The sequence below is a fragment of the Rhinoraja longicauda genome, chromosome 37, assembly GCF_053455715.1.
Source record: "Rhinoraja longicauda isolate Sanriku21f chromosome 37, sRhiLon1.1, whole genome shotgun sequence".
NCBI classification, from domain to species: Eukaryota; Metazoa; Chordata; class Chondrichthyes; order Rajiformes; family Arhynchobatidae; genus Rhinoraja; species Rhinoraja longicauda.
The window spans coordinates 9536840-9681018 of NC_135989.1; the positions used below are offsets into that span (position 1 = coordinate 9536840).

The 144179-nt window shown below is 45.0% G+C and overlaps 2 protein-coding genes and 1 non-coding gene across 4 annotated transcripts in view; 2 read left to right on the forward strand and 1 right to left on the reverse strand.

Annotated features, from left to right (window-relative positions):
- LOC144610733 (cdc42-interacting protein 4 homolog) overlaps positions 1 to 29846 on the forward strand; it is a 148798-nt gene extending 118952 nt beyond the window's left edge. The window contains exons 9-15 of one of the 2 annotated variants that reach the window (XM_078429664.1): positions 2853 to 2999; positions 6145 to 6342; positions 18602 to 18711; positions 23387 to 23519; positions 25768 to 25889; positions 26707 to 26843; positions 28339 to 29846. In XM_078429664.1, coding sequence (XP_078285790.1) covers positions 2853 to 2999; positions 6145 to 6342; positions 18602 to 18711; positions 23387 to 23519; positions 25768 to 25889; positions 26707 to 26843; positions 28339 to 28493 — 1002 coding nt within the window. In that variant the 3' untranslated portion in view covers positions 28494 to 29846. The remainder of the gene's footprint in view (positions 1 to 2852; positions 3000 to 6144; positions 6343 to 18601; positions 18712 to 23386; positions 23520 to 25767; positions 25890 to 26706; positions 26844 to 28338) is intronic. The other variant, XM_078429665.1, reaches the window with a different exon arrangement.
- A 19639-nt stretch (positions 29847 to 49485) lies between these two features.
- sh2d3a (SH2 domain containing 3A) lies at positions 49486 to 105411 on the reverse strand. Its single transcript, XM_078429232.1, has 10 exons — positions 105305 to 105411; positions 75817 to 75944; positions 74327 to 74772; positions 71680 to 71774; positions 65671 to 66299; positions 62621 to 62736; positions 60633 to 60804; positions 57075 to 57186; positions 54423 to 54626; positions 49486 to 50205 (listed from the first exon to the last, which is right to left on the reverse strand). The coding sequence occupies exons 2-10, from the start codon at positions 75922 to 75924 to the stop codon at positions 50033 to 50035; spliced, it is 2055 nt and encodes a 684-aa protein (XP_078285358.1). The 5' UTR covers positions 75925 to 75944; positions 105305 to 105411; the 3' UTR covers positions 49486 to 50032.
- Positions 105412 to 105723: 312 nt separating this feature from the next.
- trnar-ucu (transfer RNA arginine (anticodon UCU)) lies at positions 105724 to 105808 on the forward strand. The gene is given in 2 exon segments: positions 105724 to 105760; positions 105773 to 105808. It is a non-coding gene; the product is annotated as a tRNA-Arg (tRNA).
- The last annotated feature ends 38371 nt before the right edge of the window (positions 105809 to 144179 follow it).

A 144179-nucleotide genomic window follows, 5' to 3' on the forward strand; every position in this document is an offset into this window, starting at 1 on the left:
ATCGTCTATCTTCCAACTCTGGTTTGTTGTATTCCTGGTGAAATTGTAGCATGACCTCTCCCCCAGAGCCATTCTGTCCTCACCATTAGTCCATCCACGAACACCTTTCCCCACACAGCTGAACAGTAAATGACCTGACCTCTTGCTGTCAGTGAATAACGTTGACATTTTATGCCCAAAGTTAAACCCAAACTTTTTCAGCCAATAAACTAAGATGTTCAAAGTCACAGTCACAGTCAGACAACAGGCCCTTCGACCCATTGAGTCTCTGCTATCCATCAAGCACCCGTTTACACTAATACCATTTTGATTCCCCACATGCAGAGTTGTAGAGCTGTACAGTGGAGGAACAGGTCTGTGTCGATGGTGCTCCTTGCACCTATCTGCACAAGGCCCTTTTACCCACATTAGGTTTGTAGCCTACTATGGCCTGGCAATTGAAATACTAGTCTAGAAGGTTAATGTTATAACATCATAGTTGTGCAGCAAAGAAAGAAGCCGTTCAGTCCACTGTGTTTATCTAAATATCGTACCTATCTAAGCTAATCCCACTTGCCAGCATTAATTACATATCCTTCTGTCCTGATCTTCCAACCTACCTCATTGTGAACCTTGGACTTTTTCTCAGTAGCTCATTTAAATACTTGTCCAAATGCCTCCTAAATGTTGCTCTTATTCCCACCACTACGTGTTTGATAGCCACAGGGAAGAAGGATCTCCTGTGGCATTCTGTACTGCATCTTTGGTGGAACCAGTCTATCGCTGAAGGTGCTCCTCTGGCAGCTCATTCCAGACACCAACTACACTGCATGTGAAATATTTACCCTTCCCACCTCCTTTAGCCCTCTATTTTAGACACTGCTGTCACGGAAAAAGTACTCTGGCTTGCAACCCTATTAATGCCTATCCAATCTCCCGATAACTCAAGCCTGCCAATCCTGGCAATATCCTTGTGATTTTTTTTTTCTGCGCCCTCTGCCGCTTAATCTGATGATCAGAACTACACACAATACTCCAACTGTGGCATTGCCAATATATCGTGCAACTGTAGCATGACTTGCCAACTCTTGTACTCAATGCCTAGCGGTTATTCAATACGATATTTAGATTTTAGATTTAGATAACAGGTATAACAGGTATAACAGAGCTTTATTTGTCGTTCGGTACCGAAGTACCGAACGAAACTACATAGCAGCCATAGAAAAAAAAAAGAACACAAGACACATAGCCCCAACACAAACGTCCATCACAGTGACTCCAAACACCCCCTCACTGTGATGGAGGCAACAAAACTTCCACTCTCTTCCCCACGCCCACGGACAGACAGCTCGTCCCCGACCGACCTGCACAGTCCCCGCACCGGGCGCTGAAACGTCCCGCGGCCGAACCGGGCGATGAAAGGCCCGCGACCAAGCCTTGCGCAGCTAAGTCCCGTGGTCGAGCCGCACCGGGCGATGTCAAGTCCGCAGCCGAGCCGCACCAGCGATGAAAAGCCCCGCAGCCGAGCTGCACCGGGCGATGTTAAGTCCCGCAGCCGAGCCGCACCAGCGGTGAAAAGTCCCGCAGCCGAGCTGCACCGGGCGATGTCAAGCCCCGCAGCCGAGCTGCACCGGGCACTGTCAAGTCCAGCGGCTAAGCCGCACCGGGACGTAAAGTCCAGCGGCCAAGCCGCACCGGGCGATGTAAAGTCCAGCGGCAGCACAGAAACAGGCCCTTCGGCCCACCGGGTCCGCGCCGCCCAGAGATCCCCGCACATTAACACTATCCTACACCCACTAGGGACAATTTTTAAAAAACATTTGCCCAGCCAATTAACCTACATACCTGTACATCTTTGGAGTGTGGGAGGAAACCGAAGATCTCGGTGAAAACCCACGCAGCTCATACAAACTCCGTACAGACGGCGCCCGTAGTCAGGATCGAACCCAAGTCTCCGGCGCTGCATTCGCTGTAAGGCAGCAACTCTACCACTGCGCCACCATGATATAACTTTATTTATCCCAGGAGGGAAATTGATCTGCCAACAGTCATAAAAACACCAATTACATGAAACATGAAATTAAAGTGACGTGTGGGAAGGATTGGGAATGTGCAAAGACTAGAGAGGGGGGTCAGTCTCAGTCTCAGTCTACCCCACGACAGAAGGGGGAAGAGTTGAACAGTTTGATAGCCACAGGGAAGCGGGATCTCCTGTGGCGTTCTGTGCTGCATCTCGGTGGAACCAGTCTGTCGCTGAAGGTGCTCCTCAGGTTGACCAGCGTGTCATGGAGGGGGTGAGCTGTATCTTTTAGATTTTTTAGATTTAGAGATACAGCGCGGAAACAGGCCCTTCGGCCCACCGAGTCCGCACCGCCCAGCGACCCCCCGCACACTAACACTATCCTACACACACTAGGGTCAATTTTTTAAACATTTTTTTTACATTTACCCAGTCAATTAACCTACATACCTGCACGTCTTTGGAGTGTGGGAGGAAACCGAAGATCTCGGAGAAAACCCACGCAGGTCACGGGGTGAACGTACAAACTCCGTACAGACGGCGCCCGTAGTCAGGATCGAACCTGAGTCTCCGGCGCTGCAATCGCTGTAAGGCAGCAACTCTACCGCTGCGCCACCGTGCCGCTCGTAATCTCTTGCAACTTGCATGGAGATTAATTTTCGACCTTGGCGGGATGTGAAAGGATTGTCGTGCTGACAACCCTACCAACCGCCCGCATTCTTACTTCCTGAGTTTGAGTACACCTTGTCTTTAATATTTACCTGTGCAACTGTCGAGTGTGAACCCTGGCTTTGCCCGGTACACTGGGGGCCATTTTCACCTTTGACCATCCGTGGGGATCTTGTTTCCGCAGAAGCTCCAGGACATGGACGAGCGGCGGACACGGAAGCTCTGCGAGGCCTACAAGATGTTTGCCAACACGGAGCTGAAGGTCATGCCCATCATTGGGAAGTGTCTGGACGAGATGACGAAAGCCGGCGAGTCGGTGAATGAAAATGGGGTTCGTACGATACATAACTATCATACATACATTACCGCATCATACCGTACACATAACTATCATACATATACATACATACATTACTGCCTTAACCAACCTGATCTCCCGGTGGCTGAGCACTTCAACTTCCCCTCCCACTCCCAGTCTGGCCTTTCTGTCATGGGCCTCCTCCAGTGCCACAGTGAGGCCCACCGGAAATTGGAGTAACAGCACCTCATATTTCGCCTGGGCAGCTTGCAGCCCAGCGGTATGAACATTGACGTTTCCAACTTTAGATAGTTCCTCTGTCCCTCTCTTCCCCTCCCCTTCCCAGTTCTCCCTCTATCTTCCTGTCTCCACCTACATCCTTCCTTTGTCCCGCCCCTCTGACATCAGTCTGAAGAAGGGTCTCGACCTGAAACGTCACCCATTCCTTCTCTCCTGAGATGCTGCCTGACCTGCTGAGTTACTCCAGCATTTTGTTATACCTTCGATTTGTACCAGCATCTGCAGTTATTTTCCTACACATAACTATCAGGTCATACAGCATATTAACGGGCCTTCCACCCCACCAAGTTCAGGCCAACCATCAAGAATTATCAGTCTGAAGAAGGGTCTCGACCCGAAACGTCACCCATTCCTTCTCTCCAGAGATGCTGCCTGTCCCGCTGAGTTACTCCAGTTATTTCGATTTAAACCAGCATCTGCAGTTCCTTCATTGAATAAATTGAATTGAATTGAATACATTTTATTAGCCAAGTATGTGTACATACAAGGAATTTGCCTTGGTGCTTTACTCGCAAGTAACAACACGACATACAGTAAACAACTAGGAAATAAAACATTATAGTTTAAACATGTGAAGAATGAAATAAAATACCAGAGCAAAAGGAGGCTACAGAGTTTCATCAAGAACTATCGACTTCTTAATATATTTAACGGATCGACCACCATAGTTTTCCAGAGAATTTGATTTATTCCTGTCATGTACCGAGTTACAGTGAAATTCTTTTTGTTTGCTCACTATCCGATCAGATCATACTTTACATGAGTACAATCAAACCATAAGTACAACAGCATCCCATTCCCAAGCAGATCTTCACTTTAATTCAAGTTGAAGTTGCTATTGAGGGCGTGCAGCGTAGGGTTACTAGGTTAATTCCCAGAATGGTGGGACTGTCATATGTTGAAAGACTGGAGCGACTAGGCTTGTATACACTGGAATTTAGAAGGATGAGAGGGGATCTTATCGAAACGTATAAGATTATTAAGGGGTTGGACACGTTAGAGGCAGGAAACATGTTCCCAATGTTGGGTGAGTCCAGAATAAGGGGCCACAGTTTAAGAATAAGGGATAGGCCATTTAGAACGGAGATGAGGAAAACCTTTTTCAGTCAGAGAGTTGTGAATCTGTGGAATTCTCTGCCTCAGAAGGCAGTGGAGGCCAATTCTCTGAATACATTCAAGAGAGAGTTAGATAGAGCTCTTAAGGATAGCGGAGTCAGGGGGTATGGGGAGAAGGCAGGAACGGGGTACTGATTGAGAATGATCAGCCATGATCACATTGAATGGCAGGGCTGGCTCGAAAGGCCGAATGGCCTACTCCTGCACCTATTGTCTATTGTCTATTGAAGTGATTGGCTTCTTGCATCAGGAAAGTACAATCTTTTAATATGTTTATTTGTTTGAGCATGCGCTTGTTTGAGCCGGCCCCATAAGCTAGGATGTGGTCCTGATCTTCCAACCTACCTCATTGTGAACCTTGGACTTTTTCCTCAGTAACTGCAGAGCAGTTTGCACTCTGGTATTGTTCTGTTTGCACTACCTGTTGTGTTTGTGTGTAGCTTGATTGCACTCGTGTAGAGTAGGATTTCATTTGACTGGATCGCACGCAAACAAAACCTTTTCACTGTATCTGGGTGCACGTGACAATAATAAACCAATGGCAAAACTAGGATTTATTATCCATCTTCAAATGGCTCCTGGCTCACAGCTCATTTCATAGGGTATTGAACATCGGTGGGTCAATAGTTACTAGGTGACGTCACCGCCCCACACCCCACATGGCCTCACCCAGCCAGCGGCCACGTGCTCCCGCTTCACCAATGGCGGCTGCCCGGGCTGGGAGGCGGGTTGCTAGGCAACCTCCGTTGGGCAGCACCCGGGCCTCCGGACCTAGACTGTCTGTAGCTAAAATGTCGGAAACCTAGAGTGTCAGGACCTAACCTGTCGGGACCTACAGCGTCATGGCCTACAGCGTCTGGGCCTACAGCGTCTTGGCCTACAGCGTCCGGGCCTACAGCGTCCGGGCCTACAGCGTCCGGGCCCACAGCGCCCCCCCCGGGCCTAATATGGGACAAGGGCGGTCCCGTATGGGACAAACTAATTTAGTCCAAAATACGGGATGTCCCGGCTAATGTGGGACAGTTGGCAACCCTAATAGTTACACATGGTCCACACTGGATGAATACGGCAGATTTCCATACCATTCCATTAGTACAAGTGTCAGGGGATATGGAGCGCAGACAGAAGAATGGAGTTCTGAGGGAAAGATAGATCAGCCATGATTGAATGGCGGAGGAGATTTGATGGGCCAAATGGACTAATTCTGCTCCTAGAACGTACAAACTTACCTGACAGACATTAATGATTCAGTAGCATCATAGTCCCATTGTAGAAACAAGGAACTGCAGATACTGGTTTATTTTTTAAAAAGCACAACGTGCTGGAGTAACTCAGCAGATCAGGTACAGCATCTCTAGAGAACGTGGATAGGTGACTTTTCAGATTGGGACCCTACTTCTGACTGGGGAAGGTTCTGAAGAGAAGTCCTGACCTGAAACGTCACATATCCATGTTCTCTAGAGATGCTACCTGACACGCTGAGCCACTCCAACACTTTGGTGCCTGTTTTTGTCACAGTCCCATTACTGAGATTAGCATTCTATTCCTGATTGTGGTTTTTGTTTTACATTTAAATTCCTCAGAAGCCACAGTAAGTTACAAAGTTGTGTTTGTAGCCCAGGGCTCAGGGTGTGAGTCCAGCTGAACAACCACTGGGCCATTGCAGAAGCAACTACGGTATATTATAAACATGTGTACAATTAGCAGAATAGATTAAAAACAAATCTGTTGTGTCTTTTCTGGTGTTTTGTCTTGAAATCAGGATTCTCGTGTTTTGATTGAGGCCCACAAGTCAGGATTTGAGAGGCCTGGGGAGATAGAATTTGAAGACTACAGCCAATTGATTAATCGAACTTCATCGGAAAACAGCATTGGTTCCCTGAAATCGGAGTCGAAGGTTGACCAGAGGACCATCGGCAAAAACAAGACCAAGCGATGGCCGTTTGGCAAGAAAAACAAGGTATGGACTAACTCGGGGGACGATTGAGCAGGTGATCTGCAAAAGACTATTGCGTCGTACAAGTCAGAAGTCTTGGTCCATTGGTCTACCCCGACCGTTTCACACGATCCAAATTTATTCAACCCACCCCAAAGACTGTACCACCCAACAGCAATTTGCAGTGTTCAATTAACCTACCAACCGCACAGCTTAGAGAAGTTCGGAAGAATTTTGCCAGACACCCGCGTTGAATCCTGATCTCGCATGCTGTCTACGTGGAGTGTGCATGTTCTCCCTGTGACAGCATGGGCTTCCCTGGGTGTTCCAGTCCCCCCCCCCCCCCATATTCCTGGGGTGGGAGGTTAGATGATCACTGCAAATTGCCCCTAATGTGTAGTGGAATGGTTGTATCAGAATTGATGAGAATGAGGGGAGAATTTTTTTCAATGCGATTAATGTAAATGAGTTAGATCGGGCACAGTGGGCTAAGGATCTTGAATTCCACCTCCATGAAATGGGAGCACCCAGTGGAAACCCACATGGTCACAGGGAATGCATGCAAACTCCACGCAGACAGCACTGGAGGTCAGGATCGAACCTGGTTTGCTGGCACAGTGAAGCAGCAGTTCTCTTGGCTGTACCACTGTGCCATCCCGTGTTCTGAATGCCCTTCATTGTAATGTGGACGGAGAACTTCTTCCACTACTCCACCTATTTATTTAATGCTTAAAAATCTGACCAAATTTTAGTTTGGAAACAACAAACTGCAAATGCTGCTTTACAAAGAAAAAGACACAAAGTCCCGGTGTAACACATCGGACCAGGCAGCGTCCCTGGAGAACATAGATAGGTCTTTTTCTCTTTCCCGACCCTAAACGTTACCTATCCATGTTCTCCAGGGAGTGTAAGAAAATAACTGCAGATGCTGGTACAAATCGAAGGTATTTATTCACAAAATGGTGGAGTAACTCAGCAGGTCAGGCAGCATCTCAGGAGAGTTGACGTTTCGGGTCGAGACGTCATTGGTTGCTTGACCGACATTGGACTGTAGTCCAATTGGCCTTTCTTTCCATGAATTCTGCCAATATGCATCTCACGATGAAACCACATACCATGGGTTGCTGAGCTTTCAGAAGGTTTCCAACACAGAAAGTCGAAGAACCTCAGCTAAAAGCAGAAAGAAATGGTATGAATAAATCTTATTCTGCTTGTGCTCACAGTCACGGGGCAGACTTGCCTTGTTCCAAATATCCTACCAAAGCCTCGGTCAAGCAGAATGCTTGTCTCCTCCTCACCTCTCCCACCGGGTGAAAGGTATAGAAGTGTGAAAACGAACACCACCAGATTCAGGGACAGTTTCTTCCCAGCTGTTATCAGGCAACTGAACCATCCTACCACAACTAGAGAGCAGTGCTGAACTACTATCTACCTCATTGGTGACCCTCGGACTATCCTTGATTGGACTTTACTGGCTTTACCCTGCACTAAACGTTATTCCCTTATCATGTATCTATACACTGTAACTGGCTCGATTGTAATCATGTATTGTCTTTCTGCTGACTGAATAGCGTGCAACAGGAACTTTCCACTGTACCTCGGTACACGTGACAATAAACTAAACTGAACTAAAACTAAACTGAAGGATGAAGGGGTATTGGGAACAGAGGCCTTTTGAGTCTGAAGATGGATACAAAATGCTGGAGTAACTCAGCGGGACAGGCAGCATCTCTGGAGAGAAGGAATGGGTGATGTTTCGGGTCGAGACCTTTCTAGAAATAGGTGATGTTTTGGGTCGAGGCCCTTCACCAACCAGACTTTTGAGTCCGTCTGACCTCTGCTGATTCTGATCTGATCTGTTGCGCAGAACCGTGAAGCCATGACCAAGCCACAGCCGATTCCACCGCTGCCCCATAGCGCCCGTGACCCGGGTTCAATCTGACCTCCCCAAAGACCCGCTGGCAGATTTTGTCACTATAAGTCATTGTTAATCTTTTCTATTGAGAGATGCTGTGTGGAAACAGACCCTTTGGATGACAGAACCCGCGCCAACCAGCAATCAGCCCGTTCACCAACACTCTCCCACACACCAAGGACAAATTACATCTTACAGAAGCCAATTAACCTACAAACCTGTACGTCTTTGGAGTGTGGGAGGGAACAGGAGCACCCGGAGATAACAACATGCAGTCACAGGGAGAACGTATAAACTCCGAGCAGACAGCACCTGTAGTCAGGATCGAACCTGGGTCTCTGGCGCTGTAAGGCAGCAACTCTAACGCTGCGCCACCGTGCCGCACCTTTGTTATCAGTAGCTTCACTTCCTTCTCCCCGGGCTCTTGTTTTTGTACTGATTTAGTAAGAATGGCTCAGTGCCCTAGGATGATTTTAGAAACAAAAGTCTGTATCCACGTCTACTTCGAGAACAAACAATTTAATCTGTGGGAAGCTGGTGGGAATGTGGAGAGAACAAAGTGGGATTTGTGGAGAGTTAGTGCAGCCACAATGGGCTGAAGGGCCTGTTTCCATGTTGTGTGACTCTTTGACTCGTAGTGTCTGTCACACAGAGCTGCTACATGTTTGTGGTTTTAACTAATCACACCTCAGCCACAGAGTGATGTACCTGACCAGACAACCTTCTCACCTGGGTGTCCTCCAGGTGCCCTGGTTTCCTCCCACGTCCTAAAGACGGAGGGCTTGCAGGTTAATAGTCCTCTAAACTACCCCCAGTGCGTAGGGAGTGGATGTGAAAGCGGGCTAAATGGAACTAGTGTGAACGGGTTGGCATGGACTCGGTGGGTCGAAGAGCCCGTTTCCAAGCTGCATCAGTGAATCAATATGTCTGGAAGGGTCCCGACTCGAAGCGGAAGCTCTCCGTGTTCTCCAGGGATGCTGCCCGACCCGCTGGGTTACTCCAACACTTTGTGGGGTTCTTAAAATGTCTATATCCATCCTGTTTCAGTCCATCGAACACATTATGAACTGGCCACTAACACTCAGCACTGACAACCCCACTGACATAAGAGAAGGAATAGGACATTCAACCCATTGAATCTACTCCATCATTCAACCATGGCTTTCCCTCTCAGCCTCATTCCCCTGCCTTCTCCCTGTAACCTTTGGCAGTAGTAGAGGTGCTGCCTTGCAGCGCCAGAGACCCGGGTTTGATCTTGACTACGGGTGTTGTCTGTACAGAGTTTGTACGTTCTCCCCTTGACCGAGTGGGTTTTCTCCAGGTGCTCCGGTTTCCTCCCACATTCTAAAGACGTACAGGTCTTTAGGTTACTTGGCTTCTGTTGTAAATTGTCCTGAGTGTGTAGGATAGTGCTTGTGTACGGGGATCGCTGGCCGGCGTGGACTCGGTGGGCCGTAGGACCTGGTTTCATGCTGTGTCTCTAAACTAAACTAAACCCTTACTAATTAAGCACCTCAAAGTAAAAAGACAATCTGATGTACACTAAATCTGCCCTGGTCCAAAGGTTGCTTTGAAATGTTCAGCTGGGAAGCTAGGAGAATATCTCGACCCGAAACGTCACCTATTCCTTTTCTCCAAAGATGCTGCTTGACCCATTGAGTTACTCCAGCTTTTTATGTCTACCTTAAGTTAGGAGAATAGACTGGTAGGAAATATTTAAAGTGAGGGCTAGCACACATTCAATGGGCCAAAAGGCTTTTGTGTCTATCTTAATAGAGAATAGACTGGTCGGAAATATTTAAAGTGAGGGTTAGCACACATTCAATGGGCCAAAAGGCTTTTGTGTCTATCTTAATAGAGAATAGACTGGTCGGAAATATTTAAAGTGAGGGCTAGCACACATTCAATGGGCCAAAGGGCCTCCTCCAGTGCTATTGAGAAACAAAAGTATGTATCCACATCCACCTAGAGAGCAAACAATCCTCTCTGGATTAATTTGGTACATTTCTTTTTAATTAAAAGAACCTTTCCAGCCATATCCTGGGATATCCTTTCAAGTGTTTTGATTAGGTTAGAAAGGAATTTTGTGGAAGGGTTAATAGGAAGTGATTTGTTCCATTGGAATTCTAAGCATGCTCAGAGATGATCTCGAAGTGTGCTGTAAACTCTGACCATTTATGTAATTGTTGGATGGTTTTGTGTGTTTAAAAAAAAAAGCGATTTGGGGTCAAAGAATTGGAGGGTGGAGGGAGGGAGGGGGTGGGGAAGGTACTGATGACTGTGTTACCAGCTTCAGTGAACCGTGTCATGAAATCTGGCAGGCTCCAGGAACACGTGGAAGAACTCCTTGCGCTCCCCATTTCCTGCCAGATGTCATATGTCTGGGTTTATGACTAAAATCCAAAAAAAAGAGAGAATAGATATTCGTTCCTGTGCAACTATGCAGCCGAATCAGTTTGCAGCGATTTATTACAAAGAGGGTTGACAATTCCACTCTCAGCTGGCAGTTTCAAATTGCCCCCGTGGTTGAAACTTGCATTCTTGGCTTAATAAACAGGCTGGGATAAACAGCAAGGAAGTTATGTAAAACCTTTTATCAATATGATTTGGCCAATCCTCTTCTCTGCGCCATGTGCTCTTGTGACGTTCAGCCCATCGATAGTTGTGCCTTTCTGTCGAAGCAATCCCTCAAGTCCTGCTCCCCCCTCTTCTTTTTTCCCCAAGCTATTGTGTGTCTCAGTTGTTCATGAACTCCTGGCCAACATCCTGCGCCAGGGTTAATTTTTAGAGGCCACGTAACTTCACATCAGCAGCCAGCCCTCTATCACCTCCTGATACCTACATGTTGAACACGACCCCATAGATCCATAGATGCTGTCGGGACCCTCCTCTCTCTCAGCGTTCTTTCCCACACCCCCTACGATCAATCTGAAGAAGGGCCCCAGCCCGAAACGACACCCCCCCCATCTATGTCCTCCAGGACACTGCCTGGCCTGCTGAGTTACCCAGGCACTTTGTGTTCTATTTGGGCTGTTTTGTCCTGGAGTGTGTGGACTTTAGTGATGTTGGGGCAGTGCTCATTTAGGGAAATATTGTACCATTTGAAGATTCCAAACCACATATTATTGCCTGTAGGCCATAACATCTGACCACAATTGCACCTAGTTTCTGCTGAGGTGAGACAGGATCTGTGAGGCTTGAGGTGAGATTGAGATAAGCACAAGGCTTGACGTGAGGTGGGTCAGGCACAATGGGTGTTGATCATGTGAGGGGGGCAAACAAGGACTGGAGCAAAAAACAAACAAACTGCTGGAGGGATTTAAGATAGACACAAAAAGCTGGAGTAACTCAGCAGGTCAGGCAGCATCTCTGCAGAGAAGGAATGGGTGACGTTTCGGGTTGAGACCCTTCTTCAGACTCTACTTTGAAGTTGGCGGGTCAGCCAGGTTCTATGGAAGCAGAGGGATGGTCTGGCTTGGCTGTGGTGCGCTGGTAATTAATGTCACCTCCGGCTTATTAGCCTGGTTCATGTAGAGATATAATGGGAGTGTAAGTGACACGCAAAGCACACGGTGCTGAAGGAAGTTAGCGTGTCACACAGCATCTGGGGAGGGAACATATAGGGTCGGGACCCCATTCTGAAGAAGGGTCCCAACCCAAAACATCACCCTAATGCTGCCTGACCCGCTGAATTCTTCCAGTACTTTGTGTTCACCTTAAGACTCCAGCACCTGCAGTCCTTGTGTCTTAATAATAATAATAATAATACATTTTATTTATATAGCGCTTTTCATATACTCAAAGACGCTTTACAGAGATTTTGAGAACATAGGGAAATTAATAAATAGATAAATAAGTAAATAAATAAATGAACAGAGAAAGGAGACAGTAGGTGAGGTGACCTTCAGTGGTTGAAGGCAGTGCTGAACAGGTGAGACTTCAGCGATGTTTTGAATGTGGTGAGTGTGGGGGAGTCTCTAACGGTTTGCTGGTTCTAGCAAGGTATGTCCAAACTAAAAAAAGAGACCTTAAAAAAGAATTTTGCTTTTAAAAGCCTGTTGTTTTAATGTCTTTAACTGCATGATATCCATTGTTCTCTGTGGTGAATGGGCGCATTGTCTGATAGTGAGTCTGGTAAATGTGTGCGTTGCTCAGTGCTGCCGCCTGCTGGCGAGCACAGTTCTTGAGATCCTTTTATTGTGGATTCTGAACTCCTTCATGTGCTCCCCAACACACACCCAGGCCGGGAGGGGTACAGGAATGACGACTTTCCCAGTCGGCCTGAGCTTCAATCTTAAATCTCAATCAATGCAGAGTTCCTATTTCCCCAAACCCCAAATGGGCGGCACAGTGGCGCAGCGGTAGAGTTGCTGCCTTACAGCGAATGCAGCGCCGGAGACTCAGGTTCGATCCTGACTACGGGTGCTCTACTGTACGGAGTTTGTACGTTCTCCCCTGTGACCTGCGTGGGTTTTCTCCGAGATCTTCGGTTTCCTCCCACACTCCAAAGACGTGCAGGTTTGTAGGTTAATTGGCTGGGCAAATGTAAAAATTGTCCCTAGTGGGTGTAGGATAGTGTTAATTCACAAAATGCTGGAGTAACTCAGCAGGTCAGGCAGCATCTCGGGAGAGAAGGAATGGGTGACGTTTCGGGTCGAGACCCTTCTTCAGACTGATGTCGGGGGTGGGACAAAGGAAGGATATAGGTGGAGACAGGAAGATAGAGGGAGATCTGGGAAGGAGGAGGGGAAGGGAGGGACAGAGGAGCTATCTGAAGTTGGAGAAGTCGACGTTCATACCACCGGGCCGCAAACTGCCCAGGCGAAATATGAGGTGCTGCTCCTCCAATTTCCGGCGGGCCTCACTATGGCACTGAAGGAGGCCCATGACAGAGAGGTCAGACTGGGAATTGGAGGGGGAGTTAAAGTGCTGGGCCACCGGGAGATCAGTTGCGTTAATGCGGACCGAGCGCAGGTGTTCAGCGAAGCGATCGCCGAGCCTGCGCTTGGTTTCGCCGATATAAATAAGTTGACATCTAGAGCAGCGGATGCAATAGATGAGGTTGGAGGAGGTGCAGGTGAACCTCTGTCTCACCTGGAAAGACTGGGTCCTTTGATGGAGTTGAGGGGGGAGGTAAAGGGACAGGTGTTGCATCTCGTGCGGTTGCAAAGGAAAGTGCCCAGGGTTAGGGTGGTTTGGGTAGGAAGGGACGAGTGGACCAGGGAGTTGCGGAGGGAACGGTCTCTGCGGAACGCAGAGAGGGGAGGGGATGGGAAGATATGGCCAGTGGTGGGGTCCTGTTGTAGGTGACGGAAATGTTGGTGGATGATATGTTGGATCCGCTGGCAGGTGGGGTGGAAGGTGAGAACGAGGGGGATCCTGTCCTTGTTGCGAGTGGGGGGAGGGGGAGCAAGAGCGGAGCTGCGGGATGTAGAAGAGACCCTAGTGAGAGCCTCATCTATAATGGAGGAGGGGAAGCCCCGTTTTCTGAAAAACGAGGACATCTCGGAAGCCCTAGTCTGAAACACCTCATCCTGGGCGCAGATGCGGCGTAGACGGAGGAATTGGGAGTAGGGGATAGACTTTTTGCAGGGGACCGGGTGGGAAGAAGTGTAGTCCAGATAGCTGTGCGAGTCGGTGGGCTTGTAGTAAATGTCCGTCACTAGTCTGTCTCCTGTGATGGAGATGGTGAGGTCCAGAAACGGGAGGGAGATGTCAGAGATAGTCCAGGTATATTTAAGGGCAGGATGGAAATTGGAGGTGAAGTGTATGTAGGATAGTGTTAATGTGCGGGGATCGCTGGGCGGCGCGGACCCGGTGGGCCAAAGGGCCTGTTTCTGCGCTGTATCTCTAAATCTAAATCTAAAAACCGTAGATGGTCATTCGCATGTAGGTAGGAACTGCGGATGCTGGTTTAAACCAGAGATAGACACAAAAAGCTGGAGTAACTCAGCGGGTCAGATGGCATCCCTGGAGAACAGGAATAGGTGACCTTTTGGTTCGAGACCCTTCTTCAGACTGAGAGTCAGGGGAGTCATTAGTTTATTGTCACGTGTACCGAGGAGCAGTGAAAAGCTTTAGATATCATGGACGTATGGTCAATGTGGGTTGAAAAGGGCCGTTACAATCCTATGTTTCTATGAGTTCCTGCCTCTTTATTTCTGTCCTAATTGAAAATCTCCACGTGCCTTTGTTTGTGATAGCAATGTAGACCATTGCCTGTTCATGCTCCCTCCACATGGCCCTCTCGGTGGTATCCTGAACCTTACCACCAGGGAAGTGTGTACTAACCAAAGATACTAGAGGAACAAGATGGACCACTCCGTTGAAATCGCCCATACTGAAGTGTAGTATGCAAAGAAGCCATTTTAGTCGGCAAAACCCACCGTTCGCTCTGCCTCTCGCAGTGTAATTAGTGTTTTGGGGGAACAGTATGTGATGATACCATTAAAATGCAGAATATATCTCATCTATCAATTCACAGATTTTTGTTATTTTTCTTAATAAATGTTTCTGCAAGTTTCTGCCTACTAAAATGTTGTCATGACGTACTACGGTTTTTAAGGTCGAGTGGTCTATCTTGTTCCTCTAGTATCTTTGGTACTAACCAGGAACCACTCCCTTCCCTGTAGAGCTGAGACCATGGTGCCATGGTTGTTACCATGGCAGCACTTCCCCCCCCCCCCAAGAGGACATCCCTTCCACTCCCCCTCCTCTCCATGTCGCGCAGAGGTGAGCTGAACTTGGATTAAGTGGGTCGCTGTTATTCAAAATTGAAACACAACATGGTCGGCCATGAACATCTGAAGAGAGTGTGGGGGAGTGATGTTAGTCGGGGCATACGGGTCAGTGGTGGAGGGAGGAGCGGTCAGTGTGGGGGGGGGGAGTTGTGTCAGTTATGAGAGGGGGTTGTGAGGGGAGGAGGAGGTGTCAACCTGGGAAGGGTCAGTCGGGGAGGGGGAGGATGTGATCAGTCTTGGATGGAGGGGTGGGAGGGGATTGGTCTGGGGCCGGGGTCAGTCTGGGAAAGGGGGTCAGTCTGAGAGGGAGGGGGGGTCAGTCTGGGAGGGGGTGTCAGTCTGGGACAAAGATACTAGAGGAACAAGATAGACCACTCGACCCTAAAAACCGTAGTACGTCGCGGCGCCATTTTAGTAGGCAGAAACTTGCAGAAACATTTTAAAAGAGAAATAACAAAAATCTGTGAATTGATAGATGAGATATATTCTGCATTTTAATGGTATCATTACACATACTGTTCCCCCAAAACACTGATTACACTGCGAGAGGCAGAGCGAACGTCGGGTTTTGCTTACTAAAATGGTGGACATTACACTCCTTTGCGTACTACATTTCAGTATAGGCGATTTCAACGGAGTGGTCCATCTTGTTCCTCTAGTATCTTTGGTCTGGGAGGGGGGGAGGAAGCTGGCATGAGCGATCAGTTGGGGAGGGGTAAAGGTCGGTGAGGGGTGTTCAATCCAGTAGAGGGGGGGGTCAGTCCAATGGAGGTCAGTCTGGGAGGGGTCAGTCTGGGAGGGCAGGGATCAGACGGAGGGCAAGGGCAGTCGGAGGGCAGGGGTCAGTCGGAGGGCAGGGGTCACTCAGGTAGAGGGTGGCATGGGATCGGTCTGGGGAATTGAGGAGTGCAGTGCCCAGATATGATGCATTTGGCTGATGTTAGCGTTGGCTGGTGCCACTGGGTACTTAGAATGGCTGCTGCCAAACACAAGTGCTGGCCTCTCGGCTGGTGATCGTTGAGGACGTATCGTGTCCTCTGTGTTGGAAGGAACTGCAGATGCTGGTCTAAACCCAAGATAGACCCAAAAAACTGCAGTAACTCAGGCAGCATCTCTGGAGAAAAGGAATAGGTGACGTTCAGAGATGCTGCCTGACCCGCTGAGTTACTCCAGCTTTTTGTGTGGGCCCCTAGTCTTTTTGACTAACTTATTTCCTGAAAGTGCTCATTAGATTTTTGGCTGCAAAGACAGATCATTGGAATTTAACTTTGCTCTCAGTGTTAGTTTGTGTGAATTCCACAGTTGGGCTGGATCTAAAGATGTTACTGATAAAGAAGTGAAGTGTGGCTGGAGGATGATGAGCTTAGTTGTTGGATAGGAATTACTGGTGTTTATGGAATCCTTTACACTGCGCAAAGGTGAGGCACCTTTGGAGTCAAGAAGTGTAAGAAAATAACTGCAGATGCTGGTACAAATCGAAGGTATTTCGCAAAATACTGGAGTAACTCAGCAGGTCAGGCAGCATCTCAGGAGAGAAGGAATGGGTGACGTTTCGGGTCGAGACCCTTCTTCAGACCTTTGGAGTCAAATTCTTTTACATTTTGTAAAAGTTTAAAGCAGATGTGCAGGACAGGAGCGTGCCTGAAACATACTGTTTAGGGTTTCCAATTGTCCCGTATTAGCCGGGACATCCCGTATTTTGGGCTAAATTTGTTTGTCCTGTACGGAACTGCCCTTGTCCCGAATTAGGCCCGGGGGGGGGGGTGCGCTGTAGGTCCGGACACTGTAGGTCCGGACAGTGTAGGTCCATACAGTATAGGTCTGGAGGCCTGGATAATGGAGGTTGCGTAGCAACCCGCTTCCCAGCCCGGGCGGCCGCCATTGGTGGAACGGGAGCACGTGGCCGCTGGCTGGGTGAGGTCACATGGGGCGCGGGGCGGTGACATCACCTTGTCCCTTATTTGGGAGTGAGATAGTTGGCACCCCTTGTGCTGCTAGATACAGTACTGGCTTTTAAGAGGCTTTTAGGTAGGTACGTGGATATGCAGGGAATGGAAGTCTATGGTTCATGTCCAGGCAGAGGTGATGTGTTTATCCCATGTTTGGCTCAGACATTGTGGGCTGGTGGACCTGTTCCAGTGTTGTGACATTCTATTATAGGACATAGCTGACTCAACAATCCAGGCACGAATAACCTATGAAACAAAGTTTAAACAAGCCTTTTGAATTTGAGGATTTTCCTGGAATATGATACAGGGATGGGTCTTATATTGAACGGCAATTTTGAGAATTAATTGGCATGATAAACACAGCACTGGGGTGTGGTGTCCAAATCAACAAAAAAACATTTGTGCTTCCCTTGCCCAGGGGAGTCATGGTTAGTTAAGCACACAGAGTGAAACAGCCCCATTCCGACTAGACACACAGGGAACTGCAGAAGCTGGAATCTTGAGCAAAGCACAAAGTGCTGGAGGAACTCAGTGGGTCAGACAGCACCTGGGGATGGACTGTCAACGTTTTGGATCAGAACTCTACTTCAAACCGATCGCAGTAGGGGGAGGAAAGCCGGGAAAGAGAGTTGGGGTCGGGACAAAGTCATGCAAGTGATATGTGCAGGAAGGAACTGCAGATGCTGGTGGTGCAGCGGTAGAGTTGCTGCCTTACAGCGAATGCAGCGCCGGAGACTCAGGTTCGATCCTGACTACGGGCGCCGTCTGTACGGAGTTTGTACGTTCTCCCCGTGACCTGCGTGGGTTTTCTCCGAGATCTTCGGTTTCCTCCCACACTCCAAAGATGTACAGGTATGTAGGTTAATTGGCTGGGCAAATGTAAAAAAAATATTTAAAAATTGTCCCTAGTGTGTGTAGGATAGTGTTGGTGTGCGGGGATCGCTGGGCGGCGCGGACTCGGTGGGCCGAAGGGCCTGTTTCCGCGCTGTATCTCAAATCTAAATCTAAATCTAAATCTACACCGAAGATAGACACAAAATGCTGGAGTAACTCAGCAGGACAGGCAGCATCTCTAGGGAGAAGGAATGGGTGACGTTTCGGGTTGAGACCCCTCTTCAGACAAAGGGTCTCGACCAGAAACGTCACCCATTCCTTCTCTCCAGAGATGCTGCCTGTCCCGCTGAGTTACTCCAGCATTTGCTGTCTATCTTCAGGCAAGTGATAGGTGGATACAGGTGAGGGGGGGGGGTTCACTGGCAGATGGGTGGAGTTGCGACTGCAATTGAACGGCTGCATAAAACACGTGTCGAAAGGAGGGAGGTAACTACCACTGGAATGGAGCAGCGTGAAGTGTACATGGAGTCAATGATCAGCATCTCCCCCTTCCCATTCAACCCCCTATTGAGTTAGATTTAGCTCTCGGGGCTAACGGAATCAAGGGATATGGGGAGAAAGCAAGGGATATGGGGAGAAAGCATCGGATGATCAGCCATGATCACATTGAATGGCGGTGCTCCCCTAATTCCCATTCGTCCCTAATCCCCCCCCCCCCCAGCTCATTCCACCCTCTCCTTCGCTCGCTGTTCATTTACCCATTTGGTTATGTGTTAACTGAAGGCCAAAGCCTTTGACCGCCCCCACAGTTGTGGCCATCACTAACCAGGCCTTGCTCCCTACAGCTGGCAGTGTCTGAAGACTTCAGTCACCTCCCACCCGAACAGCGCAGGAAGAAGCTTCAGCAGAAAATCGATGACCTGAACAGGGAACTGCAGAAACAAGTTGACCAGAGGTCAGTGTGATATATTTTGGTGAGAAAATAAAATTGGACTGATCAACCATCTTTAAATGAACTGCAGATGCTGGTACAAATCGAAGGTAGACACAAAATGCTGGAGTAACTCAGCAGGTCAGGCAGCATCTTGGAGAGAAGGAATGGGTGACGTTTCGGGTCGAGACCCTTCTTGCCTGACCTGCTGAGTTACTCCAGCATTTTGTGAAACCATCTTTAAATGAAACATTCCGAAGAAGTAGGAAGGAACTGCAGATGCTGGTTTATGACACACAGAGACACTACAAGATTGGAAAGACTGGGCTTGTATTTACTGGAGTTTAGAAGGATGAGAGGGGATCTTATAGAGACGTATAAAATCATGAAAGGACTGGACAAGCTAGATGACATATTCTACATTTTTCTGGATCTTTGTCCCCTTTCAACACCTTGCCCTTCCATACCTCTCTTGTTCCTCTCCCCTGACTCTCAGTCTGAAGATGGGTCTCGACCCAAAACGGCACCCGTTCCTTCTATCCTGAGGTGCCGCCTGACCCGCTGAGTTCCCCAGCATTTTGTGCCTATTTATACGTTTCTCAGGTTCGCTTCTTCCTTTTGGATTTTGTTGGCCTTTGCAAGAGAACAATGTTTCTTCCTTAATGCTGGTACGTGGAAGCAAAATCTGAACATTGGGTGTGTGTGTATGTACGCGTGTGTGTGCGAATGTGGGTGCGAGTGTGCGTGTGCCCGTGCATGTGTGCGTGTGCGCACGCGTCCATGTGTGTGTGCGCGGGTCTGTGTGCGAACGTGGGTGCGAGTGTGCGTGTGCCCGTGCATATGTGCGCACGCGTCCATGTGCGTGTGCACACGCGTCCATGTGCGTGTGCGCGGGTCTGTGTGTGCGAAGGTAGGTGCAAGTTTGTTTGTGCCCGTGCATTTGTGCGTACGCGTCCATGTGTGTGTGTGCGCGCACGCGTCCATGTGTGTGTGCGTAGGTGCGAGTGTGAGTGTGCCCGTGCAAGTGTGTGTGTGCACACGCGTCCGTGTGCGTAGGTGCGAGTGTGCGTGTGCCCGTGCATGTGTGTGTGTGTGCACACGCGTGCATGTGTGTGTGCGTAGGTGCGAGTGTGCGTGTGCCCGTGCAAGTGTGTGTGTGTGCACACGTGTCCATGTGTGTGTGCGTGGGTGTGAGTGTGCGTGTGCCCGTGCAAGTGTGTGTGTGCACACGCGTCCGTGTGAGTAGGTGCGAGTGTGCGTGTGCCCGTGCATGTGTGTGTGTGTATGCGCGCACGCGTCCATGTGTGTGTGCGTGGGTGCGAGTGTGCGTGTGCCCGTGCAAGTGTGTGTGTGCACACGCGTCCATGTGCGTGTGTGCGTGAGTCAGCAACTTGGGGAAGCCTGAAGGTGATCTAGGTCGGGGTCTGACATTTGCCTGAGCTTTCCGTGGTCTGATCATAACTACTCCACAGCACTGAGCAGTTTAGTTCAGAGATACACCCAGGAAACAGGCCCTTCGGCCCATCGAGTCCACACCAACCATCACACTAGTTCCACCTTATCTCACTTTGGCATCCACGTCCTACACACTAGGAGTGGTTTACAGTAATCGATTAGCCTACAAACCCGCACCTGTTGGGAACCCTGATGGAAACCCACACGGTTACAGGTAGAACGTACAAACCACACACAGACAGCACCCAAGATCAGAGTCGAACCCTGGGGGTTTCTGGCGCCATGAGACAGCATCTCTACCACTATTGTATTGCCCTCAATTTTTGGACTTGCTTATTCTCAGCAATAGCCAGTGGCTAATTCAATGCTGCAATTGATGAATAACAATGTTTTGACATCAGTAACCTTATGTCTTGTATAAACATCTTTTCTATTCTCTTTCAATATTTAAAAGCTCTTGCCTTAAGAGGAAGTATTGGCCTGAGTACGACTCTCTGTTACAAACACTCACACTCCTACCTTGCAATAGCTTTAAGTCGGGGAGACACAATCGAGGCAGACTGCCAAATCCTCCCCCCTCTGGAACATACTATCTCTTTCCCCGGCCTCCCTTTCTAGATCAGAAAGAAGTAAACTGTTCCCTCTCTGAAGTGGAGACAGACAGACAGACTGTTGTGGAAACAGACATGTTCTCCTTCCCTGTGGAAGAGCGACCGACAGACTGGACCTCTTTCTATCTTGCTGGCATAGACACAGGCACACATCCCCTTCCTCGGTCGAGATGCAGATGGACTGGTCTGGATTAATTAACTAAGTTAATTAATTAATTAACACAATAGTGCCCATGTTTGGGAAGGAAATTAACCAGGCACAGTTGAAGTCTGATGAAGGGACACGACCTGAAACGACCTGCAGTTGTATATAGCCCTGGTAAGACCACATCTGGAGTATTGTGTACAGTTTTAGTCTCCTAATTTGAGGAAGGACATTCTTGTAATTGAGGCAGTGCAGCGTAGGTTCATGAGACTGATCCCTGGGATGGCGGGACTGTCATATGAGGAAAGATTGAAAAGACTAGGCTTGTATTCGCTGGAGTTTAGAACGATGAGAGGGGATCTTTTAGAGACATATAAAATTATAACAGGACTGGACAAGCTAGATGCTGGAAAAATGTTCCCAATGTTGGGAGAGTCCAGAACCAGGGGGCACAGAATAAAGGGGAGGCCATTTAAAACTGAGGTGAGAAGGAACCTTTTCACCCAGAGAGTTGTGAATTTGTGGAATTCTCTGCCACGGAGGGCAGTGGAGGCCAATTCACTGGAAGAATTTAAGAGAGAGTTAAATAGAGCTATGGGGGCTAGTGGAATCAGGGATATGGGGAGAAGTTGGGCACAGGTTACTGATTGTGGATGATCAGCCATGATTACAATGACTCGAAGGGCCAAATGGCCTCCTCCTGCACCTATTTTCTTTGTTTGCATGTTACCTATTCTTTTTCTCCAGAGATGCTGCCTGACCCGCTGAGTTACTCCAGTATTTTGTGTCCAACCACGGTTTTCTCTCCGGTTGGTTTGTGGGTGTGTGACCGACCGACAGAGTCAGGCTGGGCAGTGATGCTCTCTCTGCCATTAGACATTTGATGTTCATTATTTACACGGAACACAGAACAACAGCACAGGAACAGCCCTTCAACCCATGTTTTTTTTGTCAAACATGCACCCTACTTAATCTAAACCCTTCTGCCTGTAAGTGTGTTGTGTCAAATCAGGGCAGGACCATCACAGTGAATGGCAAGGCTCAGGGGAGTCCAGCGGTCCAGGGAAAACAATATAAGTCTGTCCAATCTCTCCTTGTATTTTAAACCCTCTAATCCAGGCAGCATTCTGATAATTTCAGCCTGACTGGTTAGATTTGTATATCACAGGTCAGGACTGCATTTTCTCTTCATTAATTTTCACAAAAAACGGCAAACTATAAACAAGGAAAATTATAACCACGTAATTAGCAAATCTTAGCAAGTTGGACTGCACATTTTTACACATACTGATTATTTTCCCCCGTGGGGTCTGAATAATTCATCTTCTGGCACTGAGATCAAATGGGTTCGAAGTTCTTATCTGCTGATTGCATTCAGCTTTTGGGAGAGCTGAATATCAGAGGGTAAGCCAACATCGTCAAACACATTTAGCATAGGAAAAGAAGATATATTTATGTGTAGGAAAAAAACTGCAGAGGCTGGTTAACATCGAAGGTAGACACAAAATGCTGGGGTAACTCAGCGGGTCAGGCAGCATCTCAGGAGAGAAGGAATGGGTGAGGTTTCGGGTCGAGACCCTTCTTCAGACTGATGTCAGGGGAGGGGGCGGGACCAGTATTGTCATGTATACTGAAATACAGTGAAAAGCTTGTGTTTGAGGGCTATCTTATCTAATCAGACTATACCTGAACACATTCAAGCCATATACAGTTAAACAGGAAGAGCAGAGTGCGTTTTTTCAGTATCGTGGCATACAGTTCCAGGAAAAATATCCAATGTCTGCAATGAGGTAGGTTGGAAGATTGGCATTGTGCCCTAGTTTATGGTATGACTGGTAACAGAGGGGGAAAAGCTGTTCCCGAGTCCAGTGGTGCGTTCTTTCAAACTTTTGTATCTTCTGCCCAACGGGAGAAGGGGGAATGACTGGAGTGATGAAGGTCCTTGATAATGTTAGCTGCTTTCCCGGAGCAGTGTGAAGTGTGGGTGGAGTCAATGATCGACAAACTCGTCAGGAAGGCTGGCTCCGCCCTGGGGGCGGGGTTGGATTCATGGGAGGTGGTCTTGGAGGGGAGGATGCTCCTCAAACTGCGGAGCATCCTGGACAAGACAGCTCACCTCTGGTTAACCTCCAGCAACAGACTGGTTCCACCAAGATGCAGCACAGAACGCCACAGGAGATCCTTCTTCCCTGTGGCTATCAAACTGTGCAACTCCCCCCCCCTTCTGATACGGGGCAGACTGTGACTGACTCTCCTCCCCCTGCATCCCCAATCTTTGTACCCCCCCCAATCCTTCCCACTCGTCACTTTAATTTCATGTATTTTGTGTATTTATGACTTGGCAGATCGATTTCCTTCCTGGGATAAAGTTCTATCGTATCATATGATGGACATCTTGCTGGTCTTTATGACCGGGCCACATCCTTGACTCTCTGCAGCTGAACTGGGGGACTCAAGGGTTAAATTGTACCCTGTCTCGTTCTTTTAGGGAAGCTCTGGATAAAATGAAAGATGTTTACCAGCGGAACCCGCAGATGGGAGATCCGAATAGCCTTGAGCCCAGAATAATAGAGACCAACCAACAGATCGACAGACTGCAACATGAGCTGCAGAAGTACGAGGTAGGATCAAAGCACCAAAGACCCAGCCATCACTGCACCACGTCCAAAAAAACACACTGCAATGTGCGGCCAACTCAACCTTGGAAGACCAAAGAGATAATATTGGAATTTTGGTTTATTAATGTTGTCTGGGGAAATAAATATTGGTCAGGGAACCATGGGGAATTATTAGTCTCTCCTTCAAGATAGAACCTTGGAACCTTAGCCTAAGAGGGAGTATACTCTAGCCTTAGAGGGAGTACAGATAAGGTTCACCAGATTGATCCCTGGGATGGCAGGACTTTCATATTTAGAAAGACTGGATAGACAAGGCTTATACTCGCTGGAATTTAGAAGACTGAGGGGGGATCTTATTGAAACATATAAAATTCTTAAGGGGTTGGACAGGCTAGATGCGGGAAGATTGTTCCCGATGTTGGGGAAGTCCAGAACCAGGGGTCACAGCTTAAGGATAAGGGGGAAGTCTTTTAGGACCGAGATGAGAAAACATTTCTTCACACAGAGAGTGGCGAGTCTGTGGAATTCTCTGCCACAGAAGGTAGTTGAGGCCAGTTCATTGGCTATATTTAAGAGGGAGTTAGATGTGGCCCTTGTGGCTAAAGGGATCAGGGGGTATGGAGAGAAGGCAGGTACAGGTTACTGAGCTGGATGATCAGCCATGATCATATTGAATGGCGGTGCAGGCTCGAAGGGCCGAATGGCCTCCTCCTGCACCTATTTTCTATGTTTCTATGTTTCTATTCACATCAATCTGTGCAAGTATCCTCTACTGAAAGGCAACTCTTCCACTATAGGAGCAGACCATAGGCCATTTAGCCCATTGAGTCTACTTCACCTTTCAGTCAGGGCAGGCAGGGTATGTGAGTGGGGGTGTGGTAGAGATTGAGGCAGGGGAGATGGGACGTTGGAGCTGGGGAGTTAAAAGCCTGGATTGGCTTTCATGCAATGGCCGAGGAAGAAGGGAACGCAATTAATGCATGCGTTTATTCTTCATTCTTGGCATCTGAAGGTCACATTTTCCATCCATAGCCCCTGAATGGAAGAGATAGTTATACAGAGGCCAGACTGGGTACGGTTGGCAGAATGCCTGGGGACAAAGGCTTTGTGAGAATTGGTCTGTTGTGCACTGTGTGGAGCCCAGCCTGTCAATAAATCTTTATTACCAGACCTGAACATAGGTCACATTGAGTTAAATTTAGAGATAGGGCATGGAAACGGGTTCTTTGGTCCACCGACCAACGAACATCCATACACCAGTTCTATCCTACACATTAGCGACAATTTAGAAACGTCAATAGACAATGGACAATAGGTGCAGGAGGAGGCCATTCAGCCCTTCGAGCCAGCACCACCATTCAATGTGATCATGGCTGATCATTCTCAATCAGTACCCCGTTCCTGCCTTCTCTCCATACCCCCTGACTCCGCTATCCTTAAGAGCTCTATCTAACTCTCTCTTGAATGCATTCAGAGAACTGGCCTCCACTGCCTTCTGAGGCAGAGAATTCCACAGATTTACAACTCTCTGGCTGAAAAAGTTTTTCCTCATCTCCGTTCTAAATGGCCTACCCCTTATTCTTAAACTGTTCGCCCCTGGTTCTGGACTCCCCCAACATTGGGAACATGTTTCCTGCCTCTAACGTGTCCAACCCCTTAATAATCTTATATGTTTCGATAAGATCCCCTCTCATCCTTCTAAATTCCAGTGTATCCAAGCCTAGTCGCTCCAGTCTTTCAACATAAGACGGTCCCGCCATTCCGGGAATTAACCTAGTAAACCTACGCTGCACGCCCTCAATAGCAAGAACATCCTTCCTCAAATTTGGACATCCTTCCTCAACTATTCTACAAACCTGCACGTCTTTGGAACATGGGGGGATACTGGAGCACCCGGAGGAAACCCATGCGGTCACAGGGAGGACGTACTAACTCCGTACAGACGGCACCGGTAGTCAGGATTGAACCCGGATCTGTGGCTCTGTAAGGCAGCAACTCTACCGCTGTGCAGTCCCACACGGTGAAGAGAGGATGATCCATGGAAAGGGAAGGGCATCTCTTACAGCACCGGCTGGGTGCCTGAAACCTTTAGCCGTCCCCAGTTAGAGTTGTGGAAATGTGGAGGGAGGGGAGACATTGAAGGGTGATGGGGGGGAAGGGGGTGGGGGTGGGGTGGGGTGGGAGGGGGGGAGGTGATGCCCCGCTGAGTGGGAAACGTTGACTTACAGTAAATCGCTTGTTCTATTCCAAGTCCTGGCTGACGGAAGCCGAAGGGAAAGTCGTTTCGCGGAGTGAGAGCAGTGTACAGTACAACCCCCACAACGACCAATCGCCCTCCCTCAACAACAACAACGGCTCACACGATAAGGGAAGGTGAGTAGGCTCATTGGTGGATCTCTCTATTGGGATGGAGCTTCAACTACACTGGGATCTCAGCCTGGAAACTTGTGCTCAGGTCCCTGCTGGATCAGTGCTGCTGGAGACAATAAAACATTTAGACAGGCAGATGAATTGGACAAGTTTGGAGAGAATTGGCCAAATGCAGGGAAATTGGATTGGCTTGGATAGGCTTCTGGGTCGATGTGGCTGAGTTTTGCCAAAGGGCTCGATGCATGCTCCATAGCTCTGAATTTAACTATGACTTTGAATCGTATGATAGAGGTCAATGTGCCTCTAAAGAATATCTAAAGAATGAAGACACAGGAGGCACGGTGGTGCAGAGGTAGAGTTGCAGCACCAGAAACGCCGGTTCGATCCCGACTACGGGTGCTGTCTGTTCGGAGTTTGTCCGTTCTCTCCGTAACAGCGTGGGCTTTCTCCGAAACCTTCGCTTTCCTCCCACACTCCAAAAACGTACAGGTTTCTAGGTAAATTGGCTTGCATTTGTACACTTAGTGTCCCTAGTATGTGTAGGCTTGTGTTAATCGCTGGTCGGCGCGGACCCAGTGGGCCGAAGGGCCTGTTTCCGCGCTGTGTCTCTGAACTAAAGTAAGCTAAACAAGAACCTGCAGATGGTGCACCAGGCTCCCGAGCAGGGGTTAACCTGAAGCGTCAGCCATTCCTCTCCCTCCATGCATGACACTGTGCTGGCTGAGTTTCTCCAGCAGATTTTGGTTTTGCCAAGAATGCAGGTTCATTTCAAAAGATCAGGTATTTGTAAGTTAATTTCTTTCTCCTTCTCTTAAACCAGTCCGGATACGACCTACTCCGATGACAGTGGGCAGGAGCCATTGCCACAGCCCCCACCCCTCTCAGAGTTCGATGATTTTGAAGTGGATGATATCATTCATCCAATTGGAAATTCGACTGCCATGTATGCATTTGATGGTAAGTTTGGGGACGATCAGCTGTGTGTGTGTGCACTGAGAGTGTGTGTGTGTACTGAGAGTGTGTGTGTGTGTACTGAGAGTGTGTGTGTGTGTGCACTGAGAGTGTGTGTGTTGAGAGTGTGTGTGCACTGAGAGTGAGTGTGTGTTGAGAGTGTGTATGTACTGAGTGTGTGTGTGTGTGTACTGAGAGTGTGTGTGTGTACTGAGAGTGTGTGTGTTGAGAGTGTGTGTGTACTGAGTGTGTGTGTGTGCACTGAGAGTGTGTGTGTGCTGAGAGTGTGTGTGTGTGTGTGCACTGAGAGTGTGTGTTGAGAGTGTGTGTGTGTGTTGAGAGTGTGTGTGCTGAGAGTGTGTGTGTACTGAGTGAGTGTGTACTGAGAGTGTGTGTGTGTCTGTGTACTGAGAGTGTGTGTGTGTGTGTACTGAGTGTGTGTGTGTGCTGAGTGTGTGTGTGTGTGCGCTGAGTGTGTGTGTATGTGTGTGTGTGTGAAAAAGAGCATTCACTTTATACATGCCCCTCATAATCTTGTACCCCTCAGCCTCCTGCAGTCCAAATAAAAATATCTGAACTTATTAAACCTTTCGCGAAAATTCATCCAGTTAATATCTTCTTCAGTCACAGTTAATCTGTGGTACTGATTGCCACAGAGGGCTGTGGAGGCCAAGTCAGTGGATATTTTTAAGGCAGAGATAGACAAATTCTTGATGAGAACGGGTGTCAAGGGTTATGGGGAGAAGGCAGGAAAAATGGGATTAGGAGGCAGAGATCGGCCATGATTGAATGGCGGAGTGAACTCGATGGGCCGAATGGCCTAATTCTACTTCTATAACTTGTGAACTTGTGATCATCTCTTTTGCACCCTTTCCAACTTGACGGCATTCTTCCTATAGCTGAGCGACTAGAACTCGCGCAGTCACTAACCTAAGACTTAGGCAATAGACAATAGGTGCAGGAGTAGGCCATTCGGCCCTTTGAGCCAGCACCGCCATTCAATGTGATCATGGCTGACTTGTACAGTTGCAAAAGGTTTAGTGTGATTGATTAAATTGATTGAAAGATACTGTTTGGAAACGGGCCCTTCAGCCCACCTAGTCCATGCCAACCATGCGCCCAACGGTTCACATTAGTTCTATGTTATCCCAATTTCACATCCACCATCCACTCCCAGCACACGTGGGGCAATGTACAGAGACCTTTTTCACCGACAAGACAACACATTTTTCAAGTGGGAGGAAACAGGGGTACCTGGAGGAAATCCATGCGATCGCAGGGAACACGTGCGTGTGTGTGTGCGTGTGTGTGTACGTTTGTGTGTGTACACGTGTGTGTTGTGTACATGCGTACGTATATGTGTGCGCGTACGTGTGTACATACATGCGTGTGTATGCACATGCATGCATGTGTGTGCGCACACGTACATGTACATGTGTGTACGCGTACATCCGTGGTATTGAAGGACCTTGTGAGTCAAGAGATGCTTTGATCCTTGCAGGCAACAGTGAAGGAACCATTGCGATGGCAGAGGGAGAGGTACTTCACCTGATTGAGGAGGATAAGGGCGACGGATGGACTCGGGTCAGGCGGAACAACGGCGAGGAAGGCTACGTCCCCACGTCCTACGTGAAGGTCTCCGTCGGCGGGATGTGAGGCGACTGGTGCCGGTGACTGTGGGACTTGCCCTCAGGTTCAGGGTGGCTCGCTTTCCATCCTTGAACCAGCGTGTTCTTCTGACGGAGCCTTCTGTGGGGCAGACAGCTCCGTGGAAAAGTGGGAGAGGGACGAGGGTTATCTGACCATTTACTGGCCCTCACTTTGCAAACAAAATCCTGAGAGTCACTTAGTTGCATTTGTAATATCTTCAGCACATAATTAGGACAGCATTTCTGATCTTTCAGTTCACTGTAGGAAGACTGCCTTGTGCGAGTCACGCTGGCACAGTAAATCCTGTTCTAATGTACATACTGTGTAGTAATAATTGTATCTAGGGGAGAGCTCCTGACTTTTAATTGCAGATCACTGACGCCATTCTTTTATATAGATATTTTACATAGACTATCCATTTCTATCATGCACAGTTGTGTGAAATCCTTTGTATGGGTTGGAGCCACTCAGAGCTTAGTCTGGAGTGTGTGTGAAGCTATGAAGCACTCAGATGAAATTCCTCCTGGGCCAGGAAACTTGGCTTTCTAAAGCATCGCGTTACCACGGGCAGCAAGGCCGTGTTCGAGGAGTGGAGCGGCCATTTTGAAAAGCAGATGGGCACAAAATTGGCTGTGGAGCCCACAATGTGAATGGACTGCTGGAGGTAATTAATAGAGAGGGGGGGTTAATACATGGGGAAGGGATTCCGAAATGAGGCCCAGCCCAGAAATGCTTTAGAAGGTGGGGGGGCTGTGGTTCAACAATACTTGCAACTAATTTAGGCCGTGGATTTTGGAGGAATCTGGAGTCAAGTATGGGGTTGTCTCTGGCGATTTCAAGTTGCGAGCAGCAGTCTTGGCCTGGATAGTTATGTCTGTTTGTGCAATCATACAGAGTCAACTTCACTAAAATTGAATGTCTGCCCAATTTATTGATATTCTCAGTGTATATTATCGAAAGAAATCAATGAATTGTTCTAAGTCGGAGGTGAATAGGAGGAGGACATTTTGAGCCCTGACACTAACTATGCCGGGTCCTAACTCAAAACAGTCCTGTTGGTTCTTCTGTGGTACTTGGTAAGCTGTCCAGAATGTAGTTTCTTTGTTAAATCGTGGCGGAAAATATATGGTAATGGAGCATTTATGATGTTGTAGACCTACATTGCGCTTCACATTACAATAGGACAGTAACCTGGTTGTTTTCCTGCACGATTTTAATCCTGTAATAAAATACTGTTCCAACTGAGGACTCCATTTCTACCAGCTCTTGTACATGTGCTGTGTTCTTGGTTGAGTTTAGAGAGACAGCGTGGAACAGGCCCCTGGGCCCACTGAGTCCACGGCGACCATTGGTCAACCGTTCACACTCGTTCTATGTTCGCACACTTTCACATCCTACGCTCTAGGGGCAACTTACAGAAGCCGAATGACCTACAAACCTGCACGTCTTTGGGATGTGGGAGGAAACCGGAGCACCCGGAGGGAACGCACACGGTCACGGGGAGAACGCACAAATTCCACACGAGGTCGGGATCGAATCCGGTCTCTGGCGCTGTGAGGCAGTGGCTCTACCAGGAGAGACGAGCAAGATGGGCCACCTTGTTCTGGTGTAAAGGGCGTGTATCTGTGCTACATGACTTAATGATGACGGAATTACAAATCGGTTGTGCTGTAAAATGGTGAAACAGTGATGTGGCATGCAGTGTTGGTCTATCATGTGATGGCCCACTGCCTCATGATGATGAGTAGTTACTGAGTCAGTGTGTAATTGCTCGTGTGGGTCACAATGTACAGATGGTGCATAGTTATAAAGCTCAGGATCGAACCAGGGTCGCTGGCACTGTGAGGCAGCAACTCTACCAGCTCAGAATCTGAAAGTAGATTCTGCACCATCTTCCACAGATGCTGCCTGACCTGCTGAGTGTTTCCAGTGCTTTCTGTTTCAGACTTTTCAACATCTGCAGCCTTTTTGATTTCCAGAGGCCCTCTGAAGAGGCCACTCCATTAAATGGCAATTGTATAGGAAAGAACAGCAGATGCTGGTTTAAACTGAAGATAGACACAAAAAGCTGGAGTAACTCAGAACCCGAAATGTCACCTATTCCTTTTCTCCAGAGGTGCTGTCTGACCCACTGAGTTACTCTAGCTTTTTGTGTCTATCTTAAATGGGAATTGCAGATGGCTAGAAATGCTGGCCTTCCCAGCAACATTCGTGTCTTGTGAGTAAATCAAATTTCCAGAGTTTATACGAGGAAATAGTTACTGACATCTTTCCAAGCTCTGGTATTAAAGTTTTCACTTCAATATTTAGCCCTGATGGTAGTTTCTGGGTTATGTTCTGGTTTGCCATATGCTGCAGTAACTTACTGACCTGACCTTACACCTCACTGACCTGGGTCAATCCCTGTACTTTGGTTCAGCTCAGCGCATCTGGCACCAATTAGATTTTCTCAGGCACACAGACAAAACTTGTGAACACATTTCTAATGCCAGTAAAAGAGAGAAGATATTATACAGAGTTATCAAAGAGACGCTGGTCTTCCGGGCAAACTAAATTAACGGCTGGGCAAAGCAACTATTCACTGCAGTCTGAAGAAGGCTCCCAACATGAAACATCGCCCGTCCACTCCCTCCAGAGATGCTGGCTGATCCACTGAGTTCCTCCAGCGCTTTATGTTCTGGTCCCTGCAGTTCTTGGTCTCACGGCCCTAAAGTGGTAAGTTAATTCACAGCTCAGTTCAAAGATCCTCTGAGCTTCAAGGCAGGGCTATCTTTGAAGATAGGACTTTAAAAACAAGATTCTTTGCAGTACTTAGAAAAAAAATGAGTGCATTGTTCGTCGTTCTGGTGAAATGAAAATACTCGGGTGTCATCCTTGCACTCAGTTCCTTGAATGAGAAAGTAAGGTACCTCCTGTATTAATATTGGTGACTGGATTTATGTGATATTTGGGATGCTCAGAATAACCTAGAACTAGCATGAACAGATGACCAATGGTCAGCATGGACTCGGTGGGCCTGTTTCCATGCTGCATCTTTTGTTTTTAATTGCACTTTCAGTTAGCTAGCAACTTCCAAGTTTGTCCATGTAACATGTGGATTCTGTTGAGGGTTGTCCAGTGTCTTTGGAGATTAATACCATAAGACATAGGAGCAGAATTAGGCCATTTGGCCCATCAAGTCCAGAGCCATTATATACATATATATATATATATATATATATATATATATGGCTGATCTATTTCTATTTTTCCCTCTCAACGCCATTCTCCGCCTTCTCCCCGTAACCTTTGGTGCCCTTACTAATCAAGAAAACCGTAAAGCCAAGAACCTCTCCTGTGGATTTAGAGATACAACGCGGAAACAGGCCCCTTCGGCCCACCGTGTCCGCGCCGACCAGCGATCCCCGCACATTAACACTATCCAACACCCACTAGGGACAATTTTTACATTTACCAAGCCAATTAACCTACAAACCTGTACGTCTTTGGAGTGTGGGAGGAAACCGGAGCTCCTGGGGAAAACTCACGCAGGTCACGGGGAGAACGTACAAACTCCGCACAGACAGCACCCGTAGTCGGGATTGAACCTGGCTCTCCGGCGCTGCATTCGCTGTAAGGCGGCAACTCTACCGCTGCGCTGCCCATTTAGTTGCAAACGATATCTTCTATAAATTGGGGAGTCCTAGTTTCTTGCATCTGGACAGTTTATACCAATGGCATGGATATTGGCTGCTGTTTCTCAAAGTGTCTTGCCTGATTTTTAAACACTTTGGTGGTGGTTTGCCAAGTGCTTCTGAAAGGGGAGGTTTGTGTTGGCTGTCATTGTTTTCCTACCCAGAGCAACACCAACAGCGTTGTTTGTCACAGGCAGTCAATGGAGTTTTGCCACTTCCCACATACTCTCTTCCAGCAGAATGCTTGCCTTCTCAGTGGGAAGCCATTGCCGCTTTGTTCGTGTGTTTGGTGCAATGTACGTGAGGGATTCCTGTTGAAAATATTGGCCTGGCCTTTGCAGTCAGTCGTGAAGTGTTGCCGACTGTGAAAATCTATTCTGTGATAACTAGCCGACAGAATTGGTAGTTGTTCCACCGTGAAATGTAGATTTCCAGCAACTGTTGATTGGCCCCTCCTGTATTTGTTTTGTTAGAATATAGAACAATGCAGCACAGGAACAGGCCCATCGACTCACCGTATCCATGTCAAACATGATGCCATGATAAACTAATCTCATCTGCCTGCAAACGCAGGCTCGGTGATCGTTTCGCTCAAAACCAAAAGCAGGCTCGGCGGTCGTTTCGCTCAACACCTTCGCTCAGTCCGCCTTAACCAACCTGATCTCCCGGTGGCTGAGCACTTCAACTCCCCCTCCCACTCCCAGTCTGACCTTTCTGCCATGGACTTCCTCCATTGTCATAGTGAGACCCACTGGAAATTGGAGGAATAGCACCTCATATTTCGCTTGGGCAGCTTGCAGCCCAGCGGTATGAACATCGACGTCTCCAACTTTAGACAGTTCCTCTGTCCCTCTCTTCCCCTCCTCCTTCCCAGATCTCCCTCTATCTTCCTGTCTCCACCTATATCCTTCCTTTGTCCCGCCCCCCTGACATCAGTCTGAAGAAGGGTCTCGACCCGAAACGTCACCAATTCCTTCTCTCCTGAGATGCTGCCTGACCTGCTGAGTTACTCCAGCATTTTGTGAATAAATACCTTCGATTTGTACCAGCATCTGCAGTTATTTTCTTACTCATCTGCCTGCACGTGATCCACATACCCCTCAATTCCCTGCATATCCATGTGCCTTTCTAAAAGCCGCTTAAATGTTAATTTATAGCTTTCTCCAGTGTAATCTTCAGAAATCGATGAACTGGCAAAATCTTCCGGTGTTTATAAACAGTTGTGTAAAATGCTTATAAAATGTTATATTTCATTATATGAGGCCTAATTGAGTTTTGACTTACTAAGGTATAATTAGAAACCTCTGTATATTTGGATTGTAAATACAGATAAATATTTCGTAGTAGTATATTTTAATTGTTAAAGGCTAAACACTTGCGCTCGGTCCACCAAGGTCTACTGGAACTCCTGGTTGCTAACTATTTTAACTCCCTTTCCCATTCATACACTGACCTTTGTGTCCTGGGCCTTCTCCATTGCCAGAGAGACCATCCACAAAGAGGAACAGCTCTTGTACTCTGCTTTGGCAGCTTACAACCCAATGGTATAAACATTGAATTCTCCAATTTATCCTCTAACAAACTCCCTTTCTTCCCAACACTCCCTTTCTTCCCTCTCCCTCCCCGCCCTGGGTGCTCCAACTGGACTCCAGCTATTTTCCCCCTCCTCTTCCACCTCCACTTACATTCCTTCCTCTAGTTTCACAATTTGCAACTCTACGATCCTTTTGTCTCACACCTCCTGTTCCTTCATCTCTGGCCTTTGTCGAAGCATCTGCCTATCTTACCCCCCCTCCCCCCCACCCTGTGTTCACCTATTACCTCCCATGCTTTGTCCTGCCCCTCTTCCAGCTTCCCCACCCCCCCCCCCCATAATCAGTCTGAAGAAGGGTCCCATTCCAAAAAGTCATCTATCCATGTTCTCCATACCCGCTGAGCCACTCCTGCACTTTGTGTCTCTTGCAAACGGGCATCTGCAGTTCCTTGTGTCGATCCCTAGATTTTAATTATTAATTAGTTTAATACCTGGTGGTCTGTAAATTGTTTATACCTAGGTTTGCTAATTTGTTTCTCCCTACTAGGTATAATGCTTGCAAGAATTCTTTGATATGATTAGCCTTTTCAATGCAATTGGCCACTCAACCAGCTTGCTCACATCACTATTGCTGGGTACCAGTAATCCTATTGAACAGAGACAAACAAGGTCAAAGGAAGTCCATGCCATAGTGGATTTTGTGATTAGTAGTGAGTGCTGTCGATTACCATAAACCCCAGACTTCTTTCCCTGTCAGTAATGGATAGTTTCTGCTTAAGTCTCACAATTAAAAAAAATATATACATTTAGAAATAATATAAAACAATGCCCAAGGACCAGACTTCGTGGCTGCAGAAGTTTAAACTGGAATAAATCATGAAACAAAGGAAGAAACGTGCAATCAAATATATTCATCATCGGCGGTCACTCGAAGCAAGTATGACTGTCCTCTCCATTGGAGGACCCCTGTGCATGACTTTGTTTAACGTGGGGAGACTGGTGCACAGACAGCCACCACATGGTCCTTGACAGATCTGGGTCAGTGCCGTCTCTGATTATTGTCATCCAACTGACCGACGCCAGCCAACGCCAACTCCACAGATTCTGGATGGGTTCCTGTTGATTGGGACCCTTTTCTGCTGCAGCCTTCATCCGCCTTCCCAGCCGTTGTGAAGCTCCACTAAAGTCAGCCATCATTCTCCTCCTGTTCCACCGTTGAGGTCTTGGTTGGATCGCTCTTTGTCAGGGACCTCCCCCTCGACCTTACCTCCATGGGTGACCCTACAAGGAGCACAGCTCGACGGCATCGCTGTCAGGATCTCAGGACCACACGAGCTTCTCCACCACGACAAGGTGACAATCCATGGAGAAGAATAAAATATATTAAATAGTTGTTAGAGGTGTTAAATTAGGTTTGCATAGAACTGACAAAATGTGGAAGCATATTGGAGGAATAGATGGGGTAGACAGTCAGAACCATTTTCGCTGGGTGGAAATGTCAAAGACAAGTAAGGTGAGTGGAACAAAGTTTTTATAAAAAGAGTGGAGGACAAGTTTTTGATTTACACATTCGAGGGTGGTGGGTGCCTGGAACGTGCTGGGTGATGGGTGGTGGTAGAGGAGGCACCTTCCATAGTGGTGTGCAAGAGACTTTTAGGTGGGGACGTGAATATGCAGGGAATGGAAGGAGATGGATCTTAGTTTAACTTAACATCATGTTCAGCTCAGACATTACGTGCCCCAGATTCCGGCATCTGCAGCCTTTTGTGTGTCCACACCATGTGATAGTGAGATCCACATTCTCACCACTTCTCTCTTGCTTACTGCAACAGTTGTCTTGCTACAAGTGCTACTCCAGAAACAAGCATAGAAGACTAGGTCAGCATTTGAGTGGCCCACTGAGGGGGTGGAAGGTGCTGTCTTTTAGTGGGAGATTAAACACAAGCCCTGACTATTTGATGGAAGTAATAAGGAACACATGCTGTAGTTTCTGAGAAGAGTAAGGGATTTCTTCCTGATCTGCTGGCCAATATTTATCTCATATTAAAAGTTACTAAAACAGATCATTGATGTTCGTGGGAACTTGGTATTGTGTAAATTGCTGCTGATTTTATTGAATTACAACCACACCGAGTTTTTAATCAACTGCACCCTTTGAGGATGGTGAAACTGCAAAGGAAATGCATTTTCTTTTCATGAGAAAGTCTCTGTGCAACACTTTATCGGTTCCCCACCAAGGCGATGATTTGTCCCCACATTGTTTTCCTGCTGACTTCATTATGGAATGGTTCCCAGTACAAATGGTCCCCAGTGAGGATGTGTTGCTGTATATTGTTGACTGTAACCTTTTACTCTGAATTGCAGAACCCACCTGGGGCCATTCTTGCCGGGAACATTGTGCTTCTGTGTCTAATTAGCTGGCTGTGTTCTGCCCTGGTGAAGCTTTTGAGAAATGGCAGAATTTTCTTTTTTCCCCAAACTGAAAACAGAAACGAATTCCAAGAATATGTTAATATAGAAGAGGCTGCACAACACATCCTCTTGACTTTATTTCTGCTGCTGCTCCTTCTAATGCGATGTGGATTGATTATGGGTTACAGTTTGTCCTTGAGAGCACCAGGACCATTCCTGAAATGCAAGTACCGGCATCCCTCCATTCAACAATACTCACCAGGCCCCGTCCATTCACTGTGTCTATCCTGCCCTTGTTTACCGTTGCAAAATATATCACTTTGCACTTGTCTTGATGCACCATCTGCCATTCCCTGGCTTGCTTTCCCAGTTGATGTAGATGTGTTGTAACCTCAGACAATCTTCTTCACCGTCCACTATTCCACCAATTTTTTGTATCATCCACAAACTTGCTATTCGTGCCAACCACATTCGCATCCAAAGATCAATCCCAGATTGATCCCTGGGATGGCGGGACTTTCATATGAAGAAAGACTGGATAGACTAGGCTTATACTCGCTGGAATTTAGAAGACTGAGGGGGGATCTTATTGAAACATATAAAATTCTTAAGGGGTTGGAGAGGCTAGATGCGGGAAGATTGTTCCCGATGTTGGGGAAGTCCAGAACCAGGGGTCACAGCTTAAGGATAAGGGGGAAGTCTTTTAGAACCGAGATGAGAAAACATTTCTTCACACAGAGAGTGGTGAGTCTGTGGAATTCTCTACCACAGAAGGTGGTTGAGGCCAGTTCATTGGCTATATTTAAGAGGGAGTTAGATGTGGCCCTTGTGGCTAAAGGGATCAGGGGGTATGGAGAGAAGGCAGGTACAGGTTACTGAGCTGGATGATCAGCCATGATCATATTGAATGGCGGTGCAGGCTCGAAAGGCCGAATGGCCTACTGCACCTATTTTCTATGTTTCTAACACGTCATATTGATGATAAACGACAGTGGACCCAGCGCTGATCCCTGTGGTCACGTGCCTCTGGAATAACAACCTTCAGCCACCACCCTCCAGAATAAGGGGGAGGCCGTTTACAACGGAGATGAGGAAAAACATTTTCACCCAGAGAGTTGTGAATCTGTGGAAGTCTCTGCCTCAGAAGGCAGTGGAGGCCAATTCTCTGGATGCTTTCAAGAGAGAGTTAGATAGAGCTCTTAATGATAGTGGAGTCAAGGGATATGGGGAGAAGGCAGGAACGGGGTACTGATTGTGGATGATCAGCCATGATCACGGTGACTAGCGGTGCTGGCTTGAAGGGCCAAATGGTCTACTCCTGCACCTATTGTCTATTGTCCTCTCATCAAGCCAATGTTGTATCGGATTGGCCAGCTCATCCTGGATCGCATGTGACCTCACCTTCTGAACCAAACTGTCATCCTAATCTGGAGCGTTGAGCATGGAAGTTGTGCCTGATGTACACATTGCAGGACAAATGGAAGGCCACACTGATCAGAGGCATTGTGGTCCGGCGCGGCCTGGAACGTGGCAACTACAACAGCCTGACCGCGGGAGAAGACGGCAGGGGAAGAGAAAAGACATTCTGGCCTTCCATCACAGTGAGGAGGTGACTGGAGGGGACTCACAGTGATGGATGTTTCTTTTTGTTTGATTGTGTGTGTTATTGCTTATTTTTATTGCTCTTGTTGTTGGACTGCGGGTAATCTTTCATTTCACTGCACATTTATGTGTATGTGACAAATAAACTTGACTTGACTTGAGATGATAAAGACTAATTCTGTAAGCTGCCTGACCCGCTGAGTTACTCCAGCATTTTGTGTCTACCTTCGATTTAAACCAGCATCTGCAGTTTTTTTCCTACACTAAGCCTGTACTTCTGGGATAGATGTAGAAGATGCCTCGGCATGACTTTAGAGCAAAATGATTGACTTTGGTTTACAAGGCAATATTCTTGCTCCCATTAAACATACTGATAATGTGTTGATCAGATGACATATGTTGATATGATGATAAAATGCTGCCTGACCCGAAGACATACAAAATACTGCAGTAACTCAGCAGATCAGGAGAAAAGGAATAGTTGACGTTTCGGGTTGAGATCTTCTTCAGACAATCACCTATTCCTTTTCTCCAGAGATACTGCCTGACCCGCTGAGTTGCTTCAGCTTTTTGTGTCTGTCTTCGATTTAAACCAGCATCTGCAGTTCCTCCTGACTCATGCTCCCTGACCCGCTGAGTAACTCCAGCATTTTGTGTCCACTTGATAATTTCAATGTGCATTAAATTGGCTTCAGTATTCATAATGTATCATCTGGTCATTAGAATAATGTAGTTTGTGGGAGCATTGTCTGCCTTGTTTCCAAAGTTACAATAGTAATTAACCTTCAAGAAATACTTCGTGAAAGGTGTTCTGGAAATATGTCTTTTATGCTTCTTTATTGTAAAAAGGAAGAAAATGTGTTGCAGAGAGCAGACACCACGACTTGTTTTTCAGGTTAACTTTTTCAGACATGTTGATGGATAATCAGTCCAGGCTCAGTATTGTGCGCAGATGTTTATTGTTTTACATTCTTACTGAAATACGCCATACATTTATACAGAGGTTTTACAACCAATGATGTACTTTTGAAGTGCATTCATTGTAACGCAGGATGGCAAAGGCCAACTTGTGCTCAGTAGGTTCCCATGAATGTCAGTGACGTGATAATCTTTTTTAATGGTTGTTGATAAAGGGATTTTCTGGAAGGTTGATTTCCACTATTGCGTACCACATTATTTGATCTTCCTGCATTCTTTTGAAAGATGCTACTCATTTAGCGTGGCTGTTGGAATTTCTTCCAATAAAAGCAGAATAACGTCTCAGCAAAATGCAGTGAGTAAAAAATAGTGCACTAAAAATTAATCCCAGTCACTTTGCAGCAGTCTCCAGAATTGACTAATAGTGTGATTACCTCTTTCAATAACTCGCAATAATGTTTTTACTTAACGTAGAGCATCTTTTGCCAATAGGTTAGAGGATAGACACAAAATGCTATTCCTGGGTGAAGTTTCGGGTCGAGATCTTTCTTCAGTCTGAATAACGGTCTCGACCCAAAATTTCACCTATTTCTTTTCTCCAGAGATGCTGCCTGACCCGCTAAGTTACTCCAGCATTTTGTGTCTATCTTCGGTGTAAACCAGCATCTGCAGTTCCTCCCTCCACAAGTTAGAGGATTAGAGTGGGCCACTTAACTAGATTCATAGCAGTCTATTGTACAGCAAACCGTAAAACAAAATATTTTCAAAGAGCAAAGCCAAAAAGCATGACTGAAACTACATCAACTTATCACATAAATACAGGTTAATTTATTGCAAAAAAAAACCCAGTGAGGAAATACAAATTGTGCATATAAAATTGATCTCCATCACTAAGACCAGTGCAATTACTATGCTGATTGAAGGGAATTACTATGTAATCTCTGCTCTGACTGAGAATATAATTTTCTCGACCTACATACTTTTTAATAGGCACCACCCCCTTCTGTTTATTTGTCACCTTTTTCATTATTACTGAGCCAATTTTCAATACAGCCAAGAGATTTGCCATTATATTCCATAATCTTTCATAGAAACATAGAAACATAGAAAATAGGTGCAGGAGTAGGCCATTCGGCCCTTCGAGCCTGCACCGCCATTCAATATGATCATGGCTGATCATCCAACTCAGTATCCCGTACCTGCCTTCTCTCCATACCCCCTGATCCCTTTAGCCACAAGGGCCACATCTAACTCCCTCTTAAATATAGCCAATGAACTGGCCTCAACTACCTTCTGTGGCAGAGAATTCCACAGATTCACCACTTTCTGTGTGAAAAAAAATGTTCTCATCTCGGTCCTAAAAGACTTCCCCCTTATCCTTAAACTGTGACCCCTTGTTCTGGACTTCCCCAACATCGGGAACAATCTTCCTGCATCTAGCCTGTCCAACCCCTTAAGAATTTTGTAAGTTTCTATAAGATCCCCCCTCAATCTTCTAAATTCCAGCGAGTACAAGCCGAGTCTATCCAGTCTTTTTTCATATGAAAGTCCTGCCATCCCAGGAATCAATCTGGTGAACCTTCTCTGTACTCCCTCTATGGCAAGAATGTATTTCCTCAGATTAGGAGACCAAAACTGTACGCAATACTCCAGGTGTGGTCTCACCAATGCCCTGTACAACTGCAGCAGAACCTCCCTGCTCCTATACTCAAATCCCCTCGCCATGAATGCCAACATACCATTCGCTTTCTTCACTGCCTGCTGCACCTGCATGCCTACTATCATATTTAAAAGCTGCATTAGTGTATATGGAACGGACCCTCCTTCATTCTGAAGGGTCGTGACCTGAAATGTCACCTATCATGTCCTCCAGAGATGTTACATGACCCGCTGAGTTACTCCAGCACCTTGTGGTCTGTGCAAGATTCCAGCATCCTTGGAACTAATATTTAATGTCTTGTGTAAGCCCAAGTCAATAGACAATAGACAATAGGTGCAGGAGGAGGCCATTCGGCCCTTCGAGCCAGCACCGCCATGCAATGTGATCATGGCTGATCATTCTCAATCAGTACCCTGTTCCTGCCTTCTCCCCATACCCCCTGACTCCGCTATCCTTAAGAGCTCTATCTAGCTCTCTCTTGAATGCATTCAGAGAATTGGCCTCCACTGCCTTCTGAGGCAGAGAATTCCACAGATTCACAACTCTCTGACTGAAAGGTCATGCCCATTTTAGCTGCGTTTGAGCATGTTTATGCTTTCTGGAGAATGCTGCAAGTGTTCATAATGGTGCCAGCATGAGATGTATGTCATTTTCATTCTGGGAACTCCATACTATGTTGCAAGAACTCTTACTTGAAGTGAGAGTAGCTAACTGGCAATGGATGTGGGGAAAGGGTGGTCTGAAGGGGCAGTCCCTGCACTAAGGCAAGTGGTGAATCATTTAACATCATGTGCAGCAGGAGAAGGCATGGGGAGAGGTTTGGGCAGGGAGAACTGTGGTTTCCTTTAATACTTCTTGTAGCAGGAACTTTGTAAAATGTTGATTCGATGTTCTTCCTGACCTGATGCAGTCTTTTTCTAGGTTTTATTGGTCTCCCCATCTCTAAATAATCTGAAGTCACAGTCACAGTACAATCATCATACAGCGTGGCTACCAGGTACTTCGGCCCAACTTGCCCACACTGGCCAACATGTCCCATCTACACTAGTCCCACCTGCTTGTGTTTGGCCCATATCCTCTAAACCTGTCCAATCAATGTTCCTGTCTAAATGTTTCTTAAACATTGCGATGGTACCTGTCTCTACATCCTCATGCAGCTCGTTTCATACACCCACCACCCATTGTGTGAAAAAGTTATCCCTCAGGTTCCTATTAAATCTTTCCCCCCCCTCACCTTAAATTCAAGTCAGTTGGGATCAGCTTACTATCATGTTGTGTAAGAACATGTTGTGTGGAGATCTTATCGAAATGTATAAGATTATTAAGGGGTTGGACACGTTAGAGGCAGGAAACATGTTCCCAATTTTGGGGGAGTCCAGAACCAGGGGCCACAGTTTAAGAATAAGGGGTAGGCCATTTAGAACTGAGATGAGGAAAAACTTTTTCAGTCAGAGAGTTGTGAATCTGTGGAATTCTCCGCCTCAGAAGGCAGTGGAGGCCAATTCTCTGAATGCATTCAAGAGAGAGCTAGATAGAGCTCATAAGGATACCGGAGTCAGGGGGTATGGGGAGAAGGCAGGAACGGGGTACTGATTGAGAATGATCAGCCATGATCACATTGAATGGCGGTGCTGGCTCGAAGGGCCGAATGGCCTCCTTCTGCACCTATTGTCTATTGTCTAAAATAACTGCAGATGCTGGTACAAATCGAACGTATTTATTCACAAAATGATGGAGTAACTCAGCAGGTCAGGCAGCATCTCAGGAGAGAAGGAACAGCATCCTGAGATGCTGCCTGACCTGCTGAGTTACTCCAGCATTTTGTGAATAAATACTATCATGTTGGGTTATTATTGAAGCTTCTCCAAGCTAGAGCAGGAATATCTAATGATTTCCCCTAACACCAAAATGGCCATGGAAAACACCTTGCCATTATTCTCCCCAGCTGCCCACCCTCTTCATACAGGCTGGGCAAGGTTAAAATTTGACTTTTGTAAACAAGCATAATGAAAGAAAAATATACTTGGACTCATCAGGAAATCCTAGAAACTTTTACAGCTAAATCTTTGAAAGATTCCCCCTTTTGTAATATGAAAACATAGTAGTCAATTAGTGTAAATAGACACAAAAAGCTAAAGTAACTCAGCGGGACAGGCGGCATCTCTGGAGAGAAGGAATGGGTGTTACGGAGAGAAGTCAATTAGTGTAGAATGAGTTTTGACCAACAGCATTCAGATGTGTAGGAAAATGACTGCAGATGCTGGTACAAATCGAAGGTATCACAAAATGCTGGAGTAACTCAGCGGGTCAGGCAGGTCTTCCTGGAGAGAAGGAATGGGTGACGTTTCGGGGCGAGACCCTTCTTCACAGCATTCTGATGGTCAGAGAATTTGACCTCCATAAACACAAATGAGCCATGGTTTTTTAAAAATCCAACCCCTCCTAAAAATACGTCATTAATGACAGTATAGCAATTCCTTAGCACCACACTGCTTTGGCAGCCCAGTCTTTGAAGGGGAAAGTACCAATGAGTCAATTCCTAACTGACAGGTCTACCACAACATAGCGAAAATCCACAGTAAAGCCCCAAGATTTTGAGTCAACATATTTCTGAAACCTGGCCATTATTGTTCTGGTCCCTGTGCTCCTTAGATGAATATCAGAAATATTCCGTAGTGTGAGGTTGACCACCTTATGAGATAAGGGCAAAATGGAAAATCATCCAGTCTTCAGCTTCTGGTTTTTAAGAAACCAACTGTGGAGTGAAGCATTAAACATTTCCTGGCACACTTTGCGCAGAATTGCGTGTTCTATCTAGAGAGTTGCAGTCCAGATTTCTTTGAGTGTCTTTACAACAGATGCTTTATTCCTGTCCACATATGTTATAGATTCTCAAAATGATTTAACCGGATTGGAAATTGAGAATTAATTGAACACACCTGACATTTACTATATTCTGTATGGATCTTACAACAACATACCCCTCAAAGGACCCATCCAGACGAAGCTCAACCTGCATCTCTCATTAACTGAAATATTTCTTGTGTTCTTATGGATATTGTACAAATTCCCCAGGCTTTTCCAACATTTTGTTTAACCTCCCTTGAATTGGTCACGTCTGAACGCATTTAAAAACATTGGCCATGAGCCCAGAGGGGAGGTGAAGAGTTTATTTTTTTGCACAGAGTTGTCCTGAAAAGGAGCTGGAAACGAATTCTATAAACATGTTTTGATGAGAGTTTTACAAGAATTGGAAGATAGACTTACTGAAACAGTGGGTGGGGGTGAATGAAGTCTGGCCGATCTTTCAAAGGACTGGCATAGACACCATCGACTGAATGCCTTCTCTCTGTGCTTTGTCAATGAAGTCTGCGAGCTTCTGGCTCTACAACTGTTTGTTGCTTGATATCTTTGAAGTAATAATGTTTGGACTATTTCTCAACATTTTATGGTCACTTTCTCACTGCAGAATTTAGTGAGGCTGTCTTTTTGGTAAGGAGTTAAAACCCTTGATACTTGATTGACTTGGGTAGATTTCAAAGAAATGTTAAGTCATATGAAGAAACAATCATATCATAATGTCGATGATTAATAAGAGATGCAGCTAATGGCATTGTGTGAAGGTCCTTTGATATAAAGTACTGTAATTTTTTTTTGTTTATGCAGATTGGACATGAATTTTCTTTTTTTTTTCCATTGGCAAAACCTCTCATTACAGAGACAGCTTGTTTACTCAGTGAAGGGCCAGTGCAAAGGCAAGAGAAAATTGTGCTGGGAAAAGTTGACAACTCTCCGGAGTTGATCTGGAGTGTCTCGTAATTTATGAAAATTACTGTGGGGCTCCAGATTGCTGCTTGTTTTCTCACATGCCTTTTTGATTTTATCGCTCGCAGGCTGAAGGATCCGATCCTCTGGCGTCTGCTCTGCTGTTTTAACGGATGCCCACTGGCAGCCCATTCATCCAGCGAGGTCCCACATCATGGGGAAGTCAGCAGGGAAGGAAACTCCCCACGGAACACTCAGTAGGATGGGAACATTAAGCCTGACTAAAACATAAGAAACCTTCTACACAGGTTTAGTTTAGTTTAGTTTAGAAATACAGCGTGGAAACAAGCCCTTCAGCCTGCCGAGTCCGTGCTGACCAACGATCCTCGCACACTAACACTATCCTACACACACTCGGGACAATTTAGTTTTTTTAGTTTTAGAGATACATGGTAGAAACAGGCCCTTCGGCCCACTGACTTTACACCGACTAGCGATTACCCCATAGACAAACACTATTCTACATGCACTGGGAAGATTTTACATCTGTACCAAGCCAGTTAGCCTACACACCTGTACGTCTTTGAAGTGGACACCGGAGCTACCCGGAGAAACCCCACGCAGGACACTGGAATTTAGAAGGATGAGAGGTGATCTTATCGAAACGTATAAGATTATTAAGGGGTTGGACACGTTAGAGGCAGGAAACATGTTCCCAATGTTGGGGGAGTCCAGAACCAGGGGCCACAGTTTAAGACTAAGGGGTAGCCCATTTAGAACTGAGATGAAGAAAAACATTTTCAGTCAGAGAGTTGTGAATCTGTGGAATTCTCTGACTCAGAAGGCAGTGGAGGCCAATTCTCTGAATGCATTCAAGAGAGAGCTAGATAGAGCTGTTAAGGATAGCGGAGTCAGGGGGTATGGGGAGAAGCCAGGAACGGGGTACTGATTGAGAATGATCATCCATGATCACATTGAATGGCGGTGCTGGCTCGAAGGGCCGAGTGGCCTCCTCCTGCACCTATTGTCTATTGAGAGAACATACAAACTCCATACAGACTGCACCCATAGACAGGATCGATCTCAGGTCGCTATAAGCCAGCAACTCTACCGCTGCGCCACCGTGCCACCCTGTTTACATGGATGACATTTTTGTGATTATACTGAAATTTTAAATTTGGCACCACGACAGTCCTTATGAATTCACTACTGCTGTGCAGTCTCTAAGCTGTTGGGTTCACATATGGAAAATGCACCGACTGTAATGACATCAAATGCTTGACGACTGATATTCTCCTGTGTTTAGCAACGTCGAACTGAGATACATTTCATTCCCAGTGTTATTATTTAGCTGCAGTCGTTCTGACGAGAATAAGATTTGTCATGAGGGAATGTAGAAATTTGTGGGGAGTGGAAAAAACAAAGGTTAATGTGTTTAAAAGCAAGTAATTTCCAGTGCTTGAGAGTCTGCTGAGTCCCCACTCATGAAGTGCTGCTCACAGCAGCCAGGCCTGGAAACTATTGATTTGCCCGGGTTGTTAAGTTTCACTGTGGAAGTTGTTGTAGCTGCAGCCTGTGACCTAGAGGGTCTCAGACATGGCAAAGGTTAAAGGCTTTCAGGCACTGGATGTGTTAGGACTGCATGTGAGGTGTGTTTACATCTGGAGGTTTGCTCAGGTATGAAGCGAAAACTTGATATGACCACAGGCAACCTGAGCCCAAGCCCAAGCCCCGGCCTTCCTCTCATATCCAACCTAACCTGAGCCCAAGCCCAAGCCCCGGCCTTCCTCTCATATCCAACCTAACCTGAGCCCAAGCCCAAGCCCAAGACCCTGCCTTCCTCTCATATCCAACCTAACCTGAGCCTGAGCCCAAGCCCAAGCCCTGCCTTCCTCTCACATCCAACCTAACTTCACCCTGAGGCACCTTGCAGACATCCTTATTTCAAACTGGGGAAGTGCTTCCTGATCTTGAACACTGTTCCCTGTCCAGTCCCCGACAGCGGTACTAAGGTCAACTCCAGAATGGAGGAGCAACTTACTCAGATGCTCCTCCATTCTGGGTCAAGTTCTTCATGCATTTAAAGGATACTTGGACTGGTACATGGATAGGAGGTTTAAAGGGATGTGGGCCAAATGCAGCCAAATGGGACTAGATTAGATCTTGGTCGACATGGATGAGTTGGGTTGAAGGGCCTGTTTCCATGCTGCATGATTCTATGACTCCATGCATTCCCTGGTTGACTGTCCAACTAGTATGGATGACAAGAGGTCAAAATGACTTGGATGGAGTACAGACGTGTGCTAGCACAGTATAACCAATCTGATCCATCCCAAGGTAGACACAAAATGCTGGAGTAACTCAGCAGGTCAGGCAGCATCTCGGGAGAGAAGGAATGGGTGATGTTTCGGGTCGAGACCCTTCTTCAGACTGATCCTGACCCATCCCAACACTTGTTTTGGTGGGACATAGATTGAACCCAAACCCACACTCACGGTTGGGTCCTGTTGAACTTGGATAGACTTGCTTTAATAATTGCTGCAGGTGAATTACTAATTGCAACTGTAGTGGGAAAACAAGATTGAGTATTTTCAGTAACAATAATGATCTCAAACAGAAAATCTATAGGACTTAATAACTGAAATATGAAGGCCTTGTGGATTCAGTCTTGATCTCTGCATAATGGGATCATCCTTGTGCTAAAAAGAAACCAAATATATTTACAGGATTTATAATGCAGTTCAGACAAACCTTTACAGAAAATCTTGGTGCCAGTTCGATCAACTTGCCATAGTTTGAGATCAGAATTGCGATCTACTCTGTTACTTCCTAAATAGCTTGAGTAAGAACTATGATGTCTCAGTCATCGTGAAACGTAATAAAGGCAACTTTGCATGTTTGCCTGAACACCAACCAACCTGAAGATGAAAGGTCTTCCTCCTGAAACATTATCTCCATTTTCCATCCCTGATGTACTGAGTGTTTCCAGAATTTTCTGTTTTTTTCCTCAGATTTCCAGCATCTGCATTGTATTTTTTTCCTGATTTTCTCCATTCGTTCCACCCTAGCCACCATTAGGAGGAGGCTCACTCTGTGCAAGTAATTCACTCATGTTCCTGGTGTCTGTACTAGTGCAATGGTCTCTTCAACTGGGCTTGATACAAACAGTATCAAGAGAACAAGGAGGACCCAACGAGGGGGAACCGCCTTGGGGGGGGAGCAAAGGAGGACCTGGCGCGGGATTCTTTATAACTTTGTCTGCGCCCTTTAGGTGGCGACTCTTGGCATACCTTTAGTCTTTCCAGGTGAGACAAAGGTTCACCTGCACCTCCTCCAACGTCATCTATTGCATCCGCTGCTCCAGATGTCAACTTATTTACATCGGCGAAACCAAACGCAGGCTCGGCGATCGCTTCGCTCAACACCTGCGCTCGGTCCGCGTTAACCAAACTGATCTGCTGGTGGCCGAGCACTTCAACTCCCCCTCCCATTCCCAGTCTGACCTTTCTGCCATGGGCCTCCTCCAGTGCCATAGTGAGGCCCACCGGAAATTGGAGAAACAGCACCTCATATTGCAGCCCAGTGGTATGAACATAGACTTCTCAAACTTTAGATAGTTCCTCTGTCCCTCTCTTCCCCTCCCCCCTTCCCAGATCTCCCTCTATCTTCCTGTCTCCACCTATATCCTTCCTTTGTCCCGCCCCCCTGACATCAGTCTGAAGAAGGGTCTCGACCCGAAACGTCACCCATTCCTTCTCTCCCGAGATGCTGCCTGACCTGCTGAGTTACTCCAATATTTTGTGAATAAATATCTTGACATACCTGTGGTATGCAAAACAAGGAATTTCACTGTGATTTGTCACATGTGACAATAAAGAATTCATTCATTCATTCATTCAGTGCCTAAACAATTTCAGTTCCTGGGAGATGGGAAAGGTCTCGAACATATCAGCAGTTTCTCTCTTTAATTGCACTTTATTTTTATGAGCGAAATTCTCATTACCTTCTTTGATTTGGTTGGGAATTTTGACTTTGGGACTGAAAGCTATGGAGAAGTCTGTGAGATGAAACGTCCCACACAGCTGTAGAATGATGTAATGGTCTTAGGAAGTGAGAAACAGACTGAAAATAACCACCAAAACCCAGGCCAGAAACCTAAAGGCCCATAAAGTCTTCATCACTCTGAAGAAGGGTCTCGTCCCGAAACATCATCAGTCTGAAGAAGGGTCTCGACCCGAAACGTCACCCATTCCTTCTCTCCAGGGATGCTGCCTGTCCCGCTGAGTTACTCCAGCATTTTGTGTCCACCTAAAGGCCCATAAAGTTTCATTTTCAAGTTCATGGCCAGCTCCCTCCTGCCAAATGACTTAAGGCATCGGCTTTAAGGCATCACAATTATTTGGTGTTATAAAGACTAAAACCAATTTGATGCATATTGAAACTATAAATGTGTTTAACGAGAGCGGATGGCAATGGTGGCAGATCCGAATGGTGGTGTGTTGCCCATCCATCGGCTTTCAATACCCCTGAAATGCATCGCCTTTATAGTAACCATTGTAGTTAAAGTGGTCTACAGTGTGATGTTCTCCATGTAAATAATCTCGGGGGAGGAGTCAGAGGAGGGAGAAAAAGAAGCAAGCTTTTCAGTAAGGCAGTGTAAGAAAATAACAGCAGATGCTGGTACAAATCGAAGGTATTTAATTCACAAAATGCTGGAGTAACTCAGCAGGTCGGGCAGCATCTCAGGAGGGAAGGAGTGGGTGACATTCCGGGTCGAGACCCTTCTTCAGACTGATTTCAGCAAGGCATCATCATCATTGAAGCACCTTGACAAAATAGAGGGGGTGCTCGGTGGCACTGAATATCGTGGCTCAATCTGATATCAAGCGCAACAAACAAGTGGGTGAAATGTTTGACCATCCATTCATTCCATTCTCGGACGGTCCGTTCTTCAGAATAGCTCAGTGCTGCCAGTGTAAAGTAACTCCTCTGCTGCAATTCATTTGATTCCTGGCACCATAAAATTAAACCATTGTTGGTAAAATTTATTTCCCATTGGTATAGAATGACATTATAGCACCAGCTATCTCTCTACGGGCAAACTGTAGAATCTGAATGGATTTAAGACGAAAATAATTCCTCAGATGTTGTTGCTGCTGGCGAGAGCAGCGTTTATTGTTCATCTCCAACTGCTGTTTACATGGCGAAAACGAGTCACTTTCTCGAACTGTTGTAATCCATGTCCACAGAGTGCTCCCAGAGCATTATTGAGAGAGAGAGTTCCTGGATTTTGACTCAGTGAACCTGAAGGAACTTCAGAAATATCTATCCAGATTGTATATCCAGATATGCACCCAGTGTGAGACATAGTCAATAGTCAATTTATTTGTCACATACACATAAATGTGCAGTGAAATGAAAAATTACCCGCAGTTCAACAATAAGACTAATAAGAATAATCAATAAAAATGCAATAACGCATACAATCATAAACCAACACCAAACAAAAGAAACATCCATCACAGTGAGTCTCCTCCAGTCACCTCCTCACTGTGATGGAAGGCCAGAATGTATTTTTCTCTTCCCTGCCGTCTTCTCCCGCGGTCAGGCTGTTGAAGTTGCCACATCAGGGCGGTCGGGGCTCCTGACATTGAAGCCCCCGCCGGGCGGAGAAAATCCCGCGGCCTATGGATGTGATGGTGTTCCCTTACTGCTGGCCTTGATTTCCTTAGTGCTAGAGGATGTGGAGTTTGGAAGGTACTGTCAAAGAAGCAAGCTTTCCTCCGTCAGAAAGTAATACTTTCCACACTGAAGGAGATCCATGCACTGAAGAACAAGACATTACCCATCTGTGGGACAAAACACTTAACTCATTTTATGCACTTTGTTAAATCATGAGTCAATTAACATTAGGAGATCTTCACCTGTGGTACGTTTTTCATAATGGCCGCTCCTCCTGAGGGATGTCTGCCCTGCCCATCTAAAGCTCTGAAGGGCCCAGAGGCTCCAGTTTCCGTGACAAGGCACTAAGAATTTGATCAAATTTCTCATATCTATCGTTGCGAGCAATTACAGTTGCATTAGGTCCCCAGAACAATCTCAGAGCAAATTCTGTCTTGAAGGCCTCCAACAATTCTTCTTTGACATGAAAATCTGGAAAAGAAATAATACCCAATCGCTGAAGTCGTGTTGTTAGGAGGAGAACCAGAATTTAATCATTATGTTGTTGAATTTAAGTTGGCAGAAACACTTCTCTATGAAATAACTTTGAAATCTCAGTGCTCAACTATTTCCAATTTCTTGCTAATCATAAGGAATAGGAGTAGAATTAATCCATTCGGCCCATCAAGTCTATGCCGTCATTCAATCATGGCTGATCTTTCTCTTTCTCCTAACCCCATTCTCCTGCCCGTAATCCCTGACAACTGTACTATTCAAGAATGTTTTAATGCACTTTTTTCCATCATTGGCTGTTGTGCCTTCAGCTACAAGGCAAACATTTCTCATACTGAGCTTCCCATCTTTTTCTTAATGCTTCCTATGTAAAATCTCTCTTCAACTAGGCTTTTAGTCATATGTTTGGAGTTTGGTGTCAAATTTAACTTTGTAAAGCTCCCAGCCAATTGACCATTTTAAAGACATTGTGTGAACACAAACTCTTATTTTTGTGATCAAGATAAGGATTCCAATAAGCGTATCTTTCCAATTTACTGCCTTTCTTCCCCGAAGATAGTTACTAACGTTCCATTACATTTTATAAAGTTGCTCAATCTCCAATTTAGAGATTCAAACAAAAGTGGCTTTTGAATTAACACGCAATACCATATTGTTTAATCTTCTTGAACAGAGATGCACCTTCAGTAGGATTTACTTTGTTGTGATCTGAAGCAAGAATCTCGGCTTATTTGTCTTATTGCTTCTTTGAACTCGGGGACAATGAGTCTAACCTCAGTGCCTGTGGCACTGTCCAGCTGAGCTGAAGTAGTTAAACTCAGAGCAGGAACTACACCGAGACTATTCTTTAGATCCTTACTCAGTCCCATGCTGTGCGGGGACAACAGAAACGAGCCTCGGCAAATGGGTCAGGTTTCTGTTTTCATCCTCTGCTTAGTTACAAAACTGCTATCTTGTCAAACATCCTGACATGGCCTCGATGTGATACCTGGGAGAGCTAAAATTAGGACAATCTCTCAGAGCGCTGTGATCCGTAGTTTCCAAGCAGTGCTGTCTTGGATTAGTATGATTAAAGGCAGCTTGTCATCAGTGGAGAGGCATCAGGATGAGGGTTGGTGGAAGAGATGGGTGGGCACAGGACTTGTACCTCTCCACTCTCATTTTGACCTAAGATTGACCCATGACAAATGTAGTTGTGCCCAGGTTTTGGTTTCTAATTCTTATGTCAGAGGATGATCACAGTGAGGAGGGGACTGGAGGAGACTCACTGTGATGGATGTTTCTTTTTTCGTTTTGTGTTGGTTTGTGGTTGTGTGTGTAATTACTTATTTTATTGCTCTTATTGTTGGACTGTGGGTGACGAAATCTCGCCCAAAAGACGTGGGTTTTTTGGATGACAATAAAGGTAATTCTGATTCTGATTCTGATTCTGAGATGACAAAATTAAACAAGCATTTCTCATTTTAAAAGGGATTTTGAAATTGAAATCGAACTGCACATTTGAAGAATGAATTTGAACTGTTCATGACTGGATTATTTGCTTTATGACACCTCTGGGTTTCCAAATGAGAAGGAGTACATATGGGAGGGAGAATGAGAAAGAGGACGAGACTAATTGAAAGCAAAAGCATGCGATGTGGAAGTGAGAAAGAGATTGGCAGAGAGTGTGACCTGCGAGCCTTCATGTTGTACGTCTGTACGTTTGAACATTTTTTGTTTCCAGGCCTCTGTTTGCAGTCGGTGAGCTGGCTGAGCATTCACAGGTCTCTCTGAAATCTGTAACACATCAACCCCAGTTCCAGCCTCACAGGAAAGCAGCCTCTTGACCCATCTGACACTCTCACTTCCTCTGCTATATCCTTGTGGCTATGAAATGCTGGACATGCTGGGCAATCCCCAGAGATTCATCAGATGTGATAGACAGAGGGCGCATTGTAATGCGTCGGAAGGAACTGCAGATGTTGGTTTAAACCGAAGATAGGCACAAAATGCTGGAGTAACTCAGCGGGACAGGCGGCATCTCTGAAGAGAAGGAATGGGTGACCTTTCGGGTCGAGACCCTTCTTCAGTCTGAAGAAGGGTCTCGACCTGAAACGTCACCCATTCCTTCTTTCCTGGGTACATTGTAATGTTTGGTTCTCATCAGGCGCATATAGCCCATAATAAATGGGAGGTTGTGTCAGAGTGAATGTTGTTTCATGAAGGTTCAGCCATGCAAGCAATTGTTTGTCATTTTTTTAGTATTTTCCTAAATATGTAAAATGCATGGAACCAAAGCTACTCCAATCTCTGTCATCTTCTTCATCCTTACCAGCTTTGAAAGATTTTTTTACTTTAGATACAGCGCAGAAACAGGCCCTTCGGCCCACCGAGTCCACGCCAGCCAGCCGATCACCCCATATGCTAGATCTATCTTAGGCACCAGGGACATTTTACAAATTTATCGAAAGCCAATTATCCTACAAATCTGTACATCTTTGGAATGGGGGAGGAAACCAGAGCACCCGGAGAAAACCCACACAGTCACAGGGAGAATGTACAAACTCCTAACAGACAGCACCCATTGTCAGGATTGAACCTGGGTCTCTGGACCTGTAAGGCAGCAACTCTACCACAGTGCCACAGTGCCACCCCAAGATTTCTCATGGTCCTCTAGATCTGGTCTTTGGATCATCCCCCAATACTCTTGGTGATTATGCACTCACTGCCCAAGGCACAAACCTCCACAATTATTTCCCTCCCTAAAACTCTCTCTCTCCAATTCTTCCTTTAGAATTAACCCCCTTTGACCAAGCTTTTGGTCATCTGTGATATCTTTCTACATGTGCCACTATTGAATTTTGTTCACCCACATGTGAAACATTTTACCATATTGTAGCCCATGGAAGCTGCTAACACTTTATATTATATATAATAACACTTTGAATGTGAATGTATGATTAGTCAGTTTGCAGATGATATGAATTTTAGTGTTGTTGATAGCGTGGAGAATAGTGTGGTACGCTGAGAAATTGTTTGTGTTGCTATGCAATAGATCTATCTCAATACTTAATTCCAAAGTATCATATCGCTTCAGTTAGGCCTTTGCAAGGGCTTGTGTGAGAAAATAAACAAAGCAGCCATGGGCTCCAGGGCAAGTTGGTAAATTGGATCCAAAATTAGCTTTGTAATATAGTGTGTTGGAAGATTATTTTTGTAATTGATGCTCGTAATACCATATGTTCTCCCAGGATTTTTGAGGGAATATAACAGCAAGGAGGTTATGGTACAAGTTTGCAGAATATTAGAAGATGGACACAAGAAGCTGGAGTAACTCAGCGGGACAGGCAGCATATCTGGAGAGAAGGAATGGGTGACGTTTCGGGTCGAGACTCTTCTTCAGACTTGTATAATATAACAATGGGCAATATATAATATTAGTCAGGCAACCGCTGCAGTACAGTGTACAGTTCTGATCGCCATTTATGGGAAGATGTTGCTGAGAATGTAGTCTCTCCTCCTGACTGCTTTTCAGCTAGGAGGAGAGACCACATTGGCCACCTTTGTTTTCTTTGGAATGGAGAAGGCTGAGGGGAGGTGGGGGGGGGTAACCTGATAGTGTACAAAACTATCAGGGAAGAGATGGCACGGTGGCACAGCGGTGGAGTTGCTGTCTTACAGAGACCCGCGTTTGATCCTGACTATGGATGCTGTCTGAATAGAGTCTAATACGTTCTCGCTGTGACCTGTGTGGGTTTTGTCCGGTGCTCCTAGAATCACCAAGGCATAGAAGGCTACAATGCAAGTGCTGCTAAATTGGGCCAGTACAGATGGGTACTTCATGCATGGGCCGAAGGGCTTGTTTTTGAGCTGTATGGCCCTGATTATATGACATAACATCTACCCAGAATAAATAACTCTTCAAAACATAGCTATGGTATCTTTTATATCCAGCTGAAAGAGTAGAGAGGGGCCCTGCTTTAATGTTTAATCTGAAAGATTGTATCTCTGTGTACAACATTCCTTCAGTATTCCGTCGGGAGTGTCAGTTAGGATCTAGATGGACCTTGAACCCACGACTTACTGGCAGAGGCAAGAACACTACTTACGAACGTACAGCTGAGATACCAGACCTGGGATCAATCCTGGGACTGAAAGGAAACACTGGATTTAACATTAATCATGTTAGATAATGTACCTTGGGAAGAGGAACCTACCTTTCAGCTTGGCTTCAGCGTTGGCTCTGTACATTGCAATGTTCATTGTCACAATGCGAGCTGCTTCCAGCATTTTTAACAAGAATCCACACTCCAAGTCAATGTTATCCCAGGTTTCCATAAAATCAGACACAGAACGGGTCTCCATTAGCCTGATAATAGGCAAAATGTGCGGAATGGTCGTACATTGCAGAGGAAGCTCGCCTATGTTGAAAAATAACGCCTTCAGAATTTCTCACGTCAAAATCACTTTAATTTGTATAACATCATTAATGTAGTATAAATGTCCCACAATATTTGGAGTGTGGTGTTGGCAGATACGGGAGTGACAATAGACAATAGGTGCAGGAGGAGGCCATTCGGCCCTTCGAGCCAGCACCGCCATTCAATGTGATCATCATGGCTGATCATTCTCAATCAGTACCCCGTTCCTGCCTTCTCCCCATACCCCCTGACTCCGCTATCCTTAAGTGGCGTTTAAGAAGCTTTTAGATAGGCACATGGATGTGCAAGAAATGGAGGAATATGGATCATGCGCGGGCAAATGAGATTAGTTTATCTTGGCACCGTGTTCGGCATGGACATTGTGGGTCGAAGGACCCGTTCCTCTGATGTACTTTTTTCCTTCTAGGAGTGTTACCAAACAAAACCAAACAGATCCTTTCCCTCAGAATACCCTCCAGTAACTTTCCAACTACAGATGTTAAGCACACTGGCATTTAGTTCCCAGCATTTTCCCTGCTGCCCTTCTTAAATAAAGGCAAAACATTTGCCACCCTCCAGTCTTCTGGCACCTCTCCTGTGTTTAAAGACGACTCGTAAATTTCAACTGGGGCTCCAGCTATTACCTCTCTGGTTTCCCCACAATGCCCTCAGATACATATCATCATATCATATATATACAGCCGGAAACAGGCCTTTTCGGCCCTCCAAGTCCGTGCCGCCCAGCGATCCCCGTACATTAACACTATCCTACACCCCACTAGGGACAATTTTTACATTTACCCAGCCAATTAACCTACATACCTGTACGTCTTTGGCCCTGGAGATTTGTCTACCTTCATACACGATAGTACCTTCAGCACCTCTTCGACCATAACACTGACTGCTCTGAAGATACTTCCATTGACCGCCCCAAGTTCCTCCGTCTTCCTGTCTTTCTCCTCGGTAAATACAGAGGAGAAATACTCATTGAGGACCTTGCCTTTCTCCTGTGGCTCTATGCAGAGGTGGCTGCTTTGATTCATGTGGGGTCCCACTCTCTCTCTCTCCAGTCACCCTTTCCCCCCATTATGTATTTATATAGGTTAAATTTTTTTTAACACGGAAATTGGTCGGTGCCTGGAAGGCACTGCCAGGGATGGTGATGGAAGCCAGATATGAAATTGGTGTTTAAGAAGCTTTTACCTTGGCACATGAATCAGGATGGAAACGGATCATGTGTAGACAGAAGGGATTAGTTTAATTTTAGATTTAGAGATACAGCGCAGAAACAGGCCCTTCGGCCCACCGGGTTCGCGCCGCCCAGCGATCTCCGCACACTAACACTATCCTACACCCACTAGGGACAATTTTTACATTTGCCCAGCCAATTAACCTACATACCTGTACGTCTTAGGAGTGTGGGAGGAAACCGAAGATCTCGGAGAAAACCCACGCATGTCACGGGGAGAACGTACAAACTCCGTACAGACAGCGCCCCGTAGTCAGGATCGAACCTGAGTCTCCGGCGCTGCATTCGCTGTAAGGCAGCAACTCTACCGCTGCGCCACCGTGCCACATCATTTCACATCGTGTTCACCACAAACATTGTGGGCTGAAAGGCCTGTTCCTCTGCTGTACTGTTCTGCGTTCTATGAATCCTAGATCTCCATGTCTCTGCACACCATTCAGTAACAGACTGTACCTTATTCTTTTTTTCGTTGTAAATGACTATCCGACCTGAAGCTACTGAAAGCGTTAAATGATGTGCTTGCCGTAGGAATGCACATGATTTCTTCTCATTTATACCAATTATCCAAACTGATAAGATTTGTTCAGTTAATCACGAGACTGAGTTAACTACCACAGATACCAGTCCTTCCAGCTGCAGGGTTTACTGTTCAGCAGGTACATGGAATTACAGAAGTGTATGAATACTGAGGCCTTGGAGCACGTTTGAAGATAACTTTAAAAGAAAACGCCTATTGTTAATTTTTTGGGTGGATATTTTGTTCTGAAAATGCTCATTTAATTCTGCCCTCATCTGGTCAAAGGCCCACATCACCGATTAACTATTTCTAGAAAATGTATAGTACAGGAAGGAACTGCAGATGCTGGTTTAAACCAAAGAGAGACACAAAATGCAGGAGTAACTCAGTGGGTCAGGCAGCATCTCTGGAGAGAAGGAATGGGTGACGTTTCGGGTCGAGACCCTTCTTCAGACTGATCAGTCTGTTCAGACCTTCCTCAGTCTGAAGAAGGGTCTCGACCCAAAACGTCACCCATTCCTTCTCTCCAGAGATGCTGCCTGCTCCACTGAGTTACTCCACCATTTTGTGTCTATACACAGCATCTGCAGTTCCTTCCGACACACAGGGTCCCTTCTTCAGACGGTGTCCCGCTGAGTTACTCCCGCATTTTGTGTCTAACTTCGAGAAAATGTATACCTACTTTTTCCCTCATTCAAGGATTTGAAGAAAGGTTTGAGTTCCTTTTCGAACTTGATAGCACTCTCTGTGTAATTTCTGCGCAGAGTCCTCCACGTATGCTCTAGACGCACAATCTGAGAGGGGAAGAAAAAAAACCCGACATCAACAGTGGAATTTTTCTAACTCCCCGTTACTCTATTTCTGGAGTTGAACAATTTCCGAGCAACAGTGTGGAGGTTTAGTTCCCAGGTTTTCATGTGGTTGACATGGCCATTGCAAAGGCTGCCAGCATAAGAAGCCAGTATAGATTAACTATCCTTCGCAGCCATCTCCAGACCCAGCAGAGTCGTAAATGACCAGAACTGGTTTTATTGGGAAACTCTGAATTATGTAACTTTCCTTAACTCTCTACATTACGTGGAGAGATTGTTGTGGGAGCTCCTATTAAATTGTAGTATTTGGAGATTTTATTTTGAATAGTTTCTACTTTCTATGAAGTCTTTCCCAACCTCCAAATGACACATTAATACATTGTTAACATTTCAATGCCTTTACTTCATTTGTTCAGGATGTGAGTGTCACTGCCAAAACTACCACCCATAAATGCTTTTGAACTGAGTGCTGTACTAAATCACTGTGGAGTTGGCCACATGTTGACCAGTCTGAGTAAGGATGGGCTCTCTCCCATAAAGGGCTTTTTAAAATTCTGTCATTTTTGTGGTCATGATTGTAAATTCCAATTTAAGAAAAAAATCCAGTTCTTTAACCGAACTGTAAATTCCATAGCAGTCACTGTGGGATTTTAATTCTGAAGTCAAGTCAAGTCAAGTCAAGTTTATTTGTCACATACACGATGTGCACGATACACAAAGAAGGGTCTCGACCCGAAACGTCACCCATTCCTTCCCTCTCGAGATGCTGCCTGACCCGCCGAGTTACTCCAGCACTTTGTGGGATTTGAATTCATATCACTGGATTGTTAATCTAGGTCTCTGGATTACTGGTGGACTGTCTGAATACAGTAAGGTCATGGAACAAAATTATAATTACTTCCACCCATTAGTTTGGAGTTGGAGGTGGGGAGGGAATTCAGAGGGAATTCAAAGGGAAGGAAAGTGTTGCTTGAATTGTTCAAAGCCTTGAACTTCTTCTTTCGTGTCCATCATCCATGTTTCAAATGTTGACATCGCTGTCATCGTCCGTCCTGAAAAGGGGGCAAGCTTCCGGCGACAGTCAGTGGGGGCCATCACTTGTACAACAGATGATGGTGGTAGCTGAATCAACTCAGGCCACTTCCAGTTTTCAGCCTCGCGATGTGGGCGCTTCTGCTTTGGGGCCACAGCCTTGATCAAATACCATCAGTTTTTGCCTACGGCACTTCAAAGAATATATTGGACTAAGAGGGATCGCAGTGTCGGGTCACAGAATGAAACTGTTCGGACTATTATGTGATTAGAATGGGTTGGTTAATTTTGTGTAATATGGTCTGGTGTTTCTTTAAACTGAGAAGACTGTAGGAAATCCAATGAAGATAACTAGATCAACCCCTCAATCTTCTAAACAGATGAATTCAAGCAAATGTTACACAGCCTACACTCAAATTATATCACAACCAACTTGTATCCCAAGCATGTACTTTTTCACTAAGTCATTAGGCTTATTTTGACGTCGTTTAAAATGTTTGGAGATTTGAAAGGGTGAATAGAGATAAGATAATTTAGCCTGGTGGGGAAATCTAAAACAATCTTAAAATGGAAGCTTGATTGTATAAGAGTGAAATCAAAAAACATTTCTTCACACAGTGCAGTAGAAACTGGCACTACCTCTTCCAAACGACAGTGAACAATGAACCAACTGTTGCTTTTATGACCAAGATTGATAGATTATTGTTGATAAGGTTACTGAGAAATCCGCAGCTAAAATGAGAATGTTGGAACTGGCTTGGGTTGAATAGTGTGCAGGAAAGAATAGCAGATGCTGGTTTAAATCAAAAGTAGACACAAAATGCTGGAGTAACCCGGCGGGTCAGGCAGCATCTCTGGAGAGAAGGAATGGATGACATTTCGGGTTGAGACCTTTCTTCTTGACCCGAAACATCACACATTCCTTCTCTCCAGAGATGCTGCCTGTCCTGCTGAGTTACTCCAGCATTTTGGGTTGAATAGTCTTCTATTCTGATTAATCCTAGAGTCAACAGCAAACTATGATGGTTTGATATCTGGTCTGCAATAAGATAGCTGATTTTGCCAGTTAAAAAAAAATATTGGACCTCCATCTGACCTTTGCAATCCTATATATATTGGGCATGGGAAAACCTCGTTAAAATTTGCACTGATTTTCTATAGTGAAAATCACTATTTTCTGTTCAGTATGAGAATATCAGATATGGGCAGCTTCATTGCCCGCTGTATTCAAGTGCCTCCTGAGCCTGCCCAGAGTCTATTCCTAAGCACGAAATACATTCAGAAATAATGATAATGAAAAGGACAGCAGTCATCAAAAATCAAAATCAAATTTAAAAAAATGAAGTTGTTGAAATTGTTTCTGAAAATGATCACCTCTCAATTGTTGATGTGTAAATGCTGAACATTGCTCACGTTGTAATATAATAGACTGCAGGTTTATTCTGTTACCTCTGCATAGTTACATTACTAAGGTCCACCAGGAATTTACCAGGTGTACAGAATCATATAGGAGTTAAGCAAGGCAGAGACAATTGGTTTTATAATGCCTGTGCTGGATCATTGGAAGAGCTGTGAAATTAGACTCACTCCCTTCCTGTTTTTCCACAGCCCAGCAAATCTCTTCCCTCTAAATATTCATCCAATTCCACCTCTGAAAGCTACGAATGAAACTGCTTTCACTGCCCTTTCGGTCAGTGATTTGTGAATTCTTGCTGCCTGTGGAAACCTGTCTTCACTGCTTTCTAGCTTCTTGCTCGATTACTATAAAATAAATTAATTTTCATCAGTCTGAAGAAGGATTTCGACCCGAAACGTCACCCATCCCTTCTCTCCAGAGATGCTGCCTGACCCGCTGAGTTACTCCAGCATTTTGTGATACCTTAAAATAGACTCAGCCAAATTTGCACTCGGGGGACTGCTACAAATGCAGTTGATCGAATTCTGTATCCTTAAATCACCTTGACTTACAAATAATGAAAGAATCAAAATCCAGCAGAGGGTTCAAGAACTTGAAAATAGCAAAAGAATTAGATGAGGAGAAAATAATATTTTTTTTCTGCATTTAATTGTGATGGGGGGGGGAATGCGTTGGTGAAAAAAGGTGGTGAAATCCGATTCAAATAGGACGTGCATGTACATGAGAAGGAAACATCTTCAGGGTTATGGGGAAAAAGTAGGACACAGAAGCTAATTAGACCATGATTAGGCACAGCAGAGAGTATGGCCTCGTTCTGTGAAATGTAAAACTCTAGTCATTCAATTTCTAACTTTGCTGAACATATGAAGGATGCAGATTATGCTCTGCTGCGATTCTCAAGTCCTTGGGGGAGTTAGACTTGAAAAGAAACTCACAATACCCCGAGAGGTGGGAGAAGAGAGAGTAAAAACACAAGTACCTGAGGCAGCTCCAACGCTTTCATCACTGCTGATAGTGCAAAAAGATCTCCCATGGAATCTTTCAGCTCAACTGCAACTTGGACAACTTTATGCAGTACTGAAGATCTTTGTCCAACGCTCCCTGTGCAACCTAGGATGTCCACAGCAATACCCAGTGCTATTAGGTGATGCCTGAATAAAAACAAAAGGGGAAGGTCAATAAGAATATTTTAATTAATCTTCATAAATTATAGTGTAAGAAAATAACTGCAGATGCTGGTACAAATCGAAGGTATTCACAAAATGCTGGAGTAACTCAGCGGGTCAGGCAGCCTCTCAGGAGAGAAGGAATGGCCGACGTTTCGGGTCGAGACCCTTCTTCAGACTGATATCAGGGGGGGCGGGACAAAGGAAGGATATAGGTGGAGACAGGAAGACAGTGGGAGATCTGGGAAGGGGGAGGGGAAGAGAGGGACAGAGGAACTATCTAAAGTTGGAGAAGTCAATGTTCATACCACTGGGCTGCAAGCTGCCCAGGCGAAATATGAGGTGCTGTTCATCCAATGTCCGGTGGGACTCACGGTGGCACTGGAGGAGGCCCATGACAGAAAGGTCAGACTGGGAATGGGAGTGGGAGTTGAAGTGCTCAGCCACCGGGAGATCAGATTGGTTAATGCGGACCGAGCGCAGGTGTTGAGCGAAGCGATCGCCAAGTCTGCGTTTGGTTTCGCCGATGTAAATAAGTTGACATCTGGAGCAGCGGATGCAATAGATGAGGAGGAGGTGCAGGTGAACCTCTGTCTCACCTGGAAAGACTGTTTGGGTCCTTGGATGGAGTTGAGGGGGGAGGTAAAGGGACAGGTGTTGCATCTCGAGCGGTTGCAGGGGAAAGTGCCCGGGGATGGTGTGGTTTGGGTAGGAAGGGACGACATCAAGTCTCCTCCACCATTCAATCATGGCTGATCTATCTTTCCCGCTTAGCCCCATTCCCCTGCCTTCTCCCCATAACCCCTGATACCCGTACTAATCAAGAATCTATCAATCTCCACCTTAAAAATATCCATTGACCTAGCCTCCACAGGCCAATTCACCACTCTGTGACTAAAGAAATTCCTCCTCATCTCCCTTTGAAAGGTACATCCTTTTATTCTGAAACTCTGGCCTCTGTTCCTAGGCTCTTCCCACTAGCGGAACCATCCTCTCCACATCGACTCCATCCAGGATTGTATCTGTATCTTGTGGCAAGATATCTATGGACAAAAAGTCATTAACCTGCAATAATCTCAGCAGATGCAGTCTGGCCTGCTGCTTTTGGTTTCTCTTTGTTTTATAAAACAGTCATAGCTCCTTTATCAATTGCCCACAACACTCAACTATTAGAATCTGTATCTGATGTTACTGACTGCTAAGCTAAAGCAGTTTGCACCTCTTTGTTGCTTATGTTGGTTTTAGAAACATAGAAACATAGAAAATAGGTGCAGGAGTAGGCCATTCGGCCCTTCGAGCCTGCACCGCCATTCAATATGATCATGGCTGATCATCCAACTCAGTATCCCGTACCTGCCTTCTCTCCATACCCCCTGATCCCTTAAGCCACAAGGGCCACATCTAACTCCCTCTTAAATATAGCCAATGAACTGGCCTCAACTATCTTCTGTGGCAGAGAATTCCACAGATTCACCACTCTCTGTGTGAAAAAAAACGTTCTCATCTCGGTCCTAAAAGACTTCCCCCTTATCCTTAAACTGTGACCCCTTGTTCTGGACTTCCCCAACATCGGGAACAATCTTCCTGCATCTAGCCTGTCCAACCCCTTAAGAATTTTGTAAGTTTCTATAAGATCCCCCCTCGATCTTCTAAATTCCAGCGAGTAAAAGTCGAGTCTATCCAGTCTTTCTTCATATGAAAGTCCTGCCATCCCAGGAATCAATCTGGTGAACCTTCTCTGTACCACTTCTATGGCAAGAATGTCTTTCCTCAGATTAGGAGACCATTGCTGGTATATTACCTATCCAAGAGGTCCATCCTCAGCTGGTGTCCATGAGGCAATGTAATCAGATCAAGTCCTGAGCTCACGCCCATCATCTTCTTCTGTTCTGCGGACACATTGATGATGCGAGCCACCTACGAGACCAAAGCACATGAAGAAACAAGGAGCTGCAGATGCTGGCTTACAAAAGAAGACACAAAGTGCTAGTCTTTGTGGGTCAGGCACCATCTCTGGATATCATGAGTCCCGATCCAAAACTTCACCGATCAATGTTGTTCAGAAATGCTGCCTGACCCGCTGAGTTACTCCAGTACTTTGTGTTTTCCAAAGCACATGAATCTTACTGTGAGATTAAAATAATTTGCTGCTCCTACCCCTACTATGTTTCCAAAGGAGTCTTCAGTTTCTGGAGAAAATGGCTTACCTATTCTGCAAGTATCCGCACACAAAAATTCACATTTACATTGAAGTCAAGATTCAAATGACAAAAGTTTGTGGACGTCAAGATTTTCCTCAGCGTATATGGGGCCACTGAATTCAAGACCATTACTGATGAACAAGTACACAACATTGTGATTTTCCTCACAATGATTCATGTGCAAATTTAAACAGCAATAGGAAGGAAATGTAATTCTTGAGAGTAATGGGATGGGAGAATTACATTATCTATTTATTAAAACTCTTGTTTGTTTGTTTCTGAAGCACAGCCAAAACGGTACACGATAGCGTGACAATTTTAGGCCCGCCTTACTCACCGTCGTCCCTTTGGTGCTAATGGAAGAAGTTTCATTGAAATCGGTGACATATTTTTAAAGTTATTCACATTTTAAAGTTTAAATCTATCTCCTAGGCCGGGAGGGAGGGAGGAGAGAGGATAAGGGGGGGTTGAGGGGGATGGAGTAGGGGGGAGGGGGAGGGGGTGGAGTGGGGAGGGGAAGGGGGGAGGAGAGGATGCTGCACCAATGCAGGAGAGGTTTGGGCCCAATGGGTCCACCTGGTCTAGTCACTAAATAAATTTCACACATAAGGTTGGTCGAGAACAGGGAATTGGAAGTAAGGAACTGACATGGATAGAGATTTTGTAATCGGATGAAAGCAAAGGGTGGAAATAAACGGATTGATCTCAGGTTGGTCAGCTGTGATAGTGAAGTACTGCAGGGATTGGCGCTTGGGCCCCAGTTTTTCATAACTGGATCAGTTTGTTGATAGTAAATTAGGTTGAATATTGCAATCACGGAGAAAGAGGATTTGAAGAGGAGAAATAGACACGCTGGGTAAGTGGGCAATAATATACTATTGGAAAGTGTGCAGCTTGTAGTGTACTTTGGTAGGTGTAATAGAAATGTGAAATATTTGTTAAGTGGAGAGAGACTGGAAAACGTTGATTATCAAAGGTGCTTGGGTGTTCAAATCACAGGTCAATGTGCAGATGCAGCAAGCAATTGAAAAGGCAAACTACATTAGCTTTATTGCAAAATGATTGAAAAAAGGATGGAAGTCTCATTATAACGGAGAGGTATAGTTTGGGTCTCTTTACCCAAGACGGAATGGATTTGCCACTGAGAGAGTGAAATGAGAATTCACCAGAGTGGTTCCAGATTTAGAGGGTTTGTAGTGTGAGCAGAGATGGAGTAGACTGGGATTGTGTTAACCAGAGTACAGAAAAATAAGAAATCCCATGATAACTCACCATTCTTCAAGGATTTGACAAGCTTTCTGCAGGGCAGATGTTTCCCCTTGCTGTGCAGGACTATTGGCACAGTTTTAAAATAAAGTGTAGACCATTTAGGACTGAGGTGAGGTGGGAACTTTCTTCACCTTTGAGGTTCTCTAACACAGACGGCCTTGGAGGATCAGTCACTGTGTTCATTCAAGACATTAATCTACAGATTCCTGAACTTTGGGGGGAGAGTAGTGGGAAATGACAGAGGAAATGACAGTAGTGGAAAATGGATAGAATATCAACTATAATCTTAATGAGTAGTGGTGAATGCTTGTGGGCTGTTTGGCTTATTCCTGTTCATGTTTATTTAGTTTTTATTCACTAGTGGTATACAAGATCAACACTGGTTTAGATTGGTTAATAGAGAGAAGCTGTCTTCAGGGACCAGGATTTTTTTTAAAGTTCTGGGCAAATGTTCGAGGGGAAATATGTTTTTTTGTGTAACAGGCAGTTGTGACTGGAAGAAACTTGCACATGTGGGGTTGTGAAACAAAGTCAATTAGGGTTTTTTTCACAAAGGGAATTGGATAAGCAGATTAAAAGTAACTTGAAGGCCAAGGGGGGGTGGGACTGGTTGGATTGCTAGCACAAGGGGCTGAATGGCCTGCTGTTGTAATTGGAGGTGGTGCAGTTAGTAGAAGGACTGCATGGGTCACCATTCCACTTTAAACTGCATTGAGTGTGTAAGTGAGTGGTGGGGGCAATCTGATGGGAACATGGGGAGAATAAAAAGGGTTAGGGTAGGATTTTTGTAAAAATGGTGAGGCAAATGAGCTGAGGGGGCAGTTTCCATGCTGTATCTGTATGGTTCTGTCTCTACATACTTTTCTATAACTTAACCATTTTCTGCTTGACAGGTAATCCTGATTTCATTATTGGATTTATTATATTCATGGCCTCTAGATCAAGTCTATACTTATTTGACAGACCAAAGCAGATTTCATCATGAAGTTTAGTTATATTCATGGCCTTCTTAAAACAGCATCTGAATTTTAGGAGCTCTGTTCTGTCATGATAAATTATCCCTTTGTGCAGGCAAGTGATAAATATAAAAGTAAAGGAGGATTGATGGGGGAGTCAGGTGAGACAGTTCCAGTGGGAACAATGGGGAATGGGATCAATGGGATTGGCCTTCTGGTACTCTGAATGGTCCCAATGGCCTAATGTGGGTCAAATGGCCTTCTCACTGCTTTCTGTACTAGAATTTTAAAAGGAGAGCCATTTATTTACCGTTAACCTATTCAAATAAATTACTTAAAGGTGAAAATAATGCGAAATAAATCTAAGATGGTGACATGAAGAGCAGGACATATAATAAACAGGTTGATCACGAACACTTATGTACCTGACAATCCTCTTTCAAAATATGCTGTGCGATAGTCTTTGCATCATTTTCATGAAATATTTCTTTGAGACGCTTCAGCACAGAGGGATCTAGAGATCTGTTGTCAAAGGGAAGTAAGTTTGATGCAAAGGTGTCAAGTTTAAATGAGCTCGTCGTCTCCACCTCTGGCCGAGTGAATGACCAATCGTCATCCTTCTCAATCTCTTCCTGGCAGGTCTTCATGGAAATTGAGTTTATATCTAAATCCAGGAGGCAAAAATTGGTGTCTGTCATACGGGTTCTGACCTGCGATCGTTCCGCAGCTCGTAATCTCTCCACATGACTCTTTGGCGGTGAGGGTTTCTGATTAGGTATTTGCATATGAGGCACCAGCTCACAATAGACACTTCCATCTCGGTTTGGATCGTGTGGAGTGTCTGGAACCATGATAGATGGAATTCTGATTGGCTTTGGGGGTGCCTTGGAGTACAACTGTCCTTCAGAACCTCTCGATCCAATACTGGACTGGGAACCGAGGCGTCTTAAGCCCATTTTCGGGTTGATTAATGGATCACTCCCTGCTCTATACATTACGGATGAAGAACGAATGAGTTTCTGTGTCCCATTTGCTTGAATGAAGTCCCTGGGTCCTGTGGCAGAGAAACACAATTGTTAATGTAAATGGTGAATTATGCTAATCTCATAATGCACTCGCCCTTTTTCATATGGTCCCCCTTCAGCCTCCTGGGGTCCAATTAAAACAATCCTAGCCGATTCAATCTCTCCTTCTAACTAGAGCCCTCCATTTTGGACACCATTCTGGTAAATTTCATTTGCATTCTTTCAGATGCGACTATATCCTTTCTGGTGGCCAGAGCTGCAAGCAATATTACGAGTGTGGACTCGCCAATATCTTGTATCGCTGTTACACACAAAAAGCTGTGAGGTTATTCACTTTGGAAGTAAGAATAGAAAGGCAGATTATTATCTGAATGGTGTCAAGTTAGGAGGAGGGGGAGTTCAACGAGATCTGGGTGTCCTAGTGCATCAGTCAATGAAAGGAAGCATGCAGGTACAGCAGGCAGTGAAGAAAGCCAATGGAATGTTGGCCTTCATAACAAGAGGAGTTGAGTATAGGAGCAAAGAGGTCCTTCTACAGTTGTACCGGGCCCTGGTGAGACCGCACCTGGAGTACTGTGTGCAGTTTTGGTCTCCAAATTTGAGGAAGGATATTCTTGCTATGGAGGGCGTGCAGCGTAGGTTCACTAGGTTAATTCCCGGAATGGCGGGACTGTCGTATGTTGAAAGGCTGGAGCGATTGGGCTTGTATACACTGGAATTTAGAAGGATGAGGGGGGAGCTTATTGAAACATATAAGATAATTAGGGGATTGGACACATTAGAGGCAGGAAACATGTTCCCAATGTTGGGGGAGTCCAGAACAAGGGGCCACAGTTTAAGAATAAGGGGTAGGCCATTTAGGACGGAGATGAGGAAGAACTTTTTCAGTCAGAGAGTGGTGAAGGTGTGGAATTCTCTGCCTCAGAAGGCAGTGGAGGCCAGTTCGTTGGATGCTTTCAAGAGAGAGCTGGATAGAGCTCTTAAGGATAGCGGAGGGGGTATGGGGAGAAGGCAGGAACGGGGTACTGATTGAGAGTGATCAGCCATGATCGCATTGAATGGCGGTGCTGGCTCGAAGGGCTGAATGGCCTACTCCTGCACCTATTGTCTATTGTCTATTGTCTAACTCAGCGGGACAGGCAGCATCTCTGGAGAGAAGGAATGGGTGACGTTTCGGGTCGAGACCCTTCTTCAGACTGTAGCTTGTATCACAGTAATATGATGTCCCAACTCTTACAGTTAATACCCCTGCCCATGAAGGCAAGCAAACTAAATTGTGTTTTCTACTACCCTACCCACCTGTGTCGCCATTTTCAAAGAATATGAATTTGCAATCCAAGTTCCGTCTGTGGTAAATGCATGTAACCAAAGCTACTCCAATCTCTGTCATCTTCTTCATCCTTACCAGCTTTGAAAGATTTTTTTACTTTAGATACAGCGCAGAAACAGGTCCTTCGGCCCACCGAGTGCACGCCAGCCAGCCGATCACCCCATATGCTAGCTCTATCTTGGGCACCAGGGACATTTTACAAATGAGCTTACAAATCTGTACATCTTTGGAATGTGGGAGGAAACCAGAGCACCCGGAGAAAACCCACGCAGTCACAGGGAGAATGTACAAACTCCTAACAGACAGCACCGATTGTCAGTGTAAGAAAATAACTGCAAATGCTGGTACAAATCGAAGGTATTTATTTCACAAAATGCAGGAGTAACTCAGCAGGTCAGGCAGCATCTCAGTAGAGAAGGAATGGGTGATGTTTCGGGTCGAGACCCTTCTTCAGACTGAAGAAGGGTCTCGACCCGAAACGTCACCCATTCCATCTCTCCTGAGATGCTGCCTGACCTGCTGAGTTACTCCAGCATTTTGTGATACCTTCGATTTGTACCAGCATCTGCACTTATTTACCTAAGTTCCCTCCGTGCATCATTATCTTATACTTGTCTGGCTCATGTTCCAGCTGCCACATTTTGTCCAACTTTTCAGCTAATCTATGTCTCTCAGCAACTTTCTGCAAACATTCTCGCTATCTACAACTCCACCAATTCTTATGCAAGTTACGTATGACAAACAACAAAGGTCCCAGCACTAGTACACCATTGTTACAGACTTGTGGTCAGAAAAACAACCCTTCACCACTACCCTCTGTTCCCACCACCAAACCAATCTTTGATCCAGTTTGCCAAACACCCTGAACTAACTTTCTCAACAAGCCATGTGGGAACTTGTCAAAAACCTTAAATGAAAAGGTGACTAAGAACAACAACTTGTTTAACTGATGAAAGCCCCACATCGAATACAGTCATAACTTTTACCTGCTTCACCCATTTGTAACCACACCTGTCTTACCCTAACCACAAAGATAGGCAACATGATTATAAAAGGATGAGGAAATTTAGAAGGCAGCCATTAGCCAATTAAACCCATGTTGGCTCCATGAATGAACTATCCAATCAGTTGCATTCTCACAGTCCTGCCCCATATGTAGTCATTATTTTCCTGTTCAAATATTTATCCAATTTCCTTGTGAAGCTAACTATTGCATCTGCTTCCACTGTCATTTCAGAGGTATTTAATGTAGAAAAATGTTTGCCTCGAATCTCTTGTCATTCTTTCCCAAACATCTTATGCATACACTGGAATATAGAAGGATGAGAGGAGACCTATCGAAACGTATAAGATTATTAAGGGGTTGGACACGTTAGAGGCAGGAAACATGTTCCCAATGTTGGGGGAGTCCAGAACCAGGGGCCACAGTTTAAGAATAAGGGGTAGGCCATTTAGAATGGAGATGAGGAAAAACTTTTTCAGTCAGAGAGTTGTGAATCTGTGGAATTCATTGCCTCAGAAGGCAGTGGAGGCCAATTCTCTGAATGCATTCAAGAGAGAGCTAGATAGAGCTCTTAAGGATAGCGGAGTCAGGGGGTATGGGGAGAAGGCAGGAATGGGGTACTGATTAAGAATGATCAGCCATGATCACATTGAATGGCGGTGCTGGCTCGAAGGGCCGAATGGCCTCCTCCTGCACCTATTGTCTATTGAATCCTCGGGTCATCCCTCTTCTTTACTTCTTTACTACCACCTGGACTCACACCCATTTCTCCCCTTCCCCTCCCCTTCCACCTACATTCCTGCCTCTAGCCTGACAACTCTTCGAGAAGGGTCTCGACCCGAAATGTCACCCATTCCTTCTATCCAGAGATGCTGCCTGTCCCGCTGAGTTACTCCAGCATTTTCTGTCTATTTTCAATCCTTTTGTCTCATACCATGTCTTTCATCTCTGACCTATGTCCAACGATCTGCCTATCAAATGGCCCTCTTCACCTCTATTACTGCCAGGCTTTGTCCTGCCCCTCCTCTCTTCCAGATTCCCCCCCCCCCTCCCCCCCCTAAAATCAGTCTGGAGAAGGGTCCCGACCTGAAACATCACCTATTCATGTTCTCCTGAGATGCCTCCTGACCCGCAGAGCTACTTCAGCACTCTTCTTTTTGTAAACCAGCATCTGCAGTTCCTCGTTTCTCCTCTTCTGTACTTACTGTATCAAAATCATCCATGATTTTCAAAGTCTCTATCAAATCCTGTCTTACATGGAGAAAGCACTGCACAATTTGTATTGATTGTGGTGATTATTTTTCTTTTGTATTCATATTCTTGATAGAAAAGCAAAGTTCTTTCTTGGTTAGCAAGTTTTAGGTTTTTATTTTTAGATTTAGAGATACAGCGCAGAAACAGGCCCTTCGGCCCACCGGGTCCGCGCCGCCCAGCGATCCCCGCACACTAACACTATCCTACACCCACTAGGGATAATTTTTACATTTGCCCAGCCAATTAACCTACAACTGGAGACCCATACGACATCCGTATATCAAATTCCAGGTTATAATGGCAACTGCTGACGTCACGAGTGCTGCTTATTATGGGTTGTTGGATGAAACTTTTCAGGATATTAGATGAAAGCTATAAATTACAGATTTATAACAGGTTTGGTTTTTAAAGAATAAAATCAAAATACGCGCAAGTGCATTTATTAAAGATTATCATGCAAATCTATTAGGAGAGTTGGAACGGGATTATTCAGTCCCTCAAGCTTATTCCATTAATCAATAAAGTAATAGCTGATCTGTTCTAGTACCTGACAATTGCAAACTGCCTACCCTGACTTGGTAATCATTAATTACCAAGCGGCACGGTGGCGCAGCGATAGAGTTGCTGCCTTACAGTGAATACAGCGCCGGAGACTCAGGTTCGATCCTGACTACGGGCGCCGTCTGTACGGAGTTTGTATGTTCTCCCCGTGACCTGCGTGGGTTTTCTCCGAGATCTTCGGTTTCCTCCCACACTCCAAAGACGTGCAGGTATGTTGGTTAATTGACTGGGTAAATGTAAAAATTAAAAAAAATTGTCCCTAGTGTGTGTAGGATAGTGTTAATGTGCGGGGATCGCTGGGCGGCGCGGACTCGGTGGGCCGAAGGGCCTGTTTCCGCGCTGTATCTCTAAATCTAAAAAAAAACGAAATCTAATACCTTTAACTCATAAAAGTATATTAATCTCAGGTCTGAACATTTCATCTCATCGCAATTTCAGCTGATTATTGGGAAACAATATGTCGGAAGGAACTACAGATGCTGGTTTCACCGAAGATAGACACAAAATGCTGGAGTAACTCAGCGGGACAGGCAGCATCTCTGGAAAGAAGGAATGGGTGACGTTTTGGTTAGAGAGCTGCCTTCAAACTGAACAATTGTTCCCCAACATCTATTGGGGAACAATTATTTGAGTGAAGAAGTATTTCCTTGCATCAACCCTGAATGTCTTAGTTCTAAATTTAAGGTTATGATTTCTTGTTCCGGATTCTCCCACAAGAGGAAATAGTTCAACAAGTCCTTTCATTATCTTAGATACATCAATTAAAATCATCTCTTGATGTATACTCCAGGGAACACACAGCCAGTATAAACAATCCATGCTCATAATTTACCGCTTTTATCCCACAACAACAAAGTCCCCAGATCAAAGAGAATAGGGTGCAGCTGCATAAAATATTACCGTCTAGAAATATTATTTCAAAAGTCGAAATAATTCTGCCATTGGAATGCAGTAGGAAAAGTTTACAACGTAGGAAGGAACTACAGATGCTGGTTTCACCGAAGATAGACACAAAATGCTGGAGTAACGCAGCGGGACAGGCAGCATCTCTGGAGAGAAGGAATGGGTGACGTTTCAGTTGAGACCATTCTCCAGTCTGAAGAAGGGCCTCAACCCAAAACGTCGCCCTTTCCTTCTCTCCAGAGATGCTGCCTGTTCCGCTGAGTTACTCCAGCATTTTGTGTCTATCTTTCGAGGAAAAATCTACAGGTTGGATAAGAATACGTATAGTCCCAGAGAAGAGATTTTAAAATGGACTCACCCCCGGAAAGGTAACTGTCAGACTGGGCAGATTGCAATGGCCTTTTGTCAATCCAGTTCAGAATATTTGGATGGCTGCCACTCTTGTCCTTATTCCTGCAGTAAAAACATGCCAATATATATAGAAATGCCTTTGCTGATTACCCTTCTACCTTACCAAACGATTGATATTGTAAAATACAACTGGCAATGTAAAAGAACATCCATTTCTACAGTGTTTTCATAACCTTTAAACAATCTACAGTATATTGATGGAAGTGCTGTAATGTGGGAAACATTAATAATAATAGTTACATGCGGGTTCTCAGAGAGCTGATTTATTTCTCCATTTCACCATATATCTGCTGTAACTGCTGAGGACTCGAAGACCAACCTGACAAGAAACCACAATGTATACAATGCAGCCGTCTTTTAGTCTTGCATTGGGAACTTGTATATTAACGTTCAATGGGGTTCCAACTAAACGCCTTCTGGCCAACAAGGAGGTTTGCAGCTATCTCAAGTGTGCAGATAGTGTGAGGAGAGACAACAAGGGCAGAAATAATAATCAATCCTAATCATATAACAGTATAAGAAAATAACTGCAGATGCTGGTACAAATCGAAGGTATTTATTCACAAAAAGCTGGAGTAACTCAGCAGGTCAGGCAGCATCTCGGGAGAGAAGGAATGGGCGACGTTTCGGGTCGAGACCCTTCTTCAGACTGATGTCGGGGGGGTGGGACAAAGGAAGGATATAGGTGGAGACAGGAAGATAGAGGGAGATCTGGGAAGGGGGAGGGGAAGAGAGGGACAAAGGATTGGAGAGGGACTGGAGAATTGGGATGTTTTTGCAAAGCCAGGGCTGGAGAAGATTGTTGAGATTGGAAGGGGCCTAACCACTGAAGGATTTGAAAATTGGAGAAGTCGATGTTCATATCACTGGGCTGCAAGCTGCCCAGGCGAAATATGAGGTGCTGTTCATCCAATTTCCGGTGGACCTCACTATGGCACTGGAGGAGGCCCATGACAGAAAGGTCAGACTGGGAGTGGGAGGGGGAGTTGAAGTGCTCGGCCACCGGGAGGTCAGATTGGCCAACGCGGACCAAGCGCAGGTGTTGAGCGAAGGGATCGCCGAGCCTGCGTTTGGTCTCGCCGATGTAAATAAGTTGACATCTGGAGCAGTGGATGCAATAGATGAGGTTGGAGGAGGTGCAGGTGAACCTCTGTCTCACCTGGAAAGACTGTTTGGGTCCTTGGATGGAGTTGAGGGGGGAGGTAAAGGTGTTGCATTATATAATACCTCCTCCAGCAAAGACAAGATTTGGATTGAGGCTTTTAAAATCACAAATAATTTTGATCGGGTAAATAAGGGAAGTAGTTTCCAGTGGCAGAGGAGTGCGTGTCAGAGAAGACGTATTTGAATAATTGTGAAAATAATTTTTCTGCAGTGAAATAATTTTTAGCTTAAATTGTTTGAAAAGGTGGTGGAAGTAGGTTCAATAGTAACCCTCACAAGGAAATAGGATGTATTTAAAGGGTGAAAATGTGCACATGATTGTTACAGTGGGACTAATTGAATAGTTCATTGAAGGCATGTGCTTCCTCATTCAAATGAGCCATCCAAGCTTCACGGCCAAACCTAATATTGTTCTTCCCCATCATCTGACTGTCTGCTCGAGAAATCTCTGGCTGATTTATTTATTTCCTTCCCTGTGGATTTCAAGGGATGTCCCAGCTTCTGTTGGGATTAGTGCATTAAAAGATTCCCAAGGCACTTACAGAGAGTTGTCAACAAAACTCCATACAGAGTCTTTTAATGAGAAATCAAGTTATGTCACCACTCGCTGGAATTTACAAGATTGAGGGGGGATCTTATAGAAACTTACAAAATTCTTAAGGGGTTGGACAGGCTAGATGCAGGAAGATTGTTCCCGATGTTGGGGAAGTCCAGAACAAGGGGTCACAGTTTAAGGATAAGGGGGAAGTCTTTTAGGACCGAGATGGGAATGTTTTTTTTCCACACAGAGAGTGGTGAATCTGTGGAATTCTCTGCCACAGAAGGTAGTTGAGGCCAGTTCATTGGCTATATTTGAGAGGGAGTTAGATATGGCCCTTGTGGCTAAAGGGATCAGGGGGTATGGAGAGAAGGCAGGTACAGGATACTGAGTTGGATGATCAGCCATGATCATATTGAATGGCGGTGCAGGCTCGAAGGGCCGAATGGCCTACTCCTGCACCTATTTTCTATGTTTCTATGTTTCTAAAAGCTTTAACGTATAAAGGGGAAGAGAAAGATAGCTGGCCAGAGAAATTTAGACCATAGACAGCTGAAAGTATGAGAATTGGGAAACTGGAGAATTGGGATGTTTCTGCAAAGCCATGGGGCTGGAGAGGATTGTTGAGATTGGAAGGGGCCAAACCACTGAAGGTTTTGAAAACATGGGTTTCTAAATTTAAATGCAGACAAACCTGGAATCAATGTAGGCCAGTGAGCTCAGGGAATGGTGAATGAATGGCACATGGTGAAAGCTGGCATATATCAGAAGAGTTTTGATGACCCATGTTTATGGAGCATGGAAGATGATGGATCACGCTTTATAATCTATTAACCTTGACATGAAGCCATTGGGGAGCTTAACTGATTGATGAATCCAAATCATTAATTACCTTAGAAGATTGCTATCCACTTCAAGCTGGTCCAAAGATACTTCTCCGGATAGATTTAAACTGAATCTTTTGTTTTGATCAATGCCTCTGGCTGCCTGTTCTCTGTGTTGTAATCTTGGACCCACCGCCCGTCTGTGTTTTTCCTCTATGCATCTTAAGGGTACAATGCGGTTTATTGGATGAAAGATTATTGCTCCACTTTCCTCTGAAATCGGTCTGCGGTTCCCCACATAGAATCGCACCAGTGCTGGGAGGTTATCGAAGCTCTCCTGTTCAAACTGATACAGCACTCGGGTGTAGGACTCCTTACGCCGTAGGACCACGCGGATGATCTTGAAGTGGATAGGCTCATGTTTCCAGGTGCAGCTCAGTACAAAGTCTCCTGGACTGGAGCGAGACTCTCGGATCAGGAAATCTCCATCTCTCTCTATTAGGATATCGGCTTCCTGAATTAACAAAGAGGTGAATCAGCCTCCATTTAGTATTCAACGGCTAAAGTAAAATAATTCTTTGCTTTTTCAATTTCATTTTAGAAATAATGGTTTCTAGCTTGTGATTAGAGTATTTTCCTACTTAAAACACCCAAAGTCAACTGATAACTAATCTTCATTATCAACGCCCAATCCTGCCTGCTGCATGTTTGTGAATGAAATGGAACGGGGTGAGATCAAGATCTGACAGAATCAATGGCGTTGGGGTAAAGGGTAGAAAAAGTATTGGCAAAATCACTGGGTATGGTATTTATAGAAACAATAGAATGAATCGGGACCATCAGATTTAAATACAGGGGGAGGGAAATCTCACCAAGTAGATGGGCAATACAATGTGGCCCACCTTCCCCGACAAGATTCCTATCAGAGTGATGAACTTGGAACTGCATCCTTCTGTCAAAATTCCAAAAGGATGCAGGAGTGACTGATGCCACGAAGCTTTAGTTCTAGTTCAGTTTTCGTTTTAGAGATTCAGCGCGGAAACAGGCCCTTCGGCCAACCCAGTCGGTGTCGACCAGCTATCACCCAGTACACTAACACTGTCCTACACACACAAGGGACCATTTACAATTTTTACCGAGCCAATTAACCTACAAACCTGCACGTCCTTGGAGTGTGGGAGGAAACCAGAGCACGCGGAGAAAACCCACGTGGTCACGGGGAGAACGTACAACACTCCATTCAGACAGCACCTGGATAAAACCTGGGTCTCTGGCACTCCAAGGCAGCAATTCTACCACTGCGCCACTGTGCCACCCCAAGTGCCTGGTTAACTTTATGGAGTGACACAGAGTGAGCCAGAGGTGGTGATGAGGGTGCTTAACTTCAAAAGAAATAAAATGTCAATTGCGCAATCCTAGAAAAATTGCATTTGCATCAACCTTCAAGGCAAATTACACCGTGCCCTACATCTATTTGTGTTTTCAGGTGGAATGAAAGCACTTAAATGGTATTTTCATGGTTCACAGATGTAGGATGAAATGGACAGAGATTTCCAACCTGCCGTGGGATAGGACCATGGAACCAGGCATGGCTACGGATATCATCGGTATTCAGTTTTAGTTCCTCCTCCAGTTCCTTTGTTAGTGGATCTTTCACAAAGGCCATTATAAGTTATCAGTAGCCCACTGAAAAAAAAGAATGAGATTAGTGCCAAGTTACTAATAATTAAATAGCTAAATCAGAATATCCATTATCATTGATGCATCATGTCGGGAGGAACTACAGATGATGATTTATAGCAAAGATAAACACAAAGCACTGGAATAACTTAGCAGGTCAGGCAGCATCTCTGGAGAAAAGGAATATGTGATGTCTTGGGTTAGAACTCTCCTTCAGACCCAATCTATCTGAAAAAGGGTTCTGACCCAAAACACCATCTATTCCTTTGCTCCAGAGATGCTGTCTCACCCAGTGAGTTACTCCAGCATTTTGTGTCTACCACTGATACGTCGATGGTTGTGGTTGCAGTCTCAGAGCTCCAGGATGATTCTGTGTCCAAATCTCATAAGCCACGCTCAACACTGGTACTAAGACCAGTCCTCCATGGTCAGTGCCACCTCTTGGATGAGAAGTTAAACTGAACTGTACATCCTTTCCTACAGTGAATGAATATATGTTGTGGCACTATTGGAAAATGAACAGTTAACTCTAGTGTCTTGGTTAATACTTAACCCTCACTGGATAATGTTAAAATAGACGATTGGTAATGATCCTATTACTATCTGTAGAAGCTCAATGTGTGCAAATAGGTTGCCGTATATCTTCAATGGCAGTTAGACACAATAAGCTAGATCAACAGTGGGACAGGCAACATCTCTGGAGAGAAGCAATGGGTGACGTTTCGGGTCGAGACCCTTCTTCAGACTGGTTAGGGGTAAGGGAAATGAAAGATATAGACGGTGATGTGGAGAGATAAAGAACACTGAATGAAAGCTTTGCAAAAAAGTAACGATGATAAAGGAAACAGGCCATTGTTAGCTGTTTATAGGGTGAAAATGAGAAGCTAATGCAATTTGGGTGGGAGAGGGATAGAGAGGGAATGCCGGGGCTACCTGAAGTGAGAGAAATCAATATTCATACCACTGGGCTGTCAGCTGCCCAAGCAAAATATGAGATGCTGTTCCTCCAATTTGGATTTAGCCTCACTCTGACAATGGAGGAGACCTTATTTGTGTAGGAATGGGAAGGAGAATTAACGTGTCCAGCAACTGGGAGATCAGGTAGGTCCAGGCGGGCCGAGTGAAGGTGCTCCGCGAAACGATCGCCAAGTCTGCGCTTGGTCTCGCCAATGTACAAGAGTCCACATCTTGAACAACAGATACAGTAGACGAAGTTGGAGGAGGTGCAAGTGAAACTCTGCCTAACCTGTCATGGTCCCCAGACAGAATCGAGGGAGGAGGTATAGCGACAGGTGTTGCATCTTCTGCGTTTGCAGGGGAAGGTACCTGGGGAGGGGGTGGTTTGGGCGTGAAGGGATGAGTTAACCAGGGAGTTGCAGCGGGAACGGTCTCTGCAGAAGGCAGAAAGGGGTGGAGGTGGGAAAATGTGGCTAGTGGTGGGATCCCGTTGGAGGTGGCGGAAATTTCGGAGGATTATGTGTGTTCAATGGCAGTACTGACTGACTATAACAATCCTTCATTGACTACAAAACTTTATGAGGTACTTTGATTTTATAAGAAGTGGTATAAAATTCAAGTCTTTCCTTATTCATTCGGTTGATGATTCCCGGACTGTTTTTTTCTGCATCACTCTAATACAACCTCTCCCAAAGCAACAGGAAATATATTTCAAATCATTTCCAAAAGACCAACGTGAAATACAATGGTCTCCTAAAGCTTAATGGAGGCTCACTGAGGATAAATATATCTTCGAAGGTAGACACAAAATGCTGGAGTAACTCAGCGGGTCAGGCAGCATCTCGGGAGACTGAAGACTGAAGACTGAAGAAGAGTTCATCTCAGACTGAAGAAGGGTCTCGACCCGAAATGTCGCCCATTCCTTCTGTCCCAAGATGCTGCCTGACCCACTAAGTTACTCCAGCATTTTATGTCTACCTTCGATTTAAACCAGCATCTGCAGTTTTTTTCCTACACATAGATACATCTTCTTTTCCTATGCTAAATGTGTCTGACGATGTTGGCTTACCCTCTGATATTCAGCTCTCCCAAAAGCTGAATGCAATCAGCAGATAAGAACTTCAAACCCATTTGATCTCAGTGCCAGAAGATGAATTATTCAGACCCCACGGGGGAAAATAATCAGTATGTGTAAAAATGTGCAGTCCAACTTGTTAAGATTTGCTAATTACGTGGTTAAAATTGTCCTTGTTTATAGTTTCTCTGCCGTTTTTTGTGAAAATTAATGAAGAGAAAATGCAGCCCTGACCTGTGATATACAAATCTAACCAGTCAGGCTGAATTGGAAATCCGGAACTAGAAATGTCAACAGAGGGCGCAGATCAATCAGCGTTGTTTAACTGCATGACTCATTTGCAACTGTGTTGAAAAAGTTCTACCTCAGAACATAAAGTTCAGAATATGAAGTGCTATCCCCAACAGCAATCTTACCTGATGTCTGGCCTGGCTCAAGGGTAGCAATCTTGCCTCTCTCCTCATAAGGTTATTGGTTCAAGGTCCATCCTAGGATGGCACACCAGTGGGGAATGAGGAGCAGGAGTCATCTATCAGATATGTAATCAGGGCATTGTTTTCTCTCTGAGGTGGGTGTGAAAGATTTCCACAGCATAATTTAATGTGAAGGGCAGGATGTAATCCATGACGTGTGATTGCACTTGGAATGAGTGCATGGGAGATTCATGAGAAAGCTATCAGGGTTGGAAAATGATATGATGATAGGCGAGAATGAGGATAGGCTGGGGCCATTTTGAAACAGAGGGTGTGTGGAAACTTCATTCAGGCATAGAGTGAAAAATAAGGAAGGAATATTTTTCCTGGTTGAGGAACCAATAATTAGGAGGTAAATATTTGAAATAAAGAATGAGAGGGGAATGAGGGGACTTTTATTTATTCAGAGGGTGTTAGAGGTCTTGAATTTGCTCTCTCACAGTGAAAAGGAAATAGGTAGAAATCCTCATCGCATTTAGAACATGTGTGAACATGTCCTTTGGAACCAATGATTTGGAGGATCTTGGACCAGCTACTGGAAATTGGAGTTAGGAGATGCAGAACTGGAATAAAAGCAATGGGCCAAATGGCCTTTTCCTAGATTTTGTTATGATTCTTTGACATCTTGGCCTATGTTTATCCATAATGATTAAAAGATTATCTATATGTTACGACATTACTATTTGTGGGATAAGAAAATAACTGCAGATGCTGGTACAAATCGAAGGCATTTATTCACAAAATGTTGGAGTAACTCAGCAGGTCAGGCAGCATCTCAGGAGAGAAGGAATGGGTGACGTTTCGGACCGAGACCCTTCTTCAGACTGATTACTATTTGTGGGAACTCACTTCGCAAAGATTGGCTGCTGAGTTTCATCTACTACCACAATGACTGCACTTCAAAGTCTATCTCATTTACTTCATTGACCGTGAAGTGCTTTGGGATGTCCTGTGGAGAGATGGGTGCAGTATACAAAACATCTTTCTTATTGATGCTGGGCAGTTCAAACCAATAAGATCGTGAAACTCTGCTCAATGATGATTACGGAGTCTCTTTCTATGACAGTTTCCCACCTATAGAGACTCCTGGAGGAAAACCTGTGGGAGAGTTATGATCAAATGGACATTGCTGTAAAATAAAGGTGCATAGAAAATAAGGGACCTAAAGGGATGCAGATGCAGATACATTAGATACATTTAAGGCGGAGGTAGAAAAATATTTGAAATTCAAAGAATTGAGGGGTATGAGGAACTGGCACAAAAGATGACTTGAACTTGGCATACATCAGCAATGATCATATTAAATAGCGGAAGGGTCCGTTGACCTATACCTGCTTCCATTTTGGAAAAACCCAAAGTGCTGGAGTGACTCAGTGGGACAGGCAGCACACCTGGAATACATGGAAGCTAACGTTTCAGGTCGGGTCCCTTCTGATCCCATTTCTATTTTCTTGTGTTCTTGTGAAAGTGACAACGTAGTGGTTTTATAGGAACAGGATTCAGATGTTCAAAACTGATTTATATCAATTCTTCCATCAGAAATTATAAATGCTTTAGCTGGCAGTGCAAGAAATTGATAAAGAACACATTCAGAAGTTAGAATCGTTATGGCACAGGAGGCCATTTGACCCATTCAGACTATGATGGTTCTTTATCATTGAACTCAATTTGGTTGTCTGAAGAAGGGTCTCGACCCGAAATGTCACCCATTCCTTCTCTCAAGAGATGCTGCCTGTCCTGCTGAGTTACTCCATCTTTTTGTCTCTATCCCTGTTATTTAACGACAGGCTTGCAAATTATTTTCCCTCAACCTTTTTCCGCTCTTTTCTGAAAAGTATATTTTCACTCTCAAAGGTGGCAATCTGCAGATCGTAACCAGTTAAAAAAAAACATTTCCTTGTATTCCTTGTAATTCTTGCCAGCCCCTCATATCTTTTGTCTATCCCTTTCATTGTGTCCTCATTCCATCCAATAATGGGAACAATCTCTCTCTTTACCCTATATGAAACCATTAAGTTTAATTACATGGGTTAATGTTCCTTCCAAAGATTTCTTTCCATTCTGATGAAAATAATATGACTTTTCTCATGGCTACAGTAGTGTGAACACGCTGGTACTGGTTTGTACAAGTCTGACACAACTCTCCTTGCTAATACAGAGTGAAACCTCAACCACTTCATCAATCACATTCCACACATTTTTCCCCCCTGCAAAGTCTCAGTTTCTGTGCCACTAAGAACCACCGATTGGATTTTCCTTGCCTACCTTTACGTTCTTTGCTCCGGTTGTTGATCCGTTAACCATAAGGTGCAGCCATTTAGGCTGGAGGTTTCAGTCAGAAGTGGAAGAACACCTCAACATAGCCCTGGGGAGCCGCACCTCCAGGGAAACCTATCAGCTGGCAGGATGCAAGGGGGTCTGAAGAGAGTTGACAGGTACACTCATTCCTGGTGGGGAGCACTATCTCAGCGACGCAGCAAAGCCAGTCATTTGCTAATGCAACCCCTTCACAAATAAAGTGGCAACTCTGATTCTATTTGGTACTAGGAGTTTACTGAGCTTTTGAGAGGCACGGCACCCCCCCACAGAATGTGGAATATCCCAGTGCTGTACTCCACCCTTTATCTTAGAGTTGAGGACACTTGACAGCAAACCTGCGTAACTTTAATGCATGTCATTCAGTCCAGGAACTGGAGAGATTGTGCAAACAGTGCCCTACCCTCTTGCAAATATCCAATCTAGATGACCAACCATCAAGGTTGCCCAGCAATCAAATCACCTAGAGCAGCGCGCAGTGCAATAGGAGTATTTAATATTGATTTATTCACAAAAGGAGTATTTAATAATTGTGCACTTTTCACTTGCAATAATACCAGAGATGTTAAAAAAATAGCTGGGTATTAAACTGTCAAGGGCAGGGGACGAAGAAAGTTCACAAGAGTTTTTCTGCATGGAAATATGCTCTTCAGCCGAACTTGTCCATGCCAACCAACATGCCTCTTTTATGTTAATCCTAATAGTCTACATTTCACCCATATCCCCCCAAAACATTTCCTGTCCTCAAGTTAAGTCAAGTCAAGTTTATTTGTCACATGCACATACACGATGTGCAGTGAAATGAAAGTGGCAATGCCTGCGGATTGTGCAAAAAAAAGAATTTACAGTTACAGCATATAAATAAAAGTTAATACAGAGAAGACAAAAATTTAGTCCCTGGAGTTATAAAAGTTAACAGTCCTGATGGCCTGTGGGAAGAAACTCCGTCTCAGAGTTGTGAATCTGTGGAATTCTCTGCCTCAGAAGGCAGTGGAGGCCAATTCTCTGAATGCATTCAAGAGAGAGCTTGATAGAGCTCTTAAGGATAGCAGAGTCAGGGGGTATGGGGAGAAGGCAGGAACGGGGTACTGATTGAGAATGATCAGCCATGATCACATTGAATGGCGGTGCTGGCTCGAAGGGCCGAATGGCCTCCTCCTGCACCTATTGTCTATTGTCTATCCTCTCCGTTTTCACAATGTGACAGCGGAGGCGTTTGCCTGACTGTAGCATCTGGAACAGTCCGTTGCTGGGGTGGCAGGGGTCCCTCATAATCTTGCTTGCTCTCGATCTACACCTCCTGATGTATAGGTCCTGCAGGGGGGCGAGTGTAGTTCCCATGGTGCGTTCTGCCAAACGCACTACTCTCTGCAGGGCCATCCTGTCCTGGGCAGAGCTGTTCCCAAACCAAACTGTAAGACCAAACCAGTCCTTGTATCTGTCCAAATGTCTTTTAAATATTGCAATTGTACCTGCTTCAACCGCCTCCCCTTGCAGCTCGTTCCATATATCCACCACCCGCTGTGGGTAAAGCTTGCTGCACATATTCCCTTAAACTCTTTCCTCCCTCATCTTAAAACGTTGTCTCCTAGTTTTAGACACACTTACCCTGAGAAAAAAACCTTATTAACATCTATAAATTCAGCCCTCACCTCCTACATTCCTGGGCAAAGAGTGCCTGCCTATTCAATCTCTCCTAAAACCTTGTCCTGGCAACATTTTTGTGTATCTATTCTGCACGGTTTCTTGCACAATCACATCCTTCCTATAGCATGGCAACCAGAATTGCACACAGTAAGATCATGCGATGGAACCTCAGGACACACCCAGGTAGATTTGGCAGCACTTGCAGACAGTGATGAATAATAGATGTTTGGGCTTTTACCCAAGAGCTTCTGCTTGCCTGGCCCTGCCACTTAGTTCAATGGGAACAGTCACCACATCTCTCCTAAATGGCTACTTTTATTGAGTACATGTAGTTAAGAGTCATAGAGACATACAGCTAAAACCCTAACGCAACATTTGTGGAGGGAAATGGACAGACGATGTTTTGGGTCAGGACCCTTCTTTATTTTGATGATGAATGATTATGGTGTCTGATCCGGCGTGGGCAGACCGCCATGAGCGAGGGGGAAGAACAATGAACAATGGAGGACCTGGCATAAGGGGACCGCCCGGTGTGAGGGGATGGGAGGAAGGACAATGGAGGAGGCAAAAGTAACAAAGGCGAGTTACTTTTATAACTTTGTCAACACCATATGTGGCGACTATTTGTATACCTTGGGTATGCAAGTAAAGAATTTCACTGTGCTTGTCATATGTAACAATAAAGTATTCCATTCCATTTCCCCCCACAGATGCTGCCTGATCCACTGAGTTCCTTCAGCAGTTTGTTCTTTCTGGTTCTGGTTGATTACTGCGCAAACACCTCATAAGTGGTTATCTCGCGCTGGTCGGAGTTTGCTGTAGTTTCCAATATCTGCAGCCTCTTTGGACTTCTGCAAATAGACAATAGACAATAGGTGCAGGAGGAGGCCATTCGGCCCTTCAAGCCAGCACCGCCATTCAATGTGATCATGGCTGATCATTCTCAATCAGTACCCCGTTCCTGCCTTCTCCCCATACCCCCTGACTCCGCTATCCTTAAGAGCTCTATCTAGCTCTCTCTTGAATGCATTCAGAGAATTGGCCTCCACTGCCTTCTGAGGCAGAGAATTCCACAGATTCACAACTCTCTGACTGAAAATGTTTTTCCTCATCTCAGTTCTAAATGGCCTACCCCTTATTCTTAAACTGTGGCCCCTGGTTCTGGACTCCCCCAAAATTGGGAACATGTTTCCTGCCTCTAACGTGTCCAACCCCTTAATAATCTTATACATTTCGATAAGATCTCCTCTCATCCTTCTAAATTCCAGTGTATACAAGCCTAGTCGCTCCAGTCTTTCAACATATGACAGTCCCGCCATTCCGGGAATTAACCTAGTAAACCTACGCTGCAAGCCCTCAATAGCAAGAATATCCTTCCTCAAATTTGGGGACCAAAACTGCACACAGTACTCCAGGTGCAGTCTCACTGGGGCCCTGTACAACTGCAGGAGGACCTCTTTGCTCCAATACTCAGCTCCTCTTGTTTTGAAGGACAACATTCCATTGGCTTTCTTCACTGCCTGCTGTACCAGCATGCTTCCTTTCAGTGACTGATGCACTAGGACACCCAGATCTCGTTGTACGTCCCCTTTTCCTAACTTGACACCATTCAGATAATACTCTGCCTTCCTATTCTGACCACCAAAGTGGATAACCTCACACTTATCCACATTAAACTGCATCTGCCATGCATCCACCCACCCACACAACCTGTCCAAGTCACCCTGCAACCTCATAGCATCTTCCTCACAGTTCACACTACCACCCAGCTTTGTATCATCTGCAAATTTGCAAATGGTACTTTTAATCCCTTCATCCAAGTCATTAATATATATTGTAAATAGCTGCGGTCCCAGCACCGAACCTTTTGGTACCCCACTAGTTACTGCCTGCCATTCTGAAAGGGACCCATTTATCCCCACTCTTTGCTTTCTGTCTGTCAACCAATTTTCTATCCATGTCAGTACCCTACCCCCAATACCATGTGCTCTAATTTTGCCCACTAATCTCCAATGTGGAACCTTGTCAAAGGCTTTCTGAAAGGCAAGGTACACCACATCCACCGGCTCTCCCCAGTCAGTTTTCCTAGTTACATCCTCAAAGAATTCCAGAAGATTAGTCAAGCATGATTTCCCCTTCGTAAATCCATGCTGACTCGGAACAATTCTGTTACTACTATCCAAATGCTCCGCAATTTCGTCTTTTATACTTGACTCCAGCATCTTCCCTACCACTGATGTCAGACTAACTGGTCTATAATTTCCCATTTTCTCTCTTCCTCCTTTCTTAAAAAGTGGGACAACATTAGCTACCCTCCAATCCACACTGATCCTGAATCTATAGAACATTGGAAAATGATCACCAATGCATCCACAATTTCTAGCGCCACCTCCTTAAGTACTCTGGGATGCAGACCGTCAGGCCCTGGGGAATTATCAGCCTTCAGTCCCATCAGTCTACCCAACACCAATTCCTGCCTAATGTGGATTTCCTTCAGTTCCTCTGTCACCCTAGGATCTCTGGCCACTAGAACATCTGGGAGATTGCTTGTATCTTCCTTAGTGAAGACAGATCCAAAGTACCGGTTCAACTCGTCTGCCATTTCCTTGTTCCCCATAATAAATTTCCCCGCTTCTGTCTTCAAGGGACCCACATTTGCCTTGACTATTTTTTTCCTCTTTACATACCTAAAAAAGCTTTTACTATCCTCCTTTATATTATTGGCTAGTTTACCCTCGTACCTCATCTTTTCTCCCCGTATTGCCTTCTTAGTCATCTTCTGTTGCTCTTTATAAGATTCCCAATCCTCTGGCTTCCCACTCTTCTTTGCTTTGTTGTACTTCTTCTCTTTTATTTTTATACTGTCCTTGACTTCCCTTGTCAGCCACGGGTGCCTCTTACTCCCCTTGGAATCTTTCCTCCTCTTTGGGATAAATTGATCCTGCAACTTCTGCATTATTCCCAGGAATACCTGCCATTGCTGTTCCACCGTCTTCCCTGCTAGGGCCTCTTTCCAGTCAATTCTGGCCAGCTCCTGCCTCATGCCTCTGTAATCCCCTTTGCTATACTGTAATACTGACACTTCCGAATTTCCCTTCTCCCTCTCAATTTGTAGAGTAAAACTTATCATATTGTGATCACTGCATCCTAATGGCTCTTTTACCTCGAGTCCCCTTATCAGAGCAGGTTCATTACACAACACTAAATCCAGAATTGCCCTCTCCCTAGTAGGCTCCAGTACAAGCTGTTCTAAGAATCCATCTCGGAGACATTCCACAAACTCTCTTTCCTGGGGTCCATTACCAACCTGATTTTCCCAGTCTACCTGCATGTTGAAATCTCCCATAACCACCGTAGCATTACATTTGCGACATGACAATTTTAGCTCCTGATTCAACTTGCCCCCTAAGTCGAGGCTACTGTTTGGGGGCCTGTAAATAACTCCCATTAGGGTCTTTTCACCCTTACAATTCCTCATTTCTATCCATACTGATTCTACATCTCATGATTCTATGTCACCCCTTGCAAGGGAGTGAATATCATTCCTCACCAACACAGCGACCCCACCCCCTCTGCCCACCTGTCTGTCTTTTCTATATGTTGTGTACCCCTGAATATTCAGTTCCCAGCCCTGGTCCTCTTATAGCCATATCTCAGTGATTCCCACAACATCATACTTGCCAATGTCTAACTGAGCCTCAAGCTCACCACTTTATTTCTTATACTTCGCGCATTTAAATACAACACTTTAATTTCGGTATTTACCTCCCCTCTCACACCGGTCACAATTGGCCCTGACCTTACTCTCTTATCCCTTCTAGAACTTCCCTCCCCATTCATTCGAGAGTCCTTTGCAATTTCTCCTGTATTCGCTTCCCCTTTAACTCCATCTTCATATTCCCAGTTTGTCAACCCCTCCCCCCCACTACTTAGTTTAAAGCCACACTTGGAGCACTAGCAAACCTACCTGCCAGAATGTTGGTCCCCCTGCTGTTAAGGTGTATCCCGTCCCTTTTGTACAGGTCACTCCTACCCCAGAAGAGATCCCAGTGGTCTAGAAATCTAAATCCCTGCTCCCTGCACCAGCCCCTCAGCCATACATTCAAAACAACGGATTAATTTCTAAAGGCAGAACTGAGAAGCAGGAACTTGTAAAATATATCAAACCTTGATTAGAGCAGACACTTGAGATTACATAAACCATTACAAGTGACAGATGTAGATCATACAGCCCACTTCACTATTTAACCATTTAATATGATCAGATCTGATATAATTGTGGGCTTCAATTCCACTTTCCCGCCCATTTCGTATTAGACAATAGACAATAGACAATAGGTGCAGGAGTAGGCCATTCAGCCCTTCGAGCCAGCACCGCCATTCAATGCGATCATGGCTGATCACTCTCAATCAGTACCCCGTTCCTGCCTTCTCCCCATACCCCCTCACTCCGCTATCCTTAAGAGCTCTATCCAGCTCTCTCTTGAAAGCATCCAACGAACTGGCCTCCACTGCCTTCTGAGGCAGAGAATTCCACACCTTCACCACCCTCTGACTGAAAAAGTTCTTCCTCATCTCCGTTCTAAATGGCCTACCCCTTATTCTCAAACTGTGGCCCCTTGTTCTGGACTCCCCCAACATTGGGAACATGTTATCTGCCTCTAATGTGTCCAATCCCCTAATTATCTTATATGTTTCAATAAGATCCCCCCTCATCCTTCTAAATTCCAGTGTATACAAGCCCAATCGCTCCAGCCTTTCAACATACGACAGTCCCGCCATTCCGGGAATTAACCTAGTGAACCTACGCTGCACGCCCTCCATAGCAAGAATATCCTTCCTCAAATTTGGAGACCAAAACTGCACACAGTACTCCAGGTGCGGTCTCACCAGGGCCCGGTACAACTGTAGAAGGACCTCTTTGCTCCTATACTCAACTCCTCTTGTTACGAAGGCCAACATTCCATTGGCTTTCTTCACTGCCTGCTGAACCTGCATGCTTCCTTTCATTGACTGATGCACTAGGACACCCAGATCTCGTTGAACTCCCCCTCCTCCTAACTTGACACCATTCAGATAATAATCTGCCTTTCTATTCTTACTTCCAAAGTGAATAACCTCACACTTACCTACATTAAACTGCATCTGCCATGTATCCGCCCACTCACACAACCTGTCCAAGTCACCCTGCAGCCTTATTGCATCTTCCTCACAATTCACACTACCCCCCAACTTAGTATCATCTGCAAATTTGCTAATGGTACTTTTAATCCCTTCGTCTAAGTCATTAATGTATATTGTAAATAGCTGGGGTCCCAGCACCGAACCTTGCGGTACCCCACTGGTCACTGCCTGCCATTCCGAAAGGGACCCATTTATCCCCACTCTTTGCTTTCTGTCTGTCAACCAATTTTCTATCCATGTCAGTACCCTACCCCCAATACCATGTGCCCTAATTTTGCCTACTAATCTCCTATGTGGGACCTTGTCGAAGGCTTTCTGAAAGTCGAGGTACACCACATCCACTGACTCTCCCTTGTCAATTTTCCTAGTTACATCCTCAAAAAATTCCAGTAGATTTGTCAAGCATGATTTCCCCTTCGTAAATCCATGCTGACTCGGAATGATCCCGTTACTGCTATCCAAATGCTCAGCAATTTCGTCTTTTATAATTGACTCCAGCATCTTCCCCACCACTGATGTCAGACTAACTGGTCTATAATTACCCGTTTTCTCTCTCCCTCCTTTCTTAAAAAGTGGGATAACATTTGCTATCCTCCAATCCACAGGAACTGATCCTGAATCTATAGAACATTGAAAAATGATCTCCAATGCTTCCACTATTTCTAGAGCCACCTCCTTAAGTACTCTGGGATGCAGACCATCAGGCCCTGGGGATTTATCAGCCTTCAGTCCCATCAGTCTACCCAAAACCATTTCCTGCCTAATGTGGATTTCCTTCAGTTCCTCCATCACCCTAGGTTCTCCGGCCCCTAGAACATTTGGGAGATTGTGTGTATCTTCCTCAGTGAAGACAGATCCAAAGTAACGGTTTAACTCGTCTGCCATTTCTTTGTTCCCCATAATAAATTCCCCTGCTTCTGTCTTCAAGGGACCCACATTTGCCTTGACTATTTTTTTCCTCTTCACGTACCTAAAAAAACTTTTGCTATCCTCCTTTATATTATTGGCTAGTTTACCCTCGTACCTCATCTTTTCTCCCCGTATTGCCTTTTTAGTTAACTTTTGTTGCTCTTTAAAAGAGTCCCAATCCTCTGTCTTCCCACTCTTCTTTGCTATGTTATACTTCCTCTCCTTAATTTTTATGCTGTCCCTGACTTCCCTCGTCAGCCACAGGTGTCTCTTACTCCCCTTAGAGTCTTTCCACCTCTTTGGAATAAATTGATCCTGCAACCTCTGCATTATTCCCAGGAATACCTGCCATTGCTGTTCTACCGTCTTCCCTGCTAGGGCCTCCTTCCAATCAATTTTGGCCAGCTCCTGCCTCATGCCTCTGTAATCCCCTTTGCTATACTGTAATACCGACACTTCCGATTTTCCCTTCTGCCTTTCCATTTGCAGAGTAAAACTTATCATGTTGTGATCACTGCCTCCTAATGGCTCTTTTACCTCTAGTCCCCTTATCAGATCAGGATCATTACACAACACTAAATCCAGAATTGCCTTCTCCCTGGTAGGCTCCAGTACAAGCTGTTCTAAGAATCCATCTCGAAGGCACTCTACAAACTCTCTTTCCTGGGGTCCATTTCCAACCTGATTTTCCCAGTCTACCTGCATGTTGAAATCTCCCATAACCACCGTAGCATTACATTTTTGACACGCCAATTTTATCTCCTGATTCAACTTGCACCCTATGTCGAGGCTACTGTTTGGGGGCCTATAGATAACTCCCATTAGGGTCTTTTTACCCTTACAATTTCTCATTTCTATCCATACTGATTCAACATCTCCTGATTCTATGTCACCCCTTGCAAGGGAATGAATATCATTCCTTACCATCAGAGCAACCCCACCCCCTCTGCCCACCTGTCTGTCTTTTCTATACGTTGTGTACCCCTGAATATTCAGTTCCCAGCCCTGGTCCTCTTGTAACCATGTCTCAGTGATCCCTACAACATCATACTTGCCCATGACTAACTGAGCCTCAAGCTCATCCACTTTATTTTTTATACTACGCGCATTTAAGTACAACACTTTAACTTCTGTATTTACCTCCTCTCTCACATCGTATTACCCTTGGTTCTCTTACAGTCTAAATGTTCATCATTATCAGCTTAGAAAATACAATGCTTAATGAAACATATTCTGGTGTCCATATTGTAAAAGCATAACAAAACATATCAGAAGGTGCAGAAGTGATTTACAAGATTAATCTCAGAATTATAAGAGATTCTATCCTTCAGGTAAGATTGAACAGGCTGGAACTCTTTTTGAAAGGAGTATATTATAGTGATTTGATAGAAATCAAACACTATTTGGTCAGTGCTAACGTTTATGTCCTTTACAAACCTCTACCTCTCTTCATCTCAGCTTATCCTTATAAACTGAGATGAAGTTATAGTGATTATGATAGAAATATAGAAGGAATAGAGCAGAACAGGGGGAACAAGATTCAGATAATCATTCATACTGCCAATAGAGAATGGTGCAGAAAATGGGAGGATTATTTGAGGCAAATACTATATATACATTTGAATCTAGATATAAACATGAGGAAGAAAGGTAAGAGGAGTAAACTGAAATGAAGAGAGGTGAAGAAGGCTTGTAAAGGTTATAAACACCAGCACTGACCAAATAGTGTTTGATGCATGACCAATTCTGTGTAACTCATGCAGAGGGAATACATTTCTGATGGCTGGCTGAATTTTCTTTATGCAATTCACTCTGCATCATCTACTTCAAGATACCAGTGAGCAAAAAGTGAAGAGATTAGGGAAGACAAGGAAAAGACAAGATTCAATAGAATCCAAAATTTGAGGAACTTAATTTAGATAGGGAAAAGCTGCTTCTGTAAGAAGGACTTTTAATCAAAAAACACAGATTTAAGACAGTTGACAAAGTAAGTTGTATTATTGTTTTGAGGGATATTCACTGTTTGGAAGGATGCAGGATGCGATTTAAGAAATATTTTTCAAAAAGAGGGAGTTGGACTAAATGAACAAAATAATGTTCTGCAGCTTCATTCATTCCGGGAAAGGTTACAGATGATTTCAGCCCACTAATGCACGTTTCTATTGAATCAATTATGTCTGTAACAAGCATTAAAATTAATTATGCTGCAGAATTCAATGTATTGATGCTGGAACTATTTGCTTCATAAAGAGATAACAGCTTTATTACACTCATACAGAGGCAACATTTTAACAAAGACCTTATTTTCCTTCAAGCTGTTAAGTATTTTATTAGGATTCATTTTTATTATTAATTCCAGGTAATGGCAAAGGCTGGCTGATCACTGCTTGAATAACCTAACATTTATTGGCTAACTATATTTACCTTTGAGCAGGTGGTGTGACTCACCGTTTTCTTAAAGCATTCAGTTTTGTTTTGAAGGAAAGGACATACTGTGGTGTAGTAACTCAACGAGTCAGGCAGCATCTCCGCAGAACGTGGATAGGTGACGTTTCGGGTCGGGACTTTTCCTCAGTAGTCTGTAAACTAGCATCTACACTTCCTTGCTTCTACATTGTGTTGAAGGAACTCTTGTTTCTGTTTGACATAGATGAGGGGCTTGTTGAGTCAGTGAGGAGCGTTCTTACATAATGGCGTAAGAGTGAAATCTTATATCGACACTTATCACAGGATGCAGGTTGCACCATGAAGAACTGAGAGTAACCAGTTGAGTTTTTTATTATAATTTGACAAAGTTATGGTCAATGTTTTAATTCCAAGTTGGCATCGGCAGCAGGAACACACACCACCCAGAGTATTGCTATGGCATTTAACATCTCTCCTCATGCAGCTAGACATCAATTAAAAATAATGATGTTTTCCTTTCTTCTTTATAGTCAATAGTGCTGTGACTCCTCTTCATAATTGACTGGGCTCTCAATCACATTTGTTCCATTTCCCACAATTCTGTTCTTAACCTCCTCTCCTCCCACGCCACAAAAATATAGGGATCTCTTTGTCCTCAACGTCCGCCCACCAGCCTCTACATTTAACACATTTCCTCGATTATTCATGCTACTGAATGTTGCCACTGGATGCATCTTCCCATTCTCTCATCTTTCAGCAATCTAATTTGCAACTTCCATCTTCATTCTTCCATCTCCACCAAAAATCACTCTTTCTTCCCTTGCAACCTGCCCTTTCAGCTTTCCCCGTCTCGCTATCTAGCGATCCAGTTTGAATTCGGGTGAATCCGTGGTTGATGCACTCCCATTCTAGTGTATTGCAGTTAGTGCACACAATGCCGTCTCCTCAATTTGGAGAAATCAAACCACTTTCTGAAACACAGCTTTATTTAATCTGCAACGGTGACCCTGAGCTTTCAGCTGCCTGTCACTTTAATTCCCCATCCCACTCCCCCGTTGCTCCCTCTGTCTTTGGTTTTGTACCCTCTTCCGGTAAAATGTATGTTTCAGAAACAATGTCTGATCTTTTGATCGGGCACAGTAAAGCCCTCAGGATCCATCACTGAATTCAGCAATTTCAGATAGTCACCATTTCAAGACTGTATCAGAATTATGTAATGAAAGGTCATCTATTTGTAACATTTACCCAGTTTACTCTCTCTCCAGATGCAGCCTTTAGAGTCATAGAGTAGTGATACAGTGTGGAAACAGGCCCTGCGGCCCAACTTCTCCACCCGGTCAACATGTCCCAGCTCGCGCTTGGTCCATATCCCTCCAAACCTGTCCTATCCATATACCTGTCTAACTGTTCCTTAAACGTTGGGATAGTCCTAGCCTCAACTACCTCCTCTGGCAGCTTGTTCCATACACCCACCACCCTTTGTGTGAAGTTTACTCTTTCTACAGATGCAGCCTATCTTGCCAGGTATTTCATCACTCTCTTTTCTCTTCCTCATTTAGATTTCCAGCGTCTATTTTCCTTTGCTTTTCATACACCACTATTGCTTGTTTTGATGGCATTACTTACCAGCCGTGATTAGACCCTCTTTGACCCACTGAACACAAACATCTGTCAAAGTTGGATGTTCATAGTTATTCAATAACACCAAGACTTGTGATGTATTAGACAAAGAGACAAATATTTTCCAGTATTCCAAATCCTGCTGATTGAAAAACAAATATTAGTCTAGCACCTGGACAGTGGCTTGGTGTAATAGTACTCAGCCCAGGTTTCATTGGCACTTTTCAATGCAACTGCACCAGGTGCGACACCTGTTCTTTTATCTCTTCTCTTTCTACCATTCAAACATTCCCTGCAGCTGAAAGAATGATCCATTTGCACTTCCTCTAAGGTAATATATTCCATTCAGTGCTCACAAGGTGGTCTCCTTTACACAAACCTCAGATATGATGATTGCTTTGCAGAATACCTGCATTCACCACAGCGGTGACTCTGAGTTGTCTCTTCTCCCTCACACTTCAATTCCCTACCCCACTCCCACTTTGCCCTATTGTGGCCTCCTGCCCTGTTATAATGTAAACTTGGGAACAATACCCGATCTTCTGTATTGCTGCCTTTTGGGTTCATTATCAAATTCTACATTTTCAGCAAACTAACCCTCTCTGATCAGTCTGAAGAAGGGTCTCGCCCCAAAACGTCACCCATTCCTTCTCTCCAGAGATGCTGCCTGTCCCGCTGAGTTACTCCAGCATTTTGTGTCTACTCTCTGTACCAGATCTGGCAGGTTTTGTTGTAGGTCATCTATCTGCAGTATCAGATTAGTTTTCACTCCACTAATGCTGTTTGAGCATTTGTTACAGTTCTGTATTTCACGGCTTTCATTTTGCTTTGAGTGTTTTTTTTCTCTCTCTTTACTTAATAACTTCTTTTGTTAACTTTCTCACAAATTAACTTCCTGCACTGGGCATCAACTGGGTGACTTCATGCAGTGGCCTCACCATATCAAAGTTAATTCCTTTGCCGTATTCATCTCTCCCTTATCCTCTTTGCAACTGAAAGTTAACTTTTATTCTTTCTTTCCGGGTTTTGAAAAGAGATCTTCAACCTTAATCATTACCTTTGTTTCTCTTTCCACAGATGCCCATCCGACCTGTGGAGTATTACCAGAATTTGTCCTGCAGGTGCAATATATATATGTGTATATATATATATGTATATAATGTATATATATATATAGCTTAATATAAGAAAATAACTGCAGATGGTGGTACAAATCGATTTATTCACAAAATGCTGGAGTAACTCAGCAGGTCAGGCAGCATCTCGGGAGAGAAGGAATGGGTGACGTTCCGGGTCGAGACCCTTCTTCAGACTTTTCTATAGCTTAAGCTGCTTATGGAAACAACTGACTCTAAAGAAGCTGAGGAAATATTTGCAGGAGATCCACACTGCTAAAATGTTGTTTCCATCAGCAGTTGGAACAGTACAGCACAGGAACAGGCCCTTCAGCCCACAATGTTTGTGCCGAACACGATGATAAGTAGAACTAATCTCATCAGCCTGTACATGATCCATATCCCTCTATTCCCAGCACTTCCATATGCCTATCTAAAAAGCCTCTTAAACGGCACTATCGTATCTGCCTCCTCCATCACCCCAAGCAATGCGTTCCAGGCCCTCTTTGTTTAAAAAAACGCCCTGCACATCTCCATTAAATTTTCCCTCTTTCACGTTATTGCTATGCCCTCTAGTGATGTACATTTCCACTCTGGGAGAAAGATTCTGACTGTCTACCCTATCTATGCCTCTCATAATTTTGTATACTTCTAAAATGTCATCCCGCAATCTCCATTGAAAACAATCCTAGTCTATCAAAACTCTCCGTGTAGCTGAAATCTTCTAATCCAGGCACCATTCTGGTAAACTTCCCTTTCAAAAGCCTCCACATCTTTTCTGCAATGGGGCGTCCAGAACTGCACGTAATGCTCCAAACATGGTCCAACCAAATCAAAGCTTCTTGACCCTTATATTCAATGCCCCTGGCAAAGAAGGCAAAGCATACCATATGCCTTCTTAACCACCCTATCTACTAGTGCTGCTGCCTTCAGTGAGCTATAAATTTGAACTCCAAGATCCCTCTGCACATCAATGCTGTTAAGGATCTTGCCATTAACTGTATACAGTGCATTCAGAAAGTATTCAGACCCCTTCGCTTGTTCCACATTTTGCTACGTTACAGCCTTATTTTAAAGTGGATTAAAAATTTTTTTTTATCATCAATCTATGCAAAATACCCCATAATAAAAAAGCAAAAATAGGTGTTTAGAAATGTTTGCAAAGTAATTAAAAAGAAATAACTGAAATATCACATTTACATAAGTATTCAGACCCTTTGCTATGACATTCAAAATTGAGTTTATGTTCATCCTGTTTCAATTGATTAAGCTTGAGATGTTTCTACAACTTGATCGGAGTCCACCGGTGGTAAATTAAATTGATTGGAGATGATTTAGAAAGGCACACACCTGTCTATATAAGGTCCCACAGTTGACAGTGCATGTCAGAGTAAAAACCAACCCATGAAGACGAAGGAATTGTCTGTAGGTCTCTGAGACAGGATTGTGTCGAGACACAGATCTGGGGGAGGGTATAAAACAATTTCTGCAGCATTGCAGGTCCCGAAGAGCACAGTGGCCTCCGTCATTCTTAAATGGAAGAACTTTGGAACCACCAGGACTCTTCATAGAACTGGCTGCCTGGCCAAACTGAACAATCGGGGGAGAAGGGTCTTGGTCAGGGAACCCGATGGTCACTCTGACAGAGCTCCAGAGTTCCTCTGTGAAGATGGGAGAACCTTCCAGAAGGACAACTATATCTGCAGCACTCCACCAATCAGGCCTTTATTGTAGAGTGGCCAGACGGAAGCCACTCCTCAGTAAAAGGCACATGACAGCCTGCTTGGAGTTTGCCAAAAGGCACCTAAAGGACTCTCGGACCATGAGAAATAAGATTCTCTGGTCTGATGAAACCAAGATTGAACTCTTTGGCCTGAATGCCAAGTGGCACCGCTCATCACCTGGCCAATACCATACCTACGGTGAAGCATGGTGGTGGCAACATCATGCTGTGGGGATGTTTTTCAGTGACAGGAACTGGGAGACCAGTCAGGATCAAGGGAAAGATGAACGGAGGAAAGTACAGAGAGATCCTTGGTGAAAACCTGCTCCAGAGCGTTCTGGACCTCAGACTGGGGCAGAGGACAACGACCCTAAGCATGCAGCCAAGACAATGCAGGAGTGGCTTTGTGACAAGTCTGTGAATGTCCTTGAGTGGCCCAGCCAGAGCCTGGACTTGAACCTGATCGAACATCTCTGGAGGGACCTGAAAATAGCTGTGCATCGACGCTCCCCATCCAACCTGACAGAGCTTGAGAGGATCTGCAGAGAAGAATGGGAGAAATTACCCAAATACAGGTGTGCCAAGTTTGTCATACCCAAGAATTGAGGCTGTAATTACTGCCAAAGGTGCCTCAACAAAGTACTGAGTAAAGGGTCAGAATACTTTTGTAAATGTGATGTTTCAGTTATTTATTTTTAATTACTTTGCAAAAATTTCTAAACATGTTTTTGCTTTTTTATTATGGGGTATTGTGTGTAGGTTGATGATTAAAAAAATGAATTTAATCCATTTTAAAATAAGGCTGTGATGTAACAAAATGTAGAAAAAGAAAAGGGGTCTGAATACTTTCTGAATGCACTGTAAATAGCAGTTGTCAGTCTTTTCAATTTACCTAATATGTGACTACTTGCTGTGCGCACATGACGCAGAACAGGTCTAACTTATGGAAGGCACAAATCGCTGGAGTAACTCAATGGGTCAGGCGGCATCTCTGGATGAATGTGGATAGATGATGTTTCGGGTAGCGACCCTTCTTCAGACTCATTGCGGGATGAGAGAAAGCAAGCTGGAAAAGAGGGGGTTCCCCTTGCCTGTTTACCCATTACCAGTCATGCTCTGTCCATCCCCTCTTTCCCATCTTTCACTCTTGCCCCCCTGCAATCACTGAAGAAGGGTTTTGACCCAAAACGTCACCTATCCATGTTCTCCAAAGAAGATGCTTGACCCTCCAGGTTTCTCCAGCATTTTTAATGTATTTCTTTGGTATAAACCAGCATCTGCAGTTCCTTGTTATTACAGGTCTAATCTATATTTGGAATATGTGTAGGAAAGAACTGCAGATGCTGGTTTAAATCGAAGGTAGACACAAAATGCTGGAGTAACTCTGAAGAAGGGTCTCGACCCGAAACGTCACCCGTTCCTTCTCTCCAGAGATGCTGCCTGTCCCGCTGAGTTACTCCAGCATTTTGTGTCTATCTTGTATTTGGAAGTGGTTTTTAGAATACATTGGATGGTAAAATGCTCTTATCCTCATAATACAAGCAAGCCTTCCTTTAACATAACATAATCAATATTGGTGTGATCCAGCATGTAATTAATAGAAGATGCTGGGTTTTTTAAATTTTCATTTTGTTATGAATGTGTTTGAAACAAACCCAAGCAGGCATCTCCCAGTTAGATAGGAGTTTTGGAAAGTCTGCAACAGCGACATCTCAATGGGGTATTTAGTCAATGTAGTCCTAACAACTAAAAATCTCTACTGCTGGAAGTTCCAACAGTTGTTCAGACACCATGATAACATCACTGTTCCAACATTCCATGATGTCACATTTTAAAAAAAACTTATTTATTCAGGAGATGTGGTGGGTGTTACTGACCATTTGTTATCAGGGTCAGATTCTGAATCTTTGTAGAAGGATCCCGACTCAAAATGTCACTATCCATTTCTGTCCAAGATACTGCCTGACCTGTTACTAAAGCATTTTGTGTTTTGCTCAAGATTCCAGCATCTGCAGTTCCTTGTGATTCCAAGTTAACCACAATACTACCTTATCCCCTGAAGGATAGCACAGACTTTAAATCTCAGGGAGAATTTCTAGGCAGTTTTCCACTTGGCAAAATAGCATGTTTCATTTTTATTTAGTTTAAGCAACAATATTGATGATTGTAACAAATGTACTGTTTAGGAAGGAACTGCAGATGCTGGTTTACATCAAAGATAGATACAAAATGCTGGAGTAACTCAGCAGGACAGGTAGCATCTCTGGATGAATGGGTGATGTTTTGGATCAAGACCCTGTATCTTTCTCAGTAAGATACTTTTTGTCATATTTAGGAGCTGAAATCCGTTGATTTGTTCTCCGACAACCTAAGTGAGCTATTTTTTAAGCATTTGTTCAGTGTAGACTTGTCGATACATTACCCACATACCATTCAGAGCTGCCTCAAAGGAATTCCATGAAAACAGCCAAATGATCAAACAGGCAAGTCTGAACTAGGTAGGAATAAGCCAATCAAGGTTAAAATGTGCCTGACTATAGTTAAAGACTTTGACTGCAGCTTGCAGGTCGTCCTGCAGATATTCTGGACATTATTTTAAGCTTTTGTTAGGGATTGTTTAACTTTTTCACTTCCTCAATAGTTATTAAGGGAAAGGTACTAGCCTGGAGTGTGAAAAGTTATTTGAACAGGATTGGAAGCCAGATGCCAATAAATGTGAGTACAAACTAAGGAAGTCATAGAGTAAATATCATCAATACTTCACTCTATTGCACTGAATCATCAAGGGAATCGGAGACCTGAGTACAGGAAGGAAAAATATTTGACTGTTTCATTTGGTGTAGCAACACACATTTATCCTTGGTTGTTTCAAACAAAATGTCAACAGGTAATTAAAGGCTTTTCAAATCTTTCTGCTGCTCTAGACAGTGGCTGAAGAACCATAACAAATGAACAGAAGCATTAGGGTTCAACTGCTGATTTGATGTAAATCGGCAGCAGGTGGGTGAGCACTATTTGGCATAAGTGCTCCTTGAATTAGAGGATGGTTATTCTAGCCGGAAGCCTAATTTTCAAAATATTGCAAAGAATGAGTAGCCCCAAAATAGGCCATTTGGCCTTACAGATCCATTCATGCTTATTATACAAAAGATGATTTTATTTAATATTAATGAACATTAATATTGTTTCTTGATTAATAATGGTGAGGTAGTTGTAATAAATAGAACTAAGAATATAATATGTGTCACGTTTGTGGAATTTAGACAATTCCTCATGTAACTTTGAAGTGCAAAGTGGAAATTGAGTGGGTAATCGTGTTTGACAGCAGTCCCATTAACCAAAAAATACTGAATCCACAATGAAATACGAGTCCTAAAGTACTTAATCTTGCCAAATGACAGGTAAAGTATTTTGACAATGATATTTGGTTTGTTGCTCATCATTTTAGTATTGGTATTAACTGCAGATAGTGCAAGATTAAGTACTCTAGGACTCTTATCTCAGTTGGACTCTTATCTGCAGTTCATACCAATAGCAGAATCATGAGCAATGAACAAAATGTCTTTGTCTGTTACTTTACCTGTCATTTATAGTGATACAAATTCACGTTGTTATTTTATATAATTTTAACTGAGTCTGTTTTTGCCATCTCCAAGCAAATAATTTGCTTCTACATCCAGTCTGGGAAAGACGTTCCTAAATCTATCTTCTGAATGACAAATGTGGGAACCTTGTGTTGTATAAGGCCTCCAGAGCATAGAAATCCCATTGAGATGTATTAAAACATGGTGAAGAAGTACTTTTGGCACTATTTCATGATCTCAAATTTCCCACGTCCAAGATGATAAGAGAATGCAAAAGAACCTTAGAGATGCTTTCTGTCATGGGCCTCCTCCAGTGCCATAGTGAGGCCCACCGGAAATTGAAGGAATAGCACCTCATATTTCGCCTGGGCAGCTTGCAGCCCAGTGGTATGAACATTGACTTCTCCAACTTTAGATAGTTCCTCTGTCCCTCTCTTCCCCTCCCCCTTCCCAGGTCTCCCTCTATCTTCCTGTCTCCACCTATATCCTTCCTTTGTCCCGCCCCCTGACATCAGTCTGAAGAAGGGTCTCGACCCGAAACGTCGCCCATTCCTCTCCCGAGATGCAGCCTGACCTGCTGAGTTACTCCAGCATTTTGTGAATAAATACCTTAGAGATGCTATGATCATAGCCACTGTCTTGAAGAAAAGCCTCGATCCAAAACGTTGACTTTTTCCCTCCACAGATGCCGCCTGACCCGCTAATTTCCTCCAGCTTCCTCAAGAATTGAGGTCTGATTACGGTAATTAAAGTGGGGTCTTCTGGTTATTTCAGAGAGTTGTGAATCTGTGGAATTCTCTGCCTCAGAAGGCAGTAGAGGCCAATTCTCTGAATGCATTCAAGAGAGCTAGATAGAGCTCTTAAGGATAGCGGAGTCAGGGGGTATGGGGAGAAGGCAGGAACGGGGTACTGATTGAGAATGATCAGCCATGATCACATTGAATGGCGGTGATGGCTCGAAGGGCCGATTGGCCTACTCCTGCACCTATTGTCTATTGTCTATTATCTGATGCAGGGAAAGTCCTCAAGGATCCTCCTCAACTGTCCCCTCATATCAGCTAAGGAGTCATAATTGCAAATTTCCATCAAGAAATTCTATGAACAGATTGCTGCATGTGAAAAATCAATGAAAAATGCAGAAGACAGCTCCAACCATACGATCTTTTTTGATACCATATAGACATTTAACCGTCCCAAATATGGATGGAGTATCCCTTTCAGATGTGGCTGTCTTCTAAAAGCCATTGGATCCAACATCCGCTGCCCAATCATATTGAATCTGTAATCTATCAAACTTCCTTGTTGAAACACTGCACTTCACCTGGATTGTTGGTCTACATTTGGAGCAGAAAATTGTTCAATTTCCGTTGCCCTTCTTCAAAGTTAAAATAGTCCAACTTTAGAAAACATGCTCCACATCATTGACTCCTTCAATTTAGTGAAAAGATGGTCCTCACACAAAACATCCAGAAGACAAAGGTCCTCTACTAATCTTGCTTTGCTACACTACAATCACTGCTCCCTACAATAACCAATCATCGTAGGCAGCTTGAAATTGTAAATTAATGTTCTTATCCCAGGACCTTCATCAAAACACATGGTTCTTAGGATTATCCAAAATGCTCCTCCATTTTGAGTGTTACATTTCTTTTTCATGGTGAAGAAATTGATAACAAAATTCATCATCTGCAGTGCAACAGTCATCCCTTGGCTGATGAAGGATGAACAACAGCCAAAATCTCAAGCTCCTGGCCTATGGATCAGTGTGATCATTGCTGCTTTGGGGACATAGAAACATAGAAAATAGGTGCAGGAGTAGGCCATTCGGCCCTTCGAGCCTACACTGCCATTCAATATGATCATGGCTGATCATCCAACTCGGTATCCTGTACCTGCCTTCTCCCCATACCCCCTGATCCCTTTAGCCACAAGGGCCACATCTAACTCCCTCTTAAATATAACCAATGAACTGGCCTCAACTACCTTCTGTGGCAGAGAATTCCACAGATTCACCACTCTGTGTGAAAAAAAACTTTCTCATCTCGGTCCTAAAAGACTTCCCCCTTATCCTTAAACTGTGACCCCTTGTTCTGGACTTCCCCAACATCGGGAATAATCTTCCTGCATCTAGCCTGTCCAACCCCTTAAGTATTTTGTAAGTTTCTATAAGATCCCCCCTCAATCCCAACCGACAGTAGAGACCTCAGGAACTGGAGAATTACTGCCATTATTATGTCCACAAAATCCTGCAAGTCGTTTGGCAGGAGAGGTGAAGCTAGGTTGATAAACTCAATGTACTCAGCAGCGAGGCCTGGTCATATTCAACGACATTCATTGAATGAGATGCATTGTGGGTATGTCTGTCACCAGTCTTTCAAAAGCAATCATTCTAGATTGAGTTCTGTAGCAGGCAGACATTTCCAGGAAGGCAGAGAAAGTGCTTCAAAGACGTTCTTAAAGCCGCCTTGAAGAAATGTAACATTCTCAATCACCGATGGGGAAACTCTGCTTAAAATTGAGCAGCATTTGGGATGGGATTGGGAACCTTGAGTTTTAGTGGCAGGAGCACACAGAGGTAATGTGCAAACAGCTGTGGAAGCGTACAATATCCTAAAATACCGACCCTTTTTTTTGCTCCATTTGTGGAAGGATCAGCAATCTTGCATAAACACTTTAGCCTTTTTCGATTATCCAAAACTAGAGTGGAGCAAATCACCCATGAGCCTGAAAGACTCCCTTGGCACCTATTGACCTGAGATAATTACTTGTTTTTAAACAACTATGATTGCTGCCTGAAACAGTTAGTGTGTGCCCAATAAAGTAGTGAAATCAAGTGTCAGATGATGCAAGTTAAGTCCCAACTATAATTTTAACATCAATGTTTAACTTCCTCAGTACATTTACAAACAATAGAGGTGCAGATTGGCAAGAGGCCATTACCAACATCAGTTAACTAAATCTTCACTAGCTGTAGTTTAAAGTACTGCAATGGTTTGAGGCATTTAATGAGTTGATTATACTATTATATTAATTGAATGTAAAGGGCATATAGTGAATCATAAAATAAAATGGCATAGAAGGAATTGATCCATTGTGCCTCTGCCAGTTCTTTAAGAGTATCCAATTAGGTATTTCCATTTTGCTCTTTCCCCCAACCCTTTCTCCCCAGTTAGTAGCCATGTATTTTGCCTTGAAGCAAATTCCAAGCCGCAACAGGGGATAACTAGTTCCTGTTTGTATTAATCAGGTGACTGCTGGCATTTACTCAGTCCCCTATGGGCGACTGGAAGGACGAGAGGGATCTAGGGTTGATGCAGACAAGCCTCTCCCTTCTTGGGCCTCTTTGATTTGATTTGGGCCATCCTGTTGACTCTTTCAGCTAGATTTGCCGTTTTCATAAATGAAGAACAATTTGCAGAGTTGTGTGAAGGGTAAGAGACAGTTGGGTTCATTGGACAGTCCTTTCAAACAAGTGGCATAGATACAATGGGCCAAATAGCCTCCATATATGAATGAGTCTATGGTTTGTGACGCTCAAGGGTTTAAGCTCTATCAACATAATACTGGAGTTTGATCATCAGTCATAAATCATGTCGGTATCTACCTGTTTCCCTGGCAAGATTAATCAGGTAATGTGATTGTTACTATGCCAACTGAAATCCATTTTCTTTCTCCCTGGGAACTCTGCCCCCTTGCAATGGTATTCTGTTCTCGCGTTGACTTCCAATGAGTGACTGCAATGCTGAAGCTTCTGGAAAGTTCTTTTGGTCACGTGCACCCTCTGCTGGAAGCATTTCACCTCCATTCTGAAATCTATGCTTTTTCATAGCATGATAAATGTAGCATGCTTGTGTGCAGTGGGAGCATATTTAACAAAATCCACATAGAAATCAGATTGGCATCCTTGGACAAAACTTGGAGCTGCTATCTTATGTGAATCAAGCAATGGGTTCAGAAGTCTTCATAGCGTTGTTGGCTTTTGTCAAGTATGAACACCATCCCCTCCCCACATTATTTACACATCTATACGGGTTTGATTATTTTATTGTTGTATTTTGCCATAGCAACTGTTCATAGCCCTCTACACTACTCCCAGCTGAAGGAAGTAAAGCTATTCAATTTACACACAGCAAGCTTCCACAAGCAGCAATATGATCATGATTAGACATTGATGTTGAATGAGGAATATCCATTGAGCAGGATATCAGGAATAATTCTCTTCCTCCATCCTAATGAGCGAGAATACTTTTTATACTTAATTTTGTACAAATGATATTGAATGTGGTAGCCATATAGGGAGTGAAGAAGAGACTCGTCAAATGTTGATAAGAAATTGCATATGCTGGAATTTCAAGCAAAACACAAAGGCTGTAGGAACTGTATCTTCAGTTGTGGGAACTCGGCAGGTCAGGCAGCATTTGGGTAGGGAATGGACAGGCATTGTTTCAGTGGGGACCCTTCTTCAGACTGAAGGGGCCCAATCGAATCATCACCTGTTCATTCCCTCCCCAGATGCTGAGTGATCCACTGAGACCAGTCTGAAGAAGGGTCTCGACCCGAAACGTCACCCATTCCTTCTCTCCTGAGATGCTGCCTGACCTGCTGAGTTACTCCAGCATTTTGTGAATAAATACTTCACTGAGACCATCCAGTACTTTGTGTTTGGTAATTAAGATGTTGACGGGAATGGAGGGCTGAAGATATAAGGGGAGAATGGATAGGCTGGAGTTACTCTTGTTGTAATGTTGGAGGTTGAGTGGTGACCTTATGGAGGTTTATAACATTTTGAGGGGGCATAGATAAGATAGGTAATATATTTTTAAAGAGGCAGAGGAGTCTAGAGCTAGTGAACATGAGTTTAAGATGACTGGGGCATATGGGTGAATGGTGGACTGTGGACAGGTGAAGCATCTGGTCCCCTGTGCATCTTATCCTTCTGACTCTGCCAAACACTGGTGATATAATAATCCTTCTTACAATGGCATAGTCAGATTTCGATGGGCAAAGATAACCAGAGCAATGAAGAAAGGGAAAGAGGTGAGACAGGGGCCAGTGGTGATTGGTGCACCAAGGAGAGATGGTAAAATGTTTAAGAGGCTTTTATATAGGCATGTGGATATGCAAAGAATTGAGGGTTATGATCATGTGGGGGCAGATGAGATTAGTTTATCTTGGCATTATGTTCAGCACAGACATTGTGGGCCTGTTCCTGTGCTATCTGCATTCTCTTGTGTCTCCTCGTCGTTACGACTCGGGCAAACAGACTGGTGATAATAATAATCATTCTTACAAAGTAATTGCCAGATCTGGATGGCCAAAGCATTCTAACACACCAATTGGGATAAAGAACAAAACATTTGCACTAACAATTTGGAATCTCTGGAGAGAAGGAATGGGTGACGCTTTGGGTCAAGACCCATCCCGAAACATCACCCATTCCCTCACTCCAGATGCTGCCCGTCGTGCTGAGTTACTCCAGCATTTTGTGTCTATCTATGTGTAGTTCCTTCCTGCACATGGAAGAAGGTCATTTGGCCCATCCAACTCCTCCAACATATGGGTGACACTTCCCAGATATTTGAGCAATGATTAATCCAGTTGCTAAAAATAAATAATTTTATATTAAAAAAATAAAGATATTTAAATAAATACACAGATAAAGATAGATAAATAAAGATAAATACATAAACAGATAGATAGATAAACAGATAGATAAATAAACAGATAGATAAATAAATAGATAGATAAATAAATAGATAGATAAATAAATAGATAGATAAATAAAGATAGATAGATAGATAAATAAAGATATAGATAGATCAATAAACAGATAGATAGATAGATAGATAAATAAACAGATAGATAAATAAACAGATAGATAGATAAATAAACAAATAGATAAACAGATAGATAGATAGATAAATAAACAGATAGACATAGATAAATAAACAGATAGATAGATAAATAGATATAGATAAATAAACAGATAGATAGATAAATAGATATAGATAAATAAACAGATAGATAGATAGATAAATAAACAGTTAGATAGACAGATAGATAAATAAACAGATAGACAGATAGATAAATAAACAGATAGATAGATAGATAAACAGATAGAGAAATAAATAAGTATATTGAATTAACCTCTTTTCCAAGCTCTTACCAATAATAGACTTGTATACAAAGCGTGCTTCTTTAGCACGCAAGAAATAATGTCATTTTGCCCACTCATCAAAGCATATTTTGAAATAATAATATGTTATAACACCTTTTTTAATTATAATATTTGTCGGCAACGAACGATAGTTTTAATCCGCTGCTGCCGCCGCTGCCGCGTTGTGTGCTTGGACTCACTCAGGTCTAAGCTTGCGAGGCGAGGTGCTGCCGCCGCCATTTTGAACGCAACGGTCGCGGCGCGCGGCGCCATTCGAACGGCCGCGGCCGTTGGCCCCGGAGACGCGTTGCCAGTGGCAACCCCATCCCCTCCCCTCACATCGGAGCCGGAGCCGGTCCGAGGAGCTCCTAGCGGCCGCAGCCAGCGCTTCACCACACGTCGGCCTCACTCACACACACACACACACACACACACGCACTAACTAAAAAAAACAAAAACAATTCAACTTCATCTAATGAGCGAAGCGGAAGCGCGTTTCCGAGTCCGAACCTCCGGGAGTCGAAACATTTCGATGAAAATCAACGGAAAATGATCGGTAATTATCACACGCTTCTGATCCGAGAATAAATAGAGTATTTCCAGCTTGGATCCAACAGGTGGCTCCGTGGCGCAATGGATAGCGCATTGGACTTCTAGAGGCTGAAGCGATTCAAAGGTTCCGGGTTCGAGTCCCGGCGGAGTCGAGTTCTTTTTGTCTCCACCTGATTATGTAGAATACAATTAACTTTCGCAATAATTTATAAACACTCATAATAGTTATTTCCACTTCATATGTATTAAAACAAAGTCCGTGCTTTATGCTCTGTTTTGATTAACCAAACCAAATGGTCTATAAATACATCTTTATAGAAACAAAGAACTGCAGAAATCTTTATAATGTATCTTAGAATTTATAATTATGAAAGATCATTTAAAAAATATATATATAAATTTAAAAAAATCTTGAGGTTTATATCCTGTTATAAAATAAATAATTCCTTTGGAGAGATCAGAAATACTGAGGGAATTAAAGCAAATTCAGCTGGAAATACTTAACGGGACCCCACTACTGGCCACATCTTCCCATCCCCTCCCCTTTCAGAGACCGTTCCCTCCTTAACTCCCTGGTCCACTCGTCCCTTCCTACCCAAACCACCCCATCCCCAGGCACTTTCCCCTGCAACCGCAGGAGATGCAACACCTGTCCCATTACCTCCCCCCTCAACTCCATCCAAGGACCCAAACAGTCTTTCCAGGTGAGGCAGAGGTTCACCTGCACCTCCTCCAACCTCATCTATTGTATCCGCTGCTCGGGATGTCAGCTTCTTTACATCGGTGAAACCAAACGCAGGCTTGGCGATCGTTGTGCTCAACACCTTCGCTCAGTCCGCCTTAACCAACCTGATCTCCCGGTGGCTGAGCACTTCAACTCCCCCTCCCACTCCCAGTCTGACCTTTCTGTCATGGGCCTCCTCCAGTGCCATAGTGAGACCCACCGGAAATTGGAGGAACAGCACCTCATATTTCGCTTGGGCAGCTTGCAGCCCAGCGGTATGAACATTGACTTCTCCAACTTTTGATAGTTCCTCTGTCCCTCTCTTCCCCCTTCCCAGTTCTCCCTCTATCTTCCTGTTTCCACTTATAACCTTCCTTTGTCCCGCCCCCCTGACATCAGTCTGAAGAAGGGTCTCGGCCCGAAACGTCACCCATTCCTTCTCTCCTGAGATGCTGCCTGGACCTGCTGAGTTACTCCAGCATTTTGTGAGTAAATGCCTTCGATTTGTACCAGCATCTTCAGTTATTTTCTTACACTAACAAAAACCCAGCATCAAATCCAGAGGGAAACAAAATAAATGAGTTTTCATCAATCTGAGAGAAAATTGCGAGAGTTTTCATCCAAATGAAAGTTAAATTGCGAGAGTTTAATCATAATGGGAGATTTTTTTTAGTTTGTAATCAAAAAGAGAGAAAACTGAAATTTTTAACGAGTACTTTGTGAGATTTTTTATCAGAATAAGAGTAAATTGTGAGTTTTCATCAAAATGGGAGAAAACGTTGTTTTTATCAAAATGAGAGAAAATTGTGGCCCCTGTATCTATCAAGCCCACAGCTTTTAATGTGCAGAGGAATGCAGGGGTGAAAAGGACCAAAGAGAAGATCGTGAAAGTTGGCACAGAAGTGTGAGGTGCTTGAGTGCTGGTCCCAGAAGAGGATCTACTCTTGTAAAGCTATATTCCAACTATAAATCTATCTATTAGCTACACTATTAGCTACACTAAACTACATTCTGCACTCTGGCATTTTTCTCTTTGCATTACCTGTTGTGCTTGTGTATGGCAAGTTTGTATCCATTTATGATTTAATCTGATTTAATTGGATAGCATCCATCAAAAGCTTTTTATTTTACTTGTGGACATTTGACAATAATAGACTAAAACCAATAGCAAGGAGGTGTAAAGAGAAATAGGAGAATTGTATCTAATGGTATTGTAGAACTTAGCGTAGAGCCAAGAAGACTGCAAGGTGCCTAAATGGAAGATGGAGACACAAAGAACTGCAGATGCTGGATTCTTGAGCAAAAAGACAAAGTGCTGGAGGAAGAGTGGATCAGACAGTATTTATGGAGGGAATGGACAGGCAACATATCTGATCGGGATCCTTCTTCATACTCCGGAGTCTAAAGAAGGGAACACAGCTACCAGCTTTGGAAGGCATCTACAACACACGATGCCTCGGAAAAGCCACCAGCATCCACAAAGACTCCTCACACCCCTGCAACAGTCTGTTCGAACTCCTTCCATCGGGCAGACGATACAAGTCCTTCTATGCCAGCACCTCCAGACTCAGGAACAGCTTCATCCCCAGGGCCATAGCTGCTATGAACCGTTCCTACTGAGCCGGATGGTCAAAACGCACAGTGATCCAGCACAGATCTACTTGCACTTTATTCTGTTACAATTTGTTTCGTTGGGTTGTTGTTGTTTAAATTAATTAAATTATTGCATCGTATGGGAGGCGCATTCCCAATCTCGTTGTACCCCTATACAATGACAATAAAGATATATTGTATTGTATTGTATTGTATTGTATTGACTCAAAACATTGCATGTCCTTTCCCTCCACAGATGCTGCCGGACTCATTGCATCCTCCCAGCACTTAGATTTTTTAGATTTAGATTTAGAGATACAGCGTGGAAACAGGCCCTTCGGCCCACCCGCACATTAACACTATCCTACACCCACTAGGGACAATTTTTACATTTGCCCAGCCAATTAACCTACAAACCTGTACGTCTTTGGAGTGTGGGAGGAAATCGAAGATCTCAGAGAAAACCCACGCAGGTCATGGGGAGAACGTACAAACTCCGTACAGACGGCACCCGTAGTCAGGATCGAACCTGAGTCTCCGGCGCTGCATTCGCTGTAAGGCAGCAACTCTACTGCTGCGTCACCGTGCCACCCCTGAATCATGTCAAGTAGCATCAAAAGAGTCCCTTAAGCTCACATAGTCTGTGCTGATATCATGACTTTGGGAGACCATGATAAGCATCACCACCTGCTCAGTTTGCAAGTTCGGCTCTGAACTTCCAGTCATTTATCACTTCAACTATCCATCCTATTACCACTCTGACTTGCTTGCTACAGAGAAAATGCAGATAAAGAAAGTGCATGCATTGCAGCGAGGTTGATTGGAGAAGTGGGAATTTTTTGTCTCAGGAGTATAGATTTCATGGCATTATTTTGAAGCAGATCGAGTTTTATAACTGGTGTTCTGGCCAATATTTATTCTCATTCAACATTGTCAAAAAAAAGAGCCTCTTGCTATTATCATGTTGCTGCTTGTGGGAAGTTGTTGTGCGTAAAATGTACTTTGAAACAGGACATATGAAGTTCTTACTAGCCTGAAATTAACTTTAAAATATGATCATGAAAGGTATTATATAGAACATAGAATAGTCTTGCACAGGAACTGGCCCCTTAGCCCACAATGCCTATGCCAAACATGATGCCAAGAGCAACTCTTATCTGCATGCACATAATCCATAATCCTCCATTCCCTGCATATCCATGTGAAACTTCCTCCTCAGGCAGTGAAGAAAGCGAATGGTATGTTGACATTCATAGCAAGAGGATTTGAGTTTAGGAGCAGGGAGGTTCTGCTGCAGTTGTACAGGGCCTTGGTGAGACCGCACCTGGAGTATTGTGTGCAGTTTTGGTCTCCTAACCTGAGGAAAGACGTTCTTGCCTTAGAGGGAGTACAGAGAAGGTTCACCAGATTGATCCCTGGGATGGCGGGACTTACATATGAGGAAAGACTAGATAGACTGGGCTTGTACTCGCTGGAATTTAGAAGACTGAGGGGGGATCTTATAGAAACATATAAAATTCTTGAGGGGTTGGAGAGGCTAGATGCGGGAAAATTGTTCCCGATGTTGGGGGAGTCCAGAACCAGGGGTCACAGCTTAAGGATAAGGGGGAAGTCTTTTAGGACCGAGATGAGAAAACATTTCTTCACACAGAGAGTGGTGAGTCTGTGGAATTCTCTGCCACAGAAGGTAGTTGAGGCCAGTTCATTGGCTATATTTAAGAGGGAGTTAGATGTGGCCCTCTTTGCTAAAGGGATCAGGGGGTATGGAGAGAAGGCAGGTACAGGCTACTGAGCTGAATGATCAGCCATGATCATATTGAATGGCGGTGCAGGCTCGAAGGGCCGAATGGCCTACTCCTGCACCTATTTTCTATGTTTCTATGTTTCTATGTACATCTTAAAACTTTCCTCCTTTCACTTAAAGTTATGCTGTCTAGTCTTTGACATTTCCACCAAAACAGAGGTTCTAACTGTCTACCCGAGACACACACACACACATATATATATATATATATATATATATATATATATATATATATATATATATATTTATCCCTTCATAATATCTTTATCAGATTTCCTCTCAGATGCTGACTTTCCAGAGAAAACTTCCAAGTTTGTTCCTTATAGCTAATACCTTAGAAAGCTTTGCACCCCCTCCAAAGCCACATCCATCCTGTATTGGGGTGACCCAAATTGCATGGAATACGTCAAATGTAACCTAACCAAAGTATTATAGAGCTCAACATGACCTCCTGACTCTTATATCCAATGCCCAGACCAATAAAGGCAAGTGTACCATACGCCTTCTTTCCCACTCTAGCTACGTGTTCATTTCTTAGTCAAAGTTATAGAATAAGTCATCATGCTAATTTATCTCACTACTCCTTCTAACCTTGTTGTAACCTTGTCATTCAGCCGTTGTCGCTCAGGAAAGCAAAAAAATAAATTTAAGCTCTGCGTGTGTTCAAAATTAATTAATTGTAATTGTCTTTTTTAATCAAACCACCAGATGGAGCCACAGGCCTGTCTCAGAAGTGGGTAGTTTCTTCTGCATGATGATGCGAGTGAGTGATTCTTCATCAACATTCTTGCACAGTTTCTATAAGTTTCCACTCAGCTTTATCTGACTGGGCACTGTCAAAAGAACATGGGTCTGAAAACACTTAATTATTTATTAACTAAATTCTGTATGGTGTCCAGATTGTTAATGATCAGTCCAGTCAGGGTCTTGTGTCTTCCATTGGAAGGCAAACCGTTGGTTCAGTTATAACGGGGGTAGGAATTTCTTCTTGCAAAGGGTGGTGAATCTCCATAATTGTCTAACCAGGAGGATTACTAAATTAATCTTAGTGGCATTATTATCTTATGTTCTAACGTGTGTGTTGCTAACACTGGTTAAAAGAATTCTGGAATTTACTTCACATTAACATCAGTTGTTAGCACTTCATACCATGTAACGTGGAATTGCTGACGTTTTAGACCGAGACCCTACTCCGTGAGAGTGGAGAGGGAAGATAGGTGGTGTAAAGAGAGAGGAGGGAGAGCAGCCAATTAACCTGTGAATCACAACGGGATGTGGGGGGAAACCAGAGCACCCAGAGGAACACCAGGCAGTTGCAGGGAGATCGGGCCTGGGTTTCTGGTGCTGTGAGGCAGCAGCTCCACCAACTGCACCACTGTGCTACCTGTTTTCTGTGCTAAAGGAAATAAACATGTGTCTACACTGTTGCCAAAGTCAGAAGCGCCTTGTTAGAATCTTGCTCCAGATCTATGATTATTTTTGCCATATTTGACACCTCTCTGTTGTCGAAAGCAAATAAAGCTGTGCTGTCTAAGTCCACAGTGTTTGAATGTGATCGTAGGCTGAAGTGCTGGCAGAGTTATAGATACTTTAGTGGCAATGTTCTGCCATGTGCTCTTTGCTCCAAAAAGCTGCCTCCTTCTCTTCAAAAAGCTCTAGATGAATGATCGCTGGCTTGGTTGTAGTGTGAGTCCCCAACAACTACTATCTGAGGTCAGGTGAGGAAAGTGAAGAAAGCTTTAGTTTAGTTACATGCTGTATCCAGCATGAAAACCCATTCACGCTGGTTCTAGTTCTATATTATCCCACTTTTGCATCCACTCCTACACCCTTGGGGCAATTTACAGAGGCCAATTAACTGACAAACCCGAATGGCTTTGTGATGTGGGAAGAAATTGGAGCACCCGGAGAAAACCCATGCGGCCACGGGGAGATCGTGAAAACTCCACACAGACAGCACCCAAGGTCAGAATTGAACATGGGTCCCTGGTGCTGTGAGGCAGCAACTCCACCAGCTCTGTCATTGTGTTGCCTTTTGATGCTGCCTCTTGTCAGAAGTCTCTCTCTCTCGTTTTGTCTTTAAAACTTGATGAATGTGGACTCACTTCACTTTTTGCCCAATTTCTTCTGGCATTGCTGGGCGGAAAATTTTGAGGAAGAACCCATTGAAATTACCTCGGGTGTGGTCTAGAGCTCCCAACGTTGGTTGGTCTACTAGAGATGTGTTTAGTAGAGAGCAACGCAACATTCTCTGAATGGTCTCCAGAATTGTTAAAACCTAGATCTTCCAGAAGTCAATAGCATCGCTTGTAATTCAGATCAACTTTTTAAAAATCGCGACAAAATCACAGTTTGGGTGATGTATATGTTTAGCATCATTGGAAGCCAAGATAGAAGAGTGCTAAAATATGGGAAGTTTTGGCAACAAAATGTTTGTCTTTATGAACAGCTGGTATTAACTAAGATACAAGCGTGGGTAAAATTGCTGTTGCCTTACACACAGATGAAGCTCTAAACCGGTTTCTTTAAACAGTGCGCACAAATAATGATTTCTTTCAGCTGAAATTCACTCATTCATTAATAGTAAGACGTCACCGATTATAGATTCTATCAGCATTGCAGATTACATCCCAGGTTTGTTTCCCAGCCTAGGCTAAGTTACTAATTCAATTTGGGTGATTCTGGATATAATTAGCCTTATATCCCTGTCCTGGGGAAGTGAATTTAAACCAGGACTCCTGCTCCTGATCTATATCTCAGGATACATGCTGAAATGTGCACATTTTTAGTCGTGGACTTAGGACAAAATCACTTGTGACATCCCACAATAAAGCACACTGCTTGCCCTTGCATATAATAGGGATAAATGGGTCCCTTTCAGAATGGCAGGCAGTAACTAGTGGGGTACCGCAAGGCTCGGTGCTGGGACCGCAGCTATTTACAACATACATTAATGACTTGGATGAAGGGATTAAAAGTACCATTAGCAAATTTGCAGATGATACAAAGCTGAGTGGTAGTGTGAACTGTGAGGAAGATGCTATGTCCGTCCGTCCGGCCGTCGGACCGTCCGGCGCGGCCTGTAACCACAACAACCTGACTGCGGGAGAGGACAGCAGGAGAAGGGAAAGACATTGTGGCCTTCCATCACAGTGAGGAGAGAGAGGACTGGAGGAGACTCACTGTGATGGATGTTTCTTTTTTTTGTGTGTTTTTGGGGTTGTGTAATTTTAATGCCTATTTAATGCTTTTATTGTTGGACTGTGGGTGACTGAATTTCGTCCAATATTGGATGACAAATAAAGCTATCTTGAATCTTGAATCTTGAATCTTGAATGAGGTTGCAGGGTGACTTGGACAGGTTGTGTGAGTGGGCGGATGCATGGCAGATGCAGTTTAATGTGGATAAGTGTGAGGTTATCCACTTTGGTGGTAAGAATAGGAAGGCCGAGTATTATCTGAATGGTGTCAAGTTAGGAACAGGGGACGTACAACGAGATCTGGGTGTCCTAGTGCATCAGTCACTGAAAGGAAGCATGCAGGTACAGCAGGCAGTGAAGAAAGCCAATGGAATGTTGGCCTTCATAACAAGAGGAGTTGAGTATAGGAGCAAAGAGGTCCTTCTGCAGTTGTACAGGGCCCTAGTGAGACCGCACCTGGAGTACTGTGTGCAGTTTTGGTCTCCAAATTTGAGGAAGGATATTCTTGCTATAGAGGGCGAGCAGTGTAGGTTTACTAGGTTAATTCCCGGAATGGCAGGACTATCATATGTTGAAAGACTGGAGCGACTAGGCTTGTATACACTGGAATTTAGAAGGATGAGAGGAGATCTTATCGAAACGTATAAGATTATTAAGGGGTTGGACACGTTAGAGGCAGGAAACATGTTCCCAATGTTGGGGGAGTCCAGAACAAGGGGCCACAGTTTAAGAATAAGGGGTAGGTCATTTAGAACTGAGATGAGGAAGAACTTTTTCAGTCAGAGAGTTGTGAATCTGTGGAATTCTCTGCCTCAGAAGGCAGTGGAGGCCAATTCTCTGAATGCATTCAAGAGAGAACTAGATAGAACTCTTAAGGATAGCGGAGTCAGGGGGTATGGGGAGAAGGCAGGAACGGGGTACTGATGGAGAATGATCAGCCATGATCACATTGAATGGCGGTGCTGGCTCGAAGGGCAGAATGGCCTCCTCCTGCACCTATTGTCTATTGTCTATTGAAAAGCTGTCTGTTTTGTCAGCAAGGGAAACTGTCAAGAAGGAAGAAATTCTGCGTCGTGTTCCACGTCTCCTGATACTTTCGCAGGATATCAGGGGATAGTTCATGTTCATAAGTGATAGGAGCAGAATTGGGCCATTTTAGATGATTATTATTATTTTTTTAGAGATACAGCGCGGAAACAGGCCCTTCGGCCCACCAAGTCCGCGCCGCCCAGCGATCCCCGCACATTAACACTATCCTACACACACTAGGGACAATATTTACATTTACCCAGTCAATTAACCTACATACCCGTACGTCTTTGGAGTGTGGGAGGAAACCGAAGATCTCGGAGAAAACCCTCGCAGGTCACGGGGAGAACGTACAAACTCCGTACAGACGGCGCCCGTAGTCAGGATCGAACCTGAGTCTCCGGCGCTGCATTCGCTGTAAGGCAGCAACTCTACCGCTGCGCCACCGTGCCCATCAAGTCTACCCGCACCAATCAATCATGGCCGATCTATCTTTTCCTCTTCACCCCATTCTTCTACCTTCTCCCCATAACCTCTGACACCTGTACTAATCAAGAATCTAGCTATCTCTACCACAGACTAGCTCGTTGGTGGTCATTTATTTAAGCTGTGAAATGTAGAGTTGCAAATAGGATTGAGTCTAGCTATGATTCAAAGGGCGCAACAGTAGAGTTGCTGCCTTACAGCATCAGAGACTACAATCCTGACTACGGGTGCTGTCAGTATGAAGTTTGTACGTTCTCCCCGTGACCTGCGTGGGTTTTCTCCGGGAGCTCCAGTTTCCTCCCACATTCCAAAGACGTACAGGTTTGTTGGTTAATTGGCTTGGTAAAATTATAAAATTGTCCCCCGGATAGTGTTAGTGTGCGGGGATCGCTGGTCGGCATGGACTCGATGGCTGGAGGGCCTGCTTCTGTGCTGTATCTCTAAACTAAACTAAGCTAAATTGAATACTGAAGCTCACAGGCAGGGACACATCAAAGGCCATGGAATTAGGTGCTAGAATATGGTGTGGCTGGAGAATTTCCAAAGCACTTAATGGATAAATACATAACCAACATTCTCATTGTTTGAGCTGAATCTTGGAATATTCCCTTAAGGTAAAAGCTACCTGGTCACCTTACAACCTCAGAGCTGGCATGAAAAGTCACTCAATTCTTCTTTCTCTCCAGATAGTATGGGTGCTGATACTGGAACTGCCTCTCAAGTGCAAATTTGTTTCCATGGGGACACATTGATCGCTAAACACGATGCTCCAAAGAACTTGTATTCATGAGCAAGAAAACGAGAACTGGTTGGTGGAGGATGGTGAACAGGGGGTGAGGGGACTGATGTACCAAGGGCAAGCGAGGTGGCATGGTGTTAGACAATTGATGCAGTGTGCTTCCTCACCACTTGGCAAGCTCTTCCAGGCTGGCTTCTGGAAACTGACCCATTTATTATCTTAATAAGGTTCGTGTGACAGTGCTCAAGCTCACTGACCTGGTTCCCATCCAAGACAGCCATGCTCCTATGTGAAGCAGCACAATCGCTGCCTCTGAGGGCAGCGCTTTTGCAGCGTTGTGCCGTGTCAACACCCTTGCTTTTTCCAACTTCTGCTCATTGTCTGAGACAGAATGAATACAAGCCACCACCTCCTACCCCACCGAAAATAAACAAGAGCACAGCCTGAGCTGTCAAAACCAATCACCTTTATGAAGACCATTTGCCTGTTTGTCAGTTGACATTAGACTGGGTCACTGCCCTTGGTTTCCACCCTCGAACATATACTCATTTTAATTTGACATTGCATCGCAAAGTTACGTGGCCCTGACAAATCTGCAGATACGTAACAGAAATCAGTATGAATCTTGATAATCACATAGCCAATAAATAAATCCACGTCCACTCTGAGCTGGCTTTTGTCACTAACGGCCTGAAAAACAATGTGAGTTCATTGGGTTATTCATTCTTGGACCTAAATACAAATTACATCAGCACAAAGCACTACTTTTAAAATGAATGACTGTTTAAAAGGAATGTAACTTTCCCAGAAAGCACTCCATTTACCATGGATCCAGAACAAGGGGTCACAGTTTAAGGATAAGGGGGAAGTCTTTTAGGACCGAGATGAGATAGTTTTTTTTCACACAGAGAGTGGTGAATCTGTGGAATTCTCTGCCATAGAAGGTAGTTGAGGCCAGTTCATTGGCTATATTTAAGAGGGAGTTAGATGTGGCCCTTGTGGCTAAAGGGATCAGGGGGTATGGAGAGAAGGCAGGTACAGGATACTGAGTTGGATGATCAGCCATGATCATATTGAATGGCGGTGCATAGGCTCGAAGGGCCGAATGGTCTACTCCTGCACCTATTTTCTATGTTTCTATGTTTCTATGATTTCTTCTCGCGGGCAGTGCAATTTCACCAAAGCGGATTACTGGCATTTCTCACTTCCACTGGGAAAGACCATTGAAAGAGGAAAAAGTAGGAGAGGTTTTCTGGCGAGATCTATGGAACTTGGAGCCTCAATAGGTGTAGGCACGATTATCAGTGGCTATGATTAAATTCGGGGATAAGTTAACAAAGATATGGGAAAGTGACCCCATGAGAGATTTGAAAATAAATAGAATTTTAAATTGAAGCATAAAGTGACTGGGTACAGTAATGGGCGAATAAAATGTGTTACAAGTTAGGGAAAAAGTAGAGTTTCAGATATTCTCAAGTTTATGGAGGGTTAATTTTGGGAGGAGGACCAGGACTGAAAAGGATCAGTCTGGTTTGAGAGTTTCAAAAATACAGTGGTACAGCTGGTAGAGCTGCTACTTCACAGTGCCAGAGACCTAGGTTTGATCCTGACCTCGGGAGCTGTCTGTGTGGGTTTGCATGTTCTGAGTATGACTGCATGGGTTTCCTTTGGGTGCCCCGGTTTCCTTGCACATCCCAAATACGTGCAGGTTGTAGGTTAATTGACCTCTGTAAATTGACCCCAGTGTGCGGGGAGTGGATGAGAAATAGGGATGACATAGAACTAGGGTTGCCAACTGGCCCGTATTAGCCGGGACATCCCGTATTTTGGGCTAAATTTGGTTTGTCCCGTACGGGACCGCCCTTGTCCCGTATTAGGCCTGGAGGGCGCTGTAGGTCCAGACGCTGTAGGCGTGGACAGTTTTAGGCGTGGACAGTGTAGGCACGGACAGTGTAGGTGCGGACAGTGTAGGTCCGGAGGCCCGGGAACCACCGAACGGAGGCTGTGTAGCAACCCGCCTCCCGGCCCGGGCGGCCATTGGTGGAGCAGGAGCACATAGCCGCTGGCTGGGTGAGATCACGTGAGGCACGGGGCGGTGACGTCACCTTGTCCCGTATTTGGGAGTGAGGTAGTTGGCACCCCTACATAGAACTAGTGTGAAAGGATGATCGATAGTCAGTGTAGACTCAGTGGACTGACGGGCTTCCATGCTGCATCTCTAAACTAAACAGCAGATGAGATGTACCTGGGGAGGAGCGGAGCAATGCTACAGGTATGGAAATAGGTGGCCTCAGTCAGGCCTGGAGATGTGGATAATACCTGCATCATCAGCCGCCTTGAGGGGGGAGGGAATGAACAATGGAGGACCCAGTGTGGGGGGACCGCCATGAGAGGGGGGGGGAGAACAATGGAGGACCCAGCGTGGGGGGACCGCCATGAGGGGGGGGGGGGGTGAAACAATGGAGGACCCTGCGTGGGGGGACCGCCATGAGGGGGGGGGAGAACAATGGAGGACCCAGCTTGGGGGGACCGCCATGAGGGGGGGGGGGAGAACAATGGAGGACCCAGCATGGGGGGACCGCCATGAGGGGGGGGGGAGAACAATGGAGGACCCAGCGTGGGGGGACCGCCATGGGGGGGGGGGGGAGAACAATGGACAATGGGGAGGGGGGGACAAAGGACACTGGGGGGAACTGATGTGGGGGGGGGGGGGTGAGAACAAAAGGTGGAGCTGGCGTGCTTTGTAACTTTGTCAGCGCTGTAGGTGGCCGCTATTTGTATACATTGGGTATGCAAGCAACGAATTTCACTGTGCCCAGTCACATGTGACAATAAAGTATTCCATTCCATAAAGTATTCCATTCCATTCCGTCAGTCTGAAGATGGGTCCCGACCCAAAATGTCATCTGCACATTTCCCTGTCGCTCCCTGTACAGATGCTGCCTGACCCATTGAGCTTTGCTCATCAGCAGTCTGGTTCATTTTGGGTAGTCTTCAGGGAAAGGGTTAGAATCAGTCTCTGGGGAGCAATTTGTGTTAGAAGCTGAAGGTAATGTGGTTCAAGTGGTCTGACAAATTATTTTGGAAGATAAGGAAGATGGTGCAGCTAGATGTACTGGTGCTGGAGTGACGAAGTGCAGTTTTTAGGCTTATTTTAATGTTACGTGTAACAAGGAAAAATGAAAACCTATATTTTGCATCAATCACCTGCTCACTCTAGTTCAATGTTTTCCCATTTCCCCATCTATTCCCTATGCACAAGGGGCAATTTACAGAGGCCCTACAAACCTGCACATTTTGTACTGCCTGTCCAGCTGAGTTACTCCAGCATTTTGTGTCTACCTTCGATTTAAACCAGCATCTGCACTTCTTTCTTACACATGTTGGGAAAAGTGGTTGGGCAGGATCATTGATCGGGTCGGGATTGGTTGGCAGATTGGTAGTGGGGGCAAGGGAGGTTATTCGGTAGGTTGGTAGTTGGGGCAGGGTGGGAAGGGAGAGGGTAAATCCCCAGCCATTTGAGATTTAATCACAGAAAAAGAAAGAGCTGTCAAAAAACACCGCAGAGATGCAAATAATGGGAGAAAAATTATGGGAGAAAGCTCCAAGATGGTGCAGGTAGAAAGCTACTTCATTCTATTGTGTTTGTGATGTGGAAGAATTTGGTAAATTTGCTTGACAAAAGTTCTGAATGTGATTTAAGGTGATGCTGGAGCTGTTCCAGACCTGGTGCATAACCACAAAGCATTGTTTCTGACGGAACTGTCAGCACAAACTCAAATATCACTGCACCTGACCTCTGCTACAAATGTCAAAGAGTTCTCTTCTCTGGCCCACTCAGCCTGTCACTTTGAGTTGAGTGAGTGTCAACAGAGTCATCAGGAGCCATTGGTATTTTTAACCCTTGTCAAAGCTGCTGAAGTCAGACAGCTGTGGCCTGTCCTGATAAATGCTTCACTTTGCGGCCCAACAGGCGATTGACAATTTCGCAGTTTAAAAATAAGCAGTTTATAAAATTATAAATCTTTGTTTCGATAGATAGTTCCTGATGTCCAACCATCACTGCTTTTTGAAGAGGGTGGCACAGTGGCACAGACGATGGAGCTGCTGCCTCACAACGCCAGAGACCCAGGTTCAATTCCGACCTCGGATGCTGTCAGTGTGGAGTTTGCACGTTCTCCCTGACATTGTGTAGTTTCCCCCGGGTACTCTGGTTTCCTCCTACATCCCAAAATGTGTGGGGTTGTAAGGCCTCTGTAAATTGCCCCTAGTGTATAGGTATAGTGTATAAACGTTTTGCTCAACGCCTTCACTCAGTCCGCCTTAACCAACCTGATCTCCCGGTGGCTGAGCACTTCAACTCCCCCTCCCACTCCCAGTCTGACCTTTCTGCCATGGGCCTCCTCCAGTGCCATAGTGAGGCCCACCGGAAATTGGAGGAACAGCACCTCATATTTCGCTTGGGCAGCTTGCAGCCCAGCGGTATGAACATTGACTTCTCCAACTTTAGATAGTTCCTCTGTCCCTCTCTTCCCCTCCCCCTTCCCAGTTCTCCCTCTATCTTCCTGTCTCCACCTATATCCTTCCTTTGTCCCGCCCCCCCTGACATCAGTCTGAAGAAGGGTCTCGACACGAAACGTCACCCATTCCTTCTCTCCTGAGATGCTGCCTGACCTGCTGAGTTACTCCAGCACTTTGTGAAATAAATACCTAGTGTATAGGGAGTAGATGTGAAAATGAGAAAACATAGAACTAGAATGAGCAGGTGATTGATATTTGGCATGAACACGGTGGGCTGAATTGCCTGGTTTCCGTGCTATATCTCTAAACTAAATCTCTAAACCAAACAGAAATTGATTCTAGGTGTAATTTTTCAGGGTTCAAAACTGAGTGCATTATATTGAAATCAATCAGCAATGTAGTTTGTAGGGGACTATCTAATAAATGGGGCAATATATTCTCACCTGAATATTCCAACACAGACTGTAGCTGCAGATGTTTGTTTCCATTTTAAATATTTTTTCATGTATGTTGTGACAGAAGTACACTATTATTAATTCATTGAAGCAGGTGGCACAGTGGCGCAGCGTTAGAGTTGCTGCCTTACAGCGCCAGAGACCCGAGTTCGTTCTTGAGTTTCCACGTTCTCCTTGTGACCGCGTGGGTTTTCTCTGAGCGCTCCAATTTCCTCCCACATTCCAAAGACGTGCAGGTTTGTAGGTTAATTGGCTTCTGTAAATTGCCTCTGGCGTGTAAGATCGAACTAGCGTGCGGGTGATAGCTGGTCGCGATGAACTCGGTGGGCCGAATGGCATGTTTCCACACTTTATCTCTAAAGTCGCTTAGATAAGGTTAGTGAGCAATTAGGCAGTGCAGTGCGATCTGGAGGTGACTCACTGTGATAGACGTTTCTTTTGTTTGGTGTTGGTTTATGATTGTATGTGTTATTCCATTTTTATTGATTATTCTTATTGGTCTTAGTGTTGAACTGCGGGTAATTTTTCATTTCACTGCACATTTATGTGTATGTGACAAATAAATGACTATTGACTATTGACTATTGATGGACAGGATGTTCAGTGTAGCCACAAGTAACTACAAACCTGGGACAGTAGTCTCAAAGTATAGAGGTTCTGTGCCCCTTTACTTTAATTCATGGGTCTGCATGTGTTGGAAATTTGGAAGGAGCTGAGGGCACTGCTTGCCTGTTGACATATGCTTCAACTGAACGAGGCACTGAGTTGGTGCTGTGCAGATGAAACGTGACTGAAAGTCTGGTTTCGGCATGCAACTTTACAGCAGATTACTCAAGACCGCAATTTGAACTCTCTGTAATATAAAGCAGACACTTGCAAGTCTAGCATTTAGGTGTGGATTGGCCACAGTTTTTCATGGTAGTATATGCAGGATCCACTGGCGTTATGGAATGAGAGAATGAGAGAGATACAACATTAAAACAGGTTCTTTGGCCCATCGAATCCACATTGCTCTTCAACCATCTATTTTTGCTAATCCTACGCTAATCTAATCCAATTTTTATTCTCGCTATATTGTCAGCAATTTTCCCCCAGATTCTACCACGTACCTACACACTAGGTGCAATTTACAGCAGCAGCCTGGAGCTCCGATACAGTTTAGTCGAGGGTGGAACCCATGACTCCACCATCCTACTTTCTCCCTGTGTTGGAGAGCGTGCAATATGTGTGGTAGCTCAAGCCCTCATTAGCTGCTGAATTACAACGTACAATGAGATCTGGGTGTCCTAGTGCATCAGTCACTGAAAGGAAGCATGCAGGTACAGCAGGCAGTGAAGAAAACCAATGGAATGTTGGCCTTCATAACAAGAGGAGTTGAGTATAGGAGCAAAGAGGTCCTTCTGCAGTTGTACAGGGCCCTAATGAGACTGCACCTGGAGTACTGTGTGCAGTTTTGGTTTCCAAATTTAAGGAAGGATATTCTTGCTATTGAGGGCGTGCAGCGTAGGTTTACTAGGTTAATTCCCGGAATGACGGGACTGTCATATGTTGAAAGACTGGAGCGACTAGGCTTGTATACACTGGAATTTAGAAGGATGAGAGGAGATCTTATCGAAACGTATAAGATTATTAAGGGGTTGGACACGTTAGAGGCAGGAAACATGTTCCCAATGTTGGGGGAGTCCGGAACCAGGGGCCACAGTTTAAGAATAAGGGGTAGGCCATTTAGAACTGAGATGAGGAAAAACTTTTTCAGTCAGAGAGTTGTGAATCTGTGGAATTCTCTGCCTCAGAAGGCAGTGGAGGCCAATTCTCTGAATGCATTCAAGAGAGAGCTAGATAGAGCTCTTAAGGATAGCGGAGTCAGGGGGTAGGGGGAGAAGGCAGGAACGGGGTACTGATTGAGAATGATCAGCCATGATCTGATTGAATGGCGGTGCTGGCTCGAAGGGCCGAATGGCCTCCTCCTGCACCTATTGTCTATTGTCTATCTGTGGAAGATCACCCTCATTTCTGGATCTCCTACCATTGCAACAACCCCCGCTCTCCAACAGCTTCTCCGTGGCCTTTGCAGCCTCAGCCACCAACTGCTACAACAACACCATTAAGTGCATTCAAAAAAAGTAGTCCAGAGTCGATCTGAAGCTCAAGTACTGCTTTGTCCTCTTCATCATTTGCCTTCATTCCCCCCCCCCCCCCCCCCCATCTGTTGGAAGTGTAGGTAGTTGTTGGGGTGCAAACCCTTTAGTAACCTATCTGAGAAGCCATTCTTATCATGGAAGACTAAGCAATGAATACTGGCAGACGGTAAAACTCTGGCCAAGCACGATCCTACATGCACTTTCTGCAAGGACCACTGCGTTTATTTTCAATGTTTCAACCGAGAGGTGGCATAACAGCTGAATGTTGAGACATAATAACTGGGCACAGTGTCTCTATCTTGCCTTGATGAGAAAGGCTGGAATCATTGTTATTGTAGTAGTGTAATCAGTATTGAAGCACATTTGTGCGACAGAAGGAATCTGTTCCCTGGTTCCGGCTGCGCTCTGCCGTGCTTGATACATCAAGGTGGTGGAACCATTATCCCACAATACCGAAGGGCCAAATGGCCTCCTCCTGCACCGATTTAGTATGTTTCCATGTCATACTCCAAAACCCATAACCTCTTCCATCTTAAATGACATTGGCAGCTGGTGCATTGGCAGAGGGCGGCACGGTGGCGCGGCGGTAGAGTTGCTGCCTTACAGCGAATGCAGCACCGGAGACTCAGGTTCGATCCTGACTACGGGCGCCGTCTGTACGGAGTTTGTACGTTTTCCCCGTGACCTGCGTGGGTTTTCTCCGAGATCTTCGGTTTCCTCCCACACTCCAAAGACGTGCAGGTATGTAGGTTAATTGGCTGGGCAAATGTAAAATTATCCCTAGTGTGTGTAGGATAGGATAGTGCTAATGTGCGGGGATCGCTGGGCGGCTCGGACCCGGTGGGCTGAAGGGCCTGTTTCCACGCTGTATCTCTAAAAAATCTAAAATCTAAATTTGAGTATTACACTTATTAGTTTACCCTTGAGCTACTGAGATGGCAGTTTTGACAATAGCACCTTTCCCTCTGTTAATGGATCTGAATCACAAAGTTCTCTACATAACAGAACTGGGTGTAGCTTAGCACAAATATTGCAATGGTTCAAGAAAATAGTTCACCAGCACTTCTTTAGTACAACTGGGGACTGAAGCATAATGCCTTATTAGTCAATAGTAATCATGTCTACCAACCCAAATGTATGTTCTTTAGAACATTCAAATTCAGTTAGTCGAGTAAATATCATAAACCATTTGTAGTTTATTAATATCCTACATGCAAGGAAATTTACCATCTTTAGCCAGTCTGCCTTTCTGTATGTCACACCTGCCCATATCAACTTTATCCACTTTAATAGCCCATCAAGCCACTCAGTTTACTGATTTCCCGGTTGTTCAACACTTTAGCTCCTCCTCCCATTCCCACACTGACCTTTCTGAACTGGGCCTCCTCCATTGTCAGAGTAAGACCCAGAGCAAATTGGAGGAACAGCACCTCATATTTCACTTGGGTAACTAACACCCCAGTGGTATGAACATTGACTTCTCTAACTTCAAGTAGTTCCTGCGTTCCCTCTCTATCCCCTCCCCTTCCCAGATCTCCTACCAACATTACTGTCTCTGACTACATTTTATCTCTGTACCTCCCACTCCCCTGACATCAGCCTGACTAAGGGTCTCGACCCAAAATGTCACCCATTCCTTCGCTCCAGAGATGCTGCCTGTCCAGCTGAGTTACTCCAGCATTGTGTCCATCCCTGTTCAAGGTCAAATCAGGATGTGCAATAAATGTTATTTTAGGCAAGAATGAATGCATTTGTTTAATTGTCCAGTGGACAAGTGTATGGGACATTTTCCAGTGGACAATTTCATACCAAGTGTATTCTTTTCACTGAAAGCTAAAATTCAATCAATATTGCATCAATATTGATATCAGGGACATAAGCCTGACCAGGGGTCAAGAACTTCAGAAGCTAACAGATAAAGTGCATCAAGGCATTATAGAAACATAGAAACATAGAAAATAGGTGCAGGAGTAGGCCATTCGGCCCTTCGAGCCTGCACCGCCATTCAATATGATCATGGCTGATCATTCAGCTCAGTAGCCTGTACCTGCCTTCCCTCCATACCCCCTGATCCCTTTAGCAAAAAGAGCCACATCTAACTCCCTCTTAAATATAGCCAATGAACTGGCCTCAACTACCTTCTGTGGCAGAGAATTCCACAGACTCACCACTCTCTGTGTGAAGAAATGTTTTCTCATCTCGGTCCTAAAAGACTTCCCCCTTATCCTTAAGCTGTGACCCGCATCTAGCCTCTCCAACCCCTTAAGAATTTTATATGTTTCTATAAGATCCCCCCTCAGTCTTCTAAATTCCAGCGCGTACAAGCCCAGTCTATCTAGTCTTTCCTCATATGTAAGTCCCGCCATCCCAGGGATCAATCTGGTGAACCTTCTCTGTACCCCCTCTAAGGCAAGAACGTCTTTCCTCAGGTTAGGAGACCAAAACTGCACACAATACTCCAGGTGCGGTCTCACCAAGGCCCTGTACAACTGCAGCAGAACCTCCCTGCTCCTAAACTCAAATCCTCTTGCTATGAATGCCAACATACCATTCGCTTTCTTCACTGCCTGCTGCACCTGCATGCTTGCTTTCAATGACTGGTGCACCATGACACCCAGGTCACGTTGCATCTCCCCTTCTCCCAATCGGTCACCATTCAGGTAATACTCTGCTTTCCTGTTCTTGCCGCCAAAGTGGATAACCTCACATTTATCCACATTATATTGCATCTGCCATGCATTTGCCCACTCGCCTAATCTATCCAAGTCACTCTGCAGCCTCCTAGCATCCTCCTCGCAGCTAACACTGCCACCCAGCTTCGTGTCATCCGTAAACTTAGAGATGTTGCATTCAATTCCCTCGTCCAAATCATTAATATACACTGTAAATAACTGGGGTCCCAGCACTGAGCCTTGCGGTACCCCACTAGTCACTGCCTGCCATTCCGAAAAGGACCCGTTTATTCCTACTCTTTGCTTCCTGTCCGCCAACCAATTTTCTATTCATGTACTTTAAGAAAATAACTGCAGATGCTGGTACAAATCGAAGGTATTTATTCACAAAATGCTGGAGTAACTCAGCAGGTCAGGCAGCATCTCAGGAGAGAAGGAATGGGCGATGTTTCGGGTCTCGACCCAAAACGTCGCCCATTCCTTCTCTCCTGAGATGCTGCCTGACCTGCTGAGTTACTCCAGCATTTTGTGAATAATTATTCATGTACTTGGTTATTCTATAGTTTGCAGAGAATAATTCTTCGAGGTGTTTCTTACTGAATTCCCCTCTACATAGAGGCACCTACTAGGTCAGTGGCAGATTCCCAGATGTTTTTTGGATAATGTAACTAACAAAACATGGACATAAATCCTGCGTCTTCCTAGTTTGAATGTATAATACTACAGCTGTAGTTGGGGTTCAACTTTCAAGTATTCTTTCTCTCATGGATCGACCACTTTGCATCAGGATGTTCATCCACTTGCCAATTCTACATTCTCAAGTTGTTGGGCTTCCAGGTTTTCTACAACCAAGTGGAGTGCAAAAAAAAACTTGCTGTAGAAATTAAATAGTCTGGTACGCATTTTTATTTTGTGTATGATTACATTTAGTAAAATTGATAATGAAATGCAATCAGCATTTCCTGCCATATGTAACACATAATGCAACCTGGAACCATGATGTACCAGTGCGTGATTAGCATGAGGCAAACAGCGGTGATGCCAATTATGTGTTTGACACTGGTATTGCAACACTAGAGTTCACGCACAGGACTAGTAAATAATTTGGCACTAAAGGAAGGAAGCAACAGATAGGGGAGGTTGTTACAGAAGATACTGTGGGTTCTTCCTCAAAGCTAATAGGTAAGCCTTTTTACTTCTGGCGGGGAGGATCCTACTGCTCTAGACAATAGACAATAGACAATAGGAGGAGGCCATTCGGCCCTTCGAGCCAGCACCGCCATTCAATGTGATCATGGTTGATCATTCTCAATCAGTACCCCGTTCCTGCCTTCTCCCCATACCCCCTGACTCCGCTATCCTTAAGAGCTCTATCTTGCTCTCTTTTGAATGCATTCAGAGAATTGGCCTCCACTGCCTTCTGAGGCAGAGAATTCCACAGATTCACAACTCTCTGACTGAAAAAGTTTTTCTGGGTTCTTCCTCAAAGCTAATAGTGTAAGCCTTTTTACATCTGGCAAGGAACATCCTACTGCTCTAGTCCTCTGTCTAGATACCAGCACGATGTCCAGTCAAGCCTTGGGGAAGTGGGGTATAAGGTGCTTCTTGTGAGGGCAGAGTAGCATCCAGGTGGAGTACAAAGTTGGGGGGATATACCTCGCAGAAGAAATAAATGTCTCGATCATCCTGTTGTTTGTTCTGACATTCTTCATATCAGGTCACACAATACCTCCACTGGTGGTTCCAGGTGACACCTTGTGCTTTAAGAACTTCATCCATGTAAAGAAATACATATTTACATGAGTCTCCTGGTTATATGGGGTTAATATATGTTGGTATGTGCCTTGCAAATTGTGTGCTCCTGTCAATTTCCCCATAACTCCAATTGAAATAGGTCCCCCCCTGCAACTATTTGTCCAAATAATGGGACGCACGGAAGAATTTGAAGTCTAGTGTGATGAATTGGAAAGAAGCATTTACTTTTCCTTTTCACATTTCACTCGTTGGAAAATAAGCAATTGATGCAAACTATCAGATAGATCCTGCTGTTTCTGCGGAAAAGTGGGCATGTCATTACATTAGCAAGCATGCACTTTTTAGTGTGCGTGAAATTGGTTGGAAGCAACAATCTTGAAGGGATGCAACCTATGGGATCTTGCAATCTTTCCTTTTGCAATCTCAATGGCCTGTGAATATCACCTCTGTGACAGTTTGACAGGATATGACCCCCATTCCCACACTCACACTCCTGAAGACACTGGCCTTGTTGTTTCATTGCTTTTCAATCAGGCAGTTCAAATCTGAATCATAAATAAATCCTGATACCATCTCCACTTCAACATGTTCCCAAGCTTTTGGTGGTGTTTACAAACTGCCGAGGCGTCACATTTTCCATGGTTTGTGAGAGTAAATGGTGGTTGCAATAGTACCTGAACCATTTGATTGAGTTACAGATTGGCTTCTCCCTGTTAGTTACTCATTTTTCTCTGTGCATTTGGTGCATCTTGACTTTTCGTAATGTTAAAAGGTGCACGGATATGCAGGAAATGGAGAAATATTGTTCACGCGCAAGCAGAGGAGATTAGTTTAACGTGGCATCATGTTCGACATGGACATTGTGGGCCAAAGGGTCTGATCATGAGCTGGCTGTATTTTTCTATGTTCCATGCTTTAATATTCTTGGTGAAGTTATATTTTGGATTGTAAAAGTATCTTTTACAATCTATAAAAGTATATTTTACAAAAAGTATATTCGATCAGACTTTGCCTTTATCTTGCACTAAACGTTATTCGCGTTATTCCCTTTATCATGTATCTGTAGACTGTGGATGGCTCGATTGTAATCATGTATTGTCTTTCTGCTGACTGGTTAGCACACAACAAAAGTGTTTTCACATGACAATAAATTAAACTCACTAGTATCATAAATTAATAATTCTTTGTGGATTAATATTTTGTACAAGAAATGTAGCAGTCCCTTGTAACCAGTGCCATTGCATATCCATGGGTGCTGACAGTTTTCCAGTGCCTTTCTCAAGCATCCTTATTTGTGATTCAGATAATCATTGTGATAATCATTGCTATAATCATATGTGATCATATGGGCAACGCACATTGCCGCACTGGTGGGTAAGGCAAAGCAGCGCCTTTACCACCTTAGACAGCTGAGGAAATTCAGAGTGTCTCTGAGGATCCTTCATTGCTTCTACTCTGGGGCTGTAGAGAGCATCCTGTCCGTCAACATTACAGTCTGGTTTGGGAACAGCTCTGCCCAGGACAGGATGGCCCTGCAGAGAGTAGTGCGTTCGGCAGAACGCACCATGGGAACTACACTCGTACCCTGCAGGACCTATACATCAGGAGGTGCAGATCGAGAGCAAGCAAGATTATGTGGTACTCCTGCCACCCCAGCAACGGACTGTTCCAGCTGCTACGGTCAGGCAAACGCCTCCGCTGTCACGCTGTGAAAACGGAGAGGATGAGACGGAGTTTCTTCCCACAGGCCATCAGGACTGTTAACTTTTATAACTCCAGGGACTAAATTTTGTCTTTGTATTAACTGTATTAACTTTATTTATATGCTGTAACTGTAATTCTTTTTTGTGCACAATCCGCAGGCATTGCCATTTTCATTTCACTCCACATCGTGTATGTGCATGTGACAAATAAACTTGACTTGACTTGAATCAGATAATCTTTGATTATCATCCTCATTTGTGCTTCAGATAATCAGCTTTTGTTACCTTGATACATTTTCCTTTTTGTGATATTTTTTCCTGCCTTCCACCTTATAATAAATCTTCCCTTTTGTTCCCCTTCCCCTCTTGCTCGACAATTTAAACCTGTTTTCCTCCTTTTTCTTAAACAATTCAGCTACAGTGTGACTTTCTATAGATTTCCAGCTTTTCTTGTTATGGTTCTATTTGCCCACCCCTCACAAGTCCTAACTCGAGTGTCAATTTCATAAGATGTCATGCGATGAATTCCGGCATGTTTTTACAACATTAGCTCATCACGTTTAATGCTCCCTGTTTCACCTGTTGTTCTGCTGAGGGGTGGGATCTCAGCGCATGTAGTCTTATTACACTGGGAGCACCTGAACAATTAGTCAAGCTAGGAACAACCCCGTCATTTTGCATTTGGCTCATACTTTAAACAAGTGGATCCATTGATGAGAAATTGTTTGCCGCAGCACATCAAAACAAAACATGACATGTGAAAAGAATTGCCCAGAGATTTCTTTACCAGTTTTGAAAATGCTACATAACGTTTTCTAATGACAGGAGTTAATATCTCTTCAGAAGTATGTTTACTTATGACGCCTCCATAGACATTGTGGCGACAGAATTCTTGTTTCACTCTTCGTATCACAAGGTGGCAACATGGAGAATCACAGTCAACCAGGCAACCAATCAAAGTCCATCTGCTGTCATGATTCGAACTGCAATTATATCTCTACAGATGTTGCGGAGCATTTTAGACATAAAGTGCTGGAGTAACTCAGAGGGTCAGGCAGCATCTCTGGAGAACATAGATAGGTGATGTTTTGGGTTGGGACCTTTCTTCAAAGACACTGTGTCTTTTTTTGTCTCCATAGAATCTCTAACACTTTGTGTCTTTTTTGTACTAAAGAAGGGTTCTGGCCCAAAGCGTCACCTATCCATGTTCTCCAGAGATGCTGCCTGAATCTGTAGAATTACTTCAGCACTGTGTGTCTTTTTTTATAAACCAGCATTTGCCGTTCTTTTTTTTGTACTGGAACATTTTAGGTTATCTTAGTATCATTTTCAGCACAGCTATTGTGGGCCGAAGGGCCTGATACTGTACTGTTTTTATGTAAATCACCGTAATTGGACTGATATCTGTAGCTATTACAGTATACTCCATAGCACTTGGGTATAAATGAGTTAGAGGCCCACTATCCTGGGCTTTATCCTTGCTACCTGTTGAGATGGGTGCATGAAGCACAGCTTGGACAATGTGTGCTAAAGGGCCTGTGTCTGTGCTGTATGACTTCAACTCAAATCTATGTTCTGGGTCTATTCTAATCAATTTTGCTTTAGCATGATCTTGTAGCGACCATAGAGAATGGTCCAGGTCGTCGAACCCTCGGATTGGCCAGCGAGGTCACGTGTGAACGCGACCATGGGGATTGGTCCAGGGAGCGACATCGCTGATTGGCCAGCGTGGTCATGTGCGCTTTTGGCGCCCGAAATGTTCAGTTCGGCGAAGTCTTCGGAGAAGACAGTAAGTTTTTGATGGTTGTCCTTTACCTTGTTGTTTAACTCTGTATTCGAATATTGCGGCTGCAATAAACTTCTTCTACAACCAACAAGTTTTCGGACTCGCCATATTGGTGACCCCGACGTGATCTGGACGATCACCGACTATGCAGGAACACGACGCCTCGTTGTTGATGGCCGCGCCGGGCACACCGGAGTTAAGCGCGGTAAGCGTTCACCTTCCGTTGTTTTGGACGCATGCACCGCAATCTTGGTTTATCCACACCGAAGCTCAATTTCATATAAAGAAGATATCGGACGACTCCACGATGTATTACTACCTCGTCAGCGCTCTATCGTCGGAGACGACCACGCGCGTGATGCGGTTCATCGTTAATCCACCTGCGGAAAGCAAGTACGAGGCCATGAAGAAAGTGTTACTGCGAACCTTCGGGTTTAATAAGCATGATTGCGCTGCAAGACTTCTGCACCTACCGGATCTTGGAGACCGACGGCCTTCCGTTCTCATGTCCGAAATGATGATGCTAGCCGGTGAGCATACGGATTGCCCTATGTTCGAACAGGCATTCCGAGAGAAGCTTCCTGAGGATGTCCGACTGCTGCTCACGGATTGTTCTTTTAAGGACCCCGAAGCATATGCAGCGAAAGCGGACGCGCTCATAGCGGCTAAAAACAAGGCAAGCGGTTCGATCAACAAGGTCTCGACATCAGTGACCACGCCACAGCGACATCAAGATGGCGCCGCGTCTCCCGCCAATTCTCCGAAAGCCCGCCAAAAAGATCCACACAAGCGCGGCTGGTGCTATTATCACCTACGATGGGGTAGCGAATCCCGCAACTGCCGCTCGCCTTGTACCTTCGCGGGAAATGCCTCGGCCGATCGTACATAGGGGCAGTTACGATTGGCCAGAACCGACGCCTCTACGTCCATGATCGATTCACGGACACAGAATTTTTGGTGGACACGGGAGCCATCGTCAGTATAGTGCCGCCGACCGACCTCGAAACCAGATCGGGTAAGACAGGTCCCACCCTCATCGCGGTTAATGGCAGCCCCATTCGCACTTTCGGTATACGGAAGATGTCCCTTGTGTTAGGCCTCCGCACGTACGAATGGCCATTCATCATAGCCGACGTCAGACAAGCGATCCTGGGCGCAGATTTTCTCTGGGCTTTTTCACTGGTCCCTGATGTCCGCGGTAACGACCTCCGACCCTCCGCCGGAGATGAGCCCGTCGCTCCGACAATCGCCTCCCCGCCCAGCCCTACTGTCCAGGCCGTCGTCGCGGCCCCTGACTCGTATGCTGAGATCCTGGCGGAGTTTCCAGAGCAGCTCATTCAACGTTTTGACACGTCTTCGGCCAAGCACGGCGTGGTCCATCACATCCGCACCGAGGGCCCTCCCGTTTTCGCTCGGGCCAGGAGACTACCGCCAGACAAACTGGTGGTGGCACGGGCGGAGTTCAGGAAGATGGAGGAAATGGTAATTGTCCGTCAGTCTGACAGCCCGTGGGCCTCGCCGTTACATATGGTCTCCAAGGCATCTGGGGGGTGGAGACCATGTGGCGATTATCGGCGTCTCAATGCTGTCACCACGGCTGATCGCTACCCCATACCGCACCTACAGGACTTTTCATCTGGGCTGGAAGGAGCGGTGGTGTTCTCCAAAATCGATTTGGTGCGAGGATACCACCAGATTCCGGTGCGACCGGAGGACATACAGAAAATTGCAACGATTACTCCGTTCGGGTTGTTTGAATGGTTGCGTATGCCTTTCGGTTTAAAGAACGCGGCACAGGCTTTCCAACGACTGATGGACTGTGTGGGCCGGGGTTTACCCTTTTTGTTTATTTATTTAGACGACATCCTGGTCGCCAGCCCCTCAGTGCAGGAACACCAGGTCCACTTGCGGACCGTGTTCCAGCGGCTCCAAGACCACGGGCTCATTATCCAACCCTCCAAGTGTCAATTCGGCCTCCCTGCTCTTGATTTTCTAGGGCACAGAATTACCCCTGCCGGCGCCTCCCCTTTGCCCGAGAAGGTGGAGGCTATCCGAGCATTTCCCAGGCCCACCACAGTAAAAGGGCAACAGGAGTTCGTAGGCATGGTTAATTTCTACCATCGGTTCGTTCCGGCAGCTGCGCGAGTCATGCGCCCGCTTTTCCAATGCCTTGCAGGAAAACCGGTAGAGTTGATATGGTCCCCGGCCGCAGAGTCGGCTTTTACAGCAGCTAAGGCAGCCTTGGCAGACGCCACCATGTTGGTCCACCCGAGCCCCTCCGCCCCCACGGCCCTGACGGTTGACGCCTCTGACGTGGCGGTGGGCGGGGTTCTGGAGCAGCAGGTCAGTGGCCGTTGGCAGCCTTTAGCGTTTTTCAGCCGGCAACTAAATTCGGCTGAGCTGAAGTATAGCGCATTTGACCGAGAGCTTCTGGCTCTCTATTTAGCTGTTCGTCATTTCAGGTACTTCCTTGAGGGCCGCCCATTTGTGGCCTTTACGGACCACAAACCATTAACATTTGCGTTTTTTAAATTGTCTGACCCATGGTCGGCCCGCCAGCAGCGGCACCTGACTGCTATCTCCGAATTCACAACCGATGTCCGTCATGTCGCGGGTAAGCTTAATGCCGTTGCTGACGCCCTGTCTAGACCTGCTTTTTCCCCAATTTCGGCGGTGGACTGCGAAGTGGATCCCCAGGAGCTTGCGGAGGCACAGCTTCTAGCGGATACCGCTTCGGCATACCAGTCCACCACTTCGGGATTGAAGTTGGCCCAGGTAGCTTGTGGGTCGGAAGGCACAAAAGTCTGGTGCGATGTTTCTCTTCCCCGTCCCAGGCCGGTAGTACCGCCCTCCCTTCAGCGCCGGGTTTTCGATGCCATTCATGGGCTGGCGCACCCGTCCATCCGCTCCACCTCTGCTTTGGTAGCAGCTCGGTTTGTCTGGCATGGCCTACGGAAACAGGTAGCGGGTTGGGCGCGTTCCTGCGTTCCCTGTCAGACCGCTAAAGTCCAGCGCCATGTCCAGCCCCCCGTACAGGATTTCGAGGTCCCAGCAGTTCGTTTTTTCCACATCCACGTGGATTTGGTCGGTCCTTTGCCTTCCTCCCGGGGCTACACCCACCTCCTCACGGTGGTGGATCGGTTCACCCGGTGGCCAGAGGCTTTCCCATTGTCTGATATTTCGTCAGCGTCTTGTGCTAGGACTTTGGCCCTTCATTGGGTAGCTCGTTTCGGGGTCCCGGCAGTTATTACCACTGACAGAGGGCCACAGTTCACTTCGTCCCTCTGGGCCGCGCTCGCAGAACTGTACGGTTCCAAGTTACAACCCACTACTGCATATCACCCCCAGGCAAATGGACTCGTAGAAAGGTTCCACCGTCAACTTAAGGCGTCCCTCAGTGCAAGGCTTGAAGGCCCGGACTGGGTAGACCAGCTCCCTTGGGTTCTTTTGGGCATCCGGACTGCTCCTAAGCTAGATCTCGGTGCGTCGTCCGCGGAGCTAGTATATGGCTCGACACTTCGAGTACCCGGAGATTTGTTTCCGGACCCTTCAGACCAGCTGCCTACAGTCCCATCAGTGTTAGCATCTCTCCGGGAACGGGTGGGCTCCCTGGCTCCAGTTCCGACTTCACGTCATGGGTGTCCCATGGTACATAAACCGCCTTCCCTGAAGGACTGCGAGTTTGTTTTTCTGCGAAAAGATTCCCATCGCGTCCCGTTGCAGAGGGTCTATCAAGGGCCGTTCCGGGTTTTGCGTAAGGGAACGGCTACCTTCACCTTAGACATGTGCGGCAAGAGTGAGCTCGTCTCGGTGTCCCGGCTCAAACCTGCACATTTGGATCCGGATCAACCAGTCCTGGTCGGTCAAACCCCTAGCAGAGGCCGACCCCCCGTTCCGGCAGTTCCTCCAGGACCCCCCGTTCCGGCAGTTCCTCCAGGACCTCCCGTTCCGGCAGTTCCACCAAGTCCGGAACCCCCGGCTCCTGTGGTTCAGGCTGTCCCTCTCCGTACTCGTTATGGTCGCGAAATCCGGCTCCCTGCTAGGTTCCGCACCTCGGGTTCTGGGGGGGGTCATGTAGCGACCATAGAGAATGGTCCAGGTCGTCGAACCCTCGGATTGGCCAGCGAGGTCACGTGTGAACGCGACCATGGGGATTGGTCCAGGGAGCGACATCGCTGATTGGCCAGCGTGGTCATGTGCGCTTTTGGCGCCCGAAATGTTCAGTTCGGCGAAGTCTTCGGAGAAGACAGTAAGTTTTTGATGGTTGTCCTTTACCTTGTTGTTTAACTCTGTATTCGAATATTGCGGCTGCAATAAACTTCTTCTACAACCAACAAGTTTTCGGACTCGCCATAATCTCCCCATTTTATAATGCAGTTCCTCTGGAATTAAATTGCAGTGCTTATTATTTTTACAGCCTTACCAATAGATCCAACTATATCCCTCACGTAGCCGATTTCTGAGAAATCTCAGAACAAGCTAATTGTGTGTCTGTTCAGTAAAGGCACAGAGTGTATCATTAAGTTAACCTGGAGGGGATTAACAGCGGAACAAAAAAGTGCTGAATATCGCAATTTAAAACAAACAATGAACTTCTCAAATAGCTGTGACAAACTCTTTTCACACTCTATTTATTAATGTTGTTGTAAATCAAATATGGGGCAATCACAGAAAGTTTAAACTTGTTCCCAAGGCTTCACATGTCGCTTTTTATTAAATATATCAAAGTTCTCCTTCAGGAAGAACAAGTTTTGTGTTATCCTATTATGATGATTCAAATGTTCCACCAGCATTGCAAAACAGAGAATCTAGCACACTGGAGCCTTTATAAATCTGATTACCATTTTCTCTCTAATCTAATTTCCAGTTGCTACCTGTCAGTTTCTCTTTCACAACACCCCTGTGTGTTGATGAGCATCTTATTCAGTTAAACCATTGATTTATATTTGTCCGGGGGAGGAGGTGGAGAGCTAGTGTCTGTAGTGTCAAGGTTATGGCGAGACTGGAGGCTCGTTCTTTGTTGAAGAAGTTTATTGCGACAGCAACATTCGATTACAAAGTATAACGAACGAGATTACAGACAACCATTAATTCTAACTGTTCACTTCGAAGAAGTCTCCTAACTGACTGGTTTTGGGCGCCAAAACCACACGTGACGATGCTGTCCAATCAGCGGGCTCAACTCCCTGGACCAATCCTTACGGTCGCACTCACACGTGACCTTGCTGGCCAATCTGAGGGTTCGACTCCCAGGACTAATCTCTATGGTCGCTACATGACCCCCCCCAGAACCCGAGGTACGGAACCTAGCAGGGAGCCGGATTTCACGACCAGAACGAGTAAGGAGAGGTGCTGCCGGAACCACAGGAGCAGGGGGTCCCGGATCGGGTGGAACTGCAGGAGGACGGCCCCGCCGAGGCGGTTGGCCGACCAGGACAGGGCTGTCCGGATCCAAGTGTGCAGGTTTGAGCCTGGACACCGAGACGAGGTGAAGGTGACCGTCCCTTTACGCAACACGCGGAACGGGCCTTCATAGACCCTCTGCAATGGGGAACGATGGGCATCCCTACGCAGAAACACAAACACACAGTCCTTCAAGGCAGGCGGTTCCTGTACCATGAAACACCCATGACGCGAAGTAGGAACCGGAGCCAGGGAACCCACACGTGCCCGGAGTGATGCCAAAACCGACGGAACCGAAGGCTGCTGACCAGAGGACTCCGGCAGGAAATCCCCGGGCACTCGAAGTGGCGAACCATATACTAGCTCCGCGGACGAAGCACCGAGATCCTGCTTAGGAGCAGTCCGGATGCCCAAAAGGACCCAGGGAAGTTGGTCTACCCAGTCCGGGCCTTCCAGCCGTGCACTGAGGGCCGCCTTAAGTTGTCGGTGGAACCTCTCCACAAGCCCATTAGCCTGTGGGTGGTACACCGTGGTCTGCTGCAACCGGGAGCCGTACAGCTCCGCCAGCGTGGCCCAGAGGGCAGAGGTGAACTGGGATCCCCTGTCTGTGGTAATGACAGACGGAACACCGAAACGGGCCACCCAATGGAGAGCCAGGGCCCTGGCACAAGAGGCCGCGGAGGTATCGGACAACGGGAAAACCTCCGGCCACCGGGTGAATCGATCAACCACCGTGAGCAGATGAGTGTAGCCCCGGGGGGAAGGTAAAGGTCCAACTAAATCAACATGAATATGGAAAAAACAGACCGCTGGAACCGCGAACTCTTGCACCGGGGGTTGAACATGGCGGTGAACTTTAGCGGTCTGGCAGGGAACGCAGGAACGTACACAAGCGGCTACCTGCTTTCGCAGGCCATGCCACACAAACCGAGCGGCCACCAAGGCAGAGGTGGAGCGGATGGACGGGTGCGCCAGCCCGTGAATGGCATCAAACACCCTGCGCTGGAGGGAGGCCGGCACCACTGGCCTGGGGCGGGGAAGGGAAACATCACACCAGACTTTTCTACCCGCAGGCCCGCAGGCCACCCGGGCCAACTTCAACCCCGAAGTGGCGGACTGGTATGCCGAGGCGGTGTCTGCCCGGAGCTGTGCCTCCGCAAGCTCCTGGAGATCCACCTCGCAGCCCACCGAGGTACTCTACAAGGTACAATTAGGGTTGTGCAGGCAGATTCAAGAACCTGATGATCAACGTTGAACATAGAGCAGTGCAGCACAAGAACAGGTACTTTGACTCACAATGTCTGTACCGAACATGATGCCAAGACCATCACTTACCTATTACACGTAACCCTGCAGCAGTCTGTTCGAACTTCTACCATCGGGCAGACGATACAAGGCCTTCTACGCCCGCACCTCCAGACTCAGGAACAGCTTCATCCCCGGAGCCATAGCTGCTATGAACCGGTCCTGCTGAGCCGGATGGTCACATCGCACAGTGAACCGGCACAGATCTACTTGCACTTTATTCTGTCTCAAAACTGTTACAATTTGTTTAATTGGGTTGTTTAAATTAATACTGACTAGCTAATTAAATTATTGCATCGTATGGGAGGCGCATTCCTAATCTCGTTGTACCCCTGTACAATGACAATAAAGATAGATTGTATTGTATTGTATTGTATCCCTCCCTTCCCTGAATATCTATATGCTTATCCAAAAGCCAAATGCCACTAAACTCGTCTGCTTTAACCGCTACCTACGGCAGTACGATCCCGGCACTCACCACCCTCTGTGCAGCATAAAAACTTGCCCCCACACATCTCTTTTAAACTTTGCTCCTCTCACCTTAAACCTATAAACCTATTTTATTTTTCCATCCTGGGAAAAAGGTTCTGACTGTCTATCCTATCTATGCCTCTTATAATTTTATATGCATCTATCAGGCCTCCCCGCAACTGCAGGCGTTTCGGAGAAAACAATCCAAGTCTGTCCAACCTCTCCCGATAGCAGTGTTATTCGAGTGAGAATAATGAATGAATGAATGAATAAGTTTATTGGCCAAGTATGTGCATACACAAGGAATGTGCCTTGGTGCTCCGCTCACAAATGACAACACACACACAGTTAACAATTAAGAATAAAGCATAAACATATCAAAACAATAAGGATACAACATTACGGTCTAAACATGTGCGTGAAAATAAACCAGAGCAAAAAAGAGACTCCAGACTTTGGTTATTGAGTAGAACTATCACTCGTGGGGAAAAAAGCTGTTTTTATGTCCGGCTGTGGCTGATTTGACAGTCCGGAGTCGCCTTCCAGAGGGAAGTGCTTCGAAGAGTTTGTGGCCAGGGTGAGAGGGGTCAGAGATGATCTTGCCCACTCGCTTACAGGCCCTTGCAGTGTACAGTTCGTCAATGGGGGGAAGGTTGCAGCCAACAAGCTATTGATATTGAAAGTTTGAGGTATGATTTGGCAGCTCTGGTTTAATGCTGATCACCCATCAGCACTGTACCTACCATACATGCCCTCCCCATTACAGGCTCGGGAGTTACTGAGTGAATATGGAGGTCATGAATGGGCAATCTCCTCATTCAGGAAGAGAACCAGTCACCATACAGGGAGGGACCTAGAATGTATTTGAACCAGGATGCAAGGAAATTTCCTTTTAAAGTAATTTTGTTCCAATACTTGTGTAATAAGTTTAATTTATACTTTAAGCACAATTACATTTGTACAGAACGTAGTGGTTAAGTTACCAGAGGTCTGGTGTATTTGAATCCCATGACAGTGATAAGAGATTTTAAATTCACGTAATGAAATAAATCTGGAATTACTAACAGAAACTGTAAAAATACTAAATACTAAAAAATCCGCCTGGTTCACCAATGTCCTTCAGGGAAGAACATCTGCCTTCATTACCCAGTCTGGCATCGATATAACTCCAGACCTATCTATCTTGTGAACTCTTAATTTCACCCATCAGCTCTTAACTAATAGGTGTATAAAATTATGAGAGGCATAGATAAGGTAGACAGTCAGAACCGTCTTTCCCAGCATAGAAATGTTAAAGAGTAAAGGGCGTAGCTTTAAAGTGCGAGCGGCAAAGGTTCAAATGATGTGTGCAGAAGGTTTTTGACACAAAGAGTGGTGTGTGACTGGAACATGCTGCCGGGGGTGGTGGTGGAAGCAATTATGATAGTGGCATTTAAGAGACTTTTAGATAGGCACATGGACATGCAGTGAATAGAGGGATATGGATAAAGTGCAGGCAGAGGACATTGATTTAACTTGGCTTCATCGAAGGTATTTATTCACAAAATGCTGGAGTAACTCAGCAGGTCAGGCAGCATCTCAGGAGAGAAGGAATGGGTGACGTTTCGGGTCGAGACCCTTCAGTCTGCAGAAGGGTCTTGACCCGAAACGTCACCCATTCCTTCACTCATGAGATGCTGCCTGAACTGCTGAGTTACTCCAGCATTTTGTGAATAAATACCTTCGAATAAATACCAGCATCTGCAGTTATTTTCTTATACTAACTTGGCATCATATTCAGCACAGACATTGTGGGCCGAACGGCCTGTTCCTCTGTTGTACTGTTCTGTGTGTGTACTGTATTGTTCGCTCTCAGTGTAGAGGTGAACAATAATGCTTAAATTGCCAGTGACATTGGCATTCTGTGAATGAAATATATTATATTTAATGCTTAAATAATAATGGTAATGTTGAGTATGTTTATTATTGAGGTATTATTATTATTATTGAGGTATTATTATTAATAATGGTAATGTAGAGTATGTTTATTGATGATCACAGATGGATTTTTCTCTGTTATGGTAAGGGAATGTAAGAATCTGCATTTTGTAGGAAAGAATAAAAATGCAGTATTTCCAGTGTTTGCAAGCTCAATAGCTCCTAAGATTTTGCTCATAATAGGCAAATTACTGACTCAGTTTTTAAAGTTGCAAAATAAATGGAAAAGCAAAAAAAAAATATCAAAACTAAAAATATGTAGCTTGGATAGTATCTGTGGAATGAGGAAAACAGTGTTAACATTTCAGATTGATGAGATTTCATTTGAGCAGTTCTCTATAAAATGATCTATGACCTGAAAATTAACTCCATCCTTCATTCCACAGATGTTGCCTGACCTGAATATTTCCCGCCTTTTCTGCAATTCTGAATGAAAATTATCGTTGCAGTTTGGGATTGTGATCTGAAGGACCCCAGGGTTGGTGTAATACAGATTGATTGTTTGGAAGATACAGCATAGAAACAGGCCCTTTGGCCCATCAAGTCGAACATTGATTACGTGTTCACAGGAGTTACATGTAGGGTTGCCAACTTCCTCACTCCCAAATAAGGGACAAGGTGACGTCACCGCTCGCTCCCCACATGACCTCACCCAGCCAGCTGCCACGTGCTCCCTCTCCACCAATGGCGGCCACCCGGGCTGGGAGGCGGGTTGCTACGCAATCTCTGTTAGGCGGCGCCCAGACCTACACTGGCTACAGTGTCCGGGCTTACAGTGTCCGGGCATGCAGTGTCATGGCCTACAGTGTCTGGGCCTACAGCGCCGTCCGGGCCTAATACGGGACAAGGGCAGTCCCGTACAGGGCAAACCAGCCCAAAATACAGGATGTCCTGGCTAGTACCAGTTGGCAACCCTAGGTACATGTTATCCCACTTTCGCATCTACTCCCTGCACACGAAGGGCAATTTTACAGAGTCCAATTAACCTACAAATCTGCACATCTTTGGGATGTGGGAGGAAACTCACGCGGTTACAGAGTAAATGTGCAAACCCTAAGGTCAGGATCAAACCTAGATCTCTGGCCCTCTGAGCAAGCAGCTCCTCCAGTTGTGCATTGAGATGTTTCTATTGTTCTCCTTGAGGCAAGCCTTGCTGTCTTCAATAATCTGGAGTAACTTCATCCACTGTAATGTCATTAGTTACTGTAGAGTTAGTCTGATTTGGAGAGTACCCATGTTTGATGTCGAATGTTTAAGGAGTACATAAGGTTATAAGTGATAGGAGCAGAATTATGCCATTTGGCCCATCAGGTCTACTCCGCCATTCACTCAAGGCTGATCTATCTCTCCCCCCAAACCCCATTCTCCTGTCTTCTCTCCATAACCCTTGACACCCATACTAATCACAAATCTATCGATCTCTGCCTACATTAGGAGGTTCTCGTGCCATTTTCTAGCCAGCTCACTGGAAATGTTAGTAAGTGGTTGGAATCTGTTTGTCCTGTCAGTTTTTGTAGGTGCTTGATATGGAAGAGTGACCAATACCTCCGAAGGTACGAGTCTCTCACATGAAACCACAACGAAAGTCCGTAAACAACCACATTATCAAACCAGTTTGCATCACTGTCAGCTCCGACACGCAGTTACTTATGTACTGGAGCTAATGATGTCACGGGAAACTATTTTTTAGGGTCAGGAAGGAAAAATTCTTTCACTTGATATTCCCAAATAAGGATTGGAAAGTTTAAGTCTGATATGACCGTTGTTATTTCTGGCATTGAGACTAATATGTACATAAATAATTATCTGAAGCGTAATGGACAAGGATGTTGGTCATTCCTATGTGCAATGTGTAATGGGAACAATTATAATGAGAACAGCTCGTAAGTATTACACATTGTGTCTGCCTGGGGCTGCTTTGCAGAAGAATTAACATCCAAAGTACAACAAAAACAGTGGCTAAAACATTACCAATATTTACAGGAATGGCATAAGTTTTCCTGTGAATTATTTTTCCCCTTTATACAGCTTCTGTTCTTTTTGAACAGAAACAGAATTTATTGAAAATATATGGTAAGACCACGAGCATTTGAAATACTAGATGGCTCAACGCTTAAAGGAAAAATGTTTAAGATACTGACTGACCTGCTTTGCCGATACCAACTGTCCATAGTGTTCTGCTTTTTTAATCTCAATCTTTCAGATGCAGCAATTATTCTTTTTATCTTTACTGAGAGTTTCAGGAATGAACTTTTTCTTCCCATAGCGAGCACCTGTGCACAATCAGATTCCAATCACATTGCCTGCGAGCTGGCTCACGAATCTCCTAATGTTGTCCTGATGTCAACACCCTCACCCACTATATTTCCACAAGACTCCATACCCATTGAATCACTGAACGATCCAGCATGGAAATAGGTGCCTTGGCCCACCACGTCCATGCCGACTATGAATCACCCATTCACACTCGTTCCATCTTATCCCATTTTTTTTCATCCACTCTCTACACACTTGGGGGCAATTTACAGAGGCCAATTAATCTACGACCCCACAAGCCTTTGTGTTTCCACCCATGTGGTCACAGGGAGAATGCCCAAACTCCACACAGAAAGCACCTGCGCTGTGAGGCAGCAGCTCTACCAATTGTGCCACTGTGCCACCACATATCAAAGATTTCTTTACATGTTAGTAGGAAATGGCTTCACTTCTGGCCGCGGAATGGCATAAAATATTTGTACTGAAGAAGGGTCTCAAGAAGGGTCTCGACCCGAAACGTCACCCATTCCTTCTCTCCTGAGATGCTGCCTGACCTGCTGAGTTACTCCAGCATTCTGTGAAATAAATACCTTCGATTTGTACCAGCATCTGCAGTTATTTTCTTGCACTAGAATATTTGTACGGCTGGGTAGCTTTGTTGGACATCGGAAAGTTCTTCAACGTTCTGCTCCCATATTACTTCACTTAAGTCAGCTGTAGCTCTAATTCTAAATAGATGATACAGTTCAGATTTTGTCCTTTCATAGTTTCCCAGACCAGGGATCTATTTTTGCACCATTAACTGAAAACCTTATCATTTACATATTCCTCTTTTCCCCCAATGACATCCTGAAACTATGCCTCCTTATTGCAATAGTCAGGGTGGATAATCCAACTATTAGTTATTAATGTCATTAGAGTTTCAGTGGGACATTCCAATGTCAAGAACATTACAGATGAACATTTAAACAAGAAATATGCTGGTGTGTGTGCATTGTATTGCACTTCTGAAATTCCACTGCAGCAACAGAGTGAGTTTTAGAAAAAGAGTACCTCGTGGAAAGTCTATTCTGGCACATACAACCAAGGTTGGATTTTTACCCCGATGTGCATATCTGCAGACTTTCTAGCTTGGATGCTAGATAATTATCAGGTGCAAGAATTCATTAGACTTTAGACTTTACTTTGGACTTTAGTGAAACAGGTCCTTCGGCCGATTGAGTCTACACCGAACAGCAATCACTCTGTACACTAACATAATCCTACACACTAGGGACAATTTTACAACTTACAACAGCCAATTAACCTACAAACCTATATATCTTTGGAGTGTGGGAGGAAACTGGAGCACCCGGAGAAAACCCACGCAGTCACGGGGAGAACGTACAAACTCCGTGGAGACAGCACCCATAATCAGGACCGAACCTGTAAGGCCGCAACTACCACTGTGCCTCCTTGCCACCTGAGTCCCATTCTCAAGTCCCATTTCTTGCTGGTCATGGTGAGCCAGAATTGAGCCTGCTAGTAGACATCTTCTTCATGATATCACAGTCCCTTTGTCTTGTTGGTCAGCAGTGAATTATAAGGCAACATTTGGAAAAGAAACCTAGCTCAGGATTCCCACCATGAGGCAGATTCACCAACATTGGGAAGGAATTTCACTGCAAAACGTGACTTCACCTGATCGTGACTTTAAACGCCATCTACTGGGAACCTGGTCGGGATTGGAACATTCTTTAGTTAAGGTCATGAGTTTAATCACTGAGAAATAGACTGCGAAGCATTTAAATAACCAAACAAATAAGGCATGCCTAGTGGCCATTCATGTATGAAAACACATTGTGTTTGATGTTGGTCCAATAACTTGGTTATTCCTGTGTCTTGCAGTCATTTTTGATGTGCCACAGTACAATTTCCGCTTGCTTCCATTTTGTATGCCATCAATTGATACTATATTTTTTAAGTGAACAGGTCTCCCAGAGCCACGACCTTTGCTGTAATTGCCTGTCAGTCTTAGATCATTTTCCTGCATAACTTGAATCTCAAGTTCAAAATGCAACGGGCCAGGCATTGGAATGCAGTTCCACACCACAGCTTGATCAGTAGACCTTTCAGGCTCTGTTGTGCTGTCATCTAGTCACAGCTGAGTGCAAGCAATAATCCATCCTGAGTGAAAAGCCATACCCAAAATGTTCTTAACAACTGACCTCGCGGCAGTTGATACTGAAGGGGACTTGAAATATTTGTCGTTTTCTGAGAGGCATCATTAATTATCTGAGGGAGTGCTTTGTTATTATAACAGAAAGTAACATTTGTTTCATTAAATACTTAAAAGCCTTGAGGGGTTTGCAATGACTAATTCTGACTAGCTTTGATAAATATTAATTTTGTTATCTGTATTTTCCAGCCACAGTTCTTATTAGTTTTAGCGTCACGGTGCACTAATGTGTTGGACTGCTGAAGGTGAACTTTGCTTTGGCCAAACTTAACGATGGGCCTGAAG

Excerpts from the sequence above, each read along its gene's own strand:
- sh2d3a (XM_078429232.1), bottom strand. The coding sequence starts at position 75,924 with ATGGCCTTTGTGAAAGATCCACTAACAAAGGAACTGGAGGAGGAACTA. Across the intron at positions 74,773-75,816 it reads ATGGTCCTATCCCACGGCAG|GAAGCCGATATCCTAATAGA; the intron begins GTTGGAAATCTC and ends TTGTTAATTCAG. Across the intron at positions 57,187-60,632 it reads AAGCGTTGGAGCTGCCTCAG|ATTGTGCGTCTAGAGCATAC; the intron begins GTACTTGTGTTT and ends TTCCCCTCTCAG.